Below are 144,179 nucleotides of genomic sequence, written 5' to 3'. Positions count from 1 at the left end.
AGGTCAACAGGTAACTTACCAGGTCTCGCCCTCATTAGGTAAGCCGGGGTACAGTTGGTGGAACCTACCGGGATGTGGTTGTATAGGTCCACCAGATCGGGCAGCTTCTCAGGCCACAGACTGCGTTCTTCCAGGGGCAACGTTTTCAGAAGATCCATTACCACCTGGTTCATTTTCTCACAAAGTCCATTAGTTTGCGGATGATAGGGTGTCGTCCTTATCTTCCGGCAGCCATACAGAGTGCAGAATTCTTGGAAGACCTCCGCTTCAAAGGCAGGTCCCTGGTCTGTCAACACTTGGTCCGGGTACCCGTGTGGACGACAGAAATGCTGCTGGAAGGCTCTAGCTGCTGTTCGAGCTGTTAAGTCCTTGACGGGGACGACAACCAAGAACCGGGAGTAGTGATCCACGATGGTTAGTGCGTAGACGTAGCCACTTCTGCTTGGGGTCAGTTTTACATGATCCAAGGCTACCAGTTCCAACGGCTGCCGGGTGACGATGGACTGCAGGGGAGTCTTCTGGCTGGGACGGTCCTTCCTTCTTAGGTTGCACGGGCCACAGTCTCTGCACCACCTCTCGATGGTTCCCCTCATGCCTACCCAGTGGAACCGCTCGCGCAGCAGGAACTCCAGCTTCTTCCATCCGAAGTGTCCAGCCCCGTCGTGGTATGCCTCCATCACCATGGCTGCGTCTCTTCGTGGCACCACTACTTGCCAGATTAGTTCATGCGTCCGGGAGTTAACCATTCTGCGGCACAACTTCCCCTTGTAAAGGAACAGTCGACTCTTCTCAGCCCACAGTTGCTTGGCTTCCTCCGGAGCGTCTGGGTCAAGGCGAGCCTCTGGCCGAGTCAGCATCTCCTTCACCAGTCGGACGGCAGGGTCACTGTCTTGCGTTTCCTCCCAGTTGTAGTGAGGCAAGGGGTTAAACGTAGCGGCTTGCTTACTCCTTACCCGGTGGGAATACTGGATAGTCCCATGCCGGTGGAACGCGGGGAGTTCGACTTCTTCCAGTCCCTCTGGATCTTCTCCTACGTCCGGTAGGTTTGGCATCCTGGACAGGGCGTCCGCGTTGATATTGGAGCGTCCTGCCCGGTATTTGATGGTGAACTCGTAGTTGGACAGGCGGGCCATCCATCTCTGCTCTAGGGCACCGAGTCTTGCCGTGTCCAGGTGTGTCAACGGGTTGTTATCCGTGTACACGACGAACCGGGAAGAAGCGAAGTAGTGCTTAAAGCGTTCGGTGACTGCCCACACCACTGCCAGGAACTCTAGCTTAAATGAGCTGTAGTTCTCAGGGTTTCTCTCGGTGGGTCGCAGTTTTCGGCTGGCGTAAGCGATTACTCGTTCTTTCCCCTGCTGGATCTGGGACAGCACGGCTCCTAGTCCGATGTTACTTGCGTCGGTGTAGAGGATAAAGGGCTGGCTGTAATCCGGGTACGCCAGGATTTCATCCCCCGTGAGGGCCATCTTCAGCTGGCGGAAGGACTCCTCTTCCAACTTCTCCCATCTGAAGGGCGGCTTCTGGTTCTTGGCCTTCCGGGACTGGCCTATCAGGAGGTCCTGCATAGGAGCTGCCTTTTTGGTGAAACCGGGGATGAACCTGCGGTAGTAGCCTACCAACCCGAGGAACTGCCGCACTTCCTTTACACTGGAGGGACTTGGCCATTCCTTAATTGCGGTGATCTTATCAGGGTCGGGAGCCACTCCGTCAGCGCTCACCACGTGTCCCAGGTACTGCACCTTTGGTTTCAGGAGGTGACACTTGGAGGGTTTCACCTTTAGGCCGTAGCTTGCCAGAGCTTCGAACACTTCCGCCAGGTGTTTCAGGTGGTCCTCATAAGTCTTAGAATATACGATGACATCGTCCAGGTACAACAGGACCGTCTCGAAGTTTCTATGGCCCAGACAGCACTCCATTAATCGTTGGAAGGTTCCTGGTGCGTTGCAGAGTCCGAACGGCATGCAGGTAAACTCGCTAAGTCCCATCGGGGTGGTGAATGCGGTCTTCTCCCGGTCCGCCTCTGCTACAGGAACCTGCCAGTACCCACTAGTGAGATGCAAGGTAGAGAAGAAGTTAGCAGATCTTAAAGCAGCCAAAGACTCCTCTATTCTTGGTAAGGGGTACGCATCCTTGTGTGTGATACGGTTGATTTTCCGGTAATCTACACACATCCTCATGGTGTTGTCTTTCTTTTTGACTAAGACTAGTGGAGCTGCCCAGGGGCTACAGCTATCCCTGATCACCCCAGCCTCCTTCATGTCTCTAAGCATCCCCTTGGCGTGTTGGTAGTGTGCAGGGGGTACGGGTCGATACCTCTCTTTTATGGGAGGATGGTCTCCCGTGGGGATGTGGTGTTCTACCCCCTTGACTCGCCCGAAGTCTAACGGGTGTTTACTAAACACTCTCTCGTACTCTTAAACCACCCGATAGACTCCCTGTTTCTGATGTGAGGGAGTGGAGTCAGTACCCAAATGTAGTTGCTGACACCAGTCCTCCATTATTTTCTTAGAGCCGTTACCTTCCTCCGGGTGAGATGGAGGCAAGGGTTCCACAGATTGTATAGCATTTTGGTTAATGGTATATAATTTGGCTAGCGTGGCATACCGGGGCAGGTACACTTCCCTCTTCCCGATATTGATTATGCGAACGGGCACCCTTCCATGGCGTACATTAACCACCCCCCGTGCTGTCAAGATGGTGGGCCTACTGTCTGAGTAAACTGGTTCTACCATTGCCTTGTAATCTCTACCTCTCAGACCAATAGCTGCCCGGCACCAAATCATCATTTCACTTTTTGGGGGCATGGCAATAGGGAAAGGGTCACACATTCTCACGCTACCAATCTCACCGCCGGAGAGTTCCACCTGTTGCCGTCGCATCAGTGCCCGGATCTCTTTTTGGAGCACTCGCTGCTCGCCGGAGCTGGCGTTCTTGGCAACCTGCTGTAAAAGGAAAATCACCTCTGCAAGACAATTTTCAATTACATTAGTTCCTAGAGTTATCTTTGGGTGACTCTCGTGTTTGTCAATGTCTACAATGATCAGTCCCTGTGCTGCCAGTTCAACTCTACCAATTTTAATGGTCACCTCTTTAAATCCGATCTGTGGCACGGGCTGACCATTGCTGGCGATGATACTCAAGTCGTCGTCAGGGTAGCGGGTAATATCCGAGTCATTCCAGTACTGCTTGAAGAGCACGTACGGGATGGTGGTGACCTGTGACCCGGTGTCCAGTAGGGCACTCATAGGAATGCCATCCAGTACCACAGGCAAGACTGGACGTCCTCCCACATATTTGTCGCGCCAGTTCGATGGGCCTGATGATCTTTTTCCTAGGGGTTGGCCCTCTACCCTAGGTTGTGCCAGTTTAAAGGACAGTACCTTGCCATATGTCCGGGTTGATTACAGCGGCGGCAGATGGGTCGTCCGTCCTCGTTGTATCGGTCGCTGGGTCTTCCTCTGGCCGGTGGGGTCCTCCTTGGTCGACGCCACGGGATGTCCTCCGGTCCGGATGCCAGCTGGATCTTCCCTGGAGTGGAAACCTGTAAAGACTGCACAGTTCGGGTTAGCGCAGCAACGCTTTTAGCTAGCTCTTGGACCTGATGGTGCAGGTCTGGAGCCGAGTCATTGTTCAAAGCCTGCGCATCAGCTCCCACAGGCCCTGCCGACAAGGGCGCCGCCTCCTGGTGGTAGGTGGTAGTGGGGCGTCTGTGGGTCACAACGCCACCTGGTGCCGGTTCTCAGAGCACCCGGATGGCTCTGTCCTTGAACTGTGCAAATCCCAGATGAGGGTCCTGTAAGGCCATTGCCCGCAACTGGGTTCGGTGGGCATTGCAATATAAACCCTCTATAAATTGTTCAGTTAACAGCCTGTCCTCGTCTCCCACGCCGTCAGGGTCGGTCTGCTTAATGGCTCTCAGGGCCTCTTGTAGGTTCAGGGCATAGTCCCTTATACTCTCATGTGCCCGCTGTTTGCACCCGTAGAATCTAAGCTTGATCTCGGCTGAGGTACGGGTATCAAAGGTGTCCCTCAGCCGGGTTAGTATCCCTGCGACAGTCCTCCCCCCAGGTGGCCAGGACTTTACCTCCCTTTTGGCTGCCCCGGTTAATTGGGCCACCAGGATGCTTACTTTTTGCTCTTCTGTGAGGGGGTACACCTGGAAGAGGCTATCCAGTTTTTCTCTAAAGTCCTGCAGGGTATGTGACTCCCCTGAGTACTGGGGTAGCCAGGCTGCCCCCGGGATATAGGGCATGGTGAAAGGCATGACCGCAACAGCGGTGGCGCTGGCGGGGGTTGGAGCGGTGAAGCTCTCCTCCGTATCCGACATCCTTCTCCCCCCTAGTGGACCGTGGCCTACCTTGCGATGATCCTCTTCCGTAGGCCGCGGCTCCGCAGTGGATCGTCAGGGTTGAGGACCTTCTGTCGCGCTCCTGTGACGTCGGCGTCTGCTGGGCTCCTTCCAGGACCTTACGCAACGTCCGGACGTGAGGCGGGGCTTCAGTTCTCGCGCGCTTTCGGAGTCCACGCCCCTCTTCTTCCCGCGCAGCGTCTTTAAGATGGCGTCCAACGGCGGGAAAACTCCACGGATGGCGGGAAGAAGGCAGAAGATGGCGCCGGATGGTGGGAAAACTTCGCGGATGGCGGGAAGAAGGTAGAAGATGGCGCCGGATGGCGGGAAACCTCCACGAATAGCGGGAATCTTCACCACTGGTAAGTTTGAACAGTCTCTTTCAGGCACGCAGTACCCGGTGGTTGCGGGCACGAAATCCTGCCGACTACGCCAAAAGTTGACGCGCCCCTGGGCCTGTGTCGCGCTGCGTTGCGCACGCGGGAGCTTACCCGGAGCCGGATCTGTTGAGGGTTGTAGTCTCGTGGCGGTGATCCGGTCCGTGCCCAGGGAGTCAGACTAAGTGGCGCTGTTTTAGCGGTAGATGTTGGACGACTACGCCACCCGTTGAGTGCAGCCAGGGAGCTGCTGCTGCAGGGCAGACCGCTGAGGCCGGTGGTAGGATTGTGCAGCGTGATAGTATAACCCCCAACGGGAGGGGTATGGCCTCAGGGCAGCCGACGTGGATGATGGGGGTAGCAGGAACCACTCGGAGACGGTACTGTGTAGTTCAGGGTCTTTACTGGTGACAAAGATAGACCCTCCCGGAGTACTGGCTAGCGATTGGGGCCTGGTCAGTCCTTGAGCAGATGGGATCTCCCCTGGCCAGGCGGAGTTGTAGGCCTCCCAAACTAACGATACTCTTCTGGCTACCTTGCTAGAGGCGGGTATAAGTAGCCCACGTCCCTGAGTGTACCGTGTGGTGCTCACCCGTATGGCCGGTGACTCGGGGCCTTCGGGTTTCTGGGCCAGAGGACCTGCAATCCCCTGCCGGTCGGTTTCTGCTGCTGGATAGGAGTTAGTCCCCACAGCCTCGGACTCCGGGTCCGGTGATAACTTCTCAGTCAGGGCGAGCTCTGCAGCTGCCAGCCCCTGACTCCTTGTAACACTGCTCCCACAGAGCTCCTGTTGTTTCTTCCTATATTTGCTTCTTTTCTCTGCTTCTTCTCTACTCACTCACCCTGCCTCAGCCCTAGGTTTATATAGGGGAAGTCCCTCCCCTCCCAGGACTGGGCAGGAGGTGTGGCATGCATAGGATCCCTGACCAAGAGACCTCCCACCTGCTCTCAGACATAACATTGCTGTTACTGTGGAAAACCAGACCCCTGGGGTGCCACATATGCGTTGGAATTCACAACCGATGCAAGCTCGATGGAGCAGGGACTATCCCAGACTGCAGCAGTGACCGCAGCGCAGCCCCCTGATAACATCCCATTTTAGTATCCCAGCATGCACTCGAGATTTGCAAACGAAATGTCTTTGGAATAAAAGTAAAAAAAAACAGGTAGTTACAGTAGAGAGGGAGCAGTAGGAAATTTTTATTCAAAGTATTTTAGAAAAGTGATGCAATTATTACATTAAACAGATAGACATACAGGACGAAATTAAAATTTGGCTTCAGACCACCCCTTTTACCCCTTCACGCCTTGGCCATTTTATGTTTTTTCGATTTTGTTTTTCCTCACTTTCTTCCACGAGCCATAACTTTTTTATTTTTCTGTCAATATAGCCGTATGAGGACTTATTTTTTGAAGAAAAGTGGCACCATTGATTTTACCTTATAGTGTACTGGAAAACAGGAATAAAAAAAGTGCAATTCCACAATAGTTTTTTGGGATTCTATTTACCATGTTCACTATATGGTAAAATTTGACCTGACAATATGATTCCTAGGTCAGTACGATTATATGTTAATTTATTTCAGTTCTTCAATACAAAAAGTGAAACTCATATGTTATATAGAGTCATTACAAACAAAGTGATCAATTTAAAGTGTTTATTTCTGTTAATGTTGATGATTATGGCTTACAGCCAATGAAAACACAAAAGTCATTATCTCAGTAAATTAGAATACTTTATAACAACAGCTTGAAAAATGTTTTTAAAATCCGAAATGTTGGCCTACTGAAATGTATGTTCAGTAAATACATTCAATACTTGGTCGGGGCTTCTTTAGCATCAATTACTGCATCAATGCGGCGTGGCATGGAGGCGATCAGCCTGTGGCACTGCTGAGGTGTTATGGAAGCCTAGGTTGCTTTGATAGCCTTCAGCTCGTCTGCATTGTTGGGTCTGGTGTCTCTCATCTTCCTCTTGACAACACCCCATAGATTCTCTATGGGGTTATGGTCAGGCAAGTTTGCTGGCCAATCAAGCACAGTGATACTGTTGTTTTTAAACCAGGTAATCTTAAACATTAACAGAAATAAACACTTGAAATAGATCACTGTTTGTAATGACTCTATATAATATGAGTTTCACTTTTTGTATTGAAGAACTGAAATAAATTAACATTTTGATGATATTCTAATTTAGTGAGATGCACCTGTATTTTAATGCATACCTGAAACACACTGCTTCTTTGTGTAGCATCATGTGAAAGTCTAAAGAAATCAGCCAAGATACCAGGAAGAGAATTATGGACTTGCACAAGTCTGGCTCATCCGTGGGTACAATTTCAAGATACCTGAAGGTGCCTCGTTCATCTGTACAAACAATTATACGCAACAAGATGGGAATGTCCAGGCATCATACCGCTCAGGAAGGAGACGGGTTCTGTGTCCCAGAGATGAACGTGCTTTGGTCAGACATATCAACCCAAGGACAAAAGCAAAAGACCTTGTGAAGATGATGGAAGCTGGTAAGATTGTGTCAATAACCACAGTGAAACGAGTACTGTATCAACATGGGCTGAAAGGCTACTCTGCCAGAAAAAAGCCATTACTCCAAAAGAAACATTAAAAAGACAGATTAATGTTTGCAAAAGCACGCAGGAACAAAGACCTTCCTTTTTGAGACATGTCCTGTGGTCTGATGAAACTAAAATTGAACTTTTTGGGCATAATGACCATCGTTACGTTTGGAGGAAAAAGGTAGAAACTTGGAAGCTTAAAAACACCATCCCAACTATGAAACATGGGGGTGGCAGCATCATGTTGTGGGGTTGTTTTGCTGCATGAGGGACTGGTGCACTTCACAAAATAGATGGCGTCATGAGAAAAGAAGATTATGTGGCAATACTGAAACAACATCTCAAGACATGAGCCAGGAAGTTAAAGCTTGGGCGGAAATGGGTCTTCCAAATGAACAATGACCCGAAGCATACTGCCAAAATGGTAACAAAGTGGCTTAAGGATAACAAAGTCAATGTTTTGGAGTGGCTACCATAAAGTCCTGATCTCAATCCTATTGAAAATTTTTGGGCAAAGCTGAAAAGGCAGATGCGAGCAAGGCGACCTACAAACCTGGATCAGTTACGCCAGTTTTGTCAGGAGGAATGGGCCCAAATTCCGACCAACTATTGTGAGAAGCTTGTGGAAGGATATCCCAAACGTTTGACCCAAATCATTCACTTTAAGGGCAATGGTACCAAATACTAATGAAATGTATGTAAACTTTTGACTTTGCAGGAAGTAATAAAAATGACTTAAAGCAGTCTCTCTCTCATTATTCTGGCATTTGGCAAATATTAAAAATTCTGGTAATCCTAGTTGACCTAAAATGGGAAAGGTTTATTCTGATTTCATATCAGATATTCAGAAAAACATGTATATGTGTCTTTTTATATAGTGTATGTAAACTTTTGGTTTGAACTGTACATCATTGGAGACGTTGGAGGGCATAAACAGGACGGGCGGGGAGCTTAGACACATCACAAGACAGGTTGGAGCTGCCTCTGCTGTCATTCGTGGGACTGGAGCGCTGAGCGCGCTGACTCCAAGGTACGTCAGCATCTTCAATGCATGTGCCGCAGCGCACTGAACGCGTACTCACAGTCTAAGAAGCAATTAAAGGGCCCATGACCAGCAAAACGCATGCAGCTGCACGATTTCGTTTCATCGGGTGGAAGCAAAGACTAGTGTAAGAACCCATTGGAGCTGTCAACCAGGGGCTCTTGGCTCCTCTTTTGGGAACTGAAAGAACATCTGAATATCAGGGAAATTTTCAACTGACATCTGGACAATGTGCACCCATCACCAGGGGCAAAAAATAAAACCATTGACTTTGCCTTTAATTGCTCCTTCCATTTCTCTTTTTTTTAGAGACGTGGGTTCATTTTCTCAGTGAGAAATGTGAAGCGGCTTAGATGTGCCTAAAGAAAGGGAGCCTATGTGTTATTGCCAATGTTGATACCGGCTGTGCCAAAACCTGTTGTCTAGTGTGAGCTGCGTGCAGCGACCCCTCTGTGCTTCACATATAGGGGAAGAAGCTCCACTTGTGACACTTTTACAATTGCTAATATGTGTGTGGCGCTTCTGCGGGTCCAGTAGCCACAGAGGTACTGCATCTCAGCCAGAGGTGTGGTACCCCACTCTCGGGTAAGGAGGGAGCACTACCTGGGACCCACACACCCACATCCAACACCACATCACTCCAGTAGGGAAGGCCGAGATTGATCCTGAAGGAGAGCACATTCCCTGTCCCTGTCTGTAGGAGGGAACTAGGTAGAGGAGGTGGGTGGAGGAAGTAGTTTATGGGAGCACTGAAGGAAGGACTGAAGGTAGGGGGGACCGCGCAGAGTGACAGTTGGTGACGTGGGTCACATGACAGGTGGTATAAAATGAATTGTAGAAAGATCTAGAAGGGTCCTAGAAGTAAGAGCACAGTGAGTGAGGACCGTTGAGGAGCAGGGTCCAGTCAGAGGGGCCCAGTAAGAGAAAGAACAAGAGGAGCGAGGGAGTCAGAGAAGGGCTCCAGAGACAGAGAAAGGATCTTAGGGGCACGGGAAGTGCGGAGTCCACCTGTGCGCCCGAATTCACGCCGACCGTGAAGGGATCAGGTCGCAGTAGGGGACTGGCCCCAGACTAGCGAAGGACTGCAAGACTCCGCTAGCAAACTGGAGGCTGCAGTATCTCTAAGTGCCTAAGCCCAAACCACACACATTCGCTGAAAAGGTGGCCATATAGGACCAAGGGGACAGAGAGGACGTCGCCCGACAAGGCCCGTAGCCACTGGCCCGGGACACTGTGTGTGAGGCGCAGTGCAGGAGGGCGAGAGCCAGCGCAGAGAGACAACCAGGGAAGATACACAAGAAGGGGGTCCCGATCAAGGGCACCCAAGTGATCTGAGAATTGGCTGGATCACTTCCCCGGAGGACACATGACTCGGTGGGCTGTTATAACATGGCTAGCAATTGTAACCTGGAGCACCGTAAAAACTGTGAGTAAAAACTTGAAGACTGCACCCCGCTGTGTCGACTTAATTGCTGCGTCACCTGCCTTGCACTACACCACCAACATCTAAAATTACCTATTGAACTGCCCGGAGGCCTAGCTTTACCCGTGGAGAGCTGAACCATCTCTGCTGCGTCACCAACGGCCCCAGTGGATCCGAACAGCAGCGGCGGCCACATAGAGCCGCATACCACGGGTGGCGTCACGAAACTTCATCCCCAAAACTTTATTCCCCTCTTTTCTTTATTTATTGACCGCCTGGGGCCATGGACCGGGTCACGCCACCGTGACTATCTATCCAAAGGAACCGACCGGCCCGGCTACCAAGTACCCCACGGCCCCAAGGGTGCGCGTCATGTGCAGTCTGTCATTTATAGGTTTTTATGTGCAATAAAATATTTATGTTTTATCTAGAAGTGTATTTGACCATGTATTGCAAAATGGAAATCCCAGTCTGGTGGGGGATCTCTGCTTTGGAGATTGGGTGATGAACCACAGAGGTCTCATATTTATATGGAGTGGTGGTCTCGTGTGCTGCCGTCTGATTCTGAGTCTATGGATGTGACGCGCCCCCTGAGCCATGGGGTACTCGGTGCCGGGCCGGTCATTGCTTGGGGAGATGTCACAGTGGCAGTGACCCGGTCCGTGACCCAGGGCGGTCATTCAAAAAGGGGGAATCATTTACAGGGGATTTATAGTTTTTATATACAGTGTTCGTGACGCCACCTGTGGTATGCGGCTATGTGGAGCCGCCGCTGCTGTGCAGAACCTCTGGAGCTGATGTTAGTGCAGCCGGGTTGATTCAGCTCTCCACAGGTAGAGCTCAGCTCCAGGGCAGTGTAGATGTTATAATGAAGTAGATTATGCTGAGCGTTGTAGTGCAGGGGTGATGGCGCAGCTAATATAATCACAGAGACAGTGGGTGCAGTCCTCAAGGTCTTTACTCACGGTTGTTGCAGTCCAAGTTACAGGTACCAGTGTAACTTCCCTCGTCGTGCTGCGCTTACTCAGAGAGGGGTTCAGTGCACCCTCAGATATCTCCGGAGTACTTAGCGGGACCCCCTTCTGTATGTTCTCTCTCTGGCCGTCTCCCTGCCCCTCATACCAAGTGTCCAAATCCGGTACCCGCGGATGTCGGGCGACGTCTGTTCCGTCCCCTGGGTCCTCTATGGCTACCTTCTTGGTGAGACTGATATGGACTGTTGGCTGCAGGACTTGAAATACTGCAGCCTCCGGTTTCTAGTTGAGACATACAGTCTTCCGCTAGTTGAGGGACCGGTCTCCTTTGTGTGGCCTGACCCCTCCACCTCCCGGTGGATTCGGGCGTACGGGTGGCCTCCAGCACTGCCCGTACCCCTGGGGTCCCTTCCTCGTTCCTGGAGCCTTCTCTCCTGCTCCTCTCTCCTTCAGTCCTGGGCCTCTCCTCAGGCCCTCCTCCTGAGGAGAGCTCCTACAGAGCTCCTGCTCCCAACTCCTCTCACTGTAGACTGACCTGATCTCCACCCCTTAAACCCCCTGGCTTCTCTATTTATACTTTCCTCCATGAGCTCCCCTAAGCTACTTCCTCCCCCCACATCCACTACATAGCTCCTCCCCTCAGCTAGGGACCAGGGACTGTGCTCTCCCTTAGGAGCAATCTCGCCCTGCCCTCACTGCTGGTATGTGTTGGATGCAGGTGTTAGGGTCCCGAGCTGTACTCCTTCCTTACCAGAAAGTGAGATACCACACCTCTGGGTGAGATGCAGTACCTCTGTGGCGACCGAACCCTCAGGGGTGCCACATACCCCCCTGGTAAAACACAGCACGTCCGCGGGCTGGAACAGAGTAAAACACAGGGTATTTTACAGGCATGCAAAACTTTTGATGCATCACATACAGTTAGGTCCATATATATTTGGACAGAAACAACATTTTTCTAATTTTGGTTCTAGACATTACCACAATGAATTTTAAACTAAACAATTCAGATGCAGTTGAAGTTCAGACTTTCAGCTTTCAGTTGAGGGTATCCACATTAAAATTGGATGAAGCGTCTAGGAGTTTCAGTTCCTTAACATGTGCCACCCTGTTTTTAAAGGGACCAAAAGTAACTGGACAATTGACTCCAAGGCTATTTCATGGACAGGTGTAGGCAATCCCTTCGTTATGTCATTCTTAATTAAGCAGATAAAAGGCCTGGAGTTGATTTGAGGTGTGGTGCTTGCATTTGGAAGGTTTTGGTGTGAAGTAAACATGCGGTCAAAGGAGCTCTCCATGCAGGTGAAACAAGCCATCCTTAAGCTGCAAAAACAGAAAAAACCCATCCGAGAAATTGCTACAATATTAGGAGTGGCAAAATCTACAGTTTGGTATACCCCGAGGAAGAAAGAAAGCACTGGTGAACTCATCAATGCAAAAAGACCTGGGCGCCCACGGAAGACAACCGTGGTGGAGGATCGCAGAATAATCTCCATGGTGAAGAGAAACCCCTTCACAACAGCCAACCAAGTGAACAACACTCTCCAGGAGGTAGGCGTATCAATATCCAAATCTACCATAAAGAGAAGACTGCATGAAAGTAAATACAGAGGGTTCACTGCACGGTGCAAGCCACTCATAAGCATCAAGAATAAAAAGGCTAGACTGGACTTTGCTAAAAAACATCTAAAAGAGCCAGCACAGTTCTGGAAGAACATTCTTTGGACAGATGAAACCAAGATCAACCTCTACCAGAATGATGGAAAGAGAAAAGTATGGCGAAGGCGTGGTACCGCTCATGATCCAAAGCATACCACATCATCTGTAAAACACGGCGGAGGCAGTGTGATGGCTTGGGCATGCATGGCTGCCAGTGGCACTGGGTCACTAGTGTTTATTGATGATGTGACACAGGACAGAAGCAGCCGAATGAATTCTGATGTTTTCAGAGCCATACTGTGTGCTCAGATCCAGCCAAATGCAGCCAAACTAATTGGTCGTCGTTTCATACTACAGATGGACAATGACCCAAAACTTAAAGCCAAAGCAACCCAGGAGTTTATTAAAGCAAAGAAGTGGAATATTCTTGAATGGCCAAGTCAGTCACCTGATTTCAACCCAATTGAGCATGCATTTCACTTGTTAAAGACTAAACTTCAGACAGAAAGGCCCACAAACAAACAGCAACTGAAAACCACCGCAGTGAAGGCCTGGCAGAGCATCAAAAAGGAGGAAACACAGCGTCTGGTGATGTCCATGAGTTCAAGACTTCAGGCAGTCATTGCCAACAAAGGGTTTTCAACCAAGTACTAGAAATGAACATTTTATTTACAATTATTTAATCTATCCAATTACTTTTTGTCCCTTTAAAAACAGGGTGGCACATGTTAAGGAGCTGAAACTCCTAAACCCTTCATCCAATTTTAATGTAGATACCCTCAAATGAAAGCTGAAAGTCTGAACTTCAACTGCATCTAAATTGTTTTGTTTAAAATTCATTGTGGTAATGTCTAGAACCAAAATTAGAAAAATGTTGTCTCTGTCCAAATATATATGGACCTAACTGTATAAGATCATAAGCATAACATTTCTTCCCTTTATGGGAGGCACTTTTTCTTGAACGTTACTGGTTACGTTTTCATCAAAACATTGTAAGACTTGTTAAAGAACATCTTTCTTTACACTTATAAAACATTTTTCTCATAAAACATTTTTCAACAGGTTACAGCACGATCTGCAACCGGGTGTCCATTCTCTTTATCAAGGTGCAAAATGTAACAGGAGGGACCCGTCCGAAAACCCTCAACGTGGGCCCTGGGCGTGGCTGCAGGGCATAAATGATCCAGGTGTTGGACCACGTCTTCGGCCACGCCAAACGGGTTTTTGTTCTGAGGTCAGCTTTGTATATATAAAACCAATAAGGGGCACCTTGAGGCGGCCCCCCCAGCTTGATGGACACATCTACACACATGGTCACTGTTGCTCGGCGCGGGCCTCGCTTTTGGCGCCATTCTGGAACCTGGCCCACGATGGTAGGTGGTTTCTTGTTGTCTTTTGGCTTGCACATAATGGCGCCCGTTCTTCTGGGGCAGGCGCCACATTCAGTATACAATACAGTCTCTAGGCGCACAATACCCGATGATAACGAGTGGGTTCATTTCATGTTCATGACGCCAAAGATGACGCGCCCCCTGGGCCGTGGGGTACTCGGTGCCGGGCCGGTCGTTGGTTGGGGAGATGTCACAGTGGCGGTGACCCGGTCCGTGACCCAGGGCGGTCATTCAAAAAGTCGGAATTATTTACAGGGGATTTATAGTTTTTATATATAGTGTTTGTGACGCCACCTGTGGTATGCGGCTATGTAGAGCCACCGCTGCTGTGCAGAACCTCTGGAGCTGGTGTTAGTGCTGAGGGGTTGGTTCAGCTCTCCACAGGCAGAGCTCAGCTCCAGGGCAGTGTAGATGTTGTAATGAAGTAGATGATGCTGGGCGTTGTAGTGCAGGGGTGATGGCGCAGCTAATAATCACAGAGACAGTGGGTGCAGTCCTCAAGGTCTTTACTCACGGTTGTTGCAGTCCAAGTTACAGGTACCAGTGTAACTTCCCTCGTCGTGCTGCGCTAACTCAGAGAGGGGTTCAGTCCACCCTCAGATATCTCCGGAGTACTTAGCGGGACCCCCTTCTGTATGTTCTCTCTCTGGCCGTCTCCCTGCACCTCATACCAAGTGTCCCAATCCAGTACCCGCGGGCCTTGTCGGGCGACGTCTGTTCCGTCCCCTGGGTCCTCTATGGCTACCTTCTTGGTGAGACTGATATCGACTGTTGGCTGCAGGACTTGAAACACTGCAGCCTCCGGTTTCTAGTTGAGACATACAGTCTTCTGCTAGTTGAGGGACTGGTCTCCTTTGTGTGGCCTGACCCCTCCACCTCCCGGTGGATTCGGGCGTACGGGTGGCCTCCAGCACTGCCCGTACCCCTGGGGTCCCTTCCTCGTTCCTGGAGCCTTCTCTCCTGCTCCTCTCTCTTTCAGTCCTGGGCCTCTCCTCAGGCCCTCCTCCTGAGCAGAGATCCTACAGAGCTCCTGCTCCCAACTCCTCTCACTGTAGACTGACCTGATCTCCACCCCCTAAACAAGATGGCTTCTCTATTTATTCCTTCCTCCATGTGCTCCCTTAAGCTACTTCCTCTCCCCACATCCACTACATAGCTCCTCCCCTCAGCTAGGGACCAGGGACTGTGCTCTCCTTTAGGAGCAATCTCGCCCTGACCTCACTGCTGGTATGTGTTGGATGCAGGTGTTAGGGTCCCGATCTGTACTCCTTCCTTACCAGAAAGTGAGATACCACACCTCTGGGTGAGATGCTGTACCTCTGTGGTGACCGAACCCTCAGGGGCGCCACAGATGTAAAATGTGGGGGAATCTGTGTGCTGCTGTATGGGTGCTTGTTTTCTGTTGGCTACCTGTATTTTGTATTGGTATCATTTTAGCTCGTTTTTGCTTTTTATTGCACTTTCAGTCCCTGCATGATTCCCTGTAAAAAATAAAAAAAATGCCAAGCTGTTGTTTGTTTTTTTTCTAAATTCACCTTTTTATGGGTTACAAAAAAAATGTATTCAACTTTTCCTAGAGGGAATAAAAAAACACTTATTCTATATATTACAACACTTCATAGGCAACTGACTTTCACTATATACTGCAGTACTTAAGGTCAGCATGTGGCTTGGTATCACAGGAGTACCAGGATGGCTGCAGTGGGGGCCTTCAGCAGCCCCCCACCTGTCATTGCACACCATTGGCACCCCTCGATCACGTTAATTTTTCCCACCCACCAGGATTACACCACTTAAAGGCTGTGTGCCCACGAAGCATTTTCCAAGCGTTTATGCTGCGGAATTTACGCAGCGTAAATGCTTGGGAAACGCTTGGTAATCCGTCCCCCATGGTCCAAAATGACAAGCCGCAATGTCAATGCCCATGCTGCATGGATTTTTATAGTGTTAACAAGTTGTCAAGCACTTTTCCAAGTGATGCTAAAATCGCTTGGAAAAGCGCTTGATAGCCCGCATGCAGAAATGCATGCAAAAACGCTTGACAAACGCTTCTACCTGGCGGGAAAAATGCATGTAATTAATGGACATGCTGCGGATTTTTGAGCGCAGCATAAAGGCTGCGGAAAAATCCGCAGCATGGGCATTGACATTGCGGCTTGTCATTCGGGACCATGGGGGACGGATTACCAAGCGTTTCCCAAGCGTTTTATGCTGCGTAAATTCTGCAGCATAAACTCTTGGAAAATGCTTCGTGGGCACGCAGCCTAACCGTGGCATTTATGTGGTTAAACATTAGTGATCAGAGCATGTACTGAATGAATAGAATGAGCATCTCCTTCCCACTCCATGACTTACTGAGCATAAGTCAGACTGCCGTGTAAATCGACCCGAGATCAGAACGCAGCTAACGGCTCTCCAGATCCGACAGTGACAGCTTCATGTATTTCTTTGTAGCTGTCACACTCGGTTCTTGAGAGCCGCCAGGCAGTCCATGCACTGTGGTTCAATCTGTGTCTGATTTATACGGCTTTCTGAGCCATAACAAGGATGCGGGCTGCCGCAGTGCTATGTGCCTTTTCCAATTTCCTTAAGGTGCAGCACCCAGAGCCACCCGGCTGTGCAGGGAGCTGCAGCACGGTCCTGTTCAAGCGATGGTGCTGGTTGCAGTTCCCTGCCCAGTCTGAAGGGCTGGAGGCGCCACTGTGCAAGGTGAAATGTAAAGGAGGCCTAACACTACATCAGCACTGTATCCCTGCATTCTTTATCAATTTGGGGCTGATTTCTGGGACCCCCACTGATTCGGTGATTGCATACCCTAATGATAGGAGATGGAATTAGATATTTCAGAGAGGCATTGAAGCCATATGTGAAGAGGTGATTAATGTAACCAACAACATGTATAGCCCGCCCTGTGGGTGACTGACATCCATAGAATCAGGAACCTTTTGTACATTGGGTTTGTTTGTTTTTTTCTTCCCCCAAGATGGAAAAATTAACTATAAATGGACCAAGTCCCCGTTCACAAGTGAAGGACAACCCATTCAGAGCAGAAATCCACCTCGACCCCATGTTGCATATTTCAGCCAGAAAAGCCAGGAAGTCACTGCACTGACAATGGGGCTAATTGTACCTTTCTGATATGATATAACAATAGACATTCACAATGTCCGGTCTTATATAACATCCCAGCGCCACTGATTGGGGACAGCAATCCTAAAAGTCAATATCAACCCTCGCTAGTGACTTGGGCCAACGCCTGCACAATATGCAGAGGATTTCTGGCGGCCCGCTCCTTTCCGTAATTCAGTTATAATCTTGTTTTTCTTATGGGACGAGCAGAGAAACGCTCATCCACTTTCCCTGCAGTCAGAGTGGAAGCCGTGAGCAGGACTGGACAGTATGGAGGTGTGAGGGCAATTATTCAGGGGCTGAGCATGACCGGAAAAGAGGGAATTCTGCAGCGAGGAGCTATGGGCGTGAAATCTCATAATGGCGTCTGGCATTGTTCTCATGGGGTTGAGAGTCTAAGGGGGAAGGTGAGGAGGCTTATAAGCCGTGCAATGCTTTTTCTGGGAATTTAAATACCCTCTTCAGCGAGGACTGAAACTCTAGTGTCATCTATTGGGGGTCACAATCCTAAAACCTAACCACCACCATCCCCATCAGGCTCCTTACCCACCAGATCAGTTCTCCTGTTTGGTACTGATCATTTGTTTGGCTTCTTATCCTAAATCAGATGGCAAGGTTCATTAAAGAGTCAATATTGACTTTTAGGATTGCTACTTCCAGTAGGGGGCAGTAGAGTTCCTGTCCTATTTGCACTCTCAGAGGAGCATTGCATGGCCTGTAAGTCTTAACACTAATAGGCACCGACATGGCTGGCACCAGTGCAGAATAAAGAGAACACAACCAAGTGCACAGGTTTACTGATAATCACCAAAAACAATAAAAGTAACTTTACAATGTCGTCATTGTGTATAAGATGGTGTAATAACTTTGTGCTGGATATCAAGTGATGTTACTATAAGGCTAAGTGCCCACGATGCAGAAATGCTGCATATTTTTTCCGCTTCTCTCTTGCAGGAAAAACGCATGCGGATTTTACATGCGTTTTTCCTGCCAGGTAGAAGCGTTTGTCAAGCGTTTTTGCATGTGACGCGCCCCCTGGGCCATGTTGCATGTAGCGTTGCGCACGCAGGGAATACCCGGAGCCGGATCTGTTGGGGTTAGTAGTCCTCGTGGCGGTGACCCGGTCCGTGCCCAGGGTGTCAAACTAAGCGGCGGAGTTTAGTATAAGATGTTATAGTGTTCGACTACGCCACCCGTTGAATGCGGTTATGAAACCGCCGCTGCAGGGCAGACCGCAAAGGCCGGTGGTACGGTTGTGCAGCGTGGATAGTATAACCCCCAACGGGAGGGGTATGGCCTCAGGGCAGCGGACGTGGATGATGGGGATAGTAGAATTGCTCGCAGGCACCAGGAACCACTCAGAGACGGTGCGGTGTAGTTCAGGGTCTTTACTGGTGGCAAAGGTAGACCCTCCCGGGAGTACTGGCTAGCGATCGGGGCCTGGTCAGTCCGTGAGCAGATAGGATCTCCCCTGGCCAGGCGGAGTTGTAGGCCTCCCCACTAATTGTACTCTTCCTGGCTACCTTGCTAGAAGCGGGTAAAAGTAGCCCACGTCCCTGAGTGTACCGTGTGGTGCTCACCCGTATGGCCGGTGACTCGGGGCCTTCTGGTAGCCTCCGCTCCACGACAGCGGTGCTGGTCCCTTGCGTGTGACCGTGCCTTCGGGTTTCTTGGCCAGAGGACCTGAAATCCCCTGCCGGTCGGTTTCTGCTGCTGGGTATGGCTCAGTCCCCACAGCCTCGGACTCCGTGTCCGGTGAGATCTCTTCAGTCAGGACGAGCTCTACAGCTTCCAGTCTCTGACCCCTTTTATCACTGCTCCCACAGAGCTCCTGATCTTGCTCTCCCTGTATCAGCTCCACTCCAGACCAGACTGTGTCTCTGTCTGGGACTCCTCTTCTTCTCCCTAACCCCGCCTCAGCCCCAGTTTATATAGGGGAAGTTCTTCCCCTCCCAGGACTGGGCAGGAGGTGTGGCATGCTTAGGATTCCTGACCAGGAGACCTCCCACCTGCTCACAGACGTAATATTGCTATTACTGTGGTAACCAGACCCCTGGGGTTCCACATTCCCCCCTAGTAAAATTTAGTACTCCGGGACTAAACATATTTTTGAAAACATAACAGGGTATAAACAGGAACAATACAATAAGGAAAAACACATTAGGGAGGTCACGGCGTGTCCGCAACCGGGTGCAATTTTTGAAGCAAAAAGGGTGTCCATTTCACCAAAGAACAGGGAGCCGTAACCAGGTAGGGGTCTGTTCTGCCCCGAGTCTTTAACAGTCTTTAGTCCGTTCCTGGGTTACGCTCCAAACATATATACAACAGAGTTCCGGTTAATCCACAAAAGACACCTATAAAATAACTAGAAAAAACATAATTATTTACAAGCAACAGTAAACAGGTAAATACCAATAAAACAGTCTAAACACTTTAGATCCTCCAACGTACGGGCAACTGGCCTCTAGTGGCTCTAGTGGACCTACGGAGCTTACTGACCGGTCCTGAGCTACAGGGTGTAGGAGCTGTCAAAGGTAAGCTGGGCAGCTGTCTACGGACTCTTTGGCTCACTAGGGGCACGGCAGGCTCACTATAAGCAGAGGGTCGATTCTCCTGGTCTGCTTGTGTGGGGTCTTCTGCCTCCTGGACCGGCTGCTCTTCCAGCTCTACCTGTTTTTCCGTAGGCACTTGGGATGCTGGCTGGAGGAAGGTGAGGACGGGTACCACAACAGCGCCATTTACCTGTGTCCAAGACCGAGGGAAGTCTCCGAGTACAGTACTGACCATCTCTTCCCTTTCCTCTTCGGGTCAAGGGTTTTCTTGATCTTCTTCAGGGTTTCGTAGCTGCTCGGGACACTTCTTCAGGTGATCTCGGGAGACAATGGCTGTGGTTTCTCCTCCATCCTTACTGATTGTGCAGACTTTCGGGTTTTCATGGCTTGATGCCAGTACGGTGTACGGGTCCTTCTCCCACTGGTCGTCCAACTTGTGGAGCCGTCTTTTCCTCTTCAAGACCTGCTCTCCAGGTACCAGGGGAACAGCGGGAGCATACTGGTTGTAAGTCTTCTCCTGTCTTTCTCTTGCTTGACGGAGACTTCGCTCAACGCTCTCCTGTACTTTCCGGTACTGCTGCTGCCTCTCTGTGTCCCAGTCTGCTTCTGGTGAAGTGTCCTCGGGTGTCAGGACTCCCATATCCAGATCAACAGGCAGCTTACCAGGTCTTGCTCTCATTAGGTAAGCCGGGGTACAGTTGGTAGAACCTACAGGGATGTGGTTGTATAGGTCCACCAGATCAGGCAGTTTCTCAGGCCACAGACTGCGTTCTTCCAGGGTCAATGTTTTCAGAAGGTCTATCACCACCTGGTTCATCTTCTCGCAGAGTCCATTGGTTTGCGGATGATAGGGTGTTGTTCTTATCTTCCGGCAGCCATACAGGGTGCAGAACTCCTGGAAGACTTCCGCTTCAAAGGCAGGTCCTTGGTCCGTCAGCACCTGCTCTGGGTATCCGTGTGGACGGCAGAAGTGCTGCTGGAAGGCTCTAGCTGCTGTTTGAGCCGTTAAGTCCTTGACGGGGACTACAACCAAGAACCGGGAATAGTGATCCACGATGGTCAACGCATAGACGTAGCCACTTCTGCTGGGGGTCAGTTTTACATGGTCCAAGGCTACCAGTTCCAACGGCTGCCTGGTGACGATGGACTGCAGGGGAGTCTTCTGGCTGGCACGGTCCTTCCTTCTTAGGTTGCATGGGCCACAGTCTCTGTACCACCTCTCGATGGTTCCTCTCATGCCTACCCAGTGGAACCGCCCACGCAGCAGGAACTTCAGTTTCTTCCATCCGAAGTGCCCAGCTCCGTCGTGGTATGCCTCCAGTACCATAGCCGCGTCTCTTCTTGGCACCACTACTTGCCAGATCAGTTCATGCGTCCGGGAGTTAACCATTCTGCGGCACAACTTCCCCTTGTAAAGGAACAGTCGACTCTTCTCAGCCCACAGTTGCTTGGTCTCCTCCGGAGCGTCTGGGTCAAGGCGGGCATCTGGCTGAGTCAGCATCTCCTTCACCCGTCGGACGGCGGGGTCACTGTCCTGCGTTTCCTCCCAGTTGTAATGAGGTAAGGGGTTGAACGTAGTGGATTGCTTACCCCTTACACGGTGGGAATACTGGGTAGTCCCATGACGGTGAAACGCGGGGAGTTCAACTTCTTCCAATTCCTCTGGATCTTCCCCTACGTCCGGTAGGTTTGGCATTCTGGACAAGGCATCTGCGTTGGTATTGGAGCGTCCTGCCCGGTATTTGATCGTGAACTCATAGTTGGACAGGCGGGCCATCCATCTCTGCTTTAGGGCACCGAGTCTTGCAGTGTCCAGGTGTGTCAACGGGTTGTTATCCGTGTACACGGTGAACCGGGAAGAGGCGAGGTAGTGCTTAAAGCGTTCGGTGACTGCCCACACCACTGCCAGGAACTCTAGCTTGAATGAGCTGTAATTCTCAGGGTTTCTTTCGGTGGGTCGCAGTTTTCGGCTGGCGTAAGCAATTACCCGTTCTCTCCCCTGCTGGATCTGGGACAGTACGGCTCCTAGCCCGATGTTACTTGCGTCGGTGTAGAGGATAAAGGGCTGGCTGTAATCCGGGTACGCCAGGATTTCATCCCCCGTGAGGGCCATCTTCAGCTGGCGGAAGGACTCTTCTTCCAGCTTCTCCCATCTGAAGGGCGTCTTCTGGTTCTTGGCCTTCCTGGACTGGCCTATCAGGAGGTCCTGCATAGGAGCTGCCTTTTTGGTGAAACCGGGAATGAATCTTCGGTAGTAGCCTACCAACCCGAGGAACTGCCGCACTTCCTTTACGCTGGAGGGTCTTGGCCATTCCTTAATCGCGGTGATCTTATCAGGGTCGGGAGCCACTCCGTCAGCACTCACCACGTGTCCCAGGTACTGCACTTTTGGTTTTAGCAGGTGACACTTCGACGGTTTTACCTTCAGACCGTAGTTTGCCAGGGCTTCAAACACTTCCGCCAGGTGTTTCAGGTGGTCCTCGTAGGTTTTGGAATAAACTATAACATCGTCCAGGTACAGCAGGACCGTCTCAAAGTTCCGGTGTCCCAGACAGCATTCCATCAATCGTTGGAAGGTTCCTGGTGCGTTGCAGAGTCCGAACGGCATGCAGGTAAACTCGCTAAGTCCCATCGGGGTGGTGAATGCGGTCTTCTCCCGGTCCGCCTCTGCTACAGGAACCTGCCAGTACCCGCTAGTGAGATCCAAAGTGGAGAAGAAGTTAGCAGATTTTAAAGCAGCCAAAGACTCCTCTATCCTTGGTAAGGGGTACGCATCTTTGTGTGTGATACGGTTGATTTTCCGGTAATCTACACACATTCTCATGGTGTTGTCTTTCTTTTTAACCAAGACTAGTGGAGCTGCCCAGGGGCTACAGCTATCCCTGATTACCCCAGCCTCCTTCATGTCTCTAAGCATCCCCTTGGCGTGTTGGTAGTGTGCAGGGGGTACGGGACGATACCTCTCCTTTATGGGAGGATGGTCTCCCGTGGGGATGTGATGTTCCACTCCCTTCACTCGCCCGAAGTCTAGCGGGTGTTTACTGAACACTCTCTCGTATTCCTGGAGCACCCGGTAGACTCCCTGCTTTTGGTGAGCGGGTGTGGAGTCAGTACCCAAATGCAGTTGCTGACACCAGTCCTCCATTTGTTGTTTAGAGCCGTTACCTTCCTCTGGATGAGATGGAGGCAAGGGTTCCACGGACTGTACAGAATTTTGGTTGATGGTATACAATTTGGCTAGCGTAGCATACCGGGGCAGGTACACTTCCCTCTTCCCGATATTTATTATGCGAACGGGCACCCTCCCATGGCGTACATCAACCACCCCCCGTGCCGTCAAAATGGCGGGCCTACTATCTGAGTAGACTGGTTCTACCATTGCCTGGTAATCTCTACCTCTCAGACCAATAGCTGCCCGGCACCAAATCATCATTTCACTTTTTGGGGGCATGGCAATAGGGAAAGGGTCACACATCCTCACGCTACCAATCTCACCACCGGAGAGTTCCACCTGTTGCCGTCGCATCAGTGCCCGGATCTCTTTTTGGAGCACTCGCTGCTGGCCAGAGCTGGCGTTCTTGGCAACCTGCTGTAAAATAAGAATCACCTCTGCAAGACAATTTTCAATCACATTAGTTCCTAGAGTTATCTTTGGGTGACTCTCGCGCTTGTCAATGTCCACAATGATCAGTCCCTGTGCTGCCAGTTCGACTTTACCGATTTTAATGGTCATCTCTTTAAATCCGATCTGTGGCACGGGCTGACCATTGCTGGCGATGATACTCAAGTCGTCGTCTGGGTAGCGGGTTATATCCGAGTCATTCCAGTACTGCTTGAAGAGCGCGTACGGGATGGTGGTGACCTGTGACCCGGTGTCAAGTAGGGCACTCATAGGAATGCCATCCAGTACTACAGGCAAGACTGGACGTCCTCCCACGTATTTGTCACGCCAGTTCGATGGGCCTGGTGATCTTATTCCTAGGGGTTGGCCCTCTACCCCAGGTTGTGCCAGTTTAAGGGACAGTACCTTGCCATATGTCTGGGTTGATTGCAGCGGCGGCAGATGGGTTGTCCATCCTCGTTGTACCGGTCGCTGGGTCTTCCTCTGGCCGGTGGGGTCCTCCTTGGTCGGCGCCACGGGATATCCTCCGGTCCGGATGCCAGCTGGATCTTCCCTGGAGTAGAAACCTGTAAAGACTGCACAGTTCGGGTTAGCGCGGCAATGCTCTTAGTCAGCTCTTGGACCTGATGGTGCAGGTCTGTAGCCGGGTCACTGTTTAAAGCCTGCGCATCAGCTCCCACAGGCCCTGCAGACAAGGGCGCCGTCTCCTGGTGGTAAGTGATAGCAGGGCGTTTGTGGGTCACAGCGCCACCTGGTGCCGGTTCTCGGAGCACCCGGATGGCTCTGTCCTTGAACTGTGCAAAGTCCAGATGAGGGTCCTGTAAGGCCATGGCTCGCAACTGGGTTCGGTGGGCATTACAATGTAGACCCTCTATAAATTGTTCAGTCAACAGTTTGTCTTCGTTTCCCACGCCGTCAGGGTCGGCCTGCTTAATGGCTCTCAGGGCCTCTTGTAGGTTTAGCGCATAGTCCCTTATATTCTCATGTGCTCGCTGCTTGCACCCGTAGAATCTAAGCTTGATCTCGGCTGAGGTACGGGTATCAAAGGTGTCCTTCAGCCGGGCTAGCATCTCTGCGACAGTCCTCCTCCTCCCAAGTGGCCAGGACTTTACCTCCCTTTGGGCTGCCCCTGTTAATTGAGCCACCAGGATGCTCACTTTTTGCTCTTCTGTGAGGGGGTACACCTGGAAGAGGCTATCCAGCCTTTCTCTGAAGTCATTTAGGGTATGTGACTCCCCTGAGTACTGGGGTAGCCAGGCTGCCCCCGGGATGTAGGGCATGGTGAAAGGCATGACCGCAGCAGCGGTGGTGCTGGCGGTGGCTGTGGCAGTGAAGCTCTCCTCCGTATCCGACATCCTCCTCCCCCCTAGTGGACCGTGGCCTACCTTGCGATGATCCTCTTCCGTAGGCCGCGGCTCCGCAGTGGATCGTCAGGGTTGAGGACCTTCCGTCGCGCTCCTGTGACGTCGGCGTCTGCTGGGCTCCTTCCAGGACCTTACGCAACGTCCGGACGTGAGGCGGGGCTTCAGTTCTCGCGCGCTTTCGGAGTCCACGCCCCTCTTCTTCCCGCGCGGCGTCCTCGAGATGGCGTCCAACGGCGGAAAAACTCCACGGATAGCGGGAAGAAGGCAAAAGATGACGTCGGATGGCGGGAAAACTCCACGGATGGCGGGAAGAAGGCAAAAGATGGCGTCGGATGGCGGGAAAACTCCACGGATGGCGGGAAGAAGGCAAAAGATGGCGTCGGATGGCGGGAATCTTCACCACAGGTAAGTTTAACAGTCTTTTTCAGGCACGCAGTACCCGGTGGTTGCGGGCACGAGATCCTGCCGACTACGCCAAAAGTTGACGCGCCCCCTGGGCCATGTTGTATGTAGCGTTGCGCATGCAGGGAATACCCGGAGCCGGATCTGTTGGGGTTAGTAGTCCTCGTGGCGGTGACCCGGTCCGTGCCCAGGGTGTCAAACTAAGCGGCGGAGTTTAGTATAAGATGTTATAGTGTTCGACTACGCCACCCGTTGAATGCGGTTATGAAACCGCCGCTGCAGGGCAGACCGCTGAGGCCGGTGGTACGGTTGTGCAGCGTGGATAGTATAACCCCCAACGGGAGGGGTATGGCCTCAGGGCAGCGGACGTGGATGATGGGGATAGTAGAATTGCTCGCAGGCACCAGGAACCACTCAGAGACGGTGCGGTGTAGTTCAGGGTCTTTACTGGTGGCAAAGGTAGACCCTCCCGGGAGTACTGGCTAGCGATCGGGGCCTGGTCAGTCCGTGAGCAGATAGGATCTCCCCTGGCCAGGCGGAGTTGTAGGCCTCCCCACTAATTGTACTCTTCCTGGCTACCTTGCTAGAAGCGGGTAAAAGTAGCCCACGTCCCTGAGTGTACCGTGTGGTGCTCACCCGTATGGCCGGTGACTCGGGGCCTTCTGGTAGCCTCCGCTCCACGACAGCGGTGCTGGTCCCTTGCGTGTGACCGTGCCTTCGGGTTTCTTGGCCAGAGGACCTGAAATCCCCTGCCGGTCGGTTTCTGCTGCTGGGTATGGCTCAGTCCCCACAGCCTCGGACTCCGTGTCCGGTGAGATCTCTTCAGTCAGGACGAGCTCTACAGCTTCCAGTCTCTGACCCCTTTTATCACTGCTCCCACAGAGCTCCTGATCTTGCTCTCCCTGTATCAGCTCCACTCCAGACCAGACTGTGTCTCTGTCTGGGACTCCTCTTCTTCTCCCTAACCCCGCCTCAGCCCCAGTTTATATAGGGGAAGTTCTTCCCCTCCCAGGACTGGGCAGGAGGTGTGGCATGCTTAGGATTCCTGACCAGGAGACCTCCCACCTGCTCACAGACGTAATATTGCTATTACTGTGGTAACCAGACCCCTGGGGTTCCACACATGCACTTCCGCATGCGGGTTGTAAACCGCTTTTCCAAGCGATTTTAGCATCACTTGGAAAAGTGTTTGACAACTTGGTCATACTATATAAATCCATGCAACCGGCATGGATTTATATAGTGTGACCAAGTAATAGTTAAAAAAAAAAGAATAAGAATGGTAAAAAATAAACATTATACTTACCTTCCGATGGCCCCCGATGTTTTCTCCGCTGCGTCCGGTCTGTTGTAGCAGTCGCGTGACCTGTCTCATGACTAAATTATGTCATGGCAGGTCCTTTCACACCACCGCGACCCATACAACAGACCGGACGCATCGCTGAGGAGACCGGGGGCCATCGGAAGGTAAGTATAATGTTTATTTTTTATTTTAAATTCTTTTTTTAACTGGTTCTATGGTACCCCGGTCTGGATGAGAGTCTCCTCTTCTCCAAACCCAGGTACCATCTGCACATTGAACCTTATGATATCCGCATGGGCACATGTGCTCACACGGATAATATGCGGTTCAATGCAAATCAATGGCGGCAATTATGCTGCGTGTCCGCAAAATTAATGGACACACTGCGTATTTTTCCGCAATGATAACCCGCAGCGGAAATTTCCGCAACATGTGCACAGCACATGCGGATTATCATTGGGGACCATGGGGCACGTATTACCAAGCGTTTTTTAAGCGTTTTCACTGCGGAAATTCCGCGGCAAAAATGCTTGAAAAACGCATAGTGGGCACGCAGCCTAAACCACAAATACACGCTACCAGTATCGCTAAGGGATTTTATGATCTTCTGGTGCCACCTAGTGGGGATAAAAATATAACATGCAACAAAACAAAACTTTCAGTAAGTGTTAGTGTGTGAATATAGGTGGGTATGTGTGTAGCTGGGAGGGTATATATATAGGTGTGACACAATATGGAGGTGTGTGTTGGTCTGAGTGGGGTTTGCGTGTATGGTATTTTGGAGGGGTAGCTATGTATTTGTAGGTGGTTATATGGGGGGTAGGTATATTTGTGTGGGTGCGTGTGTGTGTGTAGTTGGGTTTGTGTGTATGGACAGGTGGTTAGCTGTGTATTTGGGGAGTGTGTGTAGGTAGGTATTTGTGTGTAGAGGTGTTGCTCTGCTGTCGGGTGGGTGGAGGCGCAGGTACATGTGTGTGTGGGGGGGGTGTTATATTTGTAAGTTCACTTAAAGGGAAGAAGCCATAAAAAAAGTAAAGTATTAATGTTTTATTATTTATAAAAAAAATATTTGTTTCTAATGAGCTAATTGGAAAGTGGCTAGAACAATTCCAAAGAAGTCGACTTTTCTCTGAAACTGTCGAATGGATTGGTTTGAAAATCTCGTCAGTGATGGTCGATTGCGTATCATTTGTGATTCTGTCAAGTTCAACCGCCTACAATAAAAACTACCCCTCCGGTGCACCCCTAAACTCAAACCCTCCCCAAAGGGTTGAAAATGGGGCGATAATAATAACCTTGGTTGAATCCGTATGCTTTCAAAGGCGCCCAAAAACATCTGAAAGCTTGTCAAGAAATCGGAATGTTTATCCCCATTTTCAGGGGTTTTGTATGTGTACCCCTTAGAATTTACCCTCTAAAACATCAATGTTATGCAAAGAGGCAAACATTATGTTCATCTCACATCTACTGATCATTCTAACCAATTTACATCATCAGATTACTTGTCAAAAGCCACCAAGGGGTAAAACCACCGTTAACACCCCACCTTGTAAAACACTTTTAAACTTGCTTGTGTGCTGGCCCGGCCACTTCACAGCCAGCAGATGCAGCCCTGTGCGCAGCCGTGTCTGCTAAAGTGACGTCACGCAGTGCGCCCTGCACTGCTGCTTCCCACCGGAGAGGAGCTGGACGGGAGCCGAGCCGGGGGAAGGTGAGTGACTGCTTCCCAATGTAAAAAGACCCTTAGTGTGTTTGTGTGTGCATATATGATTGTGTATTTCTATGTATGTCTGTGATATGTCTGTTTATATGTATATTGTGTATGTCTTCATATATGTTTATGTCGGTATGTGTTTTTGTATATGTCTGTATATGTTTGTGTGTGTGCACATTTCTGCAACCAGTATATGTGCAAGTCTGCACGTGTATATGTGACTGTGTGTGCGTACGTGTGTGACTGCATGTGCATGACCACGTGTGTGTATGCCTGCTCGTGTCTAAGTGCGTGTGTGCATGACTGTGTGTGTACAAGACTGCGTGTGCGTGACTGCATGTGTTCGTGACTGCGTGTGTGTAGAAGACTGCATGTGCGTATGCTTGCGTGTGTGTATAAGACTGCGTGTGTGCGTGACTGTATTGCATGAACCTGTGTGCATGCCTGCTGGTGTCTGACTGTGTGAATGCATGCTTGACTGTGTGTGCACGTGACTGCATGTGTGTACAAGACTGCGTGTGTGTGACTGCGTGTGTATATATGTGCATGTCTGTGTCTACATGTGTGTGCATGTGTATGACTGCATTTATGTGACTGCATGTGTGTATGTGCATGACTGTGAGTGTATACGTGCATAATTGTGTGTTTGTGCGTGAGTGTGTGTCTACGTGTGCGTGTGGACCAGTTTACATAAACAGATGTATATCCGATTTTTAATAGCTAGCTAACAAATTTATCCACTTAAAAATCTTCAATTTATATTAACCCTTTAACCACGAAACCTGTTTTCACCTTCCTGACCAGGCCAATTTTTTTTAAATTCTAAGCAGTGTCACTTTATGAGGTAATAACTCTGGAACGCTTCAACGGATCCCGGTGATTCTGAGAATGTTTTTTCAGGACATATTGTACTTCATGATAGTGGTAAAATTTATTTGATATGGCTTACGTTTATTTGTGAAAAAATCTGAAATTTGGCGAAAATTGTGAAAATTTTGCAATTTTCAAACTTTCAATTTTTATGCCCTTAAATCAGAGAGATATGTCACACAAAATAGTTAATAAATAACATTTTCCACATGTCTACTTTACATCAGCACAATTATGAAAGCATATATTTTTTTTGTTAGGAAGCTATAAGGGTTAAAATTTGACCAGCGATTTCTCATTTTTACAACAAAATTTACAAAACCATTTTTTTAGGGACCACATCACATTTGAAGTGACTTTGAGGGGTCTATATGACAGATAATACCCAAAAGTGACACCATTCTAAAAACTGCACCCCTCAAGGTGCTCAAAGCCACATTCAAGAAGTTTATTAACCCCTTCAGGTGCTTCACATGAATTAATAGAATGTGGAAGGAAAAAATAAACATTTAACTTTTTTTCACAAAATTTTTACTTTAGACCCATTTTTTTTCCTTTTACAAGGGTAACAGGAGAAAATAAACCCCAAAATTTGTTGTACAATTTCTTCTGAGCACACCGATACCCAATGTGTTAGGGTAAACCTCTGTTTGGGTGCACGGTATGGTTCAGAAGGGAATGAGCGCCATTTGACTTTTTTAATGTAAAATTTGCTGGAATAATTAGCGGACACCATGTCGCGTTTGAATGGAACCCCCAAGGTGCTTCACAGAAGTGTATAATGTTGCGCCACGAAAATAAAAAAAAATCACATTTTTCCCACATAAATGTTTTTAAGCGCCATATTTTGCATTTTTACAAGGGCAACGGAGAAATTGCACCATCCAATTTCCCCCATATGTGGGGGAATACTACTGTTTGGGCGCACGGTAGGACTCCGAAGGGTAGGCGTGCCATTTGACTTTTTGAATGTAAAGTATGCTGGAATGATTACCAGACATCATGTCACGTTTGGTAGAGCCCCTGATGTGCCTAAACAGTGGAAACCCCCCACAAGTGACACCATTTTGGAATCTAGACCCCTCACGGAACTCATCTAGATGTGTGGTGAGCACCTTGAAATCCCAGGTGCTTTACAGAAATTTATAATGTTGAGCCGTGAAAATAAAAAAATCACAAAAAAATATATTTTTTAGCCCCAAATTTTGCATTTTCACATGGGTAACAGGAGAAAATGGACCCCAAAATTTGTTGTGCAATTTCTCCTGAGTACGCAGATACCCCATGTGTGGTCGAAAACTACTTTTGAGGCATAGTGCAGAGCTCAGAAGAGAAGAATCACCATATTGCAGTTCAGATTTTGCTAGACTGGTTTGAGGGTGCCATGTCACACTGGTAGAGCCCCTGAGATGCCAGATCAGCCAAACCTCCCATAAGAGACCCCATTTTACAAACTACACCTCAATGAATTCATCTAGCGGATCATATTGACACCACAGATGTGTCACATCATTTTATACCATAGAGCAGTAAAGAAAAAATAATGAAATTTTTACCACCAAAATTTAGTTTTAGCCCAGATTTTACATTTTCACACTGGGAAATGGGTAAAAATGGCACCAAAATTTGTTCCACAATTTCTGCTGAATGTAAAAATATCATATATGTGGCTGTGCAGTACAGCGAGACTCAGGAGGGACGGAGCACTTTTTGCCTCCTGGAACACAGATTTTCCTAGAATACTACATATATACAGCCCCTACATGCTAAGAGCGCAGAATCCCCCTCAAGTGACCTCATTTTGGAAATTATACCCCTTTGTGAATTTATCTACAGGGGTAGTGATGATTTGACTCCATGGGTGTTTTCCAGAAACAAGCAGCAGTGGATGTTGCTAAGTGAAGATTGCAAACTGCCGTTGTAGTGAGTAAAACTTTGTAGTAACCAGTGCGTTGTAGTGGCCAGTACATTGTGCCCAGCTCGTGCTTCTGGAGACATGCACCTGTAAATTAGGCCGGCTCTCATCGCTACAGAAATGCCAAACATGTGGACGCTAAATGTTGTTTAGGCACACTGGGGCTCAGAAGGGAGGTGGACATTTGGATCTGGGAGCACAGAATTCACTTGATTTCTTTTGAAGGGAGAGGAGCCATTTCCCTTTGTACTACTAGTAACGTGGAAGCTCCCTATATTTCTGTTAACAGATGACAGACCTTAGTGAGGACTTGCTTTTTGTGAATGCAGTTAAAACTTTTATTGGGAACATTTTACATAACATTTTGGATCACATTTATCCGGCGCTCTACACTGAGCACTTACATTGGGGTTTCCATCTAAATCTCCAAGTGACTTGATTCAGATGAAACCCCAGAGGAATCCATTAAATATATTGAGGCAGCAGAGTTACTCTGAACTCCGTTTGGCCTCTGTTCAGAGTTGTCCTTTCTTTCAGAGGTTCATAGAACTGTACCCATGGCACTTTTATGCACGCCTAAAAAGATGGACACCACCGAATCACGGGCAGACGGCGTCCACAGTGCCTCCATCTGCCTCATTATAGGGAATCTTTTGCCGTGGGTTCCATCTGAATCACATATTTCAGAGATTTACACGGAAACCCCGGTATAAGCACTCAGCACAGGATAAATGTGCGCTGTGCCTTACTGTGATCTTTGGGAGGCAGAATGAAGAAATCAACAGCCGTTGAAGAATTTGTTTTATTTATTTTTTTACGCCGTTCCTCATGCGGTATAAGTGATTAGACGACTTTATTCTTCAGGTCGATGTGATTACAGCGATACCAGATTTATATTGGGTTTCTACAGGTTTGGCAGCTGTCACACACAAGAAGACGCTTTTCATTGTTAAAACAAGTTTTTGCATTGCTATATTTTGATAGCTATAATTGTTCCATATTTCGACCTACAGACAGAGTTGTGTGACAGCTTGACTTTTGCGGGACAAGTTGACGTTTTTATTGGTACCATTTTCGGGCACGTGACATCTTTTTATCAATTTCTATTCCGATTTTTAGAAGGCAGAATGAACAAAAACCATCAATTCAGGGATTGTTTTTTGGGGATTTTTTATGCCGTTCCTCACTTGGTAAAAGTTTTGAAGCTTTTACACAATAAAAACTATTTTATAGAAAAAATTATTATTTTTGCATCGCTTTATTCTGAGAGCTTTAACTATTTTATTTTTCCGCTGATGGAGCTGCATGGCGGCTTGTTTTTTGCGGGACAAGATGCTGTTTTCAGCGGTACCATTTTTATTTACATTTGTCTTTTTTATCGCATTTTACTCCACTTTTTGTTCGGTGGTATGATGATAAAGCATAGTTTTTTGCCTTGTTTTCCTTTTTTTTTTTACCGTGTTCACTGAAGGGGTTAACTAGTGGGACAATATTATAGGTCGAGTCGTTCCAGATGCAGCGATACCAAATATGTGTACTATAGATACAGATAAATGTATTTATTGGATTTATATTTTTTCTTCTTTTTTTTTCTTTATTTTGTGATTTTCTTTTATATTTTTTATTCACTTTTTTTTTTTTACTTTTTCACATTGTCCCAGGATGGGATATCAACTTTCCCTGCCGTGATCACTGATCTGATGCTCTGCAATGCTTCTGCACTGCAGAGTATCAGATCAGCGCCTGACAGGCAGGAAGGAGGCGTCTCAACTCCTGCTCTCTTCACAGGCCACCGTCTCTGAAGACGCTGAAGGACCCCGCAGCCATCTTGGGACCAGGGATCACCATGGAGACCACCAGCACAACGCGATCGCAACGCGTTGTGTTGATGGAAGCACAGAAGGAGTGGACTCCCTCTCACTATTGACAGCAGCATCACAGGGGTTAAACGCCTGAAAAATACAGACCAAATACTGAAGTCAGACAGGCGGGTCCCTGGCAGCTTCTCCCCGCCTGCTGCCCTGTATCCAGCGTTTCAGAGTCAAACATGCCTGGCTGAGAACATACAGCCAGTGCTTGATAGGTGTTGCCCATGGATTGTACGAGGTTCACTTTAACAACAGCTATCAACATAATTGCTTAAATGTTCATATTTTGTTATATATTTTCGGTATGTTTTTTTTTTTTTTAGTATATACTAATATTAGTATATATAATACATTTATTTACAACTTATAATGTAGTTTGCAAGGTAATTTTCAATGCATTAACACAATTAATATATCTAAATGTGCAGTTGCAAATTGTAAACTACCGGTATGTCTCATACAAAGAAAGAAGTGAAGAAAATGAAGCTTATAAACCCTTGAGCATAACTAAGATGTCTCTGTATCTACTAAATACTACAGTTAAATGATTCATCCCATGCAATATGCTTTACAAAAAAACCTTCTCTAATCACTACGATCCAGTGATGCTATGGCAATTTCTGGTTTAGCATGATGAACTGAAATGTTAATTGTGCTACAAATATCTGACAGAACTGAGCCGTATCAGATCACATCTAGGGAAAAGGCAGTTGGTCATGAGAGAGCAGATCACATGCGGTATGTATTAAGTATGTTGTGAGCAGATGACACCTTTTCTTCAAATTCTATTTCTCGGAGGCTTAAGACAACTACTTCAGCCAACATGAGTCCTTTGAAAATAATCGCTTTGTACAATCTCTTCTTGTTCGAAGGGTCCACTCAATATACAGGTCCAAAAGTAGGTGGCCAGAAAATAATAACATTTATTTTGATTTATATATAAAATTATATCTACTAACACAAGCATAACACTGGCAATTAAATTTTATTCTGAACAATAATACAAAAGCCCTTAAATTTTATCAACGCAGGTGCTCAAACTGTTTTCCATTACAATTTGCACAGCTTTGAAGTTGGCCTCTTACGCTTCGACAAACTTTTTTGCACAAGTCTCTTTGGGTATTAATTTCTTGAAATGCATCTCTTATGTAATTTTTCAAATCACTGACACTTTTTGGTTTTCGACTATAAGCTTTGTCTTTGTGTACTCCCCAAAAGAAAAAATCCATTGGGGTCAAGTCTGGTGAACGTGCCGGCCAATCAAGTGGGCCTCTTCGGCCAATCCATTTATTAGGAAATGTTTCATCAAGATACTCGCGGACCACTCTTGAATAATGTGGAGGGGCCCCATCTTGTTGGAAATAAAGGTCATTTGAATTAGGCTGTTGCTGTAACTGGGGAACAACTTGATTCATTAGAATTTCGAGATACTTATCTCCTGTGACCTTTCCATCAAAAAATATTGGTCTTAAAACACCAAAACTTGAAATACCACCCCAAACATTGATACCAGGCTCATTTAGTTGTTGCTCTAATGTTAAATGCATGCTCTCATTGTACCAGTAAATACAATTATGTCTGTTAATATGGCCCAATAATTTGAAAGAAGCTTCATCACTCCACATAATGTTATCTAAAATTACAGGATTTTCTTCAATTTCGTTAAGCATAACCTTATTACACTTTCTGTCCTCCTACTTTTGGACCACCCTGTATTTTTAAACAAGATCTTTCACTGCTGTCACCCCAGTAAACAGCTATAATCTATAAAGGAATCCCGCAGCGTGCCCAGAAGAGAAACTGAACACCCCACAGTTCCCCTTGAAATGAATGGGCTGTCTGTACAATCTATGAATGTGCCAGATTCTACAGAGAGAACATGCTTTATAGCAGTTCTCCCTTTTGTTAGAGAACCCCAGGGACATAACTATAGCGGATGCACTTGCTCCCTGGCAACCAGGAGGCATAAAAAGTTCCTTTGGCCCGTATGAAAAATCTAGTACTATTAAGACCCCTGATAATATAGTTTTAGGTCGTGTTGGTGATTTTGCATTGGGGCCCACAAGCTCCAAGTTATGCCACAGAAGAAACCCATTCTACTAACTTAAAGAGAACCTGTCAGCACAGTTTTACAATGTAAAGTAAAGACATGGCTGTAATGGCACTGTAATACTGATTAAACGCAAACTAAGGACTTTCTCCCTCCCTCCTCTGCCTCATCTTACACAGAGGCATATCTAGGTGGGAATTAGCCCCAGGCGCAGCCGAATGGGGTGTGCTGTCGTCGTCGGCTGCATTTTGCCGACCCCGTAGAGGGAGTCGGTAGTTCAAGCTGACAGCTGGCTCAGAGAAGGGGCAGCGCCGCGGCTCCCAGTGATCAATTATACTTGCGTCTGAAAGACACGAGTACCATTGAAGCCCTGGCCGCCGGGCCAACGTCAGCAGTGTGATCATGTTATGGGATCGAGAGAAATTTGAGGACAGAATATTAGGAGCAAGAGGGGAAATGGGGAGTATGTATGAGGAAACAGTATGGGGGAAGAACGGTGTAGACGCAGTATTGTAAGTGGGGGGATGGGTGCAGGCACAGTAGGAGGAGTGAGGGGATCATGTATGAGGAAATAGGAAACAGTATGAGGGGGGATGGGTGCAGACACAGTATGGTGAGTGGGGGGATTGGTGCGGTCATAGAATGGGGAGCAAATGAGGGGATGGGAGCATACACAGTATTAAGTGTGAGGGGGGAATGTATGCGGACACAGTATGACAAGCAAAGGGAAGAATGTATGAGAACTCAGTATGGGGAGCGAGGGTGATGGGATGGGTGCGGACACAGTACAGGGAATTATGGGGATGTGTGAAGAGGCAGTATGGAGAGCGAGGAGGTAAACATATAAGGAGACTGTTTGGTAGCAGGGGCGACATGCGAGGAGAATGTATGTGGAGGGAAGAGGTATTTGTGAGATTATTGATGGAAATCACGTGAGGAGACAGTATGGGGGGAGAAAAGTGAGTGGGCACAGACTAGAGACTGGATAGTGTGGGGGGTGGGTGTACCATGGGGGGACAGTGTAAGGCACATCCAGGAGGGGACAGTATGCCAAGGAGGTGAAGTGTGATGAGGGGGCCCAGTATAGAGACTGGGCCCTATAGGGGGGACACAGTGTGAGAGGACAGTGTGAAGAGGGAGCCTAGTATGGAAAGGAGAAGGCAGTGTGGAGGGCATGTACCATAAGAGGGACAGGGTGTGGGTCATATTTTGTGCAGGGAATATAGGGAGGGCAATTATTTATTCAGGGGCTCAGCGTAGGGCAGATATTTTTATTCAAGAGCATTATAATGACACTACTATCTTTAAGGTCATCGTGTCGGGATGTTCTGCAGGAGACCAGAGAAGATGGATTTGGCTTTACTACTGCGGATTCCAAGTCAACAGCTGACTCTGGTGTGACACCCTCTACATCTAATCCCAATTGTTTTTTAGGAAAGAAAAAAATGGACAAAGGGGCACAATTCGGAGGCGCCGCAGAGGGGGCCGGAAACACCAGAGGAAGAGGTATGGCACGAGAACAGAGGACAGCGAGACTGACTACAATGAAGACATGGACCATGAAAGAGAGACGGAAGGATGTATGAATACTAGCGATCTGGTGGTAAATATATCATCCACCATATTAACTTATGCTCAGTTAGATGTATTATCAAGGGGACTTTCATTTTGGCTATCAAATACTGTTGATTGGTTTCAGGTAGAGAGTGATCTATATGTGTATTACAGGAGATTGCAACTGTCATCTTATTTTTGTGATACAAAGGAGGATATCCAGACATCTATTGAGGGTCCCACTTCTGCTTTTACTTTGCGTGAAGTGGGCCTCTACAATAAAAGTAATTTTCAACCACCTTGCAGTAACCACTTTGTAGAGTCCTATATAGAACTGGTGAACAAGGATATTGAGCTATTGAGGAATGGTTTCCAATTGAGATCAGGACATAATATGTCCAAATCTGAGAGACAAGTGACGCGCCCCCTGGGCCGCGTGTGTGTGGGGATACCTGGAACCGGACCCGTTGTGGATGCTGGGGGTTGTAGTCCTTGCGTGGCGGGGACTCGGTCCCGTGGCTCAGGGTGGTCAACCCAAATGGCGGTCTTATTTATAGGGTTTTGTGATTAAATGTCCGACTACGCCACCCGTGGATTGCGGTCAGAGTGAACCGCCGCTGCAGGGCAGACCGCTGAGGCTGGTGTTGTGAGTGCAGCAGAGGATGGTATAACTCCCCACGGGAGGAGTATAGCCTCAGGGCAGCAAGCGGGGATGTTGGGGGTGATGGTGCGGGGGAGCAGCAGTAACGACACAGAGTCCTGTAATGCAGTCCAGGGTATTTACTCACAGTTCTTTATCCACGTTACTACAGCTGGTCATAACGTCCCACGTCGCACTGTGCTCACCAGGTGAGGGGCTCGGCCTACTCCCAGATAACTTTGGAGCGTTTCACAGGACCCCCTTTGTGTGTCCTTTCTCTGGCCTGTCATACCCCGCCAGTGACCTCGCTTCTGTCCGGCTGCCTCGGGCCTTCTCTTGTAAACCTTGGCGCTGTTTCCCTGACCCTATGTGGTGCCTTCCTAGCGGGTGTAGCGAGGGGCTGCGCCACATGAAATGTCACAGCCTCCGGTTTCTAGCTGAGGGTAGTTCCCCGCCTCCACTAGTTTCGGGGACCGGTCTCCCCCTTAGGCCTGACCCCCCCTACGCAGGTAGATTCGGGCGTGCGGTGGCGAGTGGCCGGTCCACACCCCTGGGGTCACTTCGTTCCCTGTTCCTGGAGCCTCCTCCGCTCCTCTTCCTTCCTTCTCCTTCCTCCAGGCTCCGGCCGCCCTCTCCGGCCCGCCTGCGGAGCAGAGCCCATGCAGAGCCTCTGCTCCCAGCCTTCTTCTCTCCCTACTACTGAACTGACTTCTTCTCCTCGAACTAAGATGGTGCCCACCTTTTAGACCTACCTCTAAGTGCACCCAGGAACTGCCCTCTCCCTCCTATGCACTAGAGGGTCCCCCCTTCCTCGGTGCTCCCTCCCCCCCCACTCCAGCCAGGGACAGGGACTGTCGTGCTCTACTTGGAGCATATCGGTCGCCCTGCCCCCCGGAAATGTGGTGTAATGCATGCAGGTGTCGGGGTCCTGATTCATACTCCATCCTTACCTGGAAGTGAGATATCGCACATCTGGATGAGATGCAATACCTCTGTAGAGGCCGAACCCTTGGGGTGCTACACAAGCTCTTATTGATTTGTCAAACAACAAATCAATAACAATCAAGCCAGCTGACAAAGGTGGGGCGGTGGTAATTATGGATAGAGGTAAGTATAAAATCAAAATATTAAGACAGTCGAGCGATGAATCGGTTTATGAGAAATCATCTGCCAATCCTACAATCCGTTTTCAGACAGAATTACAGCTTCTGGTCAATGACTCCCTACACATTGGACTCATTGACCAGAAGCTGGCTGACTATCTTATCATTGAATCACCCGTGGTGTCAGTCCTATATACTCTTCCCAAGATACATAAGGATATGGATAACCCCCCAGGACGCCCTATTGTGTCGGGGAGGGGGTCTATATTCAATAGAGTTGCCATTTTTTGGATCATATCTTACGTGTTTTTGCTACGAATGCCCGGTCGTATATTAGAGACACTAGTGACTTTTTGAATAAAATTAAGGATGTTAGAATCACGGATTCAACTATCTTAGCGTCATTTGATGTTGTCTCATTATACACATCCATTGAACATACTAAGGGATTGGGGGCTGTTGCAGAGGTGCTATCAGGCTCGGACATGGCGACCAATTGTAAACGTCTTGTCCTGACGCTGCTTGAGTTCATCCTCGTGAGGAATTATTTCCTTTTCAGGGATGATTATTACTTGCAGTGCCACGGCACCGCCATGGGGTTCAATGTGGCCCCCACTTATGGGAACATCTACATGGTGGTGTTCGAGGACAAGTACATGTACAGTTCCACCCATTGGCGCAATGTCCGGGCCTGGTGGCACTATATAGATTATATTTTTCTGATATGGGAGGGTGAACTGGATGGGCTCCTTACATTGCAAAATGAGATGAATCTAGTATTCCCAGAGCTGCAGTTCACACTATGCCATTCTACTGTTAAATTGCAGTTCTTGGATAAATTGGTATACAAGTATGAGGGCCATTTGTATACAGACCTTTATGTTAAAGGCACGAATAGAAACAGCCTATTGCGCTTTGATAGCAACCACCCCCGCAAGATGATCTGTTCCTTAACATGGAGTCAATTGATTAGGGTGAGACGGATTGTTTTGTGCAAGGAGAGGGTGGATGCGAGACTGGAAACAGATGTGTCATAAATTCAGAATGAGCGAATACACTAGTCGGGAGGTCAATAGGTACAAAGGTCAGGCTTTGGGATTAAATCGTGAAGGTTTAAAGGGTGTTCGCCACAAAAGGGATGTCAAAAGTATACCTTTTGTATCCCCTTATAGTCCGGCCAGCGGGCGTATTGGAAGCATCCTACATAAACACTGGCCCCATTTACAAAAAGGTCTCCCAAATATACAGGAGTTTGCCTCGCGACCTCTTTAGTCCTATAGACGTAATCGTAATTTGAGAGATAGATTGGCCAAGTCTGACTTTGGCCCTTCCCGTGTGTCAGTTCAAACCACGCTTAGCACTCGCAGTTTGGCTACTTTCCCTTGTCTGGGAGGTGCTTGCTGTGGTAATATGATTAAGGGTGATACCTTTCATCACCCTCACACCGGTAAATGCTATACCTTCAAAGAAAGATATACGTGCTCCTCGAGCTATGTGATATATGTTTTGTCCTGCCCGTGTGGCCTATACTATGTAGGGGAGACCACAATAGAAATCCGGGCACGGATAAGTAAACATAAGAGTACCATGAGGACTGGTTTTACTGAATTGCATGTTCCTCAACATTTTGTTGAGAACAGACACTCAGTAAACCAATTGAGATTCAGGATTATTGATAGTGTCCCGGTATAGAGGAGGGGTGTAGATAGATTGAAGGTTTTAAATAGGAAGGAATTGAGATGGATTTTTGAATTGGGAACTGTTCAACGTAGAGTGTTAAATATTGAATATAATTTACAGAATAGCTTAATTTGAACCTTACTCCCTTCGATTCTCCACTCTAACTCTACATCATCTGGAGTAGGTAGATGTCATAGATCTATTTTATAGAATATGTACAGTTGTGCTCAAAAGTTTACATACCCCAGCAGCATTTTTCCTTTCTTGGCCTTGTTTCAGAGAATATGAATGATAACAAAAAAACTTTTTCTCCACTCATGGTTATTGGTTGGGTGAAGCCATTTATTGTCAAACTACTGTGCTTTCTCTTTTTAAATCTTAATGACAACCAAAAACATCAAAATGACCCTGATCAAAAGTTCACATTCCCCAGTTCTTAATACCGTGTATTTCCCCCTCTAACATCAATGACAGCTTGAAGTCTTTTGTGGTAGTTGTGGATGAGGTTCTTTATTTTCTCAGAAGGTAAAGCTGCCCATTCTTCTTGGCAAAAAGCCTCCAGTTCCTGTAAATTCCTGGGCTGTCTAACATGAACTGCACGCTTGAGATCTCCCCAGAGTAGGTCAATGATATTGAGGTCAGGAGACCTCACTTTGTTCTGCTGTAGCCAATGACAGGTTGACTTGGCCTTGTGTTTTGGATCGTTGTCATGTTGGAACGTCCAAGTGCGTCCCATGCGCAGCTTCCGGGTTGATGATTGCAAATTTGCCTCCAGTATTTGCTGATAACGTGCTGCATTCATCTTTAATTCAACTTTTTTCAAGTTTCCTGTACCTTTGTAGCTCACACATCCCCAAAACATCAGCGATCCACCTCCGTGCTTTACTGTAGGAATGGTGTTCCTTTCATCATACGCCTTGTTGACCTCTCTCTAAATGTAACATATATAGTTGTGGCCAAAAAGTTCAATTTTGGTCTCATCACTCCAAATGACCTTGTTCCAGAAGTTTTGAGGCTTGTCTCTGTGCTGTTTGGCGTATTGTAGGTGAGATACTTTGTCGCATTTGCGCAGTAATGGCTTTCTTCTGGCGACTCGATCATGCAGCCCATTTTTCTTCAAGTGCCTCCTTATTGTGCATCTTGAAACAGCCACACTGCTAGTTTTCAGAGAGTTCTGAATTTCAGCTGATGTTATTTGTGGGTTTTTCTTTGCATCCCAAACAATTTTCCTGGCAGTTGTGGCCAAAATTTTTGTTGGTCTACCTGACGGTGGTTTGTTTTTTACAGAGCCCCTGATTTTCCATTTGTTAATCACAGTTTGAATGCTGCTGACTGGCATTATCAATTCCTTGGATTTTTTTTTTTATCCCATTCCTGTGTTATACAGTTCAAATACATTTTCCCGTAGATCCGTTGACAATTCTTTTGCTTTCCCCATGACTCACAATCCAGAAACGTCAGTGGCTGGATGAAAGATGCAAGAGTCTGTCTGGATCCCAGAAACGCACTCAGCTTTTATGCACACACATTGATTACAAGCAAACATGTCACAGGTGAGGATGTTACCTTTAGTAGCCATTCAAACCCATTTGTGTCAAATTCTGTGCATGTTATCAGGCCAAAATCACCAGAGTATGTGATCTTTTGATTAGGGTCATTTGGATGTTTTTGGTTGTCATTAAGATTTAAAAAGAGAGAACACAGTAGTTTGACAATAAATGGCTTCACCCAACCAATAATCATGAGTGGAGAAAAAGTTTTTTTGTTATCATTCATATTCTCTGAAACAAGGCGAAGAAAGGAAAAATTCTGCCGGGTTATGTAAACGTTTGAGCACAACTGTAAATGTGATTTTAACACTTCTTTTCTTTTTCTTCTTTTAGAACAGTTGTTGGGATGAATCTGGAGGTGGATCGAAGTACAGGGACAAAGACATCGGGCGTTTACCCCTTTAGGGGATATCTACTATTTCTATATATAAATTTATATGTTTATATGTAGGCTAAACTATGGCCCTCTGCCCAAACTTTGATCCTCCTTTGATTGTCTCATTATGGAGTTTTTTTGCTTGGCTTTTATGCATTTTTGTACATAGGCATATGTATTATTGCAATAATTATAATGATGCTAGAGCCATTAGGTTGTGTTCCCCCCCCCCCTCTCCTTTCCCACCTCTATTCCTTGCGGTAGTTGTCCTAGTGCTGAATAGGAGCCTGGGTGAATAGCTGAGCCCACATGACCACTGATCATGTGGGCTTGGTCATGTGACCACCCTTTAGTGATGTGGCAGGTCCTGCAGATGCAGCTGACAGGTAGTGTGCGCTTACAATTTATGCCATTACAATGTTTATATTAAATGGGGTTAGGAGAGGTATATATACATAATATGGGGTTAGGAGAGGTATATATACATAATATGGGGTTAGGAGATGTATATATACATAATGTGGGGGTTAGGGGAGGTATATACATAATGTGGGGGTTAGGAGATGTATATATACATAATGTGGGGGTTAGGGGAGGTATATACATAATGTGGGGGTTAGGAGATGTATATATACATAATGTGGGGGTTAGGAGATGTATATATACATAATGTGGGGGTTAGGATATGTATATATACATAATGTGGGGGTTAGGGGAGGTATATACATAATGTGGGGGTTAGGAGATGTATATATACATAATGTGGGGGTTAGGAGAGGTATATATACATAATGTGGGTGTTAGGAGATGTATATATACATAATGTGGGGGTTAGGAGATGTATATATACATAATGTGGGGGTTAGGGGAGGTATATATATAATGTGGGGGTTAGGAGATGTATATATACATAATGTGGGGGTTAGGGGAGGTATATATATAATGTGGGGGTTAGGAGATGTATATATACATAATGTGGGGGTTAGGAGAGGTATATATACATAATGTGGGTGTTAGGAGATGTATATATACATAATGTGGGGGTTAGGAGATGTATATATACATAATGTGGGGGTTAGGGGAGGTATATATATAATGTGGGGGTTAGGAGATGTATATATACATAATGTGGGGGTTAGGGGAGGTATATATATAGTGTGGGGGTTAGGAGATGTATATATACATAATGTGGGGCTTAGGAGATGTATATATACATAATGTGGGGGTTAGGGGAGGTATATACATAATTTGGGGGTTAGGAGATGTATATATTCATAATGTGGGGGTTAGGGGAGGTATATACATAATGTGGGGGTTAGGAGATGTATATATACATAATGTGGGGGTTAGGAGATGTATATATACATAATGTGGGGGTTAGGGGAGGTATATATATATAATGTGGGGGTTAGGAGATGTATATATACATAATGTGGGGCTTAGGAGATGTATATATACATAATGTGGGGATTAGGGGAGGTATATACATAAAAAGTCATCATGGCATCTGGACAAGATGAAGAAAAGAAAGAGAACAACTCCAAGCAGAGACATAGTCATCTTGAAAGTACCTGGGTGTAAATTTTTTGTGTGATACTAATTCTCATCAGTACTGTGGTTTCAGCCTGATGATGACTGATGGCAACAACTCCCAGTATCTCCTTACCATTGTTAAGGACGTACTGGAAGTTGTAGGTTCATGCGATACAAATGTACACTGTGTGCAGAATTATTAGGCAAGTTGTATTTTAGAGGATTATTTTTATTATTGATCAACATCTATGTTCTCAGTCAACCCAAAAGACTCATAAATATCCAAGCTTAATATTTTTGGAAGCTGGAGTGTTTTTTTTTTAGATTTGGCTATCTTAGGAGGATATCTGTTTGTGCAGGTAACTATTACTGTTCCGAATTATTAGGCAACTTAATAAAAACCAAATATAATTCCATCTCACGTGTTTATTTTCACCAGGTAAACCAACATCAGTGCACAAACTTTAGAGATAAACATTTCTGACATGCAAAAACAAAAACCAAAAAAATTAGTGATCAATATAGCCACCTTTCTTTATGATAACACTCAACAGCCTTCCATCCATAGATTCTGTCAGTTGCTTGATCTGTTTTCGATCAACATTGCGTGTAGCAGCCATCACAGCATCCCAGACACTGTTCCGAGAGGTGTACTGTTTTCCCTCCCTGTAGATCTCACATTTTATGATGGACCACAGGTTCTCTATGGGGTTCAGATCAGGTGAACAAGGGGGCCATGTCATTATTTTTTCTTCTTTTAGACCTTCACTGGCCAGCCACGCTGTGGAGTAGTTGGATGCATGTGATGGAGCATTGTCCTGCATGAAAATCATGTTTTTCTTGAACGATACCGACTTCTTCCTGTACCACTGCTTGAAGAAGTTGTCTTCCAGAAACTGGCAGTAGGTCTGGGAGTTGAGCTTCACTCCATCCTCAACCCGAAAAGGTTCCACAAGTTCATCTTTGATGATACCAGCCCATACCAGTACCCCACCTCCACCTTGCTGGCGTCTGAGTCGGAGTGGAGCTCTCTGCCCTTTACTGATCCAGCCTCTGGCCCATTCATCTGGCCCATCAAGAGTCACTCTCATTTCATCAGTCTATAAAACCTTTGAAAAATCAGTCTTAAGATATTTCTTGGCCCATTCTTGACGTTTTATCTTATGTTTCTTGTTCAAAGGTGGTCGTTTTTCAGCCTTCCTTACCTTGGCCATGTCCCTGAGTATCGCACACCTTGTGCTTTTTGATACTTCAGTAACGTTGCAGCTCTGAAATATGGCAAAACTGGTGGCGAATGGCATCTTGGCAGCTTCACGCTTGATTTTCCTCTATTCTTGGGCAGTTATTTTGCGCCTATTTTGGCCAACACGCTTCTTGCGACCCTGTTGGCGATTTGCCATGAAATGCTTGATTGTTCGGTGATCACGCTTCAAAAGTTTGGAAATTTCAAGACTGCTGCATCCCTCTGAAAGACATCTCACAATTTTGGATTTTTCAGAGCCCGTCAAATCCCTCTTCTGACCCATTTTGCCAAAGGAAATGAAGTTGCCTAATAATTAAGCACACCTTATATAGGGTGTTATTTGTCATTGGTCAACACCCCTCCTCATTACAGAGATGCACATCACCAGATTTACTTAATTGGTAGTTGGCTCTCAAGCCTATGCAGCTTGGAGTAGGACAACATGTATAAAAAGTATCATGTGATCAAAATACTCATTTGCCTAATAATTCAGCACACCGTGTATATGGGTCTGACCTGACATTACAATTGATGTACCATGTACTGATGGTGGTTACGCGATACATTGCTATCTTCATAAAGTGTTGTACCATCTGACAAGTTATATTTTACTGTGTTTTTATTTGTGTTAGGAGCATTAAAGATTAAAGGGATTGTCCAAGTTTGTGATCAGGCTGTAGTCATTCTATGTGACTACAGACTTCTGAATTTTCAGAGTGCGCACTGCACACTGTCAGGATTCTCTAGTGCCAGCAGTGACAGTGTGAGGTCACAAAACCATAAATACGTGATTTGCATACTTTTGGTCATGTGCTGACTAGACATGCGTATCCTCACTCAATGAAAATGAATTGAGCGAGGCTAGACATGTCTAATTGGAATGTGGCCAGTAGTATCCAAATCGCATACTTGTGCTCACATGACCGTCCACTCTTGCCATCGGCAAGGGAGAATCCTAAAACTCTGCAATGTATGCACTTTGAGAAATCATAACCCTGCAGTCACCTATAGTGACTGCAGATTTTTATCTCAAACCTGGACAAGCCCTTTAATTATAAAATGCAGCTCTGTAGCATGCCAATCCTAACAGCGTGTAATATACTCACAGTCAGGCTTCAGCTCTGCTTGCTAGTTCCAGCAGTTATCACATGGCGATTTTCATACTCAATGTCAACTTGCTTCTCTTCCTGCTTCTCTCAGTTTTTCACTGAACATTGAGAGAATTATGGAGAGCAGCTAGTCGGTACGTGACTTAGTGTGTAAATCGCATGTGTGCTTGGGGGGAGGGGTGGAAGGGGATGGGCAAATTGAATTCCTGCCGACCCGACTTACAGGTCTTTCCTATACCCGTTATCTTATGGTCAACTGTGCTGTTTTTTTTCATTACAAATCTTTAGTGCTTATTTCACCATTATAGGGTTTATTGTCATAATTGTGTTCTATGTACTTGTTATCATTTCTGATATTCTTTTTTATTATACTGAGTTTCTTTTTTAATTTTACAAATAGAAGAAAAATTAGTTTTCCAAACCAGTCAAACTCTGTAAGTAAAAAGCAAAGCAAAGCTTGCAGACTGGGTCATATTTAGGCTATGTGTACATGTTCAGGAGTTGATTGCAGAAATTTCTGCAGCATTTCTGCATCTCTTGGCAGGAAAAACACTGCAGAAAAAACATGCTTTTTGCCGTGATTTTGATGCATTTTTTAGCATCAATGAATGCTTTTTGGAGCTAAATAAAGATATTTCAAAAAAGAAACATGGGACATCGCTTCAACCCTTGGATTACAGTCAGACCTGGGGTGAGTATATTGGTTAATTTAAATGATTAAAGAATGTGTCTGTTGTATTTCAAATAAAGTGTTTACGCTGTGTGTGTGTGTGTGTTTATTTAACTCTTTACTTTACTTTAACTAGCTTTTAATAATGAAAGGGTCTGATTGACACCTTCTCATCACCAAATAAAAGGGCTAGGTGTCCGCTAATCCCATACACCCAATCTCATTAGCATTTCCATTCAATTCTTTTCTGGGGCAGCTGAGAGCTGCTATTTTTAGTCTAGGAAGGTGCCATTAGGCAAACATGTTCCCTGGCTATTAATAAACAGCTCACAGCTGTTTTGTTAGCCACTATGTCCCCACGAACAGCAACAAGCAGCGCTTTGGACACAGCGTATTTTCGCTGCATCCTAAACGCTGTGTTCTAATGTCGCACTTTTGTTGTCAATACATGCGGATCCACCGCATATGACACTTCAATCGGTCAAAATCTGCAGCGGAGACTAGCGTGTCCGCTATAGAAATTGACATGCTGCGGGTGAGGTTGGGTACTTGGCCACGGTCCGGAGCCGCAGCAGGTTTGAAGCTGCATGTTTATACAGCGTTGAACCCGCAGCGTCCAGATGTTACAGCATAGTGGATGGGATTTCTAGAAATCTCATGTCCACTACGCGTGCATCTGAGGCTGCGGATCAACCGCAGACACTGACATGCGGCGCGTCTTTCAGGACCGCAGCATGTCAAATTCTCTTGCGGAGTCACTAGTCTCCGTAACAGAAATTTGACCACTAGACAGTATTGAATGTGGTAAATCCGAATGGTTAAGTGAATACATGTGGATTTACTTGCGTTCAATAGAACGCAGTGTTTTGGACGCAGCAAAAATATGCTGCACCCAAAGTACTGCTACGTTCAGATCGTAGGCACATAGCCTTAAAAATAAAAAATGGCGTGGGTTCCCGCGTCACTTTTATAACCAGCAGAGGGAAAGCCGACTGCTGGGAGCTGATATTAGTAGATGGGGAAGGGGCCATTAGCCAAAAATGTTTCCTGACTATTAATAACAGCTCACAGCTGTTTGCTTAGCCTTTACGGGCTAGACTGCAGGGGGACCCCAGAAAAAAAATTGACGTAGGGTCCCCTTATAAAATCTAACCAGAAAAGGCTAAACAGATAGCTGCGGGTTGATATTAATAGCCAGGGAAGGGGCCATGGATACTAGCCACCTCCACGGCTAATAATATCACCCCTCAGCAGTCCCAGAAATGGCGCATCCATAAGATGCGCCAAATCTGGCGCTTAGCCTCCGCTCCTCCCACTGCCGCGTAGCGGTGGCGAGTGGGGAAATGGCGTTGGGGTTCACATCAGCCTTGTATTGGCGGCTGACATGAAGCCCAGGTTAGTAATGGAGGGCGTCTATAAGACGCCCCCATTACTAAGCCCGTAGTAAAGTATTTGACGCTTTTTCAATAAAGACACGGCCAGAATAAAGTTTTTTGTTGAAATAAAATGACACACAGTTTTAATTAATTTTTTTTTTTATTGTGCTCTCAATCCCCGACGCCCTGATCTCCTGAAAAAAAATAAAAAACAACCATATTCCTCACCTGTCCACCGTCACAACGTAATCCAGATTGTCCCTCGGCAATACTGGTCACTTCTACAGCAGCCACATCAATCACTGATGTGACTGCTGTAGAAGATAGCACTGTACACTGACAGGAGTGTAATGACTCCTGTCAGTGTACATTGCTCTGCTGCAGGCTGAGATAATGTGAGTTCATCAGCTGAAGATCAGATGATCAGCTCTGGTGACCTCATACTGCATCAGTACTGTATGGGAACATTTGTGAGAGTATTCCCACACAGCACCGGTGCCATAACCGGAGGTCCCGGAGCTCTCGGCTGATCTCCAGCTGATGAACTCGCGTGACCTCAGCCGGCACTGCAGCGATGTACACTGACGGGAGCAAGCGAGCTCCTCTCAGTGTACCGTTGGTCGCTGGGATGATCGCGTCGCCGGGGGACATCAGGAGGACGGCAGGACATTGGGGGACGCTGGACAGGTGAGGATAAAGGGGTTTTTATTTTAATACTAATTTTTACTTTTTTTTTTTTTTTTTACACCGTGCACAGCTCCGGCTCGGCTGAGGAGACTACAGCCCCCCTCAGCCACGCCGTTCTCGCTGTTATCAGTGGGAGCGGCGGTCAGATTATGGGAGAAGTAGTCTTCTTCCCCAACCCGGGTACCATTCTTTGAGGTTTTTTGGGCTGCAGAAACTATACAAAAAATGGACATGCTGCGTATTTTAACGCAATGACAATTCTGAGCGGAAAATTCGGCATCATGTGCACAGCACATCAGGATTGTCATTGCATTAGCTGGCAGACGGATTACCTAGTGTTTTTGGTGCACTTCCGTGCAGAAAAAACGCAGTGAAAACGCATCAAAAACGCTCAGTGTGCACTTAACCTTAAAGGGGTTGTCCACTACTAGGACAACCCCTTGTTATACTAAAAGTTTGGCCCTGATAAATTAAAAAAAAAACTATACTCACCCCCGGTGCTGGCGCTGTTCCAGCGGTGTCGGCACTGGTGGTCCTGGGGCTCTGGTGCGGTGGAATGACAAGTGGCGCCCAGTGCCAAATTAGCGCTGGCATCACTGTCCCCACCTCCCAACGTTTTGAACATGAAGAGGAAGTCCGGGCTGCAGCTGATATCTGATTTACTCTTCATGTTCAGTTTCGTACGAAGGCGTGGACAGTGACTCCAAGGCAGATTGGGTACTAGCACCATGTGTCATTCCACCGCACCAGAGCCCCGGGATTGCGAGTGCCGACGCTAGTGGAACAGAGCCGGCACGGGAGGCGAGTATAGGTTATTTATTTTATGGGCCAAGCATTTAGTTTAAGAAGGGGTTGTCCTAATACTGGACAACCCCTTTAGGCTGTGTGCCCACGATGCATATTTCATGCGTTTTTGGTGCGGAAATCTCTGCAGCGTAAACGCATGATAAACGCATGGTAAGCCTTCTGCCATGGTCCCCTATGCAATTCCGCACTTTCAATGCCCATGCTGCGTAATCGCTGCCATTGACTTGCATTGAGACGCACATAATCTGTGTCAGTACATTTGTACTCACGGATTATATGCGTTTCAATGTGCGGATGGTATCCAGTTCTGGAGGAGAGAAGACTCTCATGAAGACCTGGGTACCATTGTACCTGTAAAAAAAAGAATAAAATAAAAAATAAAGATTATATTCACATTCCGACGGCCCCCGGTCTCCTTCCCTGTGCTTGCCAGCAGACTGAAGGACCTGCGGTGACGTCACAGTCATGTGACCGCAGGCCCTTCAATGCAGTGTCCCGCGATCAGCTGGCAGCCAGGAAGGAGCGCAGCTACACACCCCGGGCCATCGGAAGGTAAGTATAGGTTTATTTTTTTATTTTTAAACATTCTTTTACGGTCACACTATATAAATCCATGCTGTTTGCATGGATTTATATAGTGTGACCTAGTTGTCAAGCACTTTCCAAGTGATGCTAAAATCGCCTGGAAAGCGCTTGTCAATCCGCATGCAGAAACGCATGTGAATAACACTTCAAATCCGCATGTATTTGGCAGGAAAAACACATGCACAATCTGCATGCGCTTTTTTTGCCAGGGAGATGCAGAAATGCTGCAGAAATTTTCTGCTTCATTTCTGCATCGTGGGCACATAGCCTTAAATAGTTTAGTTTTAGCTAGAGAGGGTCCTATTTGGTTCATCAAGTTTGGTGGCATTTGAGGTTTTATTTTTCTATTTTACTTTTTCCATACAGTGTATTAGTTCATTTTTTCAGAAGTGGTAAGTTCACCATACATGTGAGATGATTCTTCAGGGCAGTAGGTGTAGAAAAAAATAGATTACTTTTTTCTTTAAAGAAATATTTGATTCTTGCCACCAACATGACATTAAAACTATTCCATAATATGAAAAACACGTTTTATTAAAAAATAATATAGAAACATTTACGTCTCCCATATAGAAACACAACACTATTTAACGCTCAAGCACTAAATTTGCTATATTGACACATTCATCAGCTTTTATTTCACTTCTAAATTAATTCAGTGGTGTGAGATCTGCTGCATGTAAGAACAGTGTTTCTGATAGTAGCAGCCATACTGAAAGGTTTATCTAAAGAGACTGAATGAATTAAAATACTCTGTTCAAATACTACTTAAATACACATAAAAGTCTATGAAAATAAATAGCTAAAAATCCATATTGCCAATTGAATTGAAACCTGTATGGACCCTCCGTACCAAGAAAAGGAACTATTCAGGTTTAGTAAATACAGCCAAGCTGCTTAACCACTGAAATAAATTATAGGACTATATGAAATTATAGTTTCAATCAACGATTAATTAAAAATGTTGTGGATGGTTGAGTTTAATTTAATGGAAGTGACAACTCTTATTTAATAAAAAGCTCACTCAGAACAAAAGGGAATCTGTTAGCGGGATTTCACCCGCAAACTGTGCACATAGTTCTAGGAAAGACAAGTTCATCCACACCTTCAGCTACCCAATCCATTCCTCTGTTGCTAAGAAATCATTGTTTGAATTAATATGCAAATGAAGTGCTTTGGGCGTGTCAAAGCACTTCCCAAGCCTCTATGTCCCCAGCTCTACTACCCGCCTAGCTCTGACTTCTCTTGCTAGAAGTCACACAGAGAAGGAGCAGTCAGTCTTGCAGGAGAAAGTGGCGCTGGCTAAGGAATAGAGCTAGAATGACAGAGGCTTGGGAAGTGCTTTTTCATGCCCAAAGCACTTCAGTCACTTCAAATAATGATTTCTTGGTAATGGAGAAATGGACTGGCTAGGTAAGGAAAGGGTAGACTTGTCTTCGCTAGCGCTACATGCACATATAAACAGTTTGGGGGATGTTTTAAATATCAATATCTTGTTGGCTAATAATGACCAGTGTCTTAACATGGGGATGGTCACTTCCATCGGACTCTGCACCGTTCTGACCAGTTTCCCACATTTCATGTGATCACAATGCTCCCTAATCTACTTCGTCTGCTGGAAGGGGTGTGTGTCACATTATTCACATCTTGTCAGTCCTATAACCGCTTGTTCTGAACCCTGGAAAATCCACTCCCTCTGCTCCATCCTCGCAGCTGAAACTGCCCCTTCCCAAAAAAGGCACCTGGAACTCTTCTGCATAGCTGCCTAGGTCTTCTCCTCCCAACTCTTCTTATTGAGCTATGGTCTGTTTTGGTGGGGTCCATTGAGGACACTGCAATACAGACATAAGGAGGCGAGGAAGCACTGAACATTTCCGTACAAGAGGCGGAACTAAGTGGACAAAAAGGACGGGCCCTTATCAAATAGAGACAGAGACAGCTGATCTCTCGTTACGTTATCCTGTGATGTGCCCTCCACTGGAACCATGGCCATGGACTGAAGGGATGAAGGCACACGAAGATGATCTAGTACTCACCCAGTCATGGGAAACTGGTGAGGATACAGCAGAAAGGCACGGAGGCTAACAGGAGCAACCATTTATGTATGTATACTGGCCAGTAAGTACTCACCAACAAAATTATAATTATTAGTAGAAAACTACTTTATCCTCCTAATAAAAGCACAAAATTGGATAAATCTGAAAACACAATGATTATCCTGGACTATTAGCAGTTAAATGTCCCAGACAATGGTCCTACTCTTGCACCTCAAGGAGTTTAAAGGCCCCACACAAGGTAATGGGTGGCAGCTCGTTGGCCTATCCTGTTGTTATTGGTCAACCTTAGTCTACTGTATATGTTGGCCTTAGGGCTGGGACTGCTCGGTGATGCTAGTTCCACAACATGAAGAGTCAAACTATGAATTGGAACAACGCATCCACTGATAACACGTTGTCAACCACATTTTCACACAAAAAAAATACAAAAATATTGGATGTTTTGGTTGCATATAAATTTTTCACCACAGGGACCAATACAGGTTGCAATTAACTTATACACAACCCTTCTGAGTTTTGATAATTTGTTTGCAGCAAAATTGAAGTTTTAAAATACCCAACCAACAGCAAGTCGCAGAAAGGTTTGGTTCGTGTGACTTGTTTCAAAATGTCTGTTTCCTGTCCAGAATCGTGTAGCTCTAACCTTAAAGTGGTATTCCTATCTCAGATATTTATGGCTTGTTTGTAGGATATGCCATAACTGACTGATAATTGTGTTTCCCAGAGATGAGACTCGTACTTTCGTCTACAAGAGGGTCCCGTCTTGCGTTGCTGTGAATGTAGTGGTGACAATTCACTTTTATGGGAGTTCTGAAAAGGCATGAATCAAAGTACATTTATGAACAGCACCTGTGTCTACCTCGACTGCCTGTTTAGGCTTTTCATCTATACTAGTGCAAAACAAGAAAAAAAAAAAAAAGTTGGAGTGGTTGCCACTTTTAACCAGTCAAATTTCTGCTCTTGCTGTTAGAAGACCACTTGGTAAGTGAGAGCAGTGGCCTGCTGGTTTCTAATGGCAAATCTAGCCCAATGTATTACATTTCTAACTAATTCTATACACAGTATTTATTCCTGTGCCACACAATTGCCACAGTTAATACATGCGACGTGTGGTCCACGTTCTTCCCAGTAGTGAGTCTTCTGATGCTTATTAAAGGGAACTTGTTAGAATGAATGCACCTCGGACTGGAGTCTCAGCAGGATGAGCTAGGTTCAACATTTCCAAGGATTGGAAATTGTATTGATATTGAAAATTGGACACACAAGTGCACTGGTGGGCGTATCTGTGCACTTGCAGTTCTCAGCTCCTCATCGCTTCGTCCCGCTAGTGCCAAACCTGCTTCTTGATTGACTGTGGAGAGGAGGTGTGACGTCGTGCAGGAGTGTTTCGGTCTCCACTGTGAATCAATAAGCGGGGGCAATGCCAGTGGGCAGAAGAGGAGACCAAGACTGCAAGTGCTCATATACGCTTAGCAGTGCACTTGTGGGTCTAATTTGCATATTAATAAATCATGAATTTCAGCACAACAGAGCACCAGATGACGACAAAACAGGTATCCTTAGAAATGTGTTACCCTGCTCTATCCTACAATACCTCAAGATCCAGGCATATTCTTACCAACAGGTAGCCTTTAAGTACAGGACTATGTGTAAAGCATGTTCCACATTCTGAACGTGCACAGGGTTTTGTCTCCATGTGAACATCTTTTATGTCTTAAAAGAGCTGAATTCTGGGTAAAGCATTTCCCGCATTCAATACAATGAAAAGGCTTCTCTCCTGTGTGAATTCGCAGGTGTTTGATCAGATCGGCTTTTCGTGTAAAGCCTCTGCCGCAGACTGAGCATATAAAGCGTTTCTCATCCGAGTGGATTCTCTCATGCTGAATAAGGTTGGATTTTGCAGTAAAACTCTTCCCACAGTAAGAACATGAAAACGGTTTTCCACCTGTGTGATTTCTGTGATGTGCCAAAAGTTCGGAGTCCTGAGTGAATTGATCACACTCCAGACTGGGGAAGATTTTCTCTCTTTCAGGAGCCTCACTACACACAGCAGTGTCACACTGATCGGTAGAACGGTCCTTACAATAAGAAGGATCACTATTTGTATTAGCGTCTTGAAGGACTGGATGTATATTAGCAAAATTAGAACTTTCTCCGGGATCATCTTCCATCTTACAATCTAGAGATAAAACAGGTTGGTCTTCCGGGTTATTCCTGATGTTATATCCATCTGCTGGGAATAATATAGAAATCTGTGAATATCTGAATAGATAAAAAAATATATAATAATATTTGTGAATGCAGCTCATTTCTATTCAGGTGAAAAGAAGAAGCTACGTTTTTCTTTACCAAAACCGCAAGTGAAAAAAAGACCTCAGAAAAGATCTCCCTGCACATGCAACTTGTCGCTTCTACAATTTGCGGCCATGACTTGCCCGAGTTTTAGTAGGGCCGACAGAACTGGCCCTTACAGCTAATATATCACAGGAGAAAAATGTAGCAGTTTTCCTAGAATGGTGTGTGAAAACACCATATGGCTTTGTTCACATGCAGCATTTTTGCTGCGTTCAAAATGCTCGTTTTGCATTTTTGCTGTGTTTTTTGTAGCATTGTTTTGGGTGCAGATCACATGTGTGATTTGTCTTAGGGTACATGTTTAATAAAGTTAGTTTTATTGACGAAAACCAGTTACAAAACGCAGTGCAAACAATGCAAAAACTTTTTTTTTTTTTTGCAACATTTATCTTACTTTATCATAGCTTTCTATGGGTGAAAAAAAAACAATGTAAAAATGCTGCAGTTTTCAAATTCAGTCAGGAAGAAAAAAAAACAAGTGTGTGCATGAGATTTCTGAAATCTCAGCTTTTGCTGAAATCTCAGCTTTTGCTGGTACTGTAAAAGTGCAGCTTTTAATTTGCATTAAAAACACAACAAAAAAACACTGCATGCGAACATAGCCTAAGGGTGTGTTCACACAGAGTCTTTTTGATTAATTTTTAAAACACTCCAAAATCCTTCTCAAAAACTTGGAATTTCTGCACCGGAAACTCAGCAAAATGACTCCGTTTACAGATACCCTTTGGATGGTTTCACATACGTTTTTTTTTTTTTTTTTTTTTTAAATTGCCACATCTGTTTTTGGTGCATTTTTTTTTCAACAAAGCCAGATATGGATCCAGAAGGAAGGAAAATATCTTTACATTTCTTATTCATTTTGAATCCGCTTCTTGCTTTGAATTAAAAATTAAATAAAATTGCATCACAAATTTCCCTTAGGCTATGTTCACACACGGTGGGTTTTTCAGCGTATTTTGCTGCAGATTTTTATGAAAATTTTCAGTTGGGTTTTGCAGTACCAGCAAAGTAAAAAAAAAACAAGGATTCTCTGTTCACACATCTTGTTTTTTTTTTGCAGCCTATTTAGTGCTTTGGTTGGGTTTTTGGAAAATAGAGCATGTCACTTCTTTCAGTGTTTTTTCAGCGTTTTTTCACCCATAGGAAGTAATGGGTGGTGAAAAAAAAGGCTGAAAAAACGCACCAAAAAACGCAGGTAAATTTTTTTCTGCTTTTGATGGCAAAATAGAATGGTGTTCTTTTTTTCCACAGGACAGTGAAAAAAAAACTGAAAAAAGCATAAAAAAAAGCAGCCAAACCTGCGTTTTTGACGCAGTTGATTTCCTGCCAGAGATCAGGTTTCTGACGTAAAAAACACCCAACATGTGGGAACATAGCCATAGGGTGGATTCACACAGAATTTTCCTTAAATTGCTGCAATTTTCATTATATTTTTTTATTATCCAAAAACACATGGTGGACAAATGTTACATAAAAGTCTATAAGAAAATATGAAACGCACTGTTAACAATGACATTTTGGTGGCTTTTTTTGTCTGCCGATGTAAAAGCGTATTGAAAATCACACGAAAATAAAAGTTTTTTTTTTGTTATTATAAGTAAAACAAAAGTACGGTATGTAGGAAAGAGACTATGGATACAGACTGGTTGTTTTCAATATGAATTCGAGGATAGGCCACATTCACACGTTCAGTATTTGGTCAGTGTTTTACATCAGAAATTTTTTTCTTCATCTTCTCCTCATCCGAGAGAATCGGACCACACTATGATCACACTCAGAGTTTGATCAGAGTGGCATTTGCATATTCAACCCAATTCTCTCAGATAAGAGAATTTATGGTTATGTGACCATACACTTAGTGTTCTAATTGTTGCCTGTGTTCTGTGAAAACTGAAGTCTAATCAAATATGCCAATTAGGATGCTCTGTGCACCCTGAGTGTGGCCAAGAGACTGGCTTCATTCCGCACACTGGTTTTGCATGCCCCACCTCCCTCTCCAACGATTGAAAGCCCAGGCTTGCCTGGAGTGAGCACTGTCTGCAGAGAGAACTCAGGTAAGTCAGAGCTGTCAAAATCACCAGTTAGGGAGGCGGGTGCATGCCAAATTAAGAGGGCAAAATGCGGCTGAGCCTCTTAGCCACATCCAGGGTGCACAGACCATCCTATCAGCATATTTCACTAAACTTCAGTTTCTGCAGTGATTACAAAAGTGATATGTGACATGCTAATGACACTCGGCTCCTGCTCTGCTGCGAGCTTGAGTCGAGTGTCAGTGCACTGTGCTCCAATTCGTTCGCATGAGAGAACCGCAGCACAGGTGCGGAGTATACGGAGAAAGTAATTTCTCCATATTCGCCATTGCCGGCATCTACAGTAATCAGACTGCAGTCGGATGACATCCAAGTGCAGTCCGATGTTTCCCACGCACCCATACACTTCTATGGGCGAGCGTGATCCGATTCTCAGATGTACTCGCAGCATGCAGCAATTGTTTACTAATGCCGAATCGGCATCATAAAATAATCGCAGATCTGATCTGCCCCATAGTATAACGCTGTGCCAAGTGCTATGTGACGTTTTATCGCATAGCACTCTGCTGTGTTATACTCTCATGTGAGCGAGCCCTTAGACTATGTTCCTACGATGAGCTTTTGTGCGTTTTTTATGTTGCAGATTTTCTGCACATATTTCATTTAGGTTACTTGCGTTTTTGAGTTTTTGTGTGCGTTTTTACCTCTAGTTGATAGGTCACGATTTAAATAAAGCAGCTTTGTTTTTGATACCTCCTAGTAGTTGGCTCAGTCAAAACCTTATTGACATACTTAGGTGCGGATCACATGCGTTTTTGATGCGTTTCTGCAGCAGAAACGCACTTAAAACTCGTGTGTTTTTTACCTGCAGAATTTCACACATAATGCAAATCTATGGGAAAATCTGAAGCATTTTTTTATGCAGTGAAAATCCGCAACATTAAAACCGCATCAAAAGCTCATCATGGGAATGTTGCCTAAGGGTATGTTTACACTATGTCTTTTCTTGGCTGTCAAAAAGCGACTGTTTTAAAGCTGAAGACGCTTCAGGAATCGCTACTTTTTCCTGGAGTTTTGTAACCCTAAAGTGTTTTTTTTTTTTAAATTCCATTAAACAATGAAAAAGACACTGTCAGTTTTCTTTTTAAACAGAAACACCGCCAAAATGCTCAAAAAGACGCCCAGGCAAGCTTTCAGTCTTCCCATTGACTTGTATTGCGCAGTATGTACCATCTTCCTGGTTGAGAATGTAAGGCTAAGTGCCCACGATGCAGAAATGCTGCATATTTTTTCCGCTTCTCCCTGGCAGGAAAAACGCATGCGGATTTTTCATGCGTTTTCCTGCCAGGTAGAAGCGTTTGTCAAGCGTTCTTCACATGCATTTCTGCATGCGGGTTATCAAGCGCTTTGCAAGCGATTTTAGCATCACTTGGAAAAGTGCTTCACAACTTGTTCACACTATATAAATCCATGCAACCGGCATGGATTTATAGTAGTGTGACCAAGTTAGTTTAAAAAAAAAAAAGAATAAGAATGGTAAAAAATAAAGATTATACTCACCTTCTGATGTCCTCCCGGTGTTTTCTCTGCTCCGTCCGTTGTCTTCGGCGGCTCGCGGTGTTGTGAAGGACCTGCGGTGACATCATTGAGTCATGTGTCAGGTCACATGACTCAATGACGTCATGTCAGGTCCTTCACAACACCGTGACCCATACAGCAGACCAGATGGAGGGGAGAAAACACCGGGAGGACATCAGAAGGTAAGTATAAACTTTATTTTTTATTTTAAATTCTTTTTTTTACAGTTTCTATGGTACCCAGGTCTGGAGGAGAGTTTCCTCTCCTCCAGACCCGGGTACCATCCGCACATTGAACCGTGTGATATCCGCATGTGCAGATGCAGTGATGCGGATGTCACGCGGTCCAATGCAAGTCAGTGGCGGTGATTACGCTGCGTGTCCGCAAAATTAATGGACATGCTGCGGATTTTTCCGCAATGATAATCTGCAGAGAAAATTTCCGCAGCATGTGCACAGCACATGCGGATTATCATTGGGGACAATGGGGCACGTATTACCGCAGCCTAAATGTCACCTTTGTAAAAGTTTGGCATCTATGAAAGCCTGAAGCATACAAAAGATGCTCAGAATTTGTCAAATATAATATAATAGCAAGTCATATTTCCATTGAAAACAATAGTACCATTTTCTTTGCGTGCGTCTTTTGTGCTTTTTTCCTGCATTTTCCTCTCAAAAAAATGGCAGAAAAAAGAGTGAACATAACCAGGGGAGGAGTCCTGAGGAGATAATTTGCATATTCCCACTGCATTTTGGGGTAAGTGAAGAGTCTCCGTGAGCTCAAAGAACACTGGATTTTGGCTGTTGGAGCTGAAAAGAGGACATCGGTAAACCGCGCGCCGGGAGGCGCGCGCATTTTGAAGCTTTTTTCACTGTTTTCAGAACATTAACAGTAAGAACATGGAAGAGTCCAGGAGCCATTTGGTGAGCTGCATATCCTGCTACATGTTCACAGACTTGCCAGTGGAAAAGCCAAACTTCACATGCCAGAAATGCAAGCTTGTGTCCCTGTTGGAGGAAAAGTTGCGAAATCTAGAAGAGAGGTTAACTACCTTGAAAATCATTAAGGAAGGTGAAGAGTTCTTAGACAGAGCAGAATTATCTCTTCATGATTCAGAAAGAGAAGAAATTCGAACTGCACCTGACGAAACAGAGGAATGGAAGCATGTGACCCAGAGAAGCAGGAGGATCGAGAGGCAGTCAGCACCCATACTGCTCAGGAACCAGTACCAGGCTCTCTCGCAGGAGAACCATGAAGAAATACAGCAAGATAAGACTTTGCCAGCAATGAATAACCTTGTAAGCCCTCAGAATCCTCCTGGATGGAGAAAGAAGAATGTTGTGAAGAAAAAACGGAGAGTGGTGGTCATGGGGGATTCCCTGCTAAGAGGAACAGAGGCCGCTATCTGCAGACCAGACATAACCTCAAGAGAAATGTGCTGTCTTCCAGGAGCAAAAATTAAAGATGTGTCTGACAGGATATCAAGACTCTTCAGACCTACAGATCACTACCCATTCCTGCTAATACATGTAGGGACAAATGACACCGCAAGAAAGGACCTGGAAACCATCTGCAGTGACTTTGAAGACTTAGGCAAGAAAGTGAAAGAATTGGGAGTGCAGGTGGTCTTCTCATCCATCCTCCCAGTGGATGGCCATGGAACAATGAGGTGGAATAAGATTCTACAGGTGAACAACTGGCTACGTCGATGGTGCCGTCAACAAGGATTTGGATTTCTGGATCACGGAATGAATTACCTATACGATGGACTACTTGCTAGAGATGGGGTGCACCTTACGAAGACTGGAAAACATGTATTTGGAAGTCGCCTTGCTACACTCATCAGGAGAGCTTTAAACTAGAACAATGTGGGAAGGGAAGCAAAAGGCCAGAAAAAGCCATACAGCTGACAAATACTATTGAGATCTCTGCTACTGGAAGTGGAAAAGAATAACAAAGACAAAAAAATCTAAATAATAAAAATATGGGAGGAAGAGAAACCAATCACAAACTAAAATGTTTTTATACAAATGCACAAAGCATGGGCAACAAACAATGAGAATTGGAACTACTAACGCAGGAAAAGAAATATGATGTCATTGGAATCACTGAAACTTGGTGGGACGATACACATGATTGGAATAAAAGGCTAAAAGGATACAACTTATTTGCAAGAAACAGACTTGATAAACGAGGAGGAGGTGTCGCATTGTATGTTAGAAAAGCATATATCTGCACAGAGACTGGGAGTTCTGTGGAAACTGTTTGGGTAAGAATACAAGGAGAGAACAACGGAAAGGACACCATTGTAGGCATTTACTACAGGCCACCTGGGCAAGCTGAAGATATGGATGAACTCTTTATGTACCAAATGACCAAGTTCTCAAAAAAATATGACGTAGTGGTCATGGGAGATTTCAACTATCCAGACATTTGTTGGGAATCTCTCTCAAGTAAAACTAACAGGTCAAGCAAATTCTTATCCTCTCTTGCTGACAACTTTATCTTCCAAAAGGTAGGGGAGAAAACAAGGGGATCTGCTACTTTGGATCTAATCCTTATAGACAGGGAGGAAATGGTTGAGGAGGTAAAGGTGGCTGGGACCCTAGGAGGCAGCGATCATGCTATTATAGAATTTTGGATAACTAGAGGAGGAAGACATGTGAAGACTCAAACTTCAAGGTTAGATTTTAGAAAGGCAGATTTTAAGAGACTCAGAAAGAGAATAGGAGGGATCCAATGGCTGGATGTCCTTAAGGACAAAAATGTCCAGGAAGGATGGGAAATTTTTTAAAATGAGATTCTCAAAGCACAATCGTTAACAATCCCGAAAAGTAGGAAGAATGGAAAGCATTTAAGGAAACCAGGATGGATGAACACAGAACTTAAACACATGCTAAAAAGAAAGAAAGAAATGTTTATTAAATGGAAAGAGGGAGGCATATCTAAAGAAGATTATAATGCAGTCTGCAGATCCTGCAGGGCAAGTATCAGGTTAGCTAAAGCTGACAATGAATTAAGGCTTGCAAGAGATGTCAAAAGCAATAAAAAAGGATTTTGGGGGTATGTCAAAAGTAAAAGAAAAGTCAAAGATGCTATAGGATTTTTACAGGATGAAAATGGAGAAATGGTAAGAGAGGATGTTGAGAAGGCCAAACTTTTTAATTCCTATTTTGCATCTGTTTTCTCTCAGAAAGAAAATGTAACATCAACTGATCTTCACTGTCCTTTTAAAGGAATAGAAGAATCCAAGTTATCTGTAAACAGAAAGATTGTGAGGGAATATTTAGCTAACATAAATGAGTTCAAGTCTCCAGGTCCAGATGAATTACACCCCAGAGTACTGAAGGAGATCGTAGAAGAAATTTTAGAACCACTCTCCATAATCTTTGAAAGTTCTTGGAGAACAGGAGAAGTCCCAGAAGACTGGAGAAGAGCAAATGTTGTTCCTATCTTCAAAAAGGGGAAGAAGGTGGACCCAGGGAACTATAGGCCGGTGAGTCTGACTTCTATACCAGGAAAGATCTTTGAACAAATTATTAAACAACATGTATGTAAGTACCTGGATAAGAATGAAGTGATTAACCAGAGTCAGCATGGGTTTGTAACTAACAAGTCATGTCAGACTAACTTAATTTCCTTCTATGACAGAATCACTGACTGGGTGGATCAGGGAAATGCTGTAGATATAGTATATCTTGACTTCAGCAAAGCATTTGACAAAGTATCTCACACCATCCTTATTGAAAAAATGACCAAGTATGCAATGGACCAGGCAACTGTTAGGTGGATTCATAACTGGCTTAGTGATCGGACTCAAAGGGTGGTTGTAAATGGCTTCACATCCAGCTGGATGAATGTCTCAAGTGGGGTACCACAGGGCTCCGTCCTGGGACCTGTATTGTTCAACATCTTTATCAATGATTTAGATGAAGGAATTGAGGGTAAACTGATTAAATTTGCTGATGACACAAAGCTAGGAGGGATAGCTAATACTAGAGAAGAGAGAGAGAGGATTCAAAAAGACCTAAATAAACTGGAGCAGTGGGCAGCAACCAACAGAATGGTTTTTAACAGGGAAAAATGCAAAGTACTACATCTGGGCAATAAAAATGAAAAAAGCATATACAGAATGGGAGGAATAGAGCTAAGCAACAGTCCATGTGAAAAAGACTTAGGTATACTAATAGATCATAGACTGAACATGAGTCAACAGTGTGATGCAGCAGCAAAAAAGGCAAATACAATTCTGGGATGTATTAACAGAAGCATACAGTCTAGATCACGTGAAGTCATTATCGGTCTTTACTCCTCTTTGGTCAGACCTCATCTGGAATGCTGTGTACAGTTTTGGGCACCACATTTTAAAAAAGACATAGACAAACTGGAGCAAGTTCAGAGAAGAGCGACCAGAATGGTGACTGGTCTGCAAACCATGTCCTATGAGGAACGGTTGCAGGATTTGGGAATGTTTAGCTTGCAAAAAAGAAGACTGAGAGGAGACTTAATAGCTGTCTACAAATATGTCAAGGGCTGTCACATTGTAGAAGGATCATCTTTATTCTCATTTGAACAAGGAAAGACTAGAAGCAATGGGATGAAACTAAATGGGAGGAGACACAGATTAGATATTAGAAAAAACTTTTTGACAGTTAGGGTGATTAATGAGTGGAACAGGCTGCCACGAGAGGTGGTGAGTTCCCCTTCAATGGACGTCTTCAAACAGAGGCTGGACAGACATCTGTCTGAGATGATTTAGTGAATCCTGCTTTGAGCAGGGGGTTGGACCAGATGACCCAGGAGGTCCCTTCCAACTCTACCATTCTATGATTCTATGATCTTAAAAGGTGCTATTTTCATAGGGGCTATATCCTCTACAGGGCTGCATGCTAAGTTTTTTTTTAAAGGTAATGTGAATTTTTGTAAGCTTTCTTTATAGGTGTTTTTTTTGTTGTTGTTGCCATATTTTAATTTAGTATGCATGTGTAAGGGTGGTGGGCAATGACTGTCGCGTTCCTACCCCTGAAGACACCAATCGCGTTTGTATTATGTCTTCAGTGTTTTATATATATCGTTATGTAGTATGCCATATAATATGCTTGCCAGTAAAGTGTTAGTAGTGTACAGTGTAGGGTAAGACATAGTTTAGGTCTTAGGACATAGGGTAGGTAGTGTAAGATTGTGACTGTAGTTAGGTAGTGACATTAGGGTAAGATAGTGTTAATGTTTGGGACTAGCCCATAGTGGGAGGGGTTTAGTGTTAGGGAAAGAGACCACTTGTGTAGATAGTGATATAGGGCCACGTTCAAGTATGGGTAAGAAGTGTACCTGTGAGCAGTGCTGCCGTTTTGGGTGAACTACAGAAAAAGGAGACTAAGAGACAAGGAAGTAGTGAGACCTTGAAGCGTCCGACAAGACAGAGTGGCTTTCCACAGAAAAGGGGTCCTTGGATAGGAAGACGTGTCATGAGAAAGTCTAAGCTTACAAAACGCCGAAGGTAATGTGCCTAAACAGAACCGAGTACGTGGGACTAGTGCGGGTCCTGAGCGGTAGATCCAGGGCGACAGTAGTGGAAGAAATAGGACATGGAACTGCCGAGCAAGTAGAAAGACTTGCTGATCAGGACTGTAGCGAAAAGGTAGGCAATGACGAAGTAGGGTGAAACAGTGTGATTCATCGGCCCTGGATTAGACTAAAAAGTAAGGATACTGTGTGTATGAAAATGCCTTATATTACAAAAGGAACCGTCCATAAGACTTTATACCCACTACGCCTTGTATATAACCCTTTCCAAGTTATCGTTCAGTAAAGGCTATGTTTTAGAACAGAAGTCTCCTTTATTGAGCTGCGGAACCTTTGGTCCTGGCCAGCCAACACCACCGGATACAGGCGGCCTGCACAGGCAAAAGGCCCACACAGCCCCAACACCCAGCCAGGACCCACTTTTTCATGTAGCCCACCTCGCACCATGCTACACTTGGCGCAGACAGCAGGATCGAGTCTTGCATCTGAAAGGACCATGCACTGCAAAGACGACTCCAGTGGCGAGCAAGATGGCAACCGCTGAATGGTCCAAGATGGCGCCAAGGATGGACCGCAAGATGGCACGAAACTGCCCCGTCCATCGTGGGTGCACCAGAGGAAAAAGGGCACAAAGCTGTTTCCAGCCCTTCATCATGTATGCCTACCGAAGGAGGTGCCGCAACCAAAAAGCACCCGCCCACAGCAGGGAGTGATCGTCGTCACAGAGTGAAGTGAAAAAGACCCACCCAGTAAGGTGTGGCCCAAGGAAACTGGCATGGACATTCGCAAAACGGGATGGGGAATCAGGGAGGACTCTACCCAGTGAAAGGCATGGCCATAACGGGTCTCAGAAAGCAGAAGAGACTACGCCATTCGCGGGCTTTACACCAGCAAGGAAGCAGCATAGAGCAAAGTCCTGGTACGGTGTACCTAATCGGGTAGGGCCGGGACGCAGTTAGTGGCGGAGGCTTATGGCTTTGATGGAGCGAAAGGTGAAGCCAGGCAGCTTGGTGAAACAGGTCACCAGATCTTTAGCCTCTGAAGCGGAGTCTGAGGCCTACATCCCGGCTCAGCCTCTGGCCCGTAGATGGGCCGAAAGCCTCAAAGCCTTCTTGGCCCAGTGTCCTGTGTGTCCCCCCTGCCCAGGTTGGAGATCCCTCCTCCAACCCTGAAGGCCTCCCCAGACTTGGAGGTAATGCTCAGCCTTGGGGATATACCCCTCACCTCACGAGAGGAATGGATTGTGGGGGTGATTCAGGCTAAGAAGAGGGAGCAGTGGGTCCAGGCCCAGTTGTACAGTCCTGACGAAAAGGAGCCTGCCCGACGGATGACCCAGGATGGTGTGAGGCACTATAACCGCGGACGAGGCGCTGGCTTAGTCATGGAGGAAGAGACGGGGCATAAGGTCTATATCAATGCCATTTCTCTCCAAAAAGTGCCAAGCCTCTAAAAATATGGACCGAGAGGCAAATTGCAATCACGGTCTCCAGAATCCGGTTGCGGGCAGGAGAGGTACCAAAAGATGTTCCGCTTCGACGGGAACCCGCAGCACCTGGGGTCCCTACATCCTTGGAAAAGTGAGTAAGGAACGAAAGTGGAGAGAATGTATCGAGTTCCTGTGGGCTCGGAGCAGGACGAGAGCCTGGAACTGCCCCAAGCAGCGACCAATCCGACCGTGGTATACGTGGCCCGGGAGCACACTCGGCAGTGTACATATGGAGAATTGAGGCCAAGGAAACCTGGGTTTTAACATGGCTGTTTGGGGGTCTGTAGCTAAAGGAATCGGACAGCGAGCGGGCCTAGTTGTGCCAGTTGCATGCGTGTGCATTGGCCCAGAGCGCTGACCCACAGGATCCGGAACTCCCTTGTGTTGATGGCCGTGGATGCCCAGAAAGTTGTTTTCTTTCCTCTTCCCAGTTTCTGTTGGGCTCGTTGCAAATCCTCCTAATCGAATGCAGAGATGCTGCAGCCGCCGGAGGGTCCTACAGCCATGAACGGAATTCCAGTAAACAGGGGAGGAAACATTAAAGGGACTGTGTCTTCATCCTATTGACTGAAGGGAGACTAGGGATTGTGTCACATATGGACTGTGTCCCAAAAAGGACTGTGTCCTGGTCTCGAAGACCAATGTTTGGGGGGAAGGAAGACCAGATGTCCCAACCTGGTTGAAGCCTCGTGAATGGCTTGTGGGCTTTGGCGGGACAAGACCTGTTTTGTATCTTGGAATGACCGTTACCGGGTCAAAGGCAGTTGGGTCATGCCCCCGGACTGTCAGGGCTGTTATGTTGGCCTGCGGGCCTAAAGAACTTGGAATTTCGGTTCCGGGATCCCAGCCTAGTGGGACAGGGGTCATGCTGACCCACCAAGGAGAAGAACCTCATTTAATCCAGAAGAGAGACTGTTTAAGTGTTTTTGTGTGCTTTGGTGTCCTCTAGGTATTCAAATGAGCGAGGTCCTGGCCAGCCAACACCATCGGTTACTGGCGGCCTGCAGGTGTGCAAGGCCCTCATAGAATCAACACCCAGCCAGAAATCACATTTTTATGTAGTGCGCTGGGGTGTGAAAGGAGGAGATGACTGCCTCGTGCCAGGCTACACATGTGAATTTCCTACAGATTTTTCAAGTTCTATAGAGAAGGCATTAGTAAAAATGCCAAACTCAGAACATACCAGGGTCTGAAAAAAAGCTACTGGCCATAAAAACACCACTAAAATGCTACAAATCAAAATTCTTTGTATGTACTGCATTTCATATTTCACTACTCCAATAACAACTAGGCACAGCATTCTTGGGTGGGGATCTACAAGCCTTGTGTCCAGTAATAAACATTTACGTTTTTCTCTTGAAAATAGTATATTTGATGCCAGTGTACACAAACTTGTATGTTCGCTACAATTACAGGGTATATGTCAGTAAGATGAACACCTCAAACCACATGTATGGGCATACAGGTCTATGACATGTAAATCCATCTGCATTCCAGAGTGATTAGCTTTTTCATTCATTTCATGCAAATATTGTGTCAAGTGTTCTGGGTGAGACATAGAACTTAAGGATTTCCTGCCTCCCCAGGTTGTTTCCCCGCTCGGCACCAGCCTCTTTAGCTTGATTAATTTCTCTCTAGTGCCTGACGTTACACAGCCAGTAAGCCATCAATCAAGCTAAAGAGCAAAGAAACAACCCTGGGGAGTCAGTGGCTCCTTAAGTGCTCTGTCACACCTAAAGCACCTAATGTCTTGTTTGAATAAAATGAATGAATGCAGCTACAAATAGAAGATATAAGGGTGTTGATGGATTTACATTTCAAAGACCTGCATGAACTTATATGTGGTTTTAGGGGCTGAGCTTACTAACAGATTCCCTTTAATGTATGGTAATTTATTTTTTATATATAGAAAAGAGTCAAACCAACATTATTAGTAGACATGCTAATACTTTAATAAATAAAGCAAAATAAACAGACAATTGTAAAAAAGGTTTTTCAGCTTTCATAAAAATTACAGATTTGAAACATTTCCTTGTAAAATTAATGTTGTTGTTCAGAAGTTAGAAAATGTTTTATAAATTCATGCACGTTAAATTTCTCACCACTGTATATCGATTAGAAAAGCACTGAAGGCGATGTTTCACTAACAGCCAAATATCGGGGATTATGTGGAGAAGCCTCGCACTTGTAAGTTCTCAATGTCACAGGTAAATGTGTAATTTAGCAAACAGGAGGAACAAAAAAGTCAGACAATATAACTTATATAGGAGAAATACTCCAATATAAAACTACATTAACTAATACTAAACAATTGTAGGGCAGATAACACTAACTCAACCATATTAGTGAATTGTTAAAAGGTTGGAACCAAGATTGTAAAATATCCACTATTCTAAGAGAGGGGATAACTCAATCATCAGAGGGTCTAACCGCAGCTACCTCCACTGATCTAGAGAACCGTGAAAGTGACGAGAGGCCAATTTACATGACATGTAGTTTGGGGATGGGGTCTGATGCAATCTATAGATCGTAAGATTCTCATCCAACCATGGTTATGAAGTGCCAGCTAAAGGTGGTAATGGATTTAATGGGGTTTTCCGATCAATAATTTTTTTTCTAAAAGGGAACATGTTACTTGATTCGTGCTGCATGAATCAGAGCTTGTGTGCTCCACTGCAGCCAGGTATGTTTTATTCTAAAACACTCTGGTGGACTATCAAGAGAGAGGAGACTAGTCCAGTGCCATCCCCAGCCAGCTTCTTGATCCCAGTCAGGTGATTGTCAGGACTCTATGTTCTCACACGGTAGAGAGACCCGTCAATTAACTAGAGCAATGCGGGAAGAAGTTGACCGGTGGCAGCACTGGACTAGTCTGCTCTCTGGCTATGTTTCCCAGCTGACTAATCCAACTAAGTTTTCTCTGAAATGTTGGATCGTTTACTGCTGCAATTGTACAACCAGGCTCTGATTCATGCTGTTCGTGGTTTAGGTAGCTTAAAGAGGTTGTCCACTACTTGGACAACCACTTCTTGATCTAAATGTTTGAGGCCGATAAAATAAAAAAAGCCTATGCTTACCTCCCACACCGGCCCCTTTCCAGTGGTGTCAGCACTCGCGGTCCCGGGGCTCTCGTGCGGTTGTTTTGGCCCGGTGCCCAATCAGCGCTGGCGCCACTGTCCCCGCCTTCGGACAAATCGAACATGAAGAGAAAGTCCGGGCTGAGGCTGATCTCTGACTTCCTCTTCATGTTCAATTCAACAGGAGGTGGGGCCAGTGATGCTAGCGCTGACTGGGCACTAGGGTCACGTGTCACAACAACAGCACGAGACCCCGGGACTGTGAGTGCAGACACTGTCGGAACGACGCCAGCATAGGAGGGGAGTATAAGCTTTTTTATTTTATCGGGGCCAAGCATGGGGGATCACAAGGAGTTGTCCAAGTAGTGGACAACTTCTTTAAGTTGAGTAACAGGTTCTCTTAAACTCCATGGACTTGCTGTACATAAAAAAATTTAATTAACTATACTCACACACCCTTGCTCCAGCGAGGCACTACACAGCTGATTCCAGGCTTTGTTGACAGGCTGAAGCAGTGACATCCTGGATGCAGTGCATGTGACCTCTGCAGCCAGTGTGTTCAGCAGCTCTGCCGGTGTAGATGACATGAGCGGCTGAGTTCAGTGATTGCCTGCAGTGGCAGGGCTGTGGAGTCGGAGTCGTGGAGTCTGTGTCCTTTTTGGTGGAGTCGGAGTCAGCATAAAATGTACCGACTCCAACTCCTAAAATATATAATAAATTGGGTACAGTAGTTCAATGGAGTTTGTGGGGAATATTTTTTCATAAGAATTTGGGAAAGTTATGAAATGTCCTAGAAACGTCTGTCCTATTCCTGATCTAAGGGTCTAGACTTTTAGCTGAGATGAATCTGTGCTACAGTAAATTTATCACTTAAACATGAGCCGTGTATGAGGGAGTCGGTGTTATGGAAATTGAGGAGTCGGAGTCAGAGGTTTGGCTTACCGACTCCACAGCCCTGTGCAGCGGTCAAGTGAGCTGTAGTCAGGTCCCAGCTGCAGCATCTCAACAAAGACTGGGAGAAGCAGAGGACAGCATGTGATTGACTAAGATGGCCGCTTCCACTATGTTTTGTGACCTCAAACTAACTACTGAACAACAGTAATTGCAACTTGTCAAAATGGTTTTAATTTCTTAACAAGTCTAATAATAATGCAAAAAAAAATTTTTATTTCTATAGCACCAACATATTCCGCAGAACTTTACATTTCAGTCTACAAGCTCATCCTTAGGCTCCCCAAAAACAATGACCTAAATGGGCACCAAAAATGAGAGACATGTAACAGACTACTCACAATAGAACAGATCACTATAATCACTATAACACAAGGCTCTAAAACTAAATGCCATTAGTTTCAATGGTACATTGGCATAACAACTATCTCGGACAACTTTGATCACGGAGAAATAATTATGCTCTTGCTAAGTATTGCAAGGGTCAGATGTTATTTCCACCCCCAGTATATTCTCAACATGAAGAAATTGGTCACAAGTGCAGACACATGGGATAAAAGCAAATTCTTCTTTATTACCGAATACATGTCAGAATGGCAAAAAAAAAACCATCACAATTTTCAAGCAGAAAAAAATCCACTCTGAATCATGGTATCACTCTTAACAGTGATCATGAGTAAGAACAGTTTTCTGTGCGAAACGCGTAGTTCTATTGTTCTTTATTGCTGAACAGTCATTAAAAATTGCGTGCTGTTGGACATGTGACCATTTTCTTCATGTTGTAAGGGTGAGCAGGAGTGTAGTCCACGGTTTGGACTACTGAAATGACCACACCTGGTGACCTGCTGTTCACATCCTTTCTATCCAATTTCCACCATTTGCTGGGATTAAATCAAGCACCATCTATGCTGAGCTTTACATATAATTTTTCTACCATCAAATTTGGTGGTTTTAAAATAATACTTTAATAGATCATTAAAAAAAACAAACACTTTTTTTGTCAGGTCCATGTAAAATTTTCAATCAGAAAAATCCAAACGTTCAAGCGGCAATTCCAGCAGCATATGAGTTTTATGGTGCCTAAAAAGATCTGCTCTATGTGTAAAGCATTTCCCACAATCAGGACACGGAAAGGGTTTCTCACCTGAGTGAAATCTCCGATGTCTTATGAGAGTTGATATCTGGGTAAAACATCTGCCGCACTCGGGACAGGGAAACGGCTTCTCTCCCGTGTGGATTCTCTGATGTTTTACGAGATCAGCTTTCCGCATGAAGCTTTTACCGCATTCTGTGCAGAGGAACGGTTTCTCCCCCGAGTGGATCTTCAGGTGCTGAATAAGGTTCGATTTCTTTTTGAAGCACTTCCCACAGTTAGAGCACTGATATGACTTCTCCTCCGCATGGGCCCTCTGGTGCATCAAGAGTGCATCGTGCTCGGTGAAGCACTTACCACACTCCCAACAGGTGAAAATATTGTCACTCTGAACTGTACCATATGGAGGAAAAGCAGATTTATCAGGAATCATCTCCCCATCATAAGAAAACTCATTCACATCCACATCCTGAAATTCAGAATGCTTGTTATCGAAACTACAGCTTTCTTCTGGGGAATTCTCCACGTCATTTTTATCTTCCAATTCCCAATCTGGAGAGGAATTCCTGATGTTGTGGGCATTGGCTGTGGATAAAAACAGAGCAGATCTTAAAAATAACGTTAAAAGCTGAAAAATCATCAGAAAATATGCCGGCATTGTACTCCAGCTCAGTCCTAGTCAAGTGAAAGGGCCTGAACCAAAGTACCAGACACAAGTAGGTATGTATGAGTCAGTGTGAACAGTATAGAGGACATTAGCTTTTTTATTCTGCGTATCAGCAAGAATCCCAGGATTCAGAAACACCCTGATCAAATACGGATAGAATACTAGGATATAGTCCATAATTTTCGAAGACCATTAAAAGGGTACTCCCACCTCAAAGATCCTATCCCAATATGTAGTAGGTGCAATAATAATAATATTAGCAAATACCTCCAAGTAGAAATGTAGTATAGTTTTTCTGATTCGTTATGTCTCTTTCCTCTTGTGCAGGCATTGAAGTACCTTAGGTATCCATGGTTACAACAACTAGCTGTCACTATATCAGTGGTTGTAACCATGGATACCTAAGATCCTGCAAAGCCTGCACATGAGGAAAGAGACATGGCGAATCAGAAAAACTATACTACATTTCTAATTGGAGGTATTTGCTAATATTATTATTACACCTACTACATATTGGGATAGGATCTTGGAGATGGGAATACCTTTTTAAACCCACCTTTAAAGAGTAAATAAACCTTTGCTAATTTTTTACATTTTATTTGTCCTTTTAGCTGCAAGCAAATTGATGGGGGTCCACGTCCTTAGACCACACTGATCGCGCTGAAAAAAAAAAACACCAGGGAAGTTCTCAGCTTTGGAGAAAGGAGTGCACACAAATCCAAGTATGGATACAATAAAAAGTCTATATTATATTCTTATTCCGCTCTGTGTACACGCTCCGGTCTCCTGAACTGCACTCTTATTAATGGGATTTTTTGAGCAATTGTTGAGTATCTCTGGACCTAGACCCCCACCAATCTGCTAGCAATTAAAAGGAAAAAAAATATACAGAAATTTTTAGCAGAAGTTGAGTTAGGGTATGTGCACATGTTCAGTATTTGCAAATACTGATGTGTTGGCAGGAAAAACGCACGTTAGAGACAAAATTTATGCATGTGTTTTTGATGCATTTTTTCTCCCCATTCGTTAGAATGGGTGAAAAATGCTACAAAAACGCTGAAAGAATTGACATGCAGCAGATATGAAACGGTCACGGGTGTGTCAGGTTTGACAGACAGTCATTCTGGATCCGGCTGTAGAAGGTCGCTGCTCTTGGTCTTGCAGACAACTTGTTGATCCTTTAATCATCCCTTCCTCTCTAGGACCCAGCAGTGATCTCAACCTTCTGCTGCTAATTAACATATCCTTGCTGGATCTTTAAATACACTCAGTTTCTCCAGAGAGTTGCTGATGATAGAGTTAACTTCTCTGTTCAGGTCTGGAATTCTAGCAGTCTGCTAGATTCTCCTTGGAGTTCCTTTGTGGATTGTAGTCATGATTTCTCGGGGTGTCTTCTCAAATCTAAGTGTATCCCCTTTGTCTGTTTCCCTGGTTTGTCTTTAGTTGCCGTGGGGCTGACTAGTGCTCACCCCTCCCCCTCCCTACCTAGGGCCTAGCTCTAGGGTTAGCCAGAGGAAAGGTATCCTGCTCGGCAATAGGTGCGGAACCTATTTAGGGACGATAGGGGAGTCAGGGTGTTGTTAGATCTGCTTAGGGGTCTCCACTCCCCCTATACCTAGTTGCTGGGCTTCCCCCCTTTTCCAGTCGTCGTACACTGGGTTCTTCCCATACCTAGCATGACAGAAACTGTTTCAAATCTGCAAGGATAAGCAGCGTGTGCATCGAGACTTCAGGAATCTCATCACTTTGCTGGTACTGTAAAATGCTGAGAGTTTCTTCGCAACTAAACATGCTGAAAAAACGCAGCAAAAATGCAACGTGTGCACATTGCCTACCCTTTAAAAAGGGACAAAACATATATACACATATACATTCTGAAAAGCCTCTAGTCCGCATGTTGGGTGTCTGGAACACCTATTAAAGTCAGAACTTTAGTTTATACAGCACCACTATCTGAATTTTCTTTTCATTTATACTAAGAATATTCTTCTAGAGAGATGATCCTATAAAAAAAAAGGCTAATATAACCCGAATGGCCACTTTATCAGAGACGGCCAGGCCTTGCAGCTCTGAGGCTCCTTTAGTCTTCAGAGCTACAGCAATTCACTTTAGCATACTCACAGCTTCCACCAGGTGTTGAAATCATTCTGCAGGAACATTGGCCCAAGCGGACAGGATAGCTTCTGGAAGTTGGCGCAGAATAGGTGGAAGTACTGACATGCTATGAATATCCTGTTCTACCTCATCACAGAGATGCTTTATAAGATGAAGATCTGATGACTGTGAAGCCCAGGGAAGCAAGGAAAGCTTATCGACATGCTCCTGGAACTAATTAGTTATTCTGTGACCTGTGTGGGATGTTGAATTGTCCTTCAACCATAGGGCCATGAAGGGAAGAACTTCGTTTGCCACAATGCATAGGTAAGCCCTAATGTCCCAAAGACCATCCAGGTATCAGAGGGCTAAGGCAGTACCAAGAAAACATTTACCCACCAAATTACTCCACCTATACCAGCCTGGACTCTTAGCACTTCACAAGACGGGTTTATCAGCTATACCAAATTCTGATGCTTGCACCAACATGGTGAATACATCTTCCCAGGCAAGATGTACTACTGCTCACTGATCCACGTATTTTGCTCTTTTGCCAACTGGAGCCTTTTTGTTTCCCATAGATAGCAATAACACTCAGCTGGTTGTCTGCTGTTATAGCCCATCCGTGCTAAGAAACGAATATCAATCAACTTTTTATTTTATATCCAGAGGATTCCCTTTTACTGGATTTTTTTCCTCGATCACACTATCCTCAGTATTCCCTCAACACCATTGCATGAGAAAAACACAACAAGGTAAATGCTTGCCCTGACTGGTCTACCGCCGATGACTATGTCTCTTTTGAAGTCGCTCATATTGTTCAATTCTCTTATTCTTGCTCCCAGATGGTTAACACCATGAAGAGGCCTTCACAAGGGAAAATCACACCAATCCTCCTCCTAGGATTGATGTGGGGTGATACAGGACCCCTTTAGTCTTCATTCCAAGCACACTAACAACTCAGTGTAAGGCCTCTTTCAGAAGTCCTGATATTTCCGATACTGGAAAAAACAATACCTGAGATATCAGTGTCCGTGTGTACGTGTGTGGCATACATGTGCCGCATCAGTATCACACTTTCCGGTGCCAGGGAATCAGTGGTACAGTTTGCGCTGTTCCTAAGCGCCAAGTGCTGGAGGCAGCTCTCATCATTGTCCCCTGTTGGTGCTGAGATCATCCCCAGCAAGGGACATTGTTGAGAGTTGTATTCTGCCCCTGCTGTGTCCAACAAGTGTAGAAATAAAATAAAAAAAAAAAAACACATACATACCAACCTTTACACAATTCCCTGAAGCTATTGTCCCCTGTAAACAAACCAAAAATAAAAAAAACACAATATCCCTCACCTGTCCAAAGTTTAAATAATCCAGAATGTCCCACGCCATAATCCATGGCTTGAGGCGACCGCACATGCTGAGTAGCAGAGGAGAATGACTCACTGCATTGAGCGGGCTCCTGAACTGTGCTGAGCTCACAGAGTAGTGTCCAGTCTTGTGTGGTCGCCTCAAGCCACCGCAGACGCTGATGCAGAAATGTTGCACAGATGGATTGCAGCGTGGGACTCTGGATTATTTAAACTTCGGACAGGTGAGGTATATAGTGTTTTTTTATTTTTGGTTTGTTTATAGCGGATAATGGCTTCAGGGAATTGGGTGTAAAGGTGAGTATAATGTGTTTTTTATTTTATCCTTATTTTTACACTTGCTGGACACAGTGCGGGCAGAATACAATACAACTCTCAACATTGTCCCCTGCTCGTGCTGATCTCAGCACCAGTAGGGGACAATGATAAGACTTGCCTCCAGCACCCGGCGCTTGGGAACAGTGGAAACTGAACCAAGATTCCCAGGCACCGGTACGTGTCACACTGATGTCACAAGGATGTCATCCTTGGCTCAGTGTGTACGCGTGTAGGACGCTTTGCGGCCCATACGGTGTGCAAAAAACGGGCATGTCAGCGTGTTTTACCCACAGACACACGGTCTGTAGAAACACACTGACGTGTGCAGACTAGTGTTGAGCATTCAGATACTGAAATATCGGGTATCGACATATATTCGCTGTATCGGAGTTCCGATACCGAGTTCCGATACTTTTACAATATCGAATACCGGAATCGGAAGTTCACATAATGCCTGCGCTCTGCAGTGTCTCTGAAGGATGACAAGCTGGATGGCAACGCTTAGCTGCGATCCAGCCTGTCATCAGAATGCCATCCCAGCGTGGGAGAATTCTCCTGCTCAAGCGCTGACATTACATTATCTCCCTTACATTACAATTAAATGGAATAGCAGGAATTAATATTTTTTTAAGACGTTAATGCCACAGCCATGGTGGTTGTGGCATTACAGTGGTTGCCCAAATCGATGGGAACAGTGCTCACAGTGAAACATGAAAAGCCGGCAATTCAGCAGCGGCATACACCGGTACCCGACAATTTAGAACAGAAAGAATAGAGCTTCACACATAGACACATGTCAGTCACATATATAAGAAGTACAGTGACAGTGTTGGTTACTGTACTTGTCATTTAGTGTTAAAGGATTTATTTAAAAAAATAATAGTGTTTTCATGCACTGTCTCTTTAAAAAAAAGCCAGCTGGCAATTCAGCATCAGTAACTGACAATTTAGAACAGAAAGATAGAGCATCACACATAGATATTATATATGTGACTGACATGTTTCTAATTACAGTGACAGTGTTGGTTACTGTACTTGTCAATTAGTGTTAAAATAAAGGATTTATTTAAAAAAAAAATTGGCGTGGGGTTCCCCGTAATTTTAGTCTCTAGCGGAGGTTAAGCAGAAGGCTGGGGCAGATGTTTGAAGCCTGGGAAGGGGGTAATACCCACAGAGCTTCCCAGGCTACTAATATCAGCCCCCAGCTGAATACCTAGCCTTTACTAGCTATTAAAATGGGGGACCCCAAAAAAATGACGTAGGGTCCCCCCTATTTTAATAGCTAGCAAAGGCTAGGCAGACAGCTGGGGGTTGATATTAATAGCCCAGGAAGGGTGCCATGAATATTGGCCCCCTCCCAGGCTAGAAACACCAGCCGTCAGCCGGCCCAGAAATGGGGCATCCATAGGATTCGCCAATTCTGGCACTTAGCCTCGCTCTTCCCACTGCCCTGTAGTGGTGGCAGTGGGGTAATAGGGCTGGGGTTGATGTCAGCTTATAATGCCAGCTGACATCAAGCCCAGGTTAGTAATGGAGAGGCGTCTATAAGACACCCCCATTACTAACCCCATAGTGAAAGTTAAAAAAAACACAAACACCCAGAATAAAGTCCTTTAATTGAAATAAACACACAATTCTTTATTGTTCTAAATTAAACCATACTTACCATCACGCCCATTCCAGCTGAAGCCAACGATCTCCTGCAATAAAAGTAAAATAATAAAGCAACATCATCCTTACCTTTCCATGGTTTCCAGGACGGCTTCAGCTCTGCTACATCGAGATGACAGGCTGGATCGCAGAAGAAAGCTGCCATCCAGCCTGTCATGCCGCAGGCAGACACTGAGAAGCGCAGGCATGCTTGCGCTCCTCAGTGTCTGGCTGTGAAAGCATCCAGATGAGCCGACAATGAACTCAGCTCACCTCATGCACGTCACTGACAGCGTGGGAGAATTCTCCTGCACATGCGGTGAGCATGAGAAACTCGGCTCATCTGGATGCCGTCACAGCCGGACACTGAGGAGCGCAAGCATGCCTGCGCTTCTCAGTGTCCGCCTGCGGCATGACAGTCTGGATGGCAGCTTTCTGCTGCGATCCAGCCTGTCATCTCGATGTAGCAGAGCTGGAGCTGTCCTGGGAACCATCGAAAGGTAAGGATGATGTTGGTTTATTATTTTTCTTTTATTGCAGATCATTTGGCTTCAGCTTGAATGGGCGTGATGGTAAGTATGGTTTAATTTAGAACAATAAAGAATTGTGTGTTTATTTCAATTAAAGGACTTTATTCTGGGTGTTGTGTTTTTTTTTTAAATACTTTACTAGAAATTCATGGCGGTCATGTCTAATATTGGCGTGACCCCATGAATTTCGGGCTTAGGGCCAGCTGATAATACCAAGCTGGCCCTAACCCCTTTATTACCCAGTGAGCCACCGCACCAGGGCCCTGGATGAGTTGGGTACAGCGCCAGAAGATGGCGCTTCTATGAACGCGCCATTTTCCGTGGTGGCTGCGGACTGCAATTTGCAGCGGGGGGGGCCCAGAAAGCTTGGGCCTCCCTGCGCTGCAGATTCCAGCCCCCAGCTGCCTAGTTGTACCTGGCTGGACACAAAAATAGGGCGAAGCCCCACTTTTTTTTTTTTTTTTTTTAATTATTTCATGAAATTCATGAAATAATTAAGAAAAAAAGGGCTTCCCTATATTGTTGTGTCCAACCAGGTACAAATAGGCAGCTGGTGGTTGGGGGCAGCCCGTTCCTGCCTGCAGTACCTGCCTGGACACAAGTATAGTGCGAAGCCCCACGTCAATTTTTTTAAAATTATTTCAGGAAATTCATGAAATAATTAAAAAAAAAAATAGATGTGGGGCTTCGCACTATATTTGTGTCCAGCCAGGTACAACTAGGCAGCTGGGGGCTGGAATCCGCAGCGCAGGGAGGCCCAAGCTTTCTGCCCCCCCCGCTGCAAATTGCAGTCCGCAGCCACCCCGGAAAATGGCGCATTAATAGAAGCGCCATCTTCTGGCGCTGTACCAAACTCATCCAGGGCCCTGGTGCGGTGGCTCACTGGGTAATAAAGGGGTTAGGGCCAGCTTGGTATTATCAGCTGGCCCTAAGCCCGAAATTCATGGGGTCACGCCAATATTAGACATGACCGCCATGAATTTCTAGTAAAATATTTAAAAAAAAACACAACACCCAGAATAAAGTCCTTTAATTGAAATAAACACACAATTCTTTATTGTTCTAAATTAAACCATACTTACCATCACGCCCATTCCAGCTGAAGCCAACGATCTCCTGCAATAAAAGAAAAATAATAAACCAAAACCAACATCATCCTTACCTTTCCATGGTTACCAGGACAGCTCCAGCTCTGCTACATCGAGATGACAGGCTGGATCGCAGCAGAAAGCTGCCATCCAGCCTGTCATCCCGCAGACACTGAGAAACGCAGGCTTGCTTGCGCTTCTCAGTGTCAGGCTGTGACGGCATCCAGATGAGCCGAGTCTCTCACGCTCACCGCATGCGCAGGAGAATTCTCCCACGCTGTCAGTGACGTGCATGAGGTGAGCTGAGTTCATTGTCGGATCATCTGGATGCCGTCACAGCCAGACACTGAGGAGCGCAAGCATGCCTGCGTTTCTCAGTGTCTGCGGGATGACAGGCTGGATGGCAGCTTTCTGCTGCGATCCAGCCTGTCATCTCGATGTAGCAGAGCTGGAGCTGTCCTGGGAACCATCGAAAGGTAAGGATGATGTTGGCTTATTATTTTTCTTTTACTGCAGGAGATCGTTGGCTTCAGCTGGAATGGGCGTGATGGTAAGTATGGTTTAATTTAGAACAATAAAGAATTGTGTGTTTATTTCAATTAAAAGGACTTTATTCTGGGTGTTTGTGTTTTTTTTAACTTTCACTATGGGGTTAGTAATGGGGGTGTCTTATAGACGCCTCTCCATTACTAACCTGGGCTTGATGTCAGCTGGCATTATAAGCTGACATCAACCCCAACCCTATTACCCCACTGCCACCGCTACAGGGCAGTGGGAAGAGCGAGGCTAAGTGCCAGAATTGGCGCATCCTATGGATGCGCCATTTCTGGGCCGGCTGGTGTTTCTAGCCTGGGAGGGGGCCAATATTCATGGCACCCTTCCTGGGCTATTAATATCAGCCCCCAGCTGTCTGCCTAGCCTTTGCTAGCTATTAAAATAGGGGGGACCCCACGTCATTTTTTTTGGGGGGGGGGGTCCCACATTTTAAAAGCTAGTAAAGGCTAGGTATTCAGCTGGGAGCTGATATTAGTAGCCTGGGAAGCTCCGTGGGTATTACCCCCTTCCCTGGCTTCAAACATCTGCCCCAGCCGTCTGCTTAACCTCCGCTAGAGACTAAAATTACGGGGAACCTCACGCCAATTTTTTTTTTTAATAAATCCTTTATTTTAACACTAAATGACAAGTACAGTAACCAACACTGTCACTGTACTTATTATATATGTGACTGACATGTTTCTATATCTAATCTAGGTGTGAAGCTCTATCCTTTCTGTTCTAAATTGTCGGGTACCGTGTATGCCGCTGATGAATTGCCGGCTTTTCATGTTTCACTGTGAGCACTGTTCCCATCGATTTGGGCAACCACCTCCCCCAATACATTCCACATTATTGTTAGTTGTTTTTCTTCATGTAGAATTAACCTACAAGGAAAGAAAGGGTTTATTTTCATTCCGATATTTGTGTCCCATTGACTAGCATTGGTTTCCGGTATCGGAATCGGCCCGATCCAATCCGATCCGATATTTCCTGATATCGGAAGGTATTGCTCAACACTAGTGCAGACCCATTCATTGGAATGAGTCTGTGTGTGTAAGTGTCTCCAGTACATGTGAAAACTGTCACCACACGTACTGGAGACACTGACGTGTGAAAGAGCCCGTACATTGATTTGGTCATGGAACCAGTGGTACGGACATTTCTCCTAACTGTCCCAGGAGTGATTTTACAACACAACAATGCTAGGCCATATGTTGACGTCATAGTTCGGCAATTGCAAAGGGAGCTGTCAGCAGCCGATCTTGATAAATTTTGTGCCCAAGTGCATTCAGCGTGGCAGGACATTCCTAAGACAACCATGAATAACCTCATTGATATACACCTTTTTGTGCCAAGTGCAGGGATTTCTGCATGTTGTGCTCATACTTTTTATACTGAATAAATCAAAATATTTAAAAAACGTTGTTACTATTATTTCATCATTTCCATATCACTAACATGGTTATTTCCATAATGCCATGACTTTTCCTTTTTTTTGTGTTGCAATTTCAATGTTGAGGAGTGTATATTAACACTTTGCATTTCTTGAAGTGGCTTTTCCAGGATTCAAACTCACAACCCCTAGCATGGCTGCTCTTTATGCAGAGAAAATCCTCATATACCCAAGTAGTAGTATTCCTTTTTACAGGCTTATTGTACTGGTACATATTGGTATATAGGGATGTAATATATAATACAACCTTATACACCTGTATATTAGATGTGAAATAAAAATCAGGGACTTTTTCCCTATAAAATTATAAAAAACAATTACATTTTTTAATATAGTTTTTAAAAATAATCACAAACCAGTAAATAACACTGACATATCTAGTATGCCTGTAATCGTAACAACCCTTACAATATAGTGAACACATTATTTATAGTGATTGATTAATAGATTATTGTTATTTTCTTTTTTCTTTCTCCTTTAAATTCACAAAAATTAAACCAAATGTACGTGTCTGGCTAAATGGAACTTTAAAAAACAAACAAAAAAACAGCACCTCATATAGTGAAACTTATGTGAAAATAAAAAGGTTATGATTCTTACTATAATGAAAGAACAAAAAAAAAAAATAAATATATATATATATTTAGCCTGGTCGTCATTGTGCATGTGCTATGTAATGTGTGTATTTTATATATGCTCGTGTGCATGAACTATGTATTTATGTGCATAATGTAACGCGTGTAATGTGTTAGCATGTGCAGAATTTATATATGCATGTCTAATGTGAATATGCATGTAAATATGCACATGTATACGCAGTTGGGGCCTGAAGGAGGGAAGGGTGGCAAGCACAAATCCAGCACATGGGGTCCTTCACTGCCAGTGTTGGTCCCTGGTATATACAAATGGTCTCTTCAGAGAGGAAGAGGACTAAAACTCTAGTGCCACCTATAGGAAGTCCAATCCTAAAAGTCAATATCGACTCTCTAACGATCCTAGTTACATGACTTGGGATAAAAGCCAGAACTAGAATCTCAATTTTCAGACACTATGTTTCAGGGTACTGCCCCTCGTCAGTGCAGAGTGTGAGAGGTGTCTGACAGAGATCCAATTTATCCTAAATCACATGACAAGGCTCATTAGAGAGTTTATATTGACTTTTAGGATTGCTACTTCCTATAGGTGGCACTAAAGTTCTAATTCTCTTCCTTTCTGAAGAGACAATTTGCATATTTCCCAGAGGAGCATTGCGGATTAATAGTCTCTTCACCTTGACATGCTTAGCATGTCACTCTCTGCAAGGAGAAACGTTACCCCTTGGATCCATCTATATATATATATATATATATATATATATATAATCGTCTTATCCCGTCCGTCCGTCTTATCCCGTCCCGTCCGTCCGTCCGTCTTATCCCGTCCGTCCGTCTGTCTTCTCCCGTCCGTCCGTCTTATCCCGTCCGTCCGTCCGTCCTGGAAATCCCGCGTCGCTCATTGGTCCGGCAGCGGCCAATCAGCGCCACGGGATTTCTGAAAAAAGATGGAGGCCGTTAGCGGCTCATCTGCGGGACGGAGATGCAGCCGGGAGATGACCGACGCGAGGCGCTCATCTCCCGGCCGGTAGCAGCAGAAGGACCCCGACCGCCGGCGCCGCTGACCTCCATGCGGCTAGGGTGTCAAGGGAGGACCGGGGAGCGGCGCTGCAGGTCAGGATACTTCTGCTGAGAGCAGTCGCTCATCTCCCGGCTTCTCGCAGCGGAAGTAGCCGCACAGGCAGCGGCGCTGACATCCATGCGGCTAGGGTGTCAAGGGAGGACCGCGGAGCGGCGCTGCGGGTCGGGATACTTCTGCTGCGAGCAGTCGCTCATCTCACAGCTTCTCGCAGCGGAAGTAGCCGCACAGGCAGCGACGCTCCCCGGTCCTCACTAATACGATTCCGCTCCCCGGTCCTCACCAATACGATTCGCTGATTGGTCGCGGGCGGAGAGCGCGACCAATCAGTGATCTTGGCGCTAAAGTTAAACACCGCTGTGCTGATTGGTCGCGGACTCCAGCCGCGACCATTCAGCGAGATTGGCGCCAAATTTAAACAACGCTCTGATCTCCCGACGGCAAGTGTGAACGGAGGACCGAGGAGCGGCGCCGCCGGTCGGGATGCTTCTGCTGCGAGCAGCCGCTCATCTCCCAGCTGCTCGCAGCAGAAGTACCCGCACAGGCAGCGCCGCTCCCCGGTCCTCACTAATACGACGCTGATTGGTTGCGGCCGCCGGCAACTTTAAACCCCGCTCTGCTGATTGGTCGCGGCCAGCCACCACGACCAATCAGCGATTTTGGCGCCAAATTTAAACACCGCTCTGCTGATTGCGCCCTGTCGGCCGCATACATATTCTAGAATACCCGATGCATTAGAATCGGGCCACCATCTAGTGGTATATATAAATTTTAGGTGACTTGAAGATACATTATATAGATACATATCAAAATATTGTTTTTCTTTGTATTTATTTTATTACATTTTCTGAATTGAGCAAATACGGACACGGCTTTATAAAAAAAAAAAAAAAAAAAAAAAAAAAGATAAACATTAAAGAGATTGATGTCAATCTTCATTACACCTAATCCAATGTAAATGAATTGATCTGATGAAGTGCTGTATTTATTTGGGAAATAAAAGCATAAATCAGAACGGCAATTTATGAAGTCACAGCTAGTTTAATACCCACCTGTAGTGATCTCTATAGGGGTTTTCTCCTCCTTACACTGCACATGATCGCTATTGTACGCCTCATTTTTTTCCCATTGAACAACTTCAACTTTAATCTGAAATGATTCTCCACCCTAGTAAACAGGGAATGATAAAGTGGATACTGTCAGATCAGGTACAATATAGGGCAGCATAAGCTTCTCCACACATGGTCAAGTGCAGATACATGTCAATCTGACGACGTCTGGAGACATTTTTCAGTTGTACGTACCTCGCCATCTTGTAGGTCACTTTGCTCTACCTCTGAATGGGGAAGACTGGATGACATCTGTTGTTTCTCTCTCTCACCAGATCCATCTGTAGGAAACATATACAGTGACTAAATACCTTGCTTCTATCTCATAGTCAGATGATGGTAACTCATGAGAATAAGCTGTTTTGTATGTGAAAAATAAGACTTTCTAGATATTTTAGGACTCGTATTCTTCATTTTTCAGCTTACTCCTCTGCAGGCTGCTTTTTTTTTTTTACAATTTTCAGTTCTCTCCGAGTTAGTGGATGGATGCAAGCTGCTATGATGTCTCCCATACACTACATAGAGAGAGAGAGATTTCGGCTTTTCTGTCTGTATGTAGCACATGTTCAGAAGCAACAGCATGGAATACATTATACAGCAGTACTGAGCAGTGTTGATGTGAATCTTGCTCTGAGGTAAAATAAACACTTACTGTTAAAGTGGTTGTTCAGGTCTTTTTTCATTCGTGCTGTGCACTTATAGGCAGGTAGTGACTAACTACATGCCTCTCCTGTAGTGTACCCTGCTCAGAGTAGTCATGTGACAGCTCCTGATGAAGTTTCTTCCGACTCAGTCAAGGCGATAGAGCAGCTCTTCCTGTTTCACTCTGCTCTATCGATCGGGTATCAATGCTGACTTAATATTGTTTGACAGCCCGCTCTTCACTGCCTAACTCAGTGCAAGAGTGCTGAGTTTTTGCATTTTTACATTCATGAGGGGACACATGCACAGTGTAGTGAAAGAAGTCTGCAAGTGACAGTGATGCCCATCGTAGGTGCTAGCAATCAGTCACTTCCAAACTTCTTTACACTTCTCATCCGACCCATCTAAAAATTATAAGTATATATGTAAGTAATAAGTATTATATATGTATAGAATACTTAATACATATAGTTAGTTCCAGAAATATTTGGACAGTAACAAGTTTTGGCATTTTAGCCGTTTACCAAAATATGTTCAAGATACAGTTATGTAATCACTATGGGCTTAAAGTGCAGACTCTCAGCTTTAATTTGAGGGTATTCACATTCTAATTGGAGTAAGCGTTTAGGAATTACAATATGTAGCTGCCTCCTTTTCAAGGGACCAAAGGAAACTGGACAATTATCTTAAGAGCTTTTTAATGGGCTGCATGGGCTATTCCCTCATTAATCCTTCATCAATTAAGCAGGTAAAAGGTCTCAAGCCGATTCCTGGTGTGGCATTTGCATTTGGAAGTTGTTGCTGTGAACCCACAATATGTGGTCAAAGGAGCTCTCAATTGAAGAGACACAGACCATTATTATAGGGACTCAAAAAGGCCTGGACATCCACGGAAGCAAAAGTGGTGGATGACAGCAGAATCCATTCCCATGGGGAAGAAAAACCCATTCACAACATCCACTCAAGTGAAGAACACTCTCCAGGAAGTAGGCGTTTCAGTACCTAAGTCTACCATAAAGAGAAGATATCATGAGAGCAAATACAGAGGGTTCACTACAAGGTGCAAACCATTAATCAGCCTTAAAAATAAAAAGGCAAGATTAGACTTTGCCAAAAAAAAAGTCTGAAGAAGCCAGCACAGTTCTGGAAACACATTTTTTGTACAAGCGAAATTAAGATCAACCTGTTCTAGAATGATGGGAAGAAGAAAGTATGGAAAAGTCTTGGAACGGTTCATGATCCAGAGCAAACCACATCCTCTGTATAACATGGTGGAGTCAGAGTGATGGCATGGCCATGCATGGCTTCCAATAGCACTGGGTCACTAGTGTTTACTGATGATGTGACAGAAGCAGACGGATGTATTCTGAAGTGTACAGGGCGATACTTTCTGCTCAGACTCAACCAAATGCAGCAAGGTTGATTGGACGGCGCTTCACAGTAGAGATGGACAATGACCTAAAACATTACTTAATTGTAAAGTGCTGAGGAATATGTTGGCGCTATATAAATAAAAATTATTTTATTATTACTGCAAAAGCAACCTAGGAGTTTTTTTCAAGGCAAAGAAATGGAAATTCCGCAATGGCCGAGTCATTTACCAGATCTCAACCCCATCGAGCATGCATAAGATAAACCTTAAGGCAGAAAGACCCACAAACAAGAAGCAACTGAAGTCTGGTGAAGTAAAGGCCGGCAAAGCATCACAAAGGAGGAAACCCAGCGTTTAGTGACTTAAAGACTACAGGCAGTCATTGCCTGAATAGGATTCTCTACAAAGTATTTTAAAATTATCATTTTATTTAGGGTAAAGTTAATTTGTCCAATTACTTTGGAGCCGCTGAAATGAGGAGGGTTTGTACAAAAATGGTTTCAATTCCCAAACATTCCACAGGATATTTTTGTTCAACCTCTTTACTTAAACTGAAATAGTGGCATGTAAAGCAAAAATCACGAAGATTCGGTCACTGTACAAAATATTTCTGGAGCTAATTGTATATAATATATACACAATATATAGTGGTGCTTGACAGTTTGAGAACCCTTCACATTTTTTCATATTTTTGCATAAATCAAAAACATGAAGCAAAAATATTAAAACTTTGTAATTTTTTTAATTAATGTATCTAATATCACGTGTGTGTGAATGGCAAAACTATGTCAACCTTTGCATCCAGTATCGGGCATGACGACCATGTGCAGCAATAACTGGATCTAAATGTTTCCGGTAATTGTTGATTATTTCTGCACAACTTGAAAGAAATTTTAGCTCATTCCTCCCTACAAAACTGCTTCAACTCTGTTAGGTTGATCGGTTTTCTCCCATAAAGTGATCCCTCCAGGTCCTTCCGTAACAATTCTAAATTGAGGACTGAGTTCAGAACTTTGACTTGGTCATTACAGAGCCTTAACTTTTTTCTTCTTTAACCATTTTTTTTGTATAGAGACTTGTCTGCTTTGGGTCATTATCTTGGTGCATGACACACGTTCTCTTAAGATGCAGGTCATGGACAGATGTCCTGACATTTTCCTTTAGAATTTGCTGGTATAATTCAGAAGTTATTGTTGCATTAATGATGACAAGCCGTCCTGGGCAGATGCAGCAAAACAGGCCAAAACCATGATACTACCAGCATTGTGTTTGACAGATGGTATGAGGGAATTATGCCGTAATACAGTGTTTTTCTTTCACCAAACACTTCTCATTTAAACTAAAAAGATCTATTTTGGTCTCATCTGTCCACAAAGCATAGTTTAAATAGCTATCTGGCTTGTCTAGGTGATCTTTAGCAAATTGCAGATGTGCAGCAATGTTCAGTTTGGACAGCAGTGATTTCTCCTTGCAATCCTGCCATGCAAACCACTGTTATTCAGTGTCATCCGGATAATGGACTCATGAATATTAACATTAGCTGATGTGAGAGAAGCCTTTAGTTGCTTACAAGTTACCTCGGGTTCCTTTGTGGACCTTTATATGCCTTGCTCTTGGAGTGACCTTTGTTGGTTCTTGGAGAGTGTAATAATAATAATAATAATAATATTGAATTTCCTCCATTTGTACATAACCTGTTTGTCTAAGGATTGGTTGAGTTCAAACACTTTAAAAATGGTTGTATAACCCTTTCCAGCCAGATGAGCATGGACTTCTGAGTTTCTCAGAAACTGCCTTTGCCATGATAGACTTCCATAAGCGTGTTGTGAAGATCAAATTTTCATGGATCCCTGTTCTTTAAAAAAAAAAATTGGTTGCCTACTCACATATGATTGTTATCCTATTGGTTGAAAACATCAGGCGCTTATTTCACCTTAAAACTATCTGCTATTCTTAAAAGTTCACACACCTTTGCCAGCCATAGTCATGAGATATTGGATGAACTTGTGTAAAAATAGGATTGTTATACACATATAGTATAGTATTATATATATATATATATATATATTGTACATACAGTCATGGCCGAAAGTGTTGGCACCCTTGAAATTGTTCCAGAAAATGAAGTACTTCTCCCACAAAATTATTGCAATTACACAGGTTTTGTTATACAACGTTTATTTCCTTTTGTGGGTATTGGAACAACAGAAAAAACTGAGGATAACAAAAGGCAAATTGCACATAATTTCACACAAAACACCAAAAATGGGCCGACAAAATTGTTGGTAAACAACCTTGTTTCAGGCATGTGATGCTCATTCAAACTCACCCGTGTCAAGTAACTGGTGTGGGCAACATCAAAATCACACCTGAAACCAGATAAAAAGGGGAGAAGTTGACTCAATCTTTGCATTGTGTGTGCCACATTAAGGATGGAATACAGAAAGAGTAAAAAAAGAACTGTCTGAGGACTTGAGAACTAAAATTGTTGAAAAATATCAACAATCTCAAGGTTACAAGTCCATCTCCAGAGATCTTGATGTTCCTTTGTCCAAGGTGCGCAACATAATCAAAAACTTTACAACCTATGGCACAGTAGCTAATCTCCCTGGATGTGGACGGCAGAGAAAAATCGATGAAAGGTTGCAACGCAGGATAGTGTGGATGGTGGATAAGCTGCCCCAATCATGCTCCAAAGAAATTCAAGCTGTCCTGCAGGCTTCCATCAGGACAATGACACCAAACATACTTCAAGAAGCACCAAGTAATGGATGGAAACAAAGCGCTGGAGAGTTCTGAAGTGGCAGCAATGAGTTCTGATCTAAATCCCATTGAATACCTGTGGAGAGAACTTAAAATTGTTGTTGGGAGAAGGCACCCTTCACATATGAGACCTGGAGCAGTTTGCCAAAGAAGAGTGGTCCAAAATTCCAGTGGAGAGATACAAGAAGCTTGTTGATGGTTATAGAAAGTGATTGATTGCAGTTATTTATTCCAAAGGGCGTGCAACCAAATATTAAATTGAGCGTGCCAACAATTTTGTCTGGCCTATTTTTGGCATTTTGGGTTCAATTAAGTCCAATTTGCCTTTTTTTCTCAGTTTTTTTTTTGTGTTGTTCCAATACACACAAAGGAAATAAACATGTATAACAAAACATATGTAAATGTAATTATTTTCAGGGAGAAATACATCATTTTCTGGAACAATTTCAAGGGTGCCAACACTTTCAGCCATGACTGTATGTTCAACCACACACACTTACACATGTTTATATATACACATGGAAATGCCGACACATATACATGTAATGTATATATTAATTGCAACAAGTTGTAAATGTGAACATAGAGATGAATAGAAAATAGTGTATTTACAGTTTATTTCTCATCTTGCTGTCAGAGTGTGGGTGCTGCACTGATCCGCAGGCTGCAGGGAAGATCAGGACAATCCAGAAATGCATTGAGGGGAGAACTGATGAGATGTGGAGGATGAAGATGGGGAAAGAGTGAGCTTTCTAAGAAACAAACAGGTGACATAGATCAAAGGAGAGTCAAGGTTGACTACACAGATGTCAAAGGTGTGCAGCAGTACCATACTACACGGGGGATAGGAGCGGTACCCACACTACAAGGGGCATAGGAGCGGTACCCACACTACACGGGGGATAGGAGCGGTACCCACACTACACGGGGGATAGGAGCGATACCACACTACCCGGGGCATAGGAGCGATACCCACACTACCCGGGGCATAGGAGCGATACCCACACTACACTGGGGATAGGAGCGGTACCCACACTACACGGGGGATAGGAGCGGTACCCACACTACACGGGGGATAGGAGCGGTACCCACACTACACGGGGGATAGGAGCGGTACCCACACTACACGGGGGATAGGAGCGGTACCCACACTACACGGGGGATAGGAGCGGTACCCACACTACACGGGGGATAGGAGCGGTACCCACACTACACGGGGGATAGGAGCGGTACCCACACTACACGGGGGATAGGAGCGGTACCCACACTACACGGGGGATAGGAGCGGTACCCACACTACACGGGGGATAGGAGCGGTACTATAATACACGGGGATAGGAACGGTATTATACTGCACAGGGTTAGAAGCGGTACTATACTACACAGGGATAGGGGCGGTACTATGAAACACAAGGATAGGAGAGGTACTATACTACATAGAGCAGTACTTCAATCCCAATTCCAAAAAAGTTGGGACGTTTTTGTTTGCTTTTTTACATTTTACACAACATGAATGCAATGATTTGGAAATCTTTTATAGTCCTATTTTATTCACAACAGAACATAGAAAACAGATCAGAAAGTGAAAGACATTTTTCCATTTTCTTTGAAAAAGTTAACTCAGAAATTTAGAATTTAGAAATTGATGGCAGCAACACATCTGAAAATAACTGTCATAGGGTTAACAAAAGTCTGGAAAAGTTAGTTGTACTAATGAAAAACAGCTGAAAGGTTAATTTTCAACCAAGTCAAATGACAGTGTATAAACAGAGCATGTTAGAGAGTCAGAGTCTCTAAGAAGCAAAGATGGTCAGAGGTTCACCAGTCTGTTAACAACTCGGTGTAAAAATTGTGAAACAATTTCAGAAAAATGTTCATCAACGTAAAATTGAAAATACTTTGAATATATCAATCTACAACACATAATATCAAAAGATTCAGAGTTTCTAGAGAAATCCAGGCGCACAAGGGACAAGGTGTATAGTTAATATTTGATGCTCGTGATCTACAGGCCCTCAGGTGGCACTGCATTAAAAACAGGAATTTCGGTCATGCAGATCACTACATGGGCTCAGGAAAACTTCCAGAAATCATTTATTATGAACACAGTGCACCGTGCAATCCACAAATGCAAGTTAAAGCTCAATCATTCAAAGAAGAAGCCAATATATCAACACAATCCAGAATCGCTGACGTCTTCTCTGGGCCAAAGCTCTTTTAAAATGGACTGAGGCAGAATAGAAAACAGTTCTCTGGTCAGATGAATCAAAATGTAAAATACAAAAGGAGCCCCGACCAAGTATTGAGGGCATTTACTGAACATAAATTTCAGTAGGACAACATTTCAGATTTTAAAATCATTTTTCAAGCTGTTGTTATAAAGTATTCTAATTTACTGAGATAATGACTTGTGTTTTCATTGGCTGTAAGCCATAATCATCAACATTAACAGAAATAAACAATTTCCAAAGCAGTTGATTTTTTAAAATGAAATGGAAAAATGTGTAACGTTCTGTGGCCTATGTTCTGTTGGAAATAAAATATGGCTAAGGATTTCCAAATTTTGACATAATTTTCATTACATTTTACACAGCGCCCCAACTTTTTGGGAATTGGGCTTGTGCAATACATGGGGAGAGGAGCAGTACTATAATACATAGGATAGGAGCCAGCAGAGAGAGTAAAAAGAAAAATTGTGAAGGTAGTACAGTTGGTGATGTAACAGATGTACAGGGAGTGCGCAGGCAGAGAAGGAGCAGGTCAGCCATTCTAATGGAGGGTAATAGAGGAACACATAAGTATTTTAGCTTTATGAAAGTAATGGGTACAGAGCAGGCGATTTGTGCTGCACTGCATAGAGCCATGCGGGAGCAGAGTCCTGGCCAGTGAGGGTGGAGTGGGTGGGCAGAGGAGTACAGGAGCATGGGCAGGGTGGTGCTAGCACAGAAAGCTACCTAATCAAGAAGATAAAAGGCCAACATGGAGACATTGAACCAAAAATCTGGAGGAAGGGAAAAACAGAAAGAAAAAAATTGTGGAGGACTTTTTCCTTGCAATCCAGCACAGCTTAGCTTATAGCTTGGGGTAAAAAAAAAAAAAAAAAACCTTTAAGCTAAAGTACAGGTCCCATTTCTCATTCTGCTTCTCCCTCCTCCTCGCTCTCTAGACTCAAATGGGCAACGTTAATCTGAGCCCTCAGTGAGGTGACCGGATTGTCTTCTTTTGACCAAGAGTGAGTGAGGAGTTCATAGGGCAGAAGAGGAGAAAAAGTGACTCAAAATTGGAAAAAGAAGCAGATTTCTCTGTTAATGTAGATTACAAAGTTTCATATATACATTTATCCTGTAGATTAGATTTATGCAAAATTTACCTGGACATGAGACCAGCTCACGATTTTCCATTTCATTGTCCTCTAGGTCTTTGGGTTCTTCTAAATGCTGTCCTGAGTGAAATCTCCGATGTCTTTTGAGAGTTGATATCTGGGTAAAACATCTGCCGCACTCAGGACAGGGAAACGGCTTCTCTCCCGTGTGGATTCTCTGATGTTTTACGAGATCAGCTTTCCGCGTGAAGCTTTTACCGCATTCTGTGCAGAGGAACGGTTTCTCCCCCGAGTGGATCTTCAGGTGCTGAATAAGATTTGATTTCTTTTTGAAGCACTTCCCACAGTTAGAGCACTGATATGACTTCTCCTCCGCATGGGCCCTCTGGTGCATTAAGAGTGCATCGTGCTCGGTGAAGCACTTACCACACTCCCAACAGGTGAAAATATTATCCCAGCGAGGTGGAGGAAAAGTGGATTTATCAGGAATCTTTTCCCCATCATTAGAAATCCTGATATTTATATCCACATCCTGAAGTCCTGAATGACGGTTTTGGAAACTACAGCTCTCTTCTGGTGAATTCTCAAAGTCATTGTTATCTTCTACTTTCCAATCTGGTGAAGACGTTCTGATATTGTGGGCATTGGCTGTGGATACAATGGATACAAACAGAGCAGATCTTAAAAATGGTGACAAACTCCACTCAAAAGGAAACACACAGTGACCAAATACATTTTCTGTCATAATCAGATCATGGATGACTCCAATTGATCCTAAAAATTGCTTTCTCCTGTCCATAAAATGAAGTCTCCTCTTACCTGGAGAAGAGAGAGGCTCGTGATTCTTTGTATCATCCTCATCCAAGTCTTTAGGGTCTTCTAAATAATGGACAGCAGGAACCTGAAAAACACAATGATACAGTCAACACCCAGACACCGGTGTTGGCCACACACTTTGGATAGCCGTTACCCAACGGCTCTCTCCTCCGATCCCCCTACACTTGCAGTCCTTTCTTGGTTGAGTGTGCATGGGTCCTCAGTAGTATCAGGGAAGTAAGCCGCTGACAGGCAGGTCTGGCGGCAGCTTATTCACCTGATAAAAGGATCGGGAAGTCAAAATTCAACTGCCGATCCTCATCTTCCCCAAAATCTGACATTGTGAGAGAATCAAGATGCCCCCATACACATTAACTGGTCAGATGATGCTGCCAAAATCATCAGGTGCAACCAGCAAACAGCTATGCAATATACTATAATGTTTGCATTCCAAGAAATGCTCACCTCTCCGGTCAGTAGCTCAATGATCCGATCAGTAAGTTCTAGGATCTTCTGCTCACTGTCCCTCGCCAGTATCAGTGATCGAGGTGAAGTCATCCTGATGGGGCTCCAAGGTCGGGTCCATCTTACTGATGAATGGGGAAGGTCAGCGGATGTCCTTTTTACTACTGTGTAATCCTGTAGATTTAGAAAGAATGTGCAACTTTAGTTATCACAGCCGAAATAGCCAAGGGTCACTGCTGGCCATACGCAAGAGATCGCTAGCCACCAGACGTTGATCCGGTAGACCGTCGTCTCTCCTGACTTCTCCATACAATGAAAGCTCGGCCATGCGTTCATATCTTTTCAATAGGGAGAGAAAAGAAAGCTGCTGCCCTCATACACATCAGATACAGCTGGTCTGAAAGTCACTGGGTTCGGACAACTTTTATCTAATGTGTATTGGGTAGTGATGAGCGAGTATGTTCTGTTAACCCTTTCGCCGAGTATGCTCGGGCGTGCACCGAGTAGTTACAGCTGCTTGGTGATATGTTTGAATCACTTCCGTGTGCATGATTTGCGGCTGTTTGACAGTTTTAATACATGTGAGGAATGTCTATTTCTTACACATTCCTCACATGTATTAAAACTGTCAAACAGTTGCAAATCATGCACACGGGAGCGATTCAAACATATCACCGAGCAACTGTAAATACTCGGAGCTCGCCCGAGCATACTCGGCGAAAGGGTTAACAGAACATACTCGCTCATTACTAGTATTGGGGCTTATCAAGGACACTGCTCAAACTAATCTTATTACCTGGTTGCATACGTTCTCCAAAGTAAGAGAAACTCGAATTAAAAAGAGGACCAGTCACTTGCTCTAAAAAAAATTGAGTCAAATGACTTGTAAAAATCCTTGCGCTCCCCTGATTCTGCTGCTCTTTTCAGTTTTGCGCCGTGTCTACGGCAGAGGCATTTACATTTGTTTCTTCTGGAGCGGAATATGTCAAATATCAACATTTTTTTGGAGCAAGTGACAGATCCTCTAACCGTTCTCGGTATTAATTGAAGATGTGAGGCTTTCTTCTCTCCCAAGTCACATGCTTTATTAATACATCCAAAATCTATCATCTCTCCAATCATACGCCCCTCACCTCTCCAGTCAGCAGGTAGATGATCTCCAGGGTGATATTTAATAAATTCTCAACCATGAGATTCTTGTCTTGATCCATTTTGAAGTGTAAATAAAATAAGCTGACGTCCTAACGGGAAATCATAAAGGTCCAACTACAAATAGAAGTAGAGAATAGAATGAAGGTTTCCTCGATAACATACTTTATAGTAATCTAATCAGTGGTTGATCACAAATAAATACTTACAAGAATATTACATAATGAATACTAAAGGATATGGATAACTTTTTTTTCTTACTTAAAGGGAATTTGTCACAAGATTTTTGCTATGATATCTAAGAGCAGAATAATGTAGGGGCAGAGACCCTGATTCCAGCGATGTGTCACTTACCGGGCTGCTTGCTGTCGTTTTGATACAGTTTTCTCTGCTGTAGATCTAGCAGTTCTCTGAATGCTGAGCCCAGTATAACCCCACCCACAGCACTGGTTTACAACTTCCTGTGTACACTGTATTGCCTGAAGGCTGGTAAGCAGTGTTGGGGGTGGGGTTAGTCAGAGCAGATGACTAGCAGGCACAAGACACCTAGTCCTGTAGGGAACATCTCCTGCTGATAAAACACTAGTTTTATTGAAACAGCATTGCACAACCCTTTGACACATCCCTGGAATGAGACTCTCAGCCCTACATCATGCTGCTCTCAAATTTCACAGCAAAAGCCTGCTGACGGATTCAATTTAAATGCATGCATTTTGGGCTAAAAAATATGTTTGCAGTTGGCTTTCATTGAAGATTTTGTACTGTTTGGCTTTTAAGGCTCTTAGTATCCCAGTTTATTGTTGGCTGCAGAATGAGATCAACCAAGACTGTCAGTGAGCTGGTGCTGACAGCAGTTTGTAAATGTGGGTTTACACCACCTGACTTAAAGCATTAAACAATTGTCAATTGGCTAAATGTTTTCTGATCGGTGGTCGTTTAATATCCTGTTAATACAAGCAGACAACATATCCTTTGAGCAAAGAACAATCAGTAATAGATTGTCCAGGGTGTATAGGCTGCCATTATTCTCGCCAGCACAGGTCTTTGTTTACACAGAGCGATATGCTGCCGAGAACAATGATGTTTTAAATTTAAACAATCCAAAAGATCATTTCACCCAACGAAGGGGCAGTTTACTTGTTTGTCTGGTTATCAGCAGCCGATTTGCACTGTATGACTATCGAGAACGAGCATTCCTAGGAAATCGTATTCCCGATAATTGTGCAATATAAACACACCTATACTTCATGTCTTTTACTGAGCTCTTCTTACGGCCAGCAATAGTGCAACCAGGGCTGTGGAGTCGGTAAGCCAAACCTCCGACTCCTCAATTTCCCTGACTCCGATTCCACAGCCCTGGTCACTACTGAGCGTGTACATAAAGTGTGGCACAGATTCATCTCAACTAAAAGCCGAGATTAGTGATGAGCGAGTGTGTTCTGTTAACCCTTTTGGCGAGCATGCTCAAGTGCTCGCCGAGTATCTTCGGCGTGCTCGAATGTTATGTTTGAGTCACTCCGTGTGCATGTTTTGCGACTGTTTGACAGCTTTAATACATGTGTGGAATGCCTAATAAACAGGTATTCCTCAGATGTATTAAAGCTGTCAAACAGTTGCAAATCATGCACACGGAGTGACTCAAACATAACATTCGAGCATGCGGAAGAGACTTGGAAAACACCCGAGTATGCTCGTAAATCTCGATTAACGAGCATGCTCGCTTACCACTAGCCGAGATCTTTACATCAGGAACAGAGCAGACATTTACAGGACATTTCATAACTTTCCCAAATTCTTATGAAAACGTTTACAGCACATCCTGGATTGTATTACTGTACCCAGTTTATTATATATTTTAGTAGTCGGAGTCAGTCCATTTTATACCGACTCAGACTCCGTCAAAATGGACACAGACTCCACAGTTCTGAGCACAACGCACAGGCTTTCAAAGAAAAACAGTACAACACTGTTTAAAATTGCATTTTTAGTCTAACATACATGTAGTTAAATATTGGAAAAAAAGTTTGTCCCCTTTTATATTCTTCATTGCTATGAGTAACAGATAAGAGTGTATTCTCGTGCTGAATTACACTGCAGCCAAAAGTCCTGCATGTTTTACCATTCAAGCCCTCATTTGTCAATGTGGTTTTGATAGATTTTGGTTTAAACAGCCGCAAAAATTGTTGCAAATCGATGCACAATCCAAAACTGTGCAGCAAATACACAGCTCCCACCAAAATGTGCAAATGCAGGTTTGGTCGCAGTGGTCTCCATTATTATAGGGGTTGTCCTGCTCAGAGAGGTGAGCGGCATGTCTACACCTACCGGCCAAGCTGTGTGTACAATCGACAGGTATCATACACATGTCCTAATAATGTCTAGGCTTGAACAAAGAAAATGAAAAAAGGCCAACCGGCTCCTAAAGTTTCACTTAAGCTATGTTCATTCATGATCTTTTGGCAGAAAAAAAGCTGTAGCCATAATGTAGGTTTTGCAGTTTTTCTTAGGATCCCAAAATTCAGCTTGCAAACATGAACAATACAAGGCATTAGGCCACCAATGCAAGACGTATGTGAAACCATAAAACATTTTTGAGGAAAAAAAGTACAATTTGATCAACTTATTTAGGGGAACAAGTTTTCTCAGGTCTGAAAAAATAGTGACTATTCTGAATAAAAAAGCCAAATTCATGTATGAAGTGCAGCCGTGGACTAAGGTTACAGGAGCTCAAGAAAAAAAATATACAACTGCAAACAGTGGGGGAAGTTGAATTGGTCACACTTTGCTGACTTTAACACCTATGACTAATTTAATAATAGGTTACTTGGGAGTCAAGAGAAGCAAACGTTTTGCTTAAAAAAAACAAATAAAGTGCAAATTACGTTACATTACAATAGAAACATACTAACATCCATGCTCATGTGAGTACACCAAGACATTATGGTTTAAAAAAACCCCACAAAAATAATCGGGTTTCATATCCGATACCTGCATTTTTTTCACTAAAAACTGATACCAACATGTTTGTTGCTTTTTTGCAATTACTCATTGCTTTCTATAAGTGCAAAACCGCTGCAAAAACACTAAGATTTGATATGCTGCAGGAAAAAAAAAGTGTTTGCAGGAGATTTCGGAAATCTCATAGTTTTAGCTGGTGCTGTAAGAAACAGATTTTAATTTGAATAAAAAAAAGCAACATGTGAACAAAGCCTTATTGCTTCTTATTTTAGTTGTATGTATTACTTATGTTGCTTATGTAATAATGTACTAATAATAAATGTGAGTAGACACTCGGCCTCCAGTTACTACTATTACAGGTTATAATGACACATACCACTTATTCACTGCAAATAGTAAATATTTCCTTCCTTTTACTAACATAGGAGTGTGGATATATAAAATGCAGATGAACAATTACTACTATTGTGGCCTTTAGGGGACTTATATGGAAACATACACAAAAAGAGGCATGCAATAATATTACAGATGCATCAATTCTTACAATAGTCTGAAATTACAGTCAGTTTACTGCTGCAGTTACCGTACACGGACGCTCCACACTCCGCTCTACCGATAGTGCCTCTTCCTCAGGTAAATGTCCCAGGTGTGTTTGGGTCTTTTAACCCCTCTGGTGGGTACAGCCGTCCCCTCCCCAGTCTCAGCTTTCTGATGGAATTAACTGATAATTCGATCAGGATTTCTCCCCTTTACAGCAGAGAAAGGAAAAGGGATAGTGACTCTCATCAGACAGTCTGAGTAATGATGGGAGTCATTTACACATTGTCAGTGCAGAGTAGACATGTTGTTCACACTCCTGTTTAGCATCTGTAAGATACCTGTGGTGAGCACACACCTTTTGATGAGAACCACCAGTGTGGATAATGAACAATTACTGATGAGATCAACTACATTCAGACTCATCATTAGCTGAAATGAAATCATTCCACTAGTGTATATCCATTGCAAATCATATCATTTTGTTAAAAAGGCTGCTCAGCCCTGGCATTTAAACAAAACAGCACTTACGGATCTCTACCATTCCTCCTGACTTCCAACTTAAAAGGTAATACCACTTCTTCTGAACAAGATTTGTTCTGCAGGACCTGGCAGCGGCCGCTACACATTGAATGGAATTGCTCTTCATCTCCACTCCATGTGCTTATATATGGCCACTGGAGGAGCTGTTTTCAGCTGATCGGTGGATGTTGGACCCTCACAAATCTCATATTGATAAGTCATCAATATGGTGTGACCGGACAACCTATTTAAAGGGAACCTGTTATGTTAGGCCACTGTCCCACTATCAGTATTTGGTCAGTATTCGGTCAGTATTTTTTCTCAGGAGTGGGAGCCAAAACCAGGAGTGGGTGATAAAAGCTGAATTGGTGACTTGTTTCTATTATACCTTTTCTCTGATTGTTCCTCACCTGGTTCTGGTTCCCAGAACTTTCCATGCTGGACAAAATTCTAAAAAAAAATGTTTTAAGTTTATTTACTTTTTAAAGGGGATTTGTCATCTATTTAAATTTTAAATAAAGTTTATTGTAAAGCGAGGCACAACTCCAAGATCCAGGAGGTGACTACTCCCGGCATGCATTGCACACAGGTATCTCCTCCCCCTCTGCTGTGAAAGGCACACCCCCAGGTACCGTGTAATCCTGGTGTTGCTGTCGCCCGGCGCTCTTATTCCCTGTGGCAGAAGGTCAGCAGTGCTCAGTACAGTATGTGGCGGTCGCCGTCACTCCGTGTCCCTTCACTCATGGAATCCGCTACTGCAGCGACGTAACATGTATATTATCATACAGCAGAAGCGTTACCTCTCCCAGGACGCGGGTCAGCAATAAAGAGCCTAAACATCTGCCTCACAGGAAACACAGAGGATTAGTAGGGATTAGGGACGTGCCACTCATAGCCAGGGATTGTGGGGGCCACAACAACATGGCCGGCTCCCTGCTCACACACAGACATGTGTCCCCGCATTATCACATACAAGTGTCACCCGGCGGCCAGTGGGCGTGGCCATATCAGTGCAACGCAGGAGCGGCGTGTGGAACGCAGCATACTTCCGGATGTGACGTCAGGCAGGGACACGTCATCCTGTAAACACAGAAGCCGGATACGAGAATTCGGCACCGTCAGCATGGAGCTGGGGGACCAGGAGGTGCCCGCGGCAAAGCCGGACATAGAGGTGGAGTGGAGCGTGTTCCTCCAGGAGACAGGTCGGTGCGGCAGCGGTGTCCAGCGTAACGGGCGCAGCCTTCGCTTATGTCGCCGGAGCGGCTGGTCGCGCCATAGTGCACTGCTAATAGGCTTTTAATGCTCCCATTCACGTGCTGTGCTATAAAGTGAGCCGATAAAATAGCAGAACACGGAGCAGCGCCCATGGAGCTGACAGCAAGTGACGGCCACAGGGTGCAACTGCTAATGGGGTCGGAGCAGTGACACCTCCCGCCTGAGGGGGTAGGGGGGTTCCTGTGAGTGCCACCAACTTTCAGAAAATTCCGGTCCCCAGAGTTGATTTGGGGTGGGGGGATATACTTGTGAAAGCCGCCACGGATTTTGGGGGGCAGTGGTCCCGTGAGAGCTGTCAACTTTTAGAAAATTCCAGTCCCCAGGGTCGTTTGCTATAAATAGAATCGAAACTATGCGTTGCCCTCCCCTGGTCCAGCACTGAGTCTCTCCTGGTCCCATTGCCTAATATTGGCTGCACCTCTCACATCATGTTGACAGTGCTGCACTTAATCAGTGAGCTCTGCGGCTCTGCCCGTGTAGACAGAACACCCCACTCTGGGCCATTGCTCTCACTGATTGGCTGTCGACACTAGTTCCGCTGCTAATGCCGGACACTGACAGCAGCAGAGACTCAGCGCTGGACCCAGAGACAATGGGTAAAGCACGGTTGTGGAACAAGATTTTCTGAAAAGGGACAGCCCCTTTAAGGTAATAGGGGGAGAGTCATGTTCAGGATTCTGGGTCCTTCTCTTTTATGCTGTGTTCACACCCCCGTGTCTACCGCTCCATGTACGGACCACGATGCTTCATGTGTCCTGTGCTACCGCTGCAGGGAAATTGTGCACTCACTGCCAGATTTCCAAAAAGATGACCGCAGATCATGGAGCTTCTACTTACACACCTTTGTCATGTGGCGGTGTGGTCATTACAGGGTTACACACCAATATGAGATTAGATGTGTATTGGGGACATTCAGCCACAATGAGAGGAGTGGGGGGGGGGGGTGATGCCAATTCAGCGGGCGCTCCTGATTATGTCTGTTCTTCCTGCAGTGGGCACAGTGCTGTCGAGCTATGGATGGTTTATCCTGTTGGGTTGTATGTTGCTGTTTCTTCTGAAACAAAGGTTCTCTGAGCACATCGACTCCTTTCTGACATCCACACCCAGATCCACAGAAGGTATATATGTATATGTTGCAGCTTTATGATTTTTTTTTTCTTTTGTTTTTGTTTCTTCCACATGACCTTTTAACCTCTTCCCGATCGCAACCTTGCACCAGAATGTTCAGGTGCTGGTACAGGCTTTGTCTACACCATCAGCACCATCACCGCTGGGAGCTCAACCTAACTGACAGCTGCTCTCCTGCTGTAACAGCCATTGGCCGATTCCAGCACCGCCCCTGGTTGTTTAACCCTCTAAATGCCGTGATCAATAGTGAGTGGGCAGTGTCCCTGTGAGAGCCGTCACGTAATGGAATGGCAAGAGTCCCCTTTACAGATTTTGCATGGTGTTATCACCATAAAATGTATTTGTCCACTTTACGGAGTCCTATTTCATAACCCATTCACAGACCTAATAAGGTGTATCACCTTTTAGAAAACCCTGGTTCCAAGGGTCCAATTGCTGTTAAAAAAAACATAAACCATAAAACCCCATAAATGGAGCGTTACTCACCCTCCTCGGGTCCAGCGCCCAGGCTCCACTTCTCCCCTTGCTTGATATTGGCTGTGCTGATGACATCGTGTTGACAATGCTGCAGCTAATCAGTGAGCTCTGCCCTTGTAGACAGAACACCCCACTCTGGGCCACTAAGCTCACTGATTGGCTGACGATGCCAGCTGCAGCGAATACCGGACATCAGGAGCAGCAGAAGAGACTCAGTGCTGGACCCAAAGACAAAGGATAAAGCGCAGCTGTGGACCAAGATTTTCTGAAAGCGGAAAACCCCTTTAAAATTAATAGGATATCCCTGTCCAGTATACTCATTTTTTATGTAAAGACCAGAATGTTCAGGTGATATGGTGCATTAAAAGCCCATGCCCGCACTCACTGTTGGGCGCACAGTTTAACTGATAGTCGAGCTCTTGCTGTAAGAGCCATGGGCTGGTGCCAGTGCTGCCACTGGTTGTTTAATCCTCTAAATACCATAATCCATAGCGATCTCGACATATAGAAGGTTGTGAGTGAGATGAGCGCCCTCTCTGAATCCATCGACACCCACCCACACGAACCAACCACTGATAAGTATATGTTAATAAAAATGGTATAGCTGAGATTGTCATCCCGTTCTGCAAAATCAAGCCCAGACTTAAAAAGCTATAACTCTCAGAACATGACGAAGCAAAAACAATTTTTTTTTTCTATAAAATAGTTTTTAGTGTGCAAAAGTAGGAAAACAGAAAAAAAATAAATACATCTGGTATTGCTGTAATCATAGTGACCTGAAGAATAAAGTTGTCTTGTCACTTTTATACCGCACAAGGAGCGGTGTAAAAAATAAGTCAATTCTTGACCTGCTGAAGAATTGTTCGTTCTGCCTCCAAAGGTCCGTCTTTTTAGGCGAGCATATAAGTGTGGTCAACCACAGTTGTGTGCACGTCTGGAAAGAAGGACACTGCCAGAGGCCAGACGGAGTCCTGATGTAAGTTATCAGCATAGATCATGGGATAAATGTGAACTGAGCCTTAAAATGATCTAAAATATGTACCCCAAAATGTTACCAATATAAACCCACAAAAAAAAACAGCCCCCACTCAAGTCTGCCATCTGTTAACTGAAATATAAGGGGTTTCCACATTATTGGTAGTATAGAGGCTCTGAAAAAGCAACATGGCCCCCTCCAAAAAATATGCCGTGAAATCTGCGACCCAAATGCCCCTTCCTCCTTGCTGAGCTCCAAAGTTTGCCTAAGCTGTATTTCAGTAAGTGTTTTTTTCTGCTACAGTAATGCCAAACATTAACGATTTAGAGAAAGCATGTGTCCAGAAAATAGCTGGACGCAATGTATAGGGCGCTACAATGCATAGGGTGATGTCTCTAGTGTAAATATTATTGTCTTATTTTTATTTGTAGACCCAGATGACGTGGTTAGAAGACAGGAAGCCGTGGCTGCAGCCAGGCTGAAGATGCAGGAGGAGCTCAATGCTCAGGCTGAGAAGTTTAAAGAGAAGCAGAAACAGGTGGGCAGTAGGAATAGTTTTTTACCCCTCAGTGATCAACCAGCATGCTTTTTTTACGCCGGTCATTATGGGGCTTAAATTATACAGTGCTGCATTTTTATGTTGATGCTATAGAGTAAGATTACGCTGCAAGAAGCACCAAAATCTGCATGCAAAATCAAATAGTCGTCAAGCACTTAATAATTAAAATTTCTTGTAACTTTATTCACATCTTCATGGCAACATGTGCAGAAAAAAAGAACTTCTCAACGCGAATTGGGCTTGTTCACAGAATATGTGCCGATTACACAGAAATTGTATTTAAAAGCAGTGAGAGCCAATCAGATTCAAGATTGCAAATCTGACACCTAACTCACCGCAAGAGCTGCCATGGGTCCAAAGGAGTGGTACATGTCAAATGTATAAAACAGAAAAGCCAGGAGTATAGTATAATGGAATAGTATAGTATAATGGTGCAGTGCACATTCCCTATAGTCATAACCAATGCGTTGTGCTGCGTAGCTTAGGGCAGCATGGACATAGTATACAAGTATGATGCACATTCACCAAGTATAGGGGACATTAACCCTTTCACGCAAATGGGTCATTGTATGTCCAGATTGCATGCATTTGTGCATACAGTTATGATTAATGGATGTCACAGGCTCAGGAGTTGCGCGTGCTTTTTGCTGCAGAAGATGTCTGTAGTGCCGTAAGATGAGCTCCTGCTGCGTGTGGGCATCCTGCACTCACAGCATTTTAACCCCTCAAATGCTGCTGTCATTAGTGACAGCGGCATCTGAGGAGTTTGACAAAGGGAGATCGCTCCCCTGTCAGCCCATCAGCACCCCTGCAAGGCGATCGAGAAGCTATGGCAACTGGAGTCCTGATAATGGGTTACATGTCTGCAATACTCCTCACCCGATCAGATCCTGCCAGGGGCTGGGTTGTCCACTGTGTTATTAATGTGATATCGCATGTTCAAGTCCCCGTGTGAAACAAGTTCTGTAAAAAAAAGACCTAAAAAATTACAGTATTAATAAAAAAATCAATTAATTGTTTCAAAGAAACAGCCACCTCAAAAATTACATACATATTTGGTATTACTGAATTACTAACAACCAGTACTATAAAACTATATGTTTTCATACGGTATGGTGAACGTTGTTACAAAAACAAAGAAATGAACAAACTAGGCTGTAATTGCCATTTTGTTAATCTTGGCTTAAAAAAAAAAAAAAAAAAAAAAGACACTGATTAAAAAGTCATATGTATTCCAAAGTGCTACCAATAAAAACGCCAACTCTTTATGCAAAAATACCATCATACAGTTCTGGTAACAGAAAAGTGAGCTAGTTAGAGCTCTTAATATGACTCCTCAAAAAGTTATTTTTCTTATGAAAAAGTATTAAAAAATAAAATAGGTATAAATTCTGTACCAACGTAATCACATTGACCCGCAGAATAAAATGAGCATTATAATTATACTGCATGGCGAGCCCTGTAAAACAAAATAAGATAAGAATGATTCCTGATCTCATATTTTTGTACATGCCTACTACCGAAACCAGGTGTCAGCAAAGACTACATGATGCCTGACAATCGGCTGTGAAAACAGTCAACTTTGGGCATTACCATGATGTACATGGGGAAGGACGTAGCCTTCCTTTGGCACTGAAAGAGTTAAAGGAGAATGTTCCCATAGTTAGATCTCTCTGAGGTGCCATTAGGTCCAGTTAAGGGGTTAGCTGTGATGATCCAGCCAGTAGAGTAGAGGGGGAACTTAGTGCCATGATCAAGCATAAAGTGTGTATAAAGCTTGTCCCTGATATATTTCCTTGTGGGGCTGTAGTACTTTTAATCGGCCACAAGATGCCACTGTCAGGCGCAGCTGTTAAGAGCCTGCTACCAGAATGACAGTGAGGAATTCACAGCCGCAGGGGGCGGGGCATACTATATAGCATCTGGAGAATTTTCCAGAAAGTGTCAGTTGGAGTCCTGTCAGAGTTGTGACAGGAAGCCTTAAGGGCAGTCAGAGATATTGGCTGCTAGGGTAAACGGGAGCTCCCTTCTCTCAGATAGTGGATCCACAGTGTAAATATCTCCTCATGCAGGAGTCCCATTAGCCGGCCAGAGAAACTCAACGGAGGTATTGAGGACCCGGAGCACGTCTAGTCTGCAGGTAGCAGAGGAAGATAGGACTCCAGGCTAAGCCGTGAGGGAGATATAGGATCCGGATACACTGTCGCTGGTGAGGAAACTTCTCTTCAGGTAGAGAATAGAGTTAGAGAAATGCTTCATCTAAAAAGGGCACAAGGGCTGAAGATGTTTCTAGCACCTGTATGGGAGATGAAAACCTGTTGGGCCTTATCCAATGTACTTGACTGTAAATACTGTATATACTTCTCTCCCCCAAGTAAAATCCCAGTTAAGGTTAAGAACTTCGTATCCTCTGAATTTATTGTTGCCCTGGTCCCAGAAGAGAAATGCCTGGAGGCAGCCGCGATCGGATGGTTTGAAGTAAGTGAAGAATGTCACATACCAAGCCACACATCAGAGGGAAGACACAAATTGTCTGTAGGGTGTCAAAGCGAGCAGGGGCTACAACTCGCCCACGACTATCTCGCTGGGGCACCTTACATACATACATACGAATGGGTATAATTTGTCCTTTGGTCCTCTCGCTTTTTTGCTGAAGAGCATGGGGTACCATCTTTCTAATGGGCTTAAAGAAGTATCACAATTTTTTATTTATTTATTAAATATGTGTAAATGTTAGTGTAATGTCAGTAAGCTACTGTACTCACCCATCGCCACCTTCTCTGGTGTCCAGCGCCATTCCGGTCCCCCTCTTAATGACGTCATGGCTTGTCAGATTCTCCGGATCACGCTGCTTTCGGTTTGACCCCAAAGTGGCTTTTACAGTGCAAGTCTGTGCCGCGTCAGAACGATGCCCCATATACTTGCATTGTAATGGAGATTTCTGGCTCAGATAGGGATCAGGAGAGTCTGAAGAGGAGCAGAACAGAGCCGGATACCGGAGCCAACTGCGATTGGTGAGCATAGTAACACTGACACTACTAACATTTACACAGATTTAATTAAAACCTTGGGGGTGCTTCTTTAATGTAAACAGTAAAGTAGCTTATTAACTGTTTACTGACCTACAATGTCTATTTTCGTCATACATTGCTAAGGAAAGTATGAAGCTGGTTTCGGAATCTGCTTCATACCAGGCAGATGCTGGCTGTGTGGCAGAGAAGACATCTGCCTGTAACGCTAGTGAACTGAGCGCACGCCGATCACTGCAGATTAACTATTTAAATTCCTCTCTCAATCTGTGACAGCGGAGTTTGAATGGTGCTGGTGCTTGCACACATCGCCCCCCCTGATGCACATTTGTAGGGAACCGATTGGCTACCATGGCAGGGGAAAGCCTGCTGAAGTCTTCAGTAGCTGTCACCACCGACTAATTTTCATAAGAGTGCAGATTTCACTAAATAAGTAAAAAGCCAAGGGGAGTGAATATTTTTGCATGCAAATATATATATTATAATATATTACAATTTCTACAATTTAACATGTTTTGTTATACTCATGTTTATTCCTTTTGTATGTATTAGAACAACATAAAAAAAGGCAAATTGGACATAATTTCACACACCACCCCAAAAATGGGCCAGACAAAATTGTTGGCACTGTCATCTTACATATATTACACACACACACACTACCTGGGCTGTGGAGTCAGTAAGCCAAACCACCGACACCTCAATTTCCCTAACTTCCGATTCCAACTCCACAGCCCTGGGTCACTACTGAGCGTGTATATAAAGTGCATCACAGATTCATCTCAACTAAAAGCCGAGATCCTTACATCAGGAATAGAACAGACATTTATAGGACATTTCATAACTTTCCCACATTCTTATGAAAACATTTACTGCACGTCCTTCAATGTACTACTGTACCCAATTTATTATATATTTTCGGAATCGGTCCATTTTATACCAACTCCACAGCCCTGCATACTACACACACCTCTCAGGATTTTTATATAAAAAAAATAGTAATCTTACAATTTTCACACTGGACACAGAAGACTCCTAATTCCTGTCCTTTCAGGAACAGTTTTCAGCAAGCTCATTGCCTGGTAGGATTACAATGACTGATAACTCAGGATCCACCCATTCACAATGGGCTAAGTCACACCTGTCCCTGCTGCTCCTCCCTTCTTAATGACTTAGGGCAGGTGCAGACGACAGTGGATTTTCCCATCCAAGAGAATAAGGCCAGTTATGTGAATCACATTTATCAGAGTGTGAGCATAGTGTGATCAGATTCTCTTGGATGAGGAGAAGATGGAAAAAAAAAATCACTCAGTGGTAATCAGACTGCAGCCAGACATCATCCAAGTGAAGTCCGATGGTTTCCACGCACTCATTGACTTGTGGTCCAAGGAAAAAATCAGATGTATTCACGGCCCCATAGATTAACATTGGTCCAAGTTCGTTCCTATGTTTTAGGGTCAGAGTATGAGTCTGTTTATTGCTGCTAATGTTCAAGTGCATTTCCTGAAATGGGAAGTTGTATAGAATAACCTCATTGACCAGTGTCAAAATTGCAACATTTTCCTTTAAATAACGTTTGTGATATGGGGGAAAAAAACATTGGTATAAAACAAAAATTAATAATTTACATTTAATACAAAAACCTGATTAGGACATTTTCTGATGACACATTCCCATTAAATCAATGGGTATTGCCACTGGCCTGTTGACAGTAATAATCTAACACCTTCACCCACAGAGTTGCATGGTGCTTTTTGGAAGATTACCGTTTTGTGTTCATTGATGCCCCCTAGGCACGAATCCCCACCAGTGACATCTTCTGAGAGAAAAGAATAAGACAGAGTATGCTATAAGATAATTAGACATAGGAGTATAGACATCAGATCTTGCCAGTGTTCAGCTTCTGCAACAGTCTAGGTGTACGGGGAGGCAGACGTAACACGGTTTGTTTTTCAGCCTCGTATATCTTCTATTGTGCTAGTTTGATTTTTATATCCCCTTTTATCTACATCTATTTCTATCAGTGTGGCTGTGTAAGGGGCATTTTCCCATGTACTTATACTTTTATAGTAACTGTTCATGTGTGTATTTATGTATATTGATTATGGCTTTATTATTATAATCATGCATTTAAATTCTAGCACTTGCTAATGCATTTCTTACTTTGTATGCTATGATTGGATTTTTGTACCTATTCATACAGCCTTATTCATAAACGTGAACCCTTTATATACATTCATAGGATATGAATTTCACTATGTAGGCTGTTTACATTCTAACTTTGGTATCCAGATATAGATGTTTCCTCTGTTGCTGCGTTTCTTTTGCCATAAACTTATTTTTAAATATTTTATTAATCATGTGTCAGTAAAGAGATAGATATATCTATTTATTTTATTTTTTTTCTTACTTGCTTTTGCATTATGGTTGCAACCATCAGATCTCACCAAGTACCATGAGGTCTGCCACTGGATGAGGGGCTGGGGGTTCAACTGGTGAAATGGATACCTGTCACATCCAGTTCAGAAAAAAAAATGTGCATCTTACTAGAGAATTCCTGGTGGTCGTAGACATTAGATGTGTGGTGCACTTTTATGTAATCCGACAGTGGTCAGCCTCTAATAGACATAATGCTTTCCTGTGCCTGTCTGCAGACTGTTACACCCTGCTGTTCTCTTATTGCATGTCTGGGTTTCTCAGAAGGTGGCTTCTACTTTTAGTAAATGAGCACAGCTGAGGGGAGACGTCTTGGCAGGATTCCTCCACAACAGAACAATAGTCATGTTGGCAGTAAACGCTGCTGGCTCGCGTACCCAAAGCAAATACTGACAGCTAGGTCCTGGCAGCGTCCTCTCCTGCTCCGAGCAGCCGGGACTGTGGGAATGTGAGCACAAGGCCAGAGGTGATGCAGCGGAGGTCAGAGCACAGCCCATACTCCAGGATGGCTCAGCAGACAGACTGTGTATTACCGAAAACTCACTATAAAGGGCAGCCCCCATACATTAGAGGGTTAGTTGGTCCCATCCGTAATCTGCACATCTGGCTGACATTTCTCTACTTTCCTCTTACTGTGAAGGATGGGTATGGTGATTTTCAATTTTTACTGTACCAGACTGAGAGAAGATGTTGAATGTAAGTAACTGTTTCACTGCAGCTACCCTATCCATATCTCCTATTCAGGTATATGGATTTAAAGAAAATCTGTCAGCAGGTTTTTGAAACGTAATCCGAGGGCAGCATGAGGTTGGGACTGAGACACTGTTTTCAGCAATGACACTTATTAGGCTGTGTGCTGTTGTTTCCATACAATGAGTGTTTTATCAGCAGGAGATTATCACTGCTATGCTACATCTAAAAACTGTGTCACAACTGCTGCACCCAGTAAGCTAATTGACACATTGCTGGAATCAGGGTCTCTGCCCCTACATTACGCTGTTCTCAGACGAGGTAGCAGAAACCTGCTGATAGATTCCCTTTTAATATGAACCACAGCAGAGACGCAAATGAAGGGTAGCTCTGGCGTAGTTGGCCTCCATCAGATCACTGACAGCTTTTGAGCTCCAATATAAGTTGTCCTAGTAAAAAGTGACTGTTGCCTATCAGGGCTGTGGAATCGGTAAACCGAACCACCAACTCCGACTCCACAGCGCTGCCTCACTTCTGATCGTGCACATAAAGTGCAGCGCTGGTAGGAGGAGCTTCACTACTGAGCGTGTACATAAAGTGCAGCACAGATTCATCTCAACTAAAAGCAGAGATCCTTACATCAGGAACAGAACAGACATTTATAGGACATTTCATAACTTTCCCAAATTCTTATGAAAACATTTACAGCACATCCTGCATTGTATTACTGTACCCAATTTATTATATATTTTCGGAGTCAAGCAGTCCATTTTATATGGACACTGACTCCACTGCCCTGTTACCTATAATAGGATTTCTAGAACAAGGTTAAAAATGACATTGGTGATCCGATCAGTTGCTTTGGGCAATACTGATGGTTTTTATGCATAAGGTCTGTTATCTGAGGGTTCACAGAAAACTAAGATTTTTAGCATTTTCTTCTGACACAACTTATAGAGGATTTCCAAGCAACATGTAAAAATTGTCTTGTAATTGTAAATTGGGCGTTACACCAGTAGTATGATCACACATTATTTTTCAACCCAAATTACATTGTTTATACTGTTAAAGAGGAGTATTTACATTTTAACAGAAAAGTTTGTTCAGATGGATTTTCTGATGAAACTACCGAACGCAGAGATTCCTCATAGGTCCCAGAACCTGACGACAGAAGATACTCTATGGCAGCCATGTGCATCTGCAGTGTACACTAGCCATGTGTCTCAGTTTGGTAGTCTTATGTTAGTTATCCCTGCTGCTGTTATCATCCGGGACAAATGCACGCTCTATGGTGGGTGAGACTGTAACTAACACTGGTATTTTCAGCTGTCCACAACAGTACTGCAAAGGGCATCAACCCAAGGCTAGAACCCCTGCTGGGCTGTTGGTGCCAGATACGCCATTAGGTGCCGGTATTTCACTCTTCTTTAAGAAAGGACAGTACTAACTAAGACTGGCCGTACACATTACATGGCTGCCAGCCATCTCAGCTGCCACTCCAATACACAGGAGCGCTGGCTCGGCCGAATGCTTCTGTGTTCTCTGATAAAGATGCTAACTTTCACGTTGTCCGTCGACTTTTCTCTCAGGAAGAACAATGCGATCGGCAGTCTGAAAACGGACATGTTTGATCGACATCTCTCCCAACCATCTGTAAGTCGGCTCTCCCATGAGACATCGGCTGAATCCGTCGATATTAAGCTAATGTGTATGGGAGCCTTAATTCTTCAGACGCCCATTTGCACTCCAAGATTATTGTGAACGATAAAGATTGCTCAGTGAACAAGTGTTGTCTGACACCAGCAGACCACACTTGTTCACTGAGCTTTCTGTATCGTTCACAATAATCTTGGAGTTCAGACAGTTTAATGTGTGTGGGCGTATTCCAACTTGCCCCTCACAGATTGTCAGGGATCCAACATGTCCAATTTTGGACTGAATATCCTTTTGTTCTTGGTTAGAGAAGCCATCACTAGAGGAGTCTGACATCGGCATTCTCATCAGGGCTGTGGAGTCAGTAAGCCAAACCACCGACTCCTCAATTTCCCTGACTTACGACTCAGATTCCACAGCCCTGGTCACTACTGAGCGTGTACATAAAGTGCAGCACAGATTCATCTTGACTAAAAGCCAAGATCTTTTAGATCATGAATAGAGCAGACATTTATAGGACATTTCATAACTTTCCCAAATTCTTATGAAAACATTTACTGCACATACTGCATTGTACTACTGTACCCAATTTATTATATATTTAGGAGTCTGAGTCGGTTCATTTTATACCAACTCCATCAAAATGGACATGGGCTCCGACTCCACAGCTCTGGTTCTCACGGAAAAATCAGCCAAGTGAGCGCTCCTGTGTATGGAGGAGTTGGCAGCTATCTATTGTGTATAGGGTCCTTTAGGCTCATAAATCATTTTAACAGCATCTGTAGTCTGTACTTCCATCACAAAATTGTCTGAAAAGCTTGGTTCAGAATCTGTACAATCCTGACTACACAGGCCGGATGACACAATTTGAGCATTTCCACGTTATCATTATGAGGATTCACCAGTGTAATTGTGATGTTCTCCCCATCACTGTCACTAGTCCACAGTGCCCTTCCTTCCCAGCTGGGATCATATTCCTCCCGTCTGCTTTAAAGACCATTGGCCTGGAAATGCCCATCAGATCCTATTTTGCCGAAATGCTACCATACCACATGTGAATAACCCTAGAAAATAGTAATAACAGTTCTTACTTGTAACCATTTTTTTTTTTTAATTACCATAGATGGCATTGGAGCCGGAAGCCCCGGTCTGCGTGTAGTCTTGATGATTTAGGCAGTGATCAGTAATAGTCAACGTTCTGTAAACCTTTTAGTTTATGGCACTAATGACCAGGAGTACTTATACTGTGTATCTTACTTCTTTTACTGTATTTACTACAGCTAGAAGAAGAGAAAAGGCGTCAGAAGATTGAGAGCTGGGAGAGTATGAAGGAAGGAAAAAGTTACAGGGTGGTCGCTCAGGTAAGACTGGGTATCCTGGCTATCCTTCCTTCAGATTACAGCTTTCATGCAATGTCCTTGCAGTATATGTAGCTGTGATGTGTAACACTGGTGGGTGTGGACCCACTGTGCCACGGGCTGGGCTTATCCTGGAGGGGCGTGAGTAAGCAACTACCTGGTATTCACTAGAGCCTCTGGTGGTGAGGATACACTTGGCCGTAGGTAGACACCAGGTACCACTCCAGGGCAGTCTCTTTGTCTGCAGCAGCTGACCGGAGGGTCAGAGACACAGGTACGAGGTACAAGAGGGTGAAGACATAATCGTGGTCAGATGGTCCGAGGTCGGGGCAGGCAGCACAGGTTCAGGATAAGTAGCCAAAGTGAGACTGGACTGGTACAAGAGTCGGGTCAAAAACAGAAGGAACAAAAACATACAGAGCACAAACTGGACACTAGCTGAACAAACAAGCTAGGAACCAACTTTCGGGCTAGGATACATGGTAGGAGCTGCCTAATAACAGACTTGCCAGTACGGGATAGGCCGGGGAACCTAATCTCTGCAGGACCTAGCAAGGTTAAATTCCTGTAGAGACCGGCCACATCCCTTTAAGGTAAAATGGAAACAATCCCAAGATGCAGCAGTGTTGCAAGAGGAAAAACTCAGTGAGCCGCGTGATGACCATGTTGAGTAGGGCGGTGCTGAGGAGGCATACAGGTTACCACTGTGACAAGATCCATGATTTCAGCCGATTCGTCAGCCATTAATATTATTAGACCCTTAGTGTTGTAAACTTCTGCCAATAATTTGCCATTTACAGCATGGCCGGACACTCGCTGTAATTATTTTAAAGCACTTTAGCACTTGGACTACATTTGGCAAAGCAGAAAACAGCATCTGATGTTTGTCACAGAAATGCTCTGTGAAAAAAAAAACATTTATCCAGCACCCTTTTTTCAATAAACAGAAGGTGCTGCCAGACATCTGACACTACTTCTCTCAAAACCAGGCCACATACATTAGATGAGGATGGGCAGATGAATGATTGTTGACACGATGACCCAATTCACACTTTGTAATGAACATCTGCATGGCCCGATGTAATTTAGCCATAAATGTTGCATGTCATTAAGAAAGCAACAAGCCAACAATAAGGGAAGAGCTGGTGGGCCGGCTTATGAAATGACTGTTGGCCATCCAAGTGACCCATACAACTTCCATTAGTGCGGATCATCGGACAACCACTTACAAACGTGTGATCAGGGTTTAGAACGGCTTTGAGCGTTTGCTGGTAGAAAACATCTGTTCTCGAGTAGAAAGGGAAAGATATGTTCCAATTGACTAAGGATGAAGCATATTGACCTCCACTGACTTAGGCAGGATAGTATGCTGCTACTACAACCCCTGGTAAAAATGATGGAATCACCTTGCTCGGAGGATGTTCATTCAGTTGTTTAATGTTGTTGAAAAAAAGCAGAGCACAGACATGGCACAAAACTAAAGTCATTTCAAATGGCAACTTTAGGGTTTTAAGAAACACAAAAAGAAATCAAGATAAAAAATGTGCTACTCGGTAAGGGTAATTTTTTTTCAGACCAAGCAGAGGGAAAAAATTATGGAATCATTCAATTCTGAGGAAAAAATTATGGAATCATGAAAAACAAACACACAAAAGAACACTCCACTACATCACTAGTATTTAGTTGCACCACCTCTGGCTTTAATAACAGCTTGTAGTCTCTGAGGCATGGACTTAATGAGTGACAAGCTGTACTCTTCATCAATCTGGCTCCAACTTTCTCTGATTGCTGTTGCCAGATCAGCTTTGCAGGTTGGAGCCTTGTCATGGACCATTTTGTTCAACTTCCACCAAAGATTTTCAGTTGGATTGAGATCCGGACTATTTGCAGGCCATGACATTGACCTTATGTGTCGTCTTTCAAGGAATGTTTTCACAGTTTTTGCTCTATGGCAGGATGCATTATCATCTTGAAAAATGTCATCATCCCCAAACATCCTTTCAATTGATGGGATAAGAAAACTGTCCAAAATATCAATGTAAACTTTGGCATTTATTGAAGATGTAATGACAGCCATCTCCCCAGTGCCTTTACCTGACATGCAGCCCCATATCATCAATGACTGTGGAAATTTGCATGTTCTCTTCATGCAGTCATCTTTATAAATCTCATTGGAACGGCACCAAACAAAAGTTCCAGCATCATCACCTTGCCCAATGCAGATTTGCGATTCATCACTGAATATGACTTTCATCCAGTCATCCACAGTCCACGATTGCTTTTCCTTAGCCCATTGTAACCTTGTTTTTTTTCTGTTTAGGTGTTAATGATGGCTTATGTATGTAAATCCCATTTCCTTTTGGCGGTTTCTTACAGTTCGGTCACAGACATTGACTCCAGTTTCCTCCCATTTGTTCCTCATTTGTTTTGCTTTTCCTGTTTTGGAGACATATTGCTTTAAGTTTCCGATCTTGACGCTTTGATGTCTTCCTTGGTCTACCAATATGTTTGCCTTTAACAACCTTCCCATGTTGTTTGTATTTGGTCCAGATTTTATACACAGCTGACTGTGAACAACCAACATCTTTTGCAGCATTGAGTGATGATTTACCTTCTTTAAAGAGTTTGATAATCCTCTCCTTTGTTTCAATTGACATATCTCGTGTTGGAGCCATGATTCATGTCAGTCCACTTGGTGCAACAGCTCTCCAAGGTGTGATCACTCCTTTTTAGATGCAGATCTAATTTGATGCAGGTGTTAGTTTTGGAAATGAAAATTTACAGGGTGATTCCATAATTTTTTCCCTCTGCTTGGTCTGAAAAAAATTACCCTTACTGAGTACCACATTTTTTATTTTGATTTCTTTTAGTGTTTCTTAACCACTTCGCACCAGAGCCTGTTTTTGCCTTCGTGACCGGGCCAATTTTTCATTTCTGACCACTGTCACTTTATGAAGTAATTACTCTGGAACCCCTCAACGGATCCCCCTGATTCTGAGATTGTTTTTCCGTGACATATTGTACTTCATGATAGTGGTAAAATTTCTTCGATATCACTTGCGTTTATTTGTGAAAAAATCGGAAATTTGGGGAAAATTTTGCAATTTTCAAACTTTGAATTTTCATGCCCTTAAATCAGAGCGATATGTCACACAAAATAGTTAATAAATAACATTTCCCACATGTCTACTTTACATCAGCACAATTTTGGAACCAAAATTTTTTTTTGTTAGGGAGCTATAAGGGTTAAAAGTTGACCAGTGATTTCTCATTTTTCCAACAAAACTTACAAAAACATTTTTTTAGGGACCACATCATATTTGAAGTCACTTTGAGGGGACTTTATGACAGAAAATACCCAAAAGTGACACCATTCTAAAAACTGCACCCCTCAAGGTGCTCAAAACCACATTCAAGAACTTTATTAACCCTTCAGGTGCTTCACAGGAATTTTTGGAATGTGGAAGAAAAAAATTAACATTTAACTTTTTTCACAAAAATGTTACTTTAGACCCAATTTTTTTTTATTTTCACAGGGGTAACAATTGTGCAATTTCTCTTGAGCGCGCTGATACCCCATATGTGGAGGCAAACCACTGTTTGGGCGCACGGCAGGGTTCGGAAGGGAAGGAGCGCCATTTGACTTTTTGAATGTTACATTTGTTTGAATAATTAGCAGATGCCATGTCTCATTTGGGGAGCCCCTAATGTGCCTAAACAGTGGAAACCCCCTACAAGTGCCACCATTTTGGAAACTAGACCCCTTAGGGAACTTATCTAGATGTGTGGTGAGCACCTTGCACCCCCAGCTGCTTCACAGAAGTTTATAATATTGAGCCATAAAAATAAAATTTTCACATTTTTCCCACAAAAAATGTTTTTCATTCCCTAATTTTGCATTATCATAAGGATAACAGGAGAAATTGCACCATGAAATTTGTTGTTCAATTTCTCCTGAGTACGCCGATACCCCATATGTGGGGGAAAACCACTGCTTTGGTGTATGGCAGGGTTCGGAAGAGAAAGGAGCGCTATGTTGGCTGGGATAGGTGGCAGACACCATGTCACATTTGAAGAGTCGCTGACATGCCGAAACAGCAGAAACCCCCACAAATGACCCCATTTTGTAAACTACACCTCTCAAGGAATTCATCTAGGGAAGTAGTGAGTATTTTTTAATTTATACCATTGGGCAGTGAAAAAAGCATAATTATATTTTTACCACAAAAAAATGTTTTCCCTCAGATTTTACATTTTCACACAGGGCAATGGGTAAAAATGGTGCCGAAATGTGTCACACAATTTCTTCTAAAAGTGGCAATACCTCATATGTGGCTGTATCATACCGCTCAGCCATACGGCGAGATCTGGGGGGGACGGAGTGCTATTTGACAATTGGAGAACAAATTATTGTAGAATAGGCATTTGGATATGGGAGCACAAAATTTTCTGAGTTTCTTTTGGGGGGCAAGGGCCATTTCGCTTTTCCAGAGCCTTTCTGCTACAAGTAACTTGGAACTTATTTTTAACATGATGGACCTGAGTGGGGACTAGCTTTTTTTGAGGACTGAGTTAAAGCTTTTATTGGGAACATTTTACGTAACATTTATCCGGCGCTCTAGGCTGAGCACTTACATCGGGGTTTCCATCTAAATTTCCAAGTGATGTAATTCAGATGAAACCCTTGCGGGATCCATTCACTGTAATGAGGCAGCAGAGTTACTCTGGACTCCGTCTGGCCTCTGTTTAGCAGTGTCCTTTTTTTCTGAAGTGCACAAAACTGTGGCCAACCACACTTTTATGCACGCCTAAAACAAATGACACCGTGGGATCACAGGCCAGACGGCATCCACAGTAGCCTATCTGCCTCATTACAGGAAATCTTCCGTCATGGGTTCCGTCTGAATCACGTATTTCAGAGATTTACACGGAAACTCTGGTGTAAGTGCTCAGCGCAGAGCGCAGGATAAATGTGAGCAGAGCCTTACTGCGATCTTTGGGAGACATAATAAACAAATCAGTAGCAGGTGAAGAATTGGTTTTATTTATTTTTTTACGCCGTTCCTCGTGCGGTATAAGTGATGAGATTACTTTATTCTTCGGGTCGGTGCGATTACAGAGATACCAGATTTAGATCGGGTTTTCATGACTGACAGCTGTCACACACTAAGAGACCCTTTTTTTTTTTTTTTGCAAAATCTAGTTTTTGCATCGCCATATTTTGAGAGCTATAATTTTTCCATATTTCGGCCGACAGTCATGTGACGGCTTGTTTTTTGCGGGACGAGTTGACATTTTTATTGGTACCATTTTTGGGTACGTGACATTTTTTTGATCGCTTTCTATTCCGTTTTTTGGGAGGTAAAATTAACAAAAACCAGCAATTCAGGAATTGTTTTTTGAGGGTTTTTTTTATGCCGTTCTGCGTGTGGTAAAAGTGATAAGGCAGCATTATTCTTCGGGTCAGTACGTTTACAGCGATACTACACTTACTGTATATTTTTTTTATGTTTTGGCGCTTTTACACAAAACAATTTTATAGAAAAAATATTTTTTTGCATTGCTTTATTCTGAGCTATAACTTTTTTATTTTTCGGCTGATGGAGCTGTATGGCGGCTTTTTTTTGCGGAACAAGATGACGTTTTCAGCGGTACCATTTTTATTTCCATTTTGCTTTTTGATCGCATTTTTTTCCACTTTTTGTTTGGCGATATGATGAAAAAGCATATTTTTTTGCTCCGTTTTTTATTTATTTTTATTACGGTGTGCACAGAAGGAGTTAATTAGTGTGACAGTTTTATAGATCGGGTTGTTTTGGACCAAATATGTGTACTTTTTTTGGTGTTGCATAAATATACGGATTTATTTTATTTATTTTTATTTATTTTGTGATTATTTTATTTTTTTTAACAGTTTTAAAACATTTTTTTTTTACTTTTTTTTTACATTTTTACTTAGTCCCTGTATGGGACATTAATTTTTATTTTTCTGATCACTGATCTCATGTAATGTAATAGACATGTATTACATTACATGAGATCTTTGCTGACTGTTTTACAGTCAGTGTGTCCTGCTAGGCTTCAGCTGCAGGCTGAGCCAGGCAGGACACCATATATGGCAGATCTGGAGGCGGTCATGTGACCTCCAGCTGCCATAGCAACGCCAGGTCCTGGAAGGTATAAGGGGGCCGTCGGAGAGGTAAGTGGACGACCCCCTCTCCTCCTGCTGTCTTCTATATGCCGCGATCACTATAGATCGCGGCATATAGAAGACAGCAAAGGGTTAACATCACTGGGACCTGATCCAATCCGGTCCCGATGATGTTCCCTGTCAGAGCTAACGCTCTGCACCGGAATCGCAGCACTTGCAGTACCCTGGGGGTCCTGAGCGCTGCGAGACCACCCACCTTTTTTAAACGTCGGCGCTGCACAGAGCCCAGCAAGCGCCGACGTTTATCTACAGTGGGCCGTCGCGAAGCGGTTAAAGCCCTAAAGTTGCCATTTGAAATGACTTTAGTTTTGTGCCATGTCTGTGCTCTGCTTTTTTTCAACAACATTAAACAACTGAATGAACATCCTCCGAGCCTGGTGATTCCATAATTTTTGCCAGGGGTTGTATACATATTTTAAGGCCTCATTCACATGTTCATGTTTACGTGAAAAAATGTCACCATTGTCATCAGTGTTTTGGGTTGGTGTCATCAGTGTGGTATTTGTGTCTGTTTTTACTATTAATGTGTCATCAGAGTTTTTGACAGATGTATTAATAAATTACAAAGCTTCTCCTTTACTTTGCAATGTTAAACACTGACAGCACACGGATGCCATCCACGTGCTGTACTTGTCTTTCATGGACCCATAGACTTCTATTGGCACTTTTTATCCGTGATGCCGGAAAAAAAGACATCTCTCTGAGTTCTGGGATGCTTCATGTTAGTTAATGGCTCATTTTCAGGATTTTAATAAATATAAAAAAAAATCACCGAAAAGAAAAGCCTAACCAACACCAGGCCAGATTACCAATGCATTAGCAGGATGCAGGAGACCCCCTTGATAATAGCGGGGGCAGCACATGTGCAAAATACTGATGAAATGACCACTCGCCAACCTACCAATTCATAGAGGGGGTGGCTGTGTAGTATTATACATGCACACAGATGGGGCTTGTATTGGGCGCCAGTCACACAGGTAGGTGTGATGCACAATGTCTGGCTTACAGCCTATGGATGACACCCATACTATTAGATCAGGTAGGCTGCCTAGCACTATATAAGTGCTTCCCACAAGATATCGACCAATACCTCATGTAATGCATTTATTTTATACATTATTTTTTATCTTTTTATTGCACATTTTTCATTTTTATGCAGGATTAAGCCAGGCCCATTAACATTGGCATTGTAAGCTGGGGTGCTTGTCCTTGCGGGGAGCACTTATATAGTGCTGGGTAGCCCGCCTGATCGAATAGTATTGGCGTCATCTATAGGCTGTAAGCCAGAACCTGTGCATCAAACGTATTTGTGGAACTGGGTAACTGTATACAAGCCCCATATGTGTGTATTTATAATACTAAGCAGCCACCCCCTCCATGAATTAGTAGGTTTGTGAGTGGTCATCTGATCAGTATTTTGCACCTGTGCTGCCCTCGCTTTTATCATGGGGGTCTGCTGCATCCTGTTACTGCATTGGTAATCTGACCTGGTGTTTGTAAGGCTTTTCTTTTTTGTGATGTTTTTTTAATTTTTGCCCTTTTTTAATAAATATTCCCACGTATATGCTGGTCACTTAGCGTAAAAATTACCACCTATATTTTTTTTCTTCTTTGGAGATTTTCCTTTTCTTGCGCTATTAGTGTCTGACTTTCTCTCCCATTACAGCCTCAAGAGCCATCTCCCAGCTCATCAGCTTCATCGACGACTCCAAAGCCAAAACCAGACCGGAAAGCTCTCAGAGGCGGAGGTCAGTTTGTACTAAAAGCTGGAGACACAAGGGAGGGGTGGTAGAACTTGGGTCAAGGGTTTAAAATGAAACCAGTAGCCTTTCTGATTTGACATGGAGAAACAAGTGAACTATTTAATATGTGTGGATTTAGAATGAATGGTGTGGTGCCAATAGGGAATATGACAGCTCTGGTACTCTTAAAGCACCACTCCGGCAGTTTTTTTTTTGCTTATTTCAGCGGTGGAGCTATCCCCCTACTAATATACTTAATAGCCACCATCTTCATCTATCCTGGTGCCCCTCTCATCATGATCCGCCATCTTGTGTTTGCAACTCCTGACCGATCGGAAGTCAAAGTTAACAGTCACAAGCTCTTGGTGTAAGTCTGAGCCTTGTTCTGACTGTCATAGACTTACATTGTGCTGTGACTTTTAGCCTCCCCATCAAACACGAGCGAAACGACAGGTCACAAACTGCTGGAGAGCGACCGAAGTGACGCTGATAACAATGAAGGTGGCAGCTGGTGGGCACAGGGAATTTAAATTACTGACACCACTCCAATGATAAAATAAAGAAACTCTGTGATTAATCTGATGCCTGATGTGAAGGGATCCGCTCAGTGGCTGCTGAATACTCACCTTATGAAGTTTTCATAAAATGACGTCTTCTGTGCTTCGGAACCGGACGTGGGGGCAGGGTCTTCTTCTCGTTCTCCGCCTCCTCTGTTTCTTATTATTCAGTGACCTGCCTCCTTTTTAAAATTCCGCACCTTCATCATTGTGTGTGCGGCGTGTGCGCAGTGGGAGCCGGCGTCCTGTGTGCAGGACCTCAATAAAATGGTGCCGGAGGCGATGTGTGCGCATATAGAGATTTCGGCTCTGAACTGAGGTTGGTGGGGGGTGGATAACGACAAGAAGACCCTGCCCCCACATCCTGCCCCGAAGCACACTGGAGCACAGAAGATGTAATTTTATGAAAATGCCATAAGGTGAGTATTCAGCAGCCCCTGAGCGGATCCCTTCACATCAGGTATCAGATTAATCAGAATCACAGCGCCATTATAGCCATGCCTTTAGTTTATAGGGCTAAATCCTGCTAACAGGTTCTCTTTAAGCTCCACATGTCACCACTGATCCTCTGGCTGCACTGCAGACTCATGTATATGAAGAATGATGATCTTTACAAGACGGGACACAGATATTGTGCCGAAAAGCGGGGCTCTATGCAGAAATGAGAAGTCCAAGTGTAATACTCTTACTATCCTGCAGAGGGTGTACAAAAACTTTTCTTAAAACTACAGAACAGGAGACTCTTTATGTATAAAAAAAAATAAATAAATAAATGGCGCTGCAAGGACTTTAAAATAAAAACCATGGCAATATACTTTTTTTTTTTTTTTTTCTCTCTAGGTTATAACCCTTTAACAGGTGACGGAGGAGGTACATGTGCCTGGAGACCTGGAAGAAGAGGTCCCTCTGCAGGGGGATGAGGTTAAAGCACCTTGCTGGTGTTATTTCTTAATACCAGTAAGGGTAATGGGCTGCACCGCCCACAAATGAAGCGTCTTATTCTACCCATCAGGGTATCTCATTTATATCCCTTATCTGGAGTTTACATGGAACATTCAGTGAATTAATAGACAGTTTTTGTAGAAGAGGACTATGTGCAATGTGACACCTGCGTTTCGAAGGACATGTTGCATTTCTGGAAAGTCTGGTAACTTGTCAGTTTAACAAATGATGTGGTAGATTGATTTTGGTTCACTGCATTGTGACGCTCTTAATGACGTTTTCCTTAGAAATGGCGTGAAGCCAATAAGGATGACTGATGTGACGTGGCGGTCGGCTCATTTATTGTGTCTTTTCATTGTCACATTTTCAGTCGGTGAATAAATAGATATTTTGCACCTTCCACATGATGTTCATATCTGGAAGAAATTGGAGATTATGTACATTTTTAAAGCAGTTGTGTACTGAGTTGTGACCTGATTTTTCCAAGACTCGTTTCTGTATTTGATGACAAATGCCATATCTATGTATAATTAAAGTGTACTTTTACACAACATAAATTCTTTCTTCAGCACATGGTGGATATCTTGGAGAAGGTTTACCTTGGTTGTAACTTTCAAGTGTGTTTGCATTTGGATGTGGGTCAGGAATAGTAGGCAAAATATTTTATCCACCCTTATTTCATTTTTACCTTTTGCTTCTGTGAAAAATGTGCTACAGCTATAGTAATTGGACCTCTTTTCCAGCAAGGCATAACTTCCCGTAGCAAATGTCCTCTATTTTATATATTTTCATCCTAAATGGGGGTGTCAGGAAAAATAACTATTTGGCTGAAGGTGATGTACAACCTGTATAGAAAAGTCTGGTTAGCTTCACGCCTCAACGTTTAAATTGCAACACCAGGGCGAAAAATCGTGAAGTTACATCTATCGATCCTGTGATTTTTGTGTTAATGATGCGCAAATGATGAAAAAAATGGAAACATGGTGATCAAAACATCTTGATTTATTCAGCAAGGAGTATAAGCACAGCTTGGCTGCTATCATTAAGGTTATTAATGGTTCTCTAAGGAATGTTCTGCCACGCTGAATCATCAAGCTTACAGCTCCTTTTGCACTTGCCCACCAATGATGTCCCAGATGTGCACAATAGGAGACGAGTCTGGAGCTGCTGCAGACCATGGTAGCACGCTTAGGCCACCCAGGTTGCTCACAGTACCACCAGCCACTTGGAATTGTCATGTTCAAAAGCTCCTGGGACACTTGTTCCCTCGTGAAGGCCTTTACGTGGTGTTGCCCACATAGCCATTGCCTGGCCTGGAGGCCATCATTGCATCAAGACAAAAGCGGGACTCGTAGCTGAAGAGAATAGATCTCCATTGCTGTCTTACTCTGCTCCATGATGGCCTTTGAGAGTGGTGGTGTGAGTTCAGTGGAAGACCAGTAAGTGGACATCTGTCTCGTAGCCCAGTGTTGTTGCAAATGCTTTTCTGATGGTTTGTGTGTAGTGACTGATGCATTAAGCTTGGTATGTGATACCTAATTTCACTTGCATACCGATTAGAACACTACGCATCATTTTTCAAATCTGATGAGACTGAGGCGATTAGAAAGGAACGTCCCACCATTCCTAATCCTTCGCATAATGGTGTCCCCCTAAAGGGACTAAAGAAAAAAAATTAATGTATTTAGTATCGCTACGTCCATAAAAGTCTGATATATAAAATTAATTAACCTGGTCAGTAAACTCCCTAATGCTAAAATTGAAATGTCAGAATTGTGGTTTTACAGTTGCTGTAACTCCACATATAATGCAATAGGAAGTGATCACAACATTTTATCTACTCCAGAGTATTATATAAAGTCAGTTCTCCACGCAAAAAACAAACCTCACACCGCTCCATTGACTGGAAAATGAAAACACAAAGGTTTTTTTTTTTTTCATGAATTTCCAAAAATAAAGATTTACCACTCTACAATCTTCATCGCATCTTAATCATACTAAACTGGAGAATCATGTTGACAAGTCACTTTTACCATATATTGAACGCCGTAAAAAACAAAACCCAAAATACAGTTGCCTGGAGAAACTAAAATAACAGGCGCTCCCTGTGTAACACCATGGGCAACAGATGAAGGTGAGTCAAAGGGTTGGTCGCTGACCTCATCAGGTTGTGCGTGGCACACCTACGTAAAGAGTGATGTATAATCCAATAGTGGCTGCTCCTCTGGTCACTGTACTCACACGAAAAGGAGAGAGGAGTGCGGTGGATATTGGGCGCTGCCGCTGACAAAGTATGCTGAGGAAGGAGTAGATTCCACTCCGAAACGCATTGCAATAAATTGGAAGGTTTTTTTTTATACTTATCGTCTGCATTAACCTTTGTCAGCAACAGCGCCCAAGGTCTCCACCGCATTTCTCTCTCCTTTACAAAATACAATTGCAAAATCAGGCTTTTTTTTCTTTGCATTTTCACTGCACTTGGATTTTTCTTCCAGGATTCCAGGACACTGAATGGGTTATTTGTTGAATCTGCTGTTGTAGCTTAATCAGATAGGGCTCAACTTATTGTTTTGCACCAGTGTATATTACCTTGAGCATCAGTAATTTCTTAAAAGATTAAGAATCCGATTGGTCTTGACAAGAAAGGCTGTAATAAATGCAAGATAATTGGCTCACGCCCCCGAGCTGGCGGTGAAACACTAGTCTGGGTGAGGGGACGCGGCCTGTGACCATCCATACTTGGACAAATACTTCCTCCTTTAAATACAGGTACTGTTATCCTGTTGTATATCCATGCAGCTGATGGCACCACTTCATACGTTATTAATATCTACACAATGATTCATCAGCCTTACTAGTTTTATGATTTGATGTGGTCCCTAGTTATCATGAGTATCCCTGTAGCCTCTTAATGCACTCTCATCTGATATTATTAACCTGTGGTATGTCTTTAGGGATTCAGTTATGATGCACATGTTGTGTATTGTGTGGTCTTTCCACCTTGGATATACTGCATATACTATTGATCATGGGTATAGTGCAATATAGAACCTGATTCATTATATTGTTATCTTTTTCATTAATGGGGGTACCACGGTGTATGTTATTTCCACATAAATTACTTGTTTTTGGTCACATCTGCATCCCCGGTTGGACATTCTGCTTTTTTACTTGGTATTTTAATTGTTTCAATAAAATTAATTTTTTATTATGGATCGCTTCTGTACTGTGACTTTATCATAGTCCTAGTTTGTTGTTTTGCCTGTCACTGGTTATTCTGACATCACAGCTTGTACACAATAGTTCCAGACTGTGATTTCAGGAGGCTGTAATCCTTTGGTATTTATGGCATGTGGGTAACAATGCAGAATTTGAAACGTAAAGACATTATCTCAACATCAGAGTGGTGGTCTTATTTTCTCAAGAAAGGAGAACAATCAGTTACTTAGTTTTATAATAACCCAAAAAATAATTTCACAAAGTAGTATCCCGATAAAAGAAGCAGGCCGAACTGGAGTGCTACATCCAATAATCCAGACACGCATGTTTTTTAATCTTTTAAACCATTTAAAGTTGTTGTTCCCTTCCAGAAAAAAAATCTCGTGACAAGTATAGTTCATTGAAAAAAAAAAAAGAAAAAAAAATTAGGCTTAACTTATTCTCTCAAGGTCCAGTGCTGTGTCTCCGAATCGGCCCGTGTAAACTTCACGAACTGCTCAGCACCACTGAATTCAGTGATTGTTTGCAGCGATGTCGAAGTAATGTCACCGCGCTGGACACCAGGAGGGTGAGTAAAGCTCATGTTGTCAGGAGAAATTTTCTGAAAGGTAACCACCCCTTTAAAGGGTTTAACCACGAGAGCCATGCCAGCCAGTCATAAGCATTAGGTATGATATTTTCTAAATTCCTCTTTCATTTGATTCAAGGTGTCTTAAATATGTGCGGACCTACAATATTGCCTTTTGTAGTGACAACAGGCCAGTCCAATCACTTGACAACATTCAGCCCTGGGCTACCATGAGAATCGAGTACCTTTTGTGTGTTAGTTTGTCACAAGATCTAGCTTCCCTTTTATATTCACTGTCCACCAGGCTGCTGGTCCCCCAAAGAACAAGCAAATTGCTCATCTAACGGGTGAAATTATCTTTTGTGTAGCACAAAAGATCATTGTTCTCAGCAGTTCATAGTCCTGTGTAAACAAAACTAACACTGTGGAGAACTATGGCTGCCTAGTATAGATTACTCTGCGCATTGTTTACCATAGTCTATGTAAACAGGCAAACGACCGCAGATCTGTAAAAGTTTGCCCATCGGCTGTCGTATTGTGTCGCTGGACAGTCCGTGTAAACGGACTTTTACTCTAGGCTAAACTACTCGTAATCATCCACTTTCCAAATTATTATGCAAATTGGATTAAAGTTTCATAAAGATATCATATTTTTTTTATTTTTCATATAATATCATGGATGGTTTGGGTCTCAGGGCTCTTTGGATTACTGAAATCCGCCTCAAACCTCTTGTGATAATTAGTTTGCCAGGTGAGTCCATTTCAATTAAAACAAGTTAAGGACGTTCCACATTATTAAGCAGGGGACCAGTTTAAAGCATTATGGGAAAGAAAAAAGACTTCTCTGCTGCCGAAAAGTGTCAAATAGTGCAATGGATTGGACAAGGTTTGAAAACATTAGATGTTTCACAAAAACTTGAGTGATCATCGTACTGTGAAGAGATTTGTGGCTGATACAGAGCACAGACAGGTTTGTCAGATAAAGGCATAATGAGGAAGGTTTCTGCCAGACAAATTTATCGGATTAAGAGAGCAGTTGCTAAAATACCTTCACAAAACAGCAAAAAAGTATTTGAAGCCGCTGGTGCCTTTTGGAATCCCACAAACCCCAAGGGGTAGGATCTTACAGAGGCTTGCACTTGTGCATAAACTCGACTATTTGGCCACCCCTAAACAGTGCTCAAAAGCAGAAATGGTAGTAGTGAGCCCAGACATACTTGAAGAATAATCTTAAAACAGTCTTGTGTACTGATGAGTGCCATGTAACCCTGGATGGTTGGTGGATGTCCAAAATGGTGGATGCCATGTCCTAACAAGGCTGCGACATCCGCTAGGAAGTGGCATGTTTTGGCCCGGTATCATGTGGAGAGAGGTGGTAGGCCCCTTTAAGGTCCCTGGAGGTGTTAAAATGACATCGGCAAAGGTATATAGAGTTTCTGACTGATCACTTTCTTCCATAGTATATAAATAACCGTGCCATCTGTAGCAAAATCATCTTCATGTATGACAATGTACCATCTCATGCTGCAATGAATACCTCTAAGGCATTGGCTGCTATGGGCATAAAAGGAGAGAAACTCCTGGTGTGGCGACCATCGTCCCTTAACTTCAACTCTATTGAGAACCTTGATATGAAACAAGGAGAAAAACGTAGGAGTTTTGTTGTAAAAATAAAAAATATCTTTATACTGATTTTAATTATTCTATAAATAATGTAAAAATCACCCGACCGAGATACAAAAACCTCATCAAAAATACAATAAAGTGAAAAACCAAAAACAAAGTGACAGAAATAAATTAAAATGGGGGGGATGGGCTCACCACAAGGGAAAATGGAAATTAATATTGGCATAAGACCATGCAGCTGGAGGAGATCACAGTATTTTTTGTGAATAGTATGTACTACAAATTTCAATAACTCTCCAGAGTGCAAGCTCTAATGTTTAACAACCATTGCTGTAGCCAAATGGTTGGTCATGCTTACCCTGTAGGTGGTACAGCTTCCCAGAATGAAACGCAGCCCCCTACGCGCGTTTCGATTGCTCTTTCTCAAGGGGGAATAGGTAGTAATAGGAAAAGTGCCTTCCGGGACCTTTTTGAACATGTGATTCAAGTCACATGTATGTCTCCCAACTAATCCTGTCACGGCGCATGCGCCAATGCCGGCCACGTCCCGGGCTGTCAGACGGGCGTTCGCATGGACGAGAGCAAGGACGCGTTGCCTATGCTCCCACACATACGCACACCCATCTTAAGACGCCAGGGCACGGGTGGAGGCAGCGGGCAGGAAGAGGCTCACGCGCACACCGAACAGGACGGTTAAGTAAGTATAACATAATTTCTTTTCACAGAATCATGGCATTTTTCCAGGGATGCAAAACAAGAACAGGCAGCTGAAACTGCCCCCATATAAGAACAATCAAAAATATCAATAGAATATTCCAACATAATTTATAAAATATAGATTTATAACACAAAAAGTTATTGTGGATGGCCACCATGTCCAAACAAGGCTGCGACATTTGCTAGGAAGTGGCATGTTTTGGGCCGGTATCATGTGGAGAGAGGTGGTAGGCCCCTTTAAGGTCCCTGGAGGTGTTAAGATGACATTGGCAAAGGTATATAGAGTTTCTGACTGATCACTTTCTAACATGGTATATAAAGAATTGTGCCATCTGCAGCAAAATCATCTTCATGTATGACAATGTACCATCTCATGCTGCCAAAAATACCTCCAAGTCATTGGCTGCTATAGGCATAAAAGGAGGGAAACTCACAGTATGGCCACCATCATCCCCTAACTTCAACTCTATTGAGAACCTTTTAGAGTACTCTCAAGCAGAAGATCTATGAGGGTGGAAGGCAGTTCACATCAAAACAGCAGTTCTGGGAGGCTATTCTGACATCCTGCAAAGAAATTCAAGCAAAACTTACAAGTACGATTTGATGCAAGAATGGTGAAGGTAATATCAAAGAAGGGGTCCTATGTTAACATGTAACTTGGCCTGTTGAGATGCTGTTGATTAAAAAAGCTTTTAATTTCAATGAGACCACTTAATGCTGAAAATTCACCAAATGACGTTTTCTGTTCTTTACAACCTTTAAAATGTTTGGAAACTCTGTTGTGTATTATAATTTGGAACAGTACATTTTGAGTTTTCTAGTTTTGAAAAGAATACGGTTATTGGAAGGTTTGTTCAATAAAATTTGATTTATACTCTAACGGTTCATGGTTTCAATATTGTACTGACTCATTTGCTCCGACCATTTAGGAAAATCAGAGAAAATAGCATTTGCATAATAATTCGCAAAGCGTTGTATACACCCTAATCCACTTCTTTTCATAGATATTGATATTTATCGCCTATCGTGCTGCTCAGTTCATATTCAATTGATGCCACACCCCCACTGATCTGATATTGAAGACAATATTTGTCATTTGATATCAATATCAAAGTAGTGGACAATCCCTTTAAGCTAAGCCTCGCTGCAGACAATAGCCAGTTAAGAACATTAGCCCAGACATTGATATGTGGCTTATATCTCCTTCTGGGAAAAAATTTAAAATTAGGGTTTTTTTAAGATTGTAATACTAACTTTTCTGTGCATTTGTTTGATTGTGCAACATACAATCTCCAATATCTGGGCTGTACCACAGCCAGAATGCTTGGTCTGGGGGATAATGTGTGCAAGTGGGTAAATAGCTGGCTGAGTGATAGAAAGCAGAGGGTGGTTATCAATGGAGTAAGCTCAGGGTGTGTCAGGGTTACTAGCGGGGTGCCTCAAGGGTCTGTCTTGGGCCCTATATTATTTAATATATTTATTAATGATCTAGTGGAAGGGTTGCATAGTAAAATAGCAATATTTGCAGATGATACTAAACTTTGTAAAGTAGTTAATACAGATGAGGATAGGGCACAGCTACAGGAGGATTTAGATAAATTGGGGAGTTGGGCCAAAAAATGGCAAATGGGGTTCAATGCCGATAAATGTAAGGTCATGCACATGGGAAAGAAAAACCGCAGTCACCCATACATATTAAATGGGAAACCGTTGGGGAAATCTGACATGGAGAAGGACCTGGGCGTCTTGGTTAATAGCAAATTAAATTGGAGTGGCCAGTGTCAGGCAGCAGCTGCGAAGGCAAATAGAGTCATGGCATGCATCAGAAGAGGAATAGGGGCATATGATGAGAACATTGTTCTTCCTCTGTATAAAGAGCTGGTAAGGCCGCACTTAGAATATTGTGCACAGTTCTGGGCACCGGTGCTCAGGAAAGACATATTGGAGCTAGAGAGGGTACAAAGGAGGGCGACTAAGGTAATAAAGGGAATGGAGGGACTAGAATACCCAGAGAGGTTGTCAAAATTAGGCCTATTTACGTTGGAAAAGAGAAGGCTTAGGGGAGACCTCATAAACATGTATAAATACATCAGGGGGCAGTACAGAGATCTCTCCCATGACCTGTTTATACCAAGGATGGTGACAAAGACGAGGGGGCACACTATGCGTCTGGAGGAAAGGAGGTTCCTGCACCAGCATAGAAGGGGATTCTTTACGGTCAGAGCCGTGAGACTCTGGAACTCTCTGGGAGAGGAAGTGGTGATTAGTGTTGAGCCACCCCCGTAGTGTTCGAGTTCGGTTCGGTTCGTCGAACACCCGTGTGTTCGCCGAACTGTTCGTCGAACACCGTTAAAACCAATGGCAGGCAAGCAAAAACACATAGAAACACATAGAAAACACCTTCAAAGGTGTCCAAAAGCTGACAAACTGCTCAGAAGACATAACTAACACATGGAAAAGTGACAAGTACATATAGTCATGCGAAAATAAAAGAGGTGGAGGAGTAAAAGGAGGGGGAGACACAGATATAGGCATGTCATGCCCTTCTAAAATCCAAAAAGTGAGAAGCCGACACGGCCAGTCCGCTCCTGCCCGTGCCACCTCCGTGTCGCCGGGTTTGTGCCAGAGCCGCGGTGAACCCTGATGGCCAGCCCCCCTCTCCCAATACTGGTGCCTGTCCGCTGGTGGGTCGAGCGAGCCCCCCTGTGGTGGAGGCAGCTCTAAGCTTTTTAATTTAAATTGTCTCTCTAATTTGAATGAATACACTTTAAATCCATTTACAAGGATCTATTGGAGGGCAAGTCTCATGCCAGCAGCCGCGTAATTCCAGCTCCAGTAGCGTCCACTAAAGCTGCTGCAGTTAAAAAGCTTTTATAAGGATCGAGCTCGGCTGTCCACCGCAAGGCATCCTACTGCCTGTCCCAGCCCCTATGCCTTGGAGTGCCTCCTGATGCTCTTCACTGAGTATCCCATGGTCCCGAAGCATTTCCTTTGAAAAAATTAAGTGTCTAAACTACAGGTGGTGTAGCTTGCTTAACAGCCCGGATAATCCGCTGACTAGCAGACACTGCTACTAGGCACAAAGTATTTCCTGGGCTAGATGCAGTTAAAAATTTGTAATTAGATACTCTCGTTGGATGCTGAGAAAGCATTCCATAGAGTCTCCTGGCACACCATATATGATTCTCTTAAAAAGCTTGGGGTAGGGGTCTAGGGGACCCTTTTATAGCCAAAATCACGGCCCTGTATCACAATACGTCACCTAGGCTGAAGATAAATGGAACTGTAGCACCCTGAGGGCTCGGTTGCTACAGAGGTATTGCACCTCACCCAGAGGTGTGATATCTCACTCTCAGGTAAGGATGGAGTGTGGATCAGGACCCGACACCTGCATGCATTACACCACATTGCCGTGGGGCAGGGCGACCAATATGCCTCTGAGATGGGCATGACAGTCCCTGTCCCTGGCTGGAGTGGGGGGAGGGAACACTGAGGAAGGGGAACCCTGTAGTGCAGGAGCAGGGAGGAAGCAGTTCCTGGGTGCATTGAGAAGGGAGTATAAAAGGTGGGCACCATCTTAGTTCAGTGCAGAGAAGTCTGAGCAGAAGTGGCAGGGAGCAGGGGCTCTGCATGAGCTCTGCTCCGGAGGCGGGCCTAGTAACAGAGGCCCAGGCCTGGAAGAGGGAGAAGGAAGGAAGAGGAGCGGAGAAGGCTCCAGGAACGAGGAATGAAGGGATCCCAGGGGTGCGGACGGGCGAGTCGCCACCGCACGCCCGAATCCACCTGCGTGGAGGGGTCAGGCCAAAGGGGGAGACCGGTCCCCGAAACTAGTGGAGGCAGGAAACGACCCTCAGCTAGAAACCGGAGGCTGTGACATTTTATGTGGCGCAGCCCCTCGCTACACCCGCTAGGAAGGCACCACATAGGGTCAGGGAAACTGGCGCCAAGTTTACCAAGAGGAGGCCCGAGGCAGCCGGACAGAAGGGTTGGTAAGAAAGGCCAGACAAAGGACACACAAAGGGGGTCCTGTGAAGCGCTCCAAAGTTATCTGGGAATTGTCTGAGCCCCTCACCTGGTGAGCACAGTACGACGTGGGCAGCCGTTACCTGCAGACGTGGTCTGGATAATAAGAACTGTGAGTAAAGGCCCTGGACTGCATCACTGACTCCGTGTCGTTACTGCTGCTGCCCTGCACCATCACCCCCATCCTCCGCATACACTGCCCTGAGGCTATACTCCTCCCGTGGGGAGTTATGCTACGCTCTGCTGCACCCACAACACCAGCCTCAGCGGTCTGCCCTGCAGCGGCGGTTCACTCTGACCGCAATCCACGGGTGGCGTAGTCGGACATTTAAACATCAAAACCACATAAATAGTTCCGCCACTGGTTTGACCACCCTGAGCCACGGAACCGGGTCGCCGCCACGAAGACTACAACCACCAGCATCCACCAAAAAGGGTCCGGCTCCGGGTGTCCCAAGGCCCAGGGGGTGCATCAGAACATTTTCATCACCTTTCACAATCACCAATGGGACAAGGCAGGGATGTCCTCTGTCCCCTCTCTTATACATCCTAGTGACGGAGCACCTGCTCTCATCAATTCGCCATAACCCCAATATTAGGTGGATTGAGGTGGGAGGCACCGAGTACAAGTGCTCTCTATTTGCTGATGATGTCCTAGTATATATCACTCAATCACATATATCCATCCATGCTGTTATGGCTGAAATAGATCACTTTGTTACATGGTCAAATTTTAAAATCAATGCAGCGAAGTCTGAGGCCCTCGATGTCTCCCTCCCCAAATCCATATAGGATTCCATCCAGTCCAACTTTCCCTTTGCCTGGCCCTCACAGGGTATCAAATACTTAGGAATTCCTATTCATAGAGACCTTCCCCATCTATGTTATCTTAATTTTGGACCCTTTATTGAACAACTCCATACAGACCACGGTTGGCAAGTTAGAACTGTAAGATTCACTACGTGAACCACTGGTGTTTTGTGGAAAAGCACATGTACACTGCATTCCAAATTATTATGCAAAAAGTGTTTAGGAGTGATAAGGGAAGAATTTGTTTGTTTGTCAGTTAAACTCATTGATGGTGATGTGTGTCAGGGCTCTTTATATCACTGTAAGCAATTGCAGACACCTGTGCTAATTAGTTTGGCAGGTGTGTCCAATGAAAGGCAAGACTACTTAAGAAGGCTGTCTCACATTATTAAGCAGCCTACATTTTCTGCCAAAATGGGAAAGAAAAAGGATGTGTCGGCTGCTGAGAAGCAACAAATTGTGGAGTGTTTAGGTCAAGGCATGACTACAATCAACATTGTGCGATGATCAGGATGAAGTGTCTTGGCAATCAAGAAGTATGTAGCTGATTCACAGTACACACGTGTGCGTGCTGATAAGGGCAAATTGAGGACTCTTTCCTACAGGCAATTACGTCAGGTTGAAAGAGCAGCGGCAAAAAAGACTTGTCATAGCAGCAGACAAGTTTTTGAAGCTGCTTGTGCCTCCAACGTCCCCCGAACAACAAGATGCAGGGTCCTTCAGAGGTTTGCAGCTGTGCATACGCCATCCTGTCGACCTCCTCTATCCACTTCACACAAGCAGAAACGGCTCCAGTGGGCCAAACATTACATGAAGACTGATTTCAAAACTGTTTTGTTCACGGATGAGTGCCGTGCAGCGCTCGATGGTCCAGATGGATGGAGTGGAGGATGGCTGGTTGATGGACACCCCACGCAAACACGGCTACAGCGCCAACAAGGAGGAGGTGGAGTAATGTTTTGGCCTGGAATCATGGGGAGAGAGATTGTCGGCCCCTTTAGGATCCCTGAAGGCGCTAAAGATGAACTCCATAATGTATGTGGATTTTCTCAAACAGCACTTCCTGCCATGGTTCAAGAAGAAGAACCGTGTATTTGACAGCAAGATCATTTTTCTGCATGATAATGCACCATCTCATGCTGCACATAAAACATCTGCATCTCTGGCTGATATGGGCATAAAAGGGGACAAACTTATGGTGTGACCCCCATGCTCCCCTGACCTGTACCCCATTCAGAACCTTTGGAGCATCATTAAAAGGAGTGTCTATGATGGCGGGAGGCAGTTCACATCTAAGCAACAGCTCTGGGAGGGTATTCTGTCCTCATGCAAAACAATTGAAGCAGAAACTATCCAAAACCTGACAAATTCAATGGACGAGAGAGTTCAGAAGCTCCTTTCGAACAAGGGGTCCTATGTGAAAATGTAACATCACCTAGAATAAAGTTTTGAGTTGAAAACTGTTTGATTTCAGTTTCTAACAACCTGCTAATGCTTATAATTTCAAAAATGACCATTTTTTTGGTCTTTATTAAAATGAAAAGGTTGATCGAAAAGTTTGGGGGATCTAAGAGTGTGGCAACCCAGTAGTCATGATTAGTTCGAATTCTGACAATATGAGGGTCATGCTGCAGGTAGTGCAGCAAGAAGGCACTTATGTGTCTTGCGCATCTCGGAGCCCCAAAATTATTTTCCGGGCTAGATGCAGCTAAAAATTATTATTAATTTTAAATCTGGTGAAGCTTTAGTATAGATGGCCTAATAGGATCAGTGCTGCACACTGCTACAAAGCCCAAATTATTTTCCAGTCAAGATACAGATAAACATGATTAGTAATTTTAAATCTGGTGGAGCTTATTATAGATGGCCTAATAGAATCAGTGCTGCACACTGCTACAAAGCCCAAATTATTTTCCAGCCAAGATACAGATAAACATGATTAGTAATTTGAAAGCTTAAAACGGTTGGTAGGGTGATTTTAACCAATCATCAAGCTTTTACTCTCCCCAGGATGACACAGGGTTAGAAAAGTCGTTTCGGATCCATGATTTGTTCATCTTTATGAACGTGAGTCTGTCTACATTATCAGTGGAGAGCCGCGTGCGCTTATCTGTCAGCACACCACCAGCAGCGCTGAACACACGTTCAGACAGAACGCTGGCTGCGGGGCATGACAAGATCTCCAAGGCGTAAGTGGCTAGCTCCGGCCATTTATCCAGATTGGAAGCCTAAAAAGAGCAAGGGTCCAGTGACACAGTCGTGGCTTCAATGTTTACTTGGAGATACTCCTGTACCATCGTCTCTAGGCATTGACTATGTGTCAGACTTCTTGTCTCCTGTGGCCTTGCAAAGGATGGGCTAAAAAAGTGGTGAAATGATTCCGCAAAATTGATGTTACCAGCAGATACTGTGGTTCTGTTACGGTTTGAGTGCTGAACACTTGACGGTCCCACGGTTGGCAAGTTGGAACTGTGAGATTCACTACGTGCACCACTGGTATTTTGTGGAAAAGCACATGTAAGATTCTGCAACAGTCTCTGCTGATACTCCTGCATGCGTGCATCCCTTTCTATGGCAGGAATAATTTCTGCAAATTTACTTTTGTACCGGGGATCTAACAGTGTGGCAACCCAGTAGTCAGGATTATTTCTAATTCTCACAATTCGAGGGTCATGTTGCAGGTAGTGCAGCAAGAAGGCACTCATGTGTGTTGCGCATCCAGGAGCACCAAGTCCCTGTTGTGTTGGTGGCGAGGTAACAATCATGCTTCCTTCCTCTGTCCTCTCCCCCCAACCTCGCACAACAGAAATGTGATCAAGGTCTCCCTCATCTGATGAGTCTTCCATCAGTTCGTCCTCCACTTCTTCCTGGGCTCCTGCACCTTCCTCACTAGTTTGGCTGCTACCATGCGCCCTGGTAAAACCATCTCCCCCACCCTCACATGCCTGCCGCCTTGGTGCTGCCGACCGTCTGGACCTTGCAGATGTTAGCCCTTCCGCATACAACCCCTCCTCCTCTACTTCCTCCACCTCCTCTTGTGCCACCACCTGACTCCGAATTCTGTTTAACATGTGCTCCAGCATGTAAATCACCGGAATAGTCATGCTGATAATGGCATCGTCAGCACTAAACATCTTCGTCGCCATTTCAAAACTGTGCAGAAGGGTGCATAGGTCCCTGATCTGAGACCACTCCTCCAGCGTGATTTGCCACACCTCTGAATCTCGTTGGCCCAGGCTATACGTCAGAACGTATTGCACCAGGGCTTGTCGGTGCTGCCACAGTCGCTGCAACATGTGCAGAGTTGAATTCCACCGGGTAGGCACATTGCATTTTAGCCGGTGAAGTGGCAGGCCCAACGACTTCTGTAGAGATGTAAGTCGCTGAGCAGCGGGATGCGAACGGCGGAAGTGAGCACACAGCGACCGTGCCCTCTGCAGAAGTCCATTTAGTCTGGGATAGTGGGCTAAAAATTGCTGGACAACCAGGTTCAACACGTGAGCCATACAAGGCACGTGTGTGACATTGCCCCGGCGAAGGGCCGCACCCAGGTTTGCAGCATTGTCGCACACGGCCTTCCCTGGTTTCAGGTCCAGTGGAGACAACCATTCATGAAATTGGTTCTCCAGAGCTGACCACAACTCCTCAGCTGTGTGACTCACATTTCCCAGACATTTCAATGTAAAAACCGCCTGATGACTTTGAGCCCTACTGCCAGCATAGTAAGGAGGTGTGCAGGATCCCTTCTGCGCAGTTAGAAAGCTTGTGGCATGACCAGACAGGCTTTGGGTGCAGGTGGAAGACCGAGAGGAGGTTGAGGAGGCAGAAGCAGTGGAGGAACTTTGACATAAAGAGGATTGACGCACAACTCGTGGGGACGGCAAGACTTGGACAGCAGCCCCTTGTCCTGCTGTCACCATAGTTACCCAGTGCCCAGTCAGCGACATGTAACGCCCCTGTCCATGCCTACTCGTCCAAGTGTCTGTGGTGAAATGCACCCTGTCACACACAGAGTTTCTCAAAGAAGCGGTGATGTTGTGTGCGACATGCTGGTGGAGCGCAGGCACACCTTTCTTTGAGAAGTAGTGCCGACTGGGCATCTGGTACTGGGGCACTGCGACGGACATAAGGTCTTGAAAATCCTCTGTGTCCACCAGGCGGAAAGGCAGCATTTCTGTAGCCAAGAGCTTGCAGATGGTGAAATTCAACCTCTTAGCTTTCTCATGGCTAGGAGGAAATGGTCTTTTACTTGTCCACATCTGAGGGACCGAGGGCTGGCTATTGTGCTTAGACGGGGTTGATAAGGGTGTCCCCGGCAAACTGCCGGTCTGTGAGGAAGATGCAGGCGGACATGTTAGGTTGCCTTGATCCAAAGGTGGTGCTATCGATGTCGGACAGCGCTCAACACCAGCTGGTGTTACCACCTCCAAAGAAAATGATGACCTGCCAATCACGCTGGCTGTTGCGGGTAAAGAGGTGGCAGGTCTGCGCCCCAAAACAGGTGTGACTGCTGTCCCCCCAGTCACAGAGGATGAAGAGGCCGCGGATGCACAAGATATGGCAGACGGTGGTTGGCCCGGCCGGCTAGGCCGCATTGTAGCACACTGAGCTTCCCACTGCAACTTATGCTTCATGTCCATGTGCCGGTTCATGCATGAAGTACTCAAACTATGTATTTTTTGGCCTCTACTTAGCTTTTGCTGACAAATGTTACAGATAACACGAGTTGGGTCATCTTTATCGATCTGAAAAAATGCCCAGGCTATGCAAGGCTTAGCACCCATGCGACCTGAAGAGCCACCACGACTTGTGGTGAGAGGCAGAGTTGTGTTTGAGGATGCAGTTGTTGACGTGCTTCCAGTACTACGTCTCTGTCCAGGAAGGCGCAACCTGACCTCGTCGTCACTAGCATCTTCCTCCACCTCCTCTGCTGACCTCATCTCTTGGCTGACTGTGGGTTGACAGTAAGTGGGATCTCCAACCTCATCATCATCACCCTGTGCGTTATCACACCCGTCGTCCTCAGAGCCAACCTGTTCCTGCCCTGACAAAAAACTAAAGTTGTCGCTCCAATCAGGTATTTGAGTCTTATCATCGTCTTCCTCATTGTCTCCACCAACAGGAGTTACAGTTTGGGAATGAGGGTCTACATTATGGTCAGAACCTTCTGCGTCTGGTCCTGGATCCGACTCATAAAGATTCTGGGCATCAGTGCAGATCATTTCCTCGTCTGGATTCACAGAAGCGCTGGAGTCGACCTCTGATTCCCAGGCTATAGTATGAGTAAACAGCTCTGCAGACTCAACCATCTGTTCTACCTCATACTCAGATGGGCAGCTGGAGATTTGGGAGCTGTGAGGAAGCAAGTGCGATTGGGGTGACACCTTTGAGGACTGGAGTATTTGTGATGTTGAAGTTGATGTGGAGGAGAGCCCACTTAAAGGAGCACTTGATATCCATTGAAGCACCTGCTGTTTTTGTGCCTCATCTGAAATTTGTAGCGATTGGCGTGGCCGTAAGAAAGGGATCTTATCACATTGTCCGCTAAAAGAAGTAGACATTTTAGTTTGGCTGGAAGATGGTCTTTCTTCTGCAGATGTTACTGTTGCTTTAACACCTACCCCACGGACACAACCTTTTTTCCCCTTCCCAACACGCCTATTCCCCTTTCCACCAGCAGCAGGCCTTTTTCCACTCATTTTGGTGGTTAACTAATTCACAACTCTGGAGTTGTTTGCACAAAAAAACAATGGATGGGAACCGAGCAGAGCTGAGTGGCCAAACTGTGGTATTAGGCCAAAACTATTGGCTGGGTTAGATGCAGAAAAAAATTATATTCAATTTGCAACCTGATGGAGGTCTGTATAGATGGATTAATAGAACAAGTCCCACACACAGCTAGAAGCCCAATATTTTTTCAGAGGTAGATGCAGAAAAAAATATATTCAGTTTGCAACCTGATGGAGGTCTGTATAGATGGATTAATAGAACAAGTCCCACACACAGCTAGAAGCCCAATATTTTTTCAGAGGTAGATGCAGAAAAAAATATATTCAGTTTGCAACCTGATGGAGGTCAGTATAGATGGACTAATACAACAAGTCCCACACACAGCTAGAAGCCCAATATTTTTTCAGAGGTAGATGCAGAAAAAAATATATTCAGTTTGCAACCTGATGGAGGTCTGTATAGATGGATTAATAGAACAAGTCCCACACACAGCTAGAAGCCCAATATTTTTTCAGAGGTAGATGCAGAAAAAAATATATTCAGTTTGCAACCTGATGGAGGTCTGTATAGATGGATTAATAGAACAAGTCCCACACACAGCTAGAAGCCCAATATTTTTTCAGAGGTAGATGCAGAAAAAAATATATTCAGTTTGCAACCTGATGGAGGTCTGTATAGATGGATTAATAGAACAAGTCCCACACACAGCTAGAAGCCCAATATTTTTTCAGAGGTAGATGCAGAAAAAAATATATTCAGTTTGCAACCTGATGGAGGTCTGTATAGATGGATTAATAGAACAAGTCCCACACACAGCTAGAAGCCCAATATTTTTTCAGAGGTAGATGCAGAAAAAAATATATTCAGTTTGCAACCTGATGGAGGTCTGTATAGATGGATTAATAGAACAAGTCCCACACACAGCTAGAAGCCCAATATTTTTTCAGAGGTAGATGCAGAAAAAAATATATTCAGTTTGCAACCTGATGGAGGTCAGTATAGATGGACTAATACAACAAGTCCCACACACAGCTAGAAGCCCAATATTTTTTCAGAGGTAGATGCAGAAAAAAATATATTCAGTTTGCAACCTGATGGAGGTCTGTATAGATGGATTAATAGAACAAGTCCCACACACAGCTAGAAGCCCAATATTTTTTCAGAGGTAGATGCAGAAAAAAATATATTCAGTTTGCAACCTGATGGAGGTCAGTATAGATGGACTAATACAACAAGTCCCACACACAGCTAGAAGCCCAATATTTTTTCAGAGGTAGATGCAGAAAAAAATATATTCAGTTTGCAACCTGATGGAGGTCTGTATAGATGGATTAATAGAACAAGTCCCACACACAGCTAGAAGCCCAATATTTTTTCAGAGGTAGATGCAGAAAAAAATATATTCAGTTTGCAACCTGATGGAGGTCTGTATAGATGGATTAATAGAACAAGTCCCACACACAGCTAGAAGCCCAATATTTTTTCAGAGGTAGATGCAGAAAAAAATATATTCAGTTTGCAACCTGATGGAGGTCTGTATAGATGGATTAATAGAACAAGTCCCACACACAGCTAGAAGCCCAATATTTTTTCAGAGGTAGATGCAGAAAAAAATATATTCAGTTTGCAACCTGATGGAGGTCTGTATAGATGGATTAATAGAACAAGTCCCACACACAGCTAGAAGCCCAATATTTTTTCAGAGGTAGATGCAGAAAAAAATATATTCAGTTTGCAACCTGATGGAGGTCTGTATAGATGGATTAATAGAACAAGTCCCACACACAGCTAGAAGCCCAATATTTTTTCAGAGCTAGATGCAGAAAAAAATTATATTCAATTTGCAACCTGATGGAGGTCAGTATAGATGGACTAATAGAATGATGCTATGCCCAAAAGATTTTACTTCACTAGGTGCAGTAAAAAAATTGGTATTCTATACACAGGTGGTATATCTTGCAACACAGATAGGCTACTCCACTGACTAACACACTCTGCAATAGGCCAAAAAGAATTAGCTTTGCTAGATTCAGCCAAATGCTGTGAAAAAAACGTGCACAGTACTGGCACAGACCTGCCTGGCAAAAACTGATAGGAACTGATGTAACCTAGTCCTGAAAAGGACTCCAATTACAATTAGTCTTTACTCCCACAATCTATCTATTTAAGAGCACAGACCTGCCTGATAAAAGTCGTAGGAAATGCTGTAACCTAGTCCTTAAAAGGACTGCAATCACAACTATTCCCTACTCACAAGCTATCTGTAGATTTGTGCGAAAATTGGCTTGAAATTAACAAGGTATAGCGCACACAGCAACAGCGGTGCCGTCTAACACGCAGCTGCAGCAGTGAGAAAATGGTGGCGACGGGGAAAATGGCTTGGTCTTATAGGGCAAGGACATGTGACATACACTGCCAATGACACATGCCCTTGCTTGTGTGAAAAAAAGCACTTCGCTCCGTGTGTGCGCTGCTGATAGGCTGACAGATTGCACCTCCCCACTGCAAATGCGGGAAAGAGAAAAAAAAATGGAGATCTTCATTGTTCCTGCAGAGATCCATCCCCTGCCCCTCCCCCCACCCCGCTGTACACTCAAACTGCGTATTAACATTAATTTTCATCATTACTGAGAAAAAATCCAGTTATGATTTTGGTGCACGAACAGTTATCGAACATAACCTCGAACAGCCGAATTTTTCTCAAATTGTTCGTGTTCGCCGAACGGCTCGAACACCGCCCAAAACAGCTCGAATTTGAGATTGGCGAACAGTTCGAGTAGAACAACGCTCATCTCTAGTGGTGATGTCCAACTCACTTAATGAGTTCAAGAGAGGCCTGGACGCCTTTCTTGAGAACAATAAAATTACATCTTATGCTTAGTGTTAGTTAATTAATCCAGGGATTTAATCTGACTGCCAGATTGGTGTCGGGAAGTGAATTTTTCCTCAATGATGTAAATTGGCCTATACCGCATGTTTTTTTTTTTTACTTCCCCTGGATCAATGCTGCGGAATAGCTGCAGTGCACAAGAAATAGGCTGAACTCGATGGACGCTTGTCTTTTTTCGGCCTTATAAACTATGTAACTATGTAACTATGAGGATCAGAAGACCTCTTTCTCATACACTCAATCCGATGAACAGGGCCGGCTCCAGGTTTTTGTGGGCCCTGGGCGAAAGAGTCTCAGTGGGCCCCTTTAACATACACCACGATTCATGATGCACAGATAACGCAGGGAAATATATATACACTGCTCAAAAAAATTAAGGGAACACTCAACACATCCTAGATCTGAATGAATGAAATATTCTCATTGAATACTTTGTTCTGTACAAAGTTGAATGTGCTGACAACAAAATCACACAAAAATCATCAATGGAAATCGAATTTATTAACCAATGGAGGCCTGGATTTGGAGTCACCCCCAAAATTAAAGTGGAAAAACGCACTACAGGCTGATCCAACTTTGATGTAATGTCCTTAAAAACAAGTCAAAATGAGGCTCAGTATTCTGTGTGGCCTCCATGTGCCTGTATGACCTCCCTACAACGCCTGGGCATGCTCCTGATGAGGTTACGGGTGGGATCTCCTCCCAGACCTGGACTAAAGCATCCGCCAACTCCTGGACAATCTGTGGTGCAACGTGACGTTGGTGGATGGAGCGAGACATGATGTCCCAGATGTGCTCAATCGGATTCAGGTCTGGGGAACGGGCGGGCCAGTCCATAGCTTCAATGCCTTCATCTTGCAGGAACTGCTGACACACTCCAACCACATGAGGTCTGGCGTTGTCCTGCATTAGGAGGAACCCAGGGCCAACCGCACCAGCATATGGTCTCACAAGGGGTCTGAGGATCTCATGTCGGTACCTAATGGCAGTCAGGCTACCTCTGGCAAGCACATGGAGGGCTGTGCGGCCCTCCAAAGAAATGCCACCCCACACCATTGCTGACCCACTGCCAAACCGGTCATGCTGAAGGATGTTGCAGGCAGCAGATCACTCTTCACGGCGTCTCCAGACTCTGTCACGTCTGTCACATGTGCTCAGTGTGAACCTGCTTTCATCTGTGAAGAGCACAGAGTGCCAGTGGCGACTTTGCCAATCCTGGTGTACTGTGGCAAATGCCAAGCATCCTGCACGGTGTTGGGCTGTGAGCATAACCCCCATCTGTGGACGTCAGGCCCTCATACCACCATGGAGTCGGTTTCTAACCGTTTGTGCAGGCACATGCACATTTGTGGCCTGCTGGAGGTCATTTTGCAGGGCTCTGGCAGTGCTCCTCAGCATGTGAAATTGATTGTCAATCAGTGTTGCCTCCTAAGTGGACAGATTGATTTCACAGAAGTTTGATTTACTTGGAGTTATATTCTGTTGTTTAAATGTTCCCTTTATTATTGTCAGCAGTGTATGTATATATACATATATATATGTGTGTGTGTGTGTGTGTATTTATATATATATATATATATATATATATATATATATATACAGTACAGACCAAAAGTTTGGACATACCTTCTCATTTAAAGATTTTTCTGTATTTTCATGACTATGAAAATTGTACATTCACACTGAAGGCATCAAAACTATGAATTAACACATGTAGAATTATATACTTAACAAAAAAAGTGTGAAACAACTGAAAATATGTCTTATATTCTAGGTTCTTCAAAGTAGCCACCTTTTGCTTTGATGACTGCTTTGCACACTTTTGGCCTTCTCTTGATGAGCTTCAAGTGGTAGTCACTGGAAATGGTTTTCACTTCACAGGTGTGCCCTGTCAGGTTTAGTAAGTGGGATTTCTTGCCTTATAAATGGGGTTGGGACCATAAGTTGTGTTGTGCAGAAGTCTGGAGGATACACAGCTGATAGTCCTACTGAATAGACTGTTAGCTGCTTTTATTTTGCCATAATACAAATTCTAAGTGAAGAAAAACGAGTGGCCATCATTACTTTAAGAAATTAAGGTCAGTCAGTGTGAAAAATTGGGAAAACTTTGAAAGTGTCCCCAAGTGCAGTTGCAAAAACCATCAAGTGCTACAAAGAAACTGGCTCACATGAGGACCGCCCCAGGAAAGGAAGACCAAGAGTCACCTCTGCTTCTGAGGATAAGTTTATTCGTGTCACCAGCCTTAGAAATCACAGGTTAACAGCAGCTCAGATTAGAGACCAGGTCAATGGCACACAGAGTTCTAGCAGCAGACACATCTCTTCAACAACTGTTAAGAGGAGACTTTGTGCAGCAGGCCTTCATGGTAAAATAGCTGCTAGGAAACCACTGCTAAGGACAGGCAACAAGCAGAAGAGACTTGTTTGGGCTAAAGAACACAAGGAATGGACATTAGCCCAGTGGAAATCTGTGGTTTGGACTGATGAGTCCAAATTTGAGATCTTTGGTTCCAACCACCGTGTCTTTGTGCGACGCAGAAAAGGTGAACGGATGGACTCTACATGCCTGGTTCCCACCGTGAAGCATGGAGGAGGAGGTGTGATGGTATATACTAGCTATTGAACCCGTTCTACGCCCGGGTGGCGAGCATTTTTATTGGTATATGGTCTCCCATGCTGGTATCTGCTGCCCCCCTCCTTGTATTTGTGCTGCCCCCATCCTGTCCCCACCATCCAATCCTGGTATGCGTGGCACCCCTCACCCCCAATCCTGGTATGTGTGGCACCCCTCACCCCCAATCCTGGTATGCGTGGCACCCCTCACCCCCAATCCCGGTATGCGTGGCACCCCTCATCCCAGTATGTGTGGCTCCCCTCACCCCCAATCCTGGTATGTGTGGCACCCCTCACCCCCAATCCTGGTATGCGTGGCACCCCTCATCCTTATCCTGGTGTGTATGGTATCCCTCATCCTGGTATGCATGGTACCCCATCCCTATCCTGGTGTGTATGGTATCCCTCATCCTGGTATGCATGGCACCCCATCCCTCATTCCCAATCCCGGTATGCGTGGCACCCCTCATCCCCAATCCCGGTATGCATGGCACCCCTCATCCCCAATCCCAGTATGCCTGGCACCCCTCACCCCCAATCCCGGTATGCGTGGCACCCCTCACCCCCCAATCCTGGTATGCGTGGTACCCCTCACCCCCCAATCCTGGTATGCGTGGTACCCCTCACCCCCCAATCCTGGTATGCGTGGCACCCCTCACCCCCCAATCCTGGTATGCGTGGCACCCCTCATCCTCCAATCCTGGTATGCGTGGCACCCCTCACCCCAAATCCTGGTATACGTGGCACCCCTCATCCCTATCCTGGTGTGTATGGTATCCCTGATCCTGGTATGTATAGTACCCTATCCCTCACTCCCAATCCCGGTATGCGTGGCACCCCTCACCCCCAATCCCGGTATGCGTGGCTCCCCTCACCCCCAATCCCGGTATGTGTGGCATACCTCACCCCCAATCCTGGTATGCGTGGCACCCCTCATCCTTATCCTGGTGTGTATGGTATCCCTCATCCTGGTATGCATGGTACCCCATCCCTATCCTGGTGTGTATGGTATCCCTCATCCTGGTACGCATGGCACCCCATCCCTCATTCCCAATCCCGGTATGCGTGGCACCCCTCATCCCCAATCCCGGTATGCATGGCACCCCTCATCCCCAATCCCAGTATGCCTGGCACCCCTCACCCCCAATCCCTGTATGCGTGGCACCACTCACCCCCCAATCCTGGTATGCGTGGTACCCCTCAACCCCCAATCCTGGTATGCGTGGTACCCCTCACCCCCAATCCTGGTATGCATGGTACCCCTCACCCCCAATCCTGGTAGGTGTGGTACCCCTCACCCCCCAATCCTGGTATGTGTGGTACCCCTCACCCCCCAATCCTGATATATGCATGGTCCCCTCACCCCTTTCACACTGTACACACATACGAAAAAAATAAACAGTTATACTCACCTTTCTTCTCTGTGCTCCAGCGCTGCTGTGTCCTCTTCTGCCGGAGGCCGGGGGAGGAGTGCGGCGCCGGAGCACCGCGCTGTCCGGCGCCACTTTGCTGAAGACACACTGTAAATGTGTCTTCAGTAAAATGGCGCCGGGTAGCGCTATGCGCACGCGCCGGTCCGACGCCTTCACTCCGCCCCCGGTCTCCAGCGAAGAGAGGCGCCGCGGCAACGCTCCTCCCAGTCAGGTAAGTATGTAAGTGTGGCGCCGGAGATCGCAGTATGCGTTCAGTGTCTACGCATACCACGCGATCTCCGGCGCCATACACCTCCTCTTACCTGTAACGGCTGGATGCGTGCTTCTCTCTGGAGCCATACTGCGTGTCACGCATGCGCAGTCTATTGAGGCTTCGGACAGAAACACGCATCCCCAGTTATATTACAGATATATATGTGTGTGTATATTTATATATATATATACAGTACAGACCAAAAGTTTGGACACACCTTCTCATTTAAAGATTTTTCTGTATTTTCATGACTTTGAAAATTGTACATTCACACTAAAGGCATCAAAACTATGAATTAACACATGTGGAATTATATACTTAACAAAAAAGTGTGACACAACTGAAAATATGTCTTATATTCTAGGTTCTTCAAAGTAGCCACCTTTTGCTTTGATGACTGCTTTGCACACTCTTGGCATTCTCTTGATGAGCTTCAAGAGGTAGTCACCGGAAATGGTCTTCCAACAATCTTGAAGGAGTTCCCAGAGATGCTTAGCACTTGTTGGCCCTTTTGCCTTCACTCTGCGGTCCAGCTCACCCCAAACCATCTCGATTGGGTTCAGGTCTGGTGACTGTGGAGGCCAGGTCATCTGGCG

The 144,179-nt window shown here is 44.6% G+C and overlaps 2 protein-coding genes across 8 annotated transcripts; one reads left to right on the top strand and one right to left on the bottom strand.

Annotated features, from left to right (window-relative positions):
* Positions 1 to 50,005: 50,005 nt before the first annotated feature.
* On the bottom strand, positions 50,006 to 97,689 carry LOC141166567 (uncharacterized). Of its 7 annotated transcripts, none has more exons than XM_073653380.1 (10): positions 97,301 to 97,688; positions 96,193 to 96,356; positions 92,636 to 92,768; positions 91,503 to 91,676; positions 91,041 to 91,122; positions 90,270 to 90,869; positions 82,318 to 82,403; positions 82,066 to 82,180; positions 69,694 to 70,227; positions 50,006 to 53,782 (listed from the first exon to the last, which is right to left on the bottom strand). In XM_073653380.1, the coding sequence occupies exons 3-10, from the start codon at positions 92,711 to 92,713 to the stop codon at positions 53,193 to 53,195; spliced, it is 2,259 nt and encodes a 752-aa protein (XP_073509481.1). In that variant the 5' UTR covers positions 92,714 to 92,768; positions 96,193 to 96,356; positions 97,301 to 97,688; the 3' UTR covers positions 50,006 to 53,192. The 7 variants fall into 7 exon arrangements, with proteins under 7 accessions (XP_073509481.1, XP_073509485.1, XP_073509482.1 ...); XM_073653384.1 differs by having other exon boundaries at positions 97,469 to 97,688; XM_073653381.1 differs by lacking the exon at positions 97,301 to 97,688 and adding an exon at positions 97,079 to 97,165.
* On the top strand, positions 97,603 to 122,914 carry SELENOS (selenoprotein S). Its single transcript, XM_073653386.1, has 6 exons — positions 97,603 to 97,870; positions 98,936 to 99,061; positions 100,956 to 101,062; positions 110,172 to 110,252; positions 118,127 to 118,208; positions 119,600 to 122,914. Exons 1-6 carry the CDS (start codon positions 97,618 to 97,620, stop codon positions 119,677 to 119,679), a joined length of 729 nt encoding a protein of 242 aa, XP_073509487.1. The 5' UTR covers positions 97,603 to 97,617; the 3' UTR covers positions 119,680 to 122,914.
* The last annotated feature ends 21,265 nt before the right edge of the window (positions 122,915 to 144,179 follow it).

Source organism: Phyllobates terribilis, unplaced genomic scaffold, assembly GCF_046119375.1.
Source record: "Phyllobates terribilis strain yellow unplaced genomic scaffold, ASM4611937v1 Scaffold_11__3_contigs__length_659146591, whole genome shotgun sequence".
Classification (NCBI taxonomy): domain Eukaryota; kingdom Metazoa; phylum Chordata; class Amphibia; order Anura; family Dendrobatidae; genus Phyllobates; species Phyllobates terribilis.
The sequence above is the reverse complement of the archived record's forward strand: the minus strand, read 5'-3'. Positions and strand labels throughout refer to the sequence as shown.

Coding starts and splice junctions, on each gene's coding strand:
- LOC141166567 (XM_073653380.1), bottom strand. CDS start 92,713: ATGGATCAAGACAAGAATCTCATGGTTGAGAATTTATTAAATATCACC. Junction 91,677..92,635: donor TCTACCTGCTGACTGGAGAG/GTGAGGGGCGTA, acceptor CTAAATCTACAG/GATTACACAGTAGTAAAAAG. Junction 70,228..82,065: donor CCCTATAGAGATCACTACAG/GTGGGTATTAAA, acceptor TTTTATCCACAG/CCAATGCCCACAACATCAGG.
- SELENOS (XM_073653386.1), top strand. CDS start 97,618: ATGTGTCCCCGCATTATCACATACAAGTGTCACCCGGCGGCCAGTGGG. Junction 110,253..118,126: donor GTTACAGGGTGGTCGCTCAG/GTAAGACTGGGT, acceptor CTCCCATTACAG/CCTCAAGAGCCATCTCCCAG. Junction 118,209..119,599: donor GAAAGCTCTCAGAGGCGGAG/GTCAGTTTGTAC, acceptor TTTTCTCTCTAG/GTTATAACCCTTTAACAGGT.